This window comes from Amblyomma mixtum, chromosome 1, assembly GCF_055824585.1.
Source record: "Amblyomma mixtum isolate Tamu chromosome 1, ASM5582458v1, whole genome shotgun sequence".
In the NCBI taxonomy this organism is placed as follows: domain Eukaryota; kingdom Metazoa; phylum Arthropoda; class Arachnida; order Ixodida; family Ixodidae; genus Amblyomma; species Amblyomma mixtum.
Window position 1 is genome coordinate 146,400,246 of NC_143012.1, and position 144,179 is coordinate 146,544,424.

Here is a 144,179-nt window from a genome sequence, read left to right on the forward strand (position 1 = left end):
CCATTTCGCCGGTTCTTCCAGATAGTGATTGGCAGTTTGCCAATATCCCTCACGAGAAAAGTATACAACAGCCGTATCTTACCGGTACTAACCTATGAGGCTGAAACGTGGAGGCTAACGAAAAGGGTTCCACTTACGAGAAGACTGAGAGCAACGCAGTGCGCTATGGAACTGAACATGGTAGGTGTAACGTTAAAATACAGGAAGAGGGCAGAGGAGGTCAGAGAACAAATGAGGGTTAATGACATCGTAGTTGAAATCAAGAGGAAGAAATGGGCTTGGACAGGACATGTAATGCGAAGCAAGATAACCGATGGTCCTTAAGGGTAACAGAGTGGATTCCAAGAGAAGGCAAGCGTAGCAGGAGCGGCAGAAAGTTGGTTGGACCGATGAGATAAAGAAGTTTGCAGGGACAGGGTGAGCGCAGCTGGCAGAGGACAAAGTTAATTGGAGAGGTATGGGAGAGGCCTTTGTCCTCCTGTGGACGTGGTCAGGCTGATGATGATGATGATGTACAATTCTGCTTGCTTAACATGAACAGAAGTCCGCACAAGTCTGCTCTCAGCCTTGTACGATGCTGACGCAAACGAGTTAGCGGTAATAGATGTGAAATAGAGGAAATAATACTATTCAGGAACGAAGAGTTCAAGGTCACACGCGTAAAAACCGCCGGTAAATCCAATGCATCACACGCCGAGGACCCGCCGCGGTGGCTCAGTGGTTACGGCGCTCGGCTGCTGACCCGAAAGATGCGGGTCGGATACCGGCCGCGGCGGCCGAATTTCGATGAAGGCGAAATTCTAGAGGCCCGTGTCCTGTGCGATGTCAGTGCACGTTAAAGAACCCCACGTGGTCGAAATTTCCGGAGCCCTTCACTACGGCGTCCCTCATAGCCTGAGTTTGCTTCGGGACGTTAAACCCCAATAAACCAATACGCCGTGGTAGGCGTACCCAGTGCGGCTATGTTGTACCCCGTGCGTACTCATGCAAGTGCATTTCCTCGCCTCCCTCCCTCCATCGGGTCTCGAATCAAGTTTGTTATCTGAGACGACTTTGCCCTGCTTTACCTGACGATTGCTTTTTTTTTCTTTCTGGAAGAGGTAAAAGTCCTCAGAGTGAAAGGAATGCTTCACAACGGGGGCCAAAAATACAGCTTCTCGCCAGGGTCACGCTAGGCACACACTGGGTCGCATCTTGAATGACCGGTTTTCAGTTGATCGCTGGGAAATGTCAAGGACAACGAGCCGAAAAAGCGCCGAACAGTTGGCTACGAATTTACTTAGAAAGTACGCGCTCGCCGCCATCTCGAAAGCAGATGGTACAGCCTGCATGCATCGTAAAAGCACGGCCGATGTAGTTCGGCCAAAGTTATTCGAGCGATCACCCATGCAAAAATGCAGATAAATGGGTGATCCTACGTTTTTGATAAGGCAAGTTGTTGGGCGAGTTGGTAAGAGTATTCCATAAATACTGCGCGCCGAATGGGACATAGAAGAAAGGAACACAGCAGCGCTGTGTTGTGTCCCTGCGTGTTTCTTCTTCAATGCCGCTTTCGTCGCGAAGCATTTATAGAATATCCGAGTTTTCGCACTTGCTAGAGATATCAGCCCCTGACTTATAATACTCCTCTTGCGCTCAGTAAATATTATTTTCTGATGACTTTATTCTTAGGCAGTTGGGTTCATGTTTTATCAATCCACCATCTGCGACACAGTTCCCTTATTTTCAATTTTATTTATTTTGTTTTGAGAGTAACATTTATGTATTGGATTGCACATTACAGTTCTCAGCTTAAGTGTGAAGGCCTCCAGTCATTAGCATTGACGCTGAAGTTCGGCACAAGTATGGAAACGTGCTTGTGAAAATATTGGTAATAAATGAGCAAAAAAAAAGAAAATATACTTGTTCAGGTAAATAGTTACTCGACAGAAACCTACATTTATACATTCTGCATGAAAATAGTAAACAATAAGCGGACAGTTTGCATCTTGCACGAAAACCAGTTAAGCCAGAAAAACCTTAGCTACGGGACAAGTGCAGCTAAAATTTAATATGAATTAATTTACATAAATCTCAGAGTTATATTTCGTGGACTGAAAGAAAGGGTGAAAACTACAGAACAGCTGTTTCCGCAAGCAAATTACGCTACCAAGTGTGCATAAAGTGAGGGACCAATCGCCATTTTATTTAACCCAGGTTTATTAACGTGAAAGGTTTAATAGTGTTGCAAGAGTTAAAAAATTGTAACTTTTAACCAGTTGACAGAAGATATCAAGAAATCACGGAGAGAGTGCTACATACATGAGGAATATTTTTTGCAACTGTCAGTATAAAGGAAACATGGGCCTTACTCAACCAGCTTCTTGGACGTCATCATGAACCATTACCTCCTACCCTTATCATTGATGGTCTCGAATATAAAGGAGCGACCATGCTAACAAGTTCAATGAGTACTTTTTTTTAAGTCCTCCGAAATGCAATAACTTTTGTTTAGATCTCATAGCATTCTGATCTAGGGCTTATTCAAAAGGTTGGTTGGTTGGTTTATTGGGGTTTAACGTCCCAAAGCGACTGAGGCTATGAGAGACGCCGCAGTGAAGGGCTCTTGAAATTTCGACCACCTGGGGTTCTTTAACGTGCACTGACATCGCACAGCACACGGGCCTCTAGAATTTCGCCTTCAAGAAATTCAGCCGCCGCGGCCGGGATCGAACCCACGTCTTTCGGGTCAGCAGCCGAGCGCCGTAACCACTGAGCCACCGCGGCGGGGCTTATTCAAAAGGGATTTTTCTTTGGCCATGTACAGAAAGTGAAGTAATTGACATAATTAGATCATTCTGCATTGAATTATCTCCAGGTATAAATGGCATTGTAGTACCACCTATTAAGTATTTTTTTTATCATTATTTTTAAGCCAGTTTCTCCTAAATGCAACAGCGTACTAAACACAGCACGATTTCCTGATGAAGCGAAAATAGGTCGTGCTAGCGCCATTCATTAAGGACGCGACTTGAAGCGCACCTAAACAATTTGCGCCCCACTTCCGTTGCCACAGTGTTCAAAAATTAGCAGACCGGGTAATTAATACTCGGGTCATTTATTACCTTGAAAAAATTTAAAAATTCTACCAGCCTAATGGCTTTCAAAAAGATTGCACCAACGAATTAGCACTTTATGAGATAGAATAAATTTTTTTAGATAACATAGAGAAAAAGTGGTTAACGGTGCGTGTTTTCTTAGATCTACGCAAAGAATTTGATTCGGTTAGCCATAAAATATTACTAAAAAAGCTCGAGTTCTATGGGGTGTGGGGAATAGCGCCTTGAAAACTGATCGAAAATTATCTACCACATCGACAGCCGTGCACTAGGGTAAATGGCTTTTACTCTGAAATGAAATTTATTACTACAGGTGTTCCGCATGGGTATATTTTAGGCCCAATTATCTCCCTCATGTAAAATAATGACGTAGTGAATATTCCTCGTACACGTAGCGCAGTTATGTACGCAGATGACAGCAATGTGTTTTTTTACGGGAGCGGACCTTCTTTGAGCATGCCGCAAACTTCTGGCTATATCAACTTTGTCGATGGTTGAACTCAAATAAGCTTGTTATAAATGTGAACAAAACTAAAGCATTATATGAAGGGCTCAAAGTGAAAATGCTGGCACAAACTTCTGCCTCATTTTTGAAGATGTGCGTCTTATTCATGGAAGTTCCATGAAATTTCAAAGAATAATTTTCGAGGAACAGCCTCTCTGGAGACAACATAAAGAATATGTTTGCAGGAAGGTTTTCTGTTCAATAGGCGTCGTTAAAGGGAAGGTGAAATTGTTTTTTGTGAATCTCAGGTTCTCCAAGAATTTGAAGGTATGAAGCTTCTAAGTAAAGCATGCCAAGCAGTTTCTCTCAAAACGGCGACGTAATCTCCGATAAAAAGTGAGACGATATTCAGGCTCCCCCTCACTTCGTTAGAGAAGTGCGGAGAAAGTCGTGATGACGTCATTGCTGCCGAAATTTCAGACGTCGGCTGCCTTCGCCCACGATCTCCCGCGCGTCTTCCAATGCCGCCAAACAATGCTTTGTGGGCGTTACCTTCGGCGGTGCCGGTATTCTTCTTTGAAACAACCGTTTCTTCGTTGGAAACCCAGCGCAACCCTGCGTGACGTCATAACTGCGGCCTCCACCAGTCGCTGCGCACTGCAGAGAAGCTTGAACACCGACGCGGCTTTATTCTGAGATTACGTCACCATTTGAAATCCTGGCACAAAAAGACTTGGCATGGTTTACGTGCAAGTTTCACACATACGACACCTTTAAACTCCTCGAATTCTAAAACTTCTTCTGTTGCCCTTTAATAGACTTATAACTGCTCTGCCTAACAGTGGCAGTTAAAAAACAGCTGTACTTATCGCCACTCCACTCACATCTGCATTAATGCCTATTGGCGTGAGGCTCTACCGCAGTTACCAATAATCACTAACTTTACACATTACAGAGAAGTGCAATCAGAGCAGTGAGAAACAGCATTCATTGAGAGCACATGCGCATTCTTGATGAAGTATAATCTATGATGTATTGAACAAGTATGTAGAAAGAAGTCAGCATTGCACACACAGTCTATATTATAGTAATGAACAGGAATTTGAGAATAATTAATTAATAATTAATTATAATCATAATGCGGTTGGCGTAGCTTACAAGCTACGCCACCCGCATTATGAAGTTCACCAACTTCGTGCCAACTACAGTTTTCAGAAAATGGCGCGCCATATACCGCGAACATTAAATAATTATCCTGATATACTTAGAGTAATACAGGCTAGTAAGCAATCGTGAAAAAAAATTACTCTTGGTTTGCTGGCCCGATAGTTCTTACCTACAGTTCTTGCTCAATTATTAGTTATTTATTATTTCTTAGCACTTTTCGTTGAATTGCTTTCTTGTTTATTTTTAACCGCCGTTGTGAGTATTGCCAGCAATGCATGGGCAGTCTCTTTTCAGTTATCGTTCGATTCTTGAGTTGTGTGAGCTGATACGAATATCGTTTTGCATTGAACTTCTCAATTATCTTCTGTGCGACTTTCCTGCATCATTTCTGCGAAAATGTATATACTGGCGTTTTTCTTGTTGTACACATAGCCATGTAATGCGACGGTTGTTTAGTTATTATTGTTTTGGGATGATAGTCCTCTGTCAGGTGTGTATAAAACCCTATCCCTGTCTTACACTGCTTTGTTTACCCAGTTGTAAAGAAACCGGAATAAACTTCATTTCGTTTCAAAGTGTTAACTCACTCACCGTAATTACACATGCAAGGCGGCGGCCATCGTCGCCATGCTTCCGCTAGTGTGACGCAACAGTTGCTTAATGGCGTTTGCTCTATTCCGTAAGCCAGAAGCGAAATGGAAGTAGTTTTAACTTCAGCGGTCGCTGTGCGTCGTTACCAGGCGAAACGCCGTTAGAAAAGCCGCGTCACACCGGTAGGAGTTTAGCGGTGATCGTGAACATATTTGCATGCGATGCACAATTAAGCGGACTGGGGCTGTAAGTTTGGGAGCGTATATCTCGGAACGCGTTTCCAAAGGAAGTAGTCTAAGAATGTGGCCGCCTCTAAGTTTCCAGTGTTAACACTGACTCTAGCCATAGTGGTCAAGACGTTTGTAATTTGATTTCAGTCAAGTTGTTGACAGCGACAATCATCCTCCCACTTTATGCCTGTCTGATCATGGAAAACGGCCTTCATGCACTATACTGATCGTTCGTGTTTTAAAAATACTCGGAAGCGGCACTGAATAGGGAGAGTAGACAGCGGAAAGCAAGACAAGGACCAGAGTCCTTTTCTGCTTACCACATTTCTAGTAAATAACTGCGCCAGGATCATGAATACAACGATGACTGAACAGGATGTAGTGGGTGTATCAGAACGCGTTCCGCCGTATCCTCACACCAAGAATAGCGATTAGAGGAAGGAAACAAAATATCCGGCGGTAATTTTCCATTGGCTCGATGTCCATTCGTAAATCTTCCATAGCAGATGCCCTTGTGGACAAGCGGCAACAAACAAATGCAACGCAGCGAAAAGCGGTGAGCTGCAGGCTGAACGCCTGCTGGCCCTCAACAGCCGAATCGAGGACCCCGATATGGAAGGGGGGAGCACGGAAAATGCAGAATATTCATCGCGGAGCTTTACCCCTGGCTTCAGATTATCCACATGCTTACGATGTATGTGCGAACGAACACACGCACGCACGATTATATGAAAGACGGGCCACGCCAACTCTGGCCGCCGTTGCTGGGAAACGTTTCGCGCATTGATTATACGTGCGCGCAAGTCACAGCCCCTCGCAAGGTCACTCGTGGCCCACCCGCAGGAGTCTAGAGAGCCCTTCGCATCTACCGCGTTCGTGACCCTTACGTAACAGCGGCGAAGACCGAAGCGAAAGCGGTGTCATTTCAGATGTAGAGGGGGAAATATGTGACGTCAATCGTCGGTCTTCTGAGCCGGATCGGTACAAACGAGCAGCGCCGACACCTGAGGGCAACAGCGGCCCGCGCCGGGCATGGCCCAGGGTATAACGACCGGTGCGGCCCGGCCTGTCTGCCCTTGTGGCGTCCTTGCCGCGCTCTCTCCACAGGCATGGGTGCAGCCTTTCATGTGGTCGTCCAGCGGCCGGTTGGCGCTGGGCTGTTGTTTCTGCGATTCTGTGTGCGAGTCGGAAGAGACAGAAATAGAAAACGTTTCCGAACAAGCAACCCTCTCGAATATCCCATTCAGCGTGCAACGCTTGCAGAACTCCGCTTTCTTCCTCCTCTATGGCAGCATGACACTTGTTGACCTTTGCCGATAACGTTTTAGCGTTTTCTCAGAATTTTAGGAATGTCGCTGCACAACCGTACTGCGATGCGGAAGCGCACCATTAAGTCACCGACCGCTGGAGAGGAACGACTTGCCTGAATGGCTGTTGAATATGCTGCACACAGTTCACTTTCGTCTCTCTGCATCTGAAGCTTCCGGGCAACAGATACATCCGTGGGGGAGACGTTTTTGTGAGAACCACATCTCACGTAAATCGAATGTTTTTCGCACATTTTGCTTTTCTTGCGTGTTAATGGAATAATGAACGCTGCACATATTTAATTGATTTATGAAAACTTCAAGTACCAGTAGGGAACAAGCGGTGAAAATTTCGAGAACACATCACGAGCTAGTTGGTTTTCCATCACACGAAAACAGCGCAAACTTCACGAGGACGCAGAAAGGAGAGACGCCTGTGTCTCGCCTCGCCTTTCTGCGTCCTCGTGAAGTTTGCGCTGTTTTCGTGTGGGGGTGAAAATTTCGCCGAAAGGCTGAGTAGAATGGCACGAATAAAGTTCAGGGCAAAGAAAGAGGTGCAATCATTGCATTATACTAGCCACAAAAAAGGACAATAAAATCACCTCAGTAAGTCGGAAAGCCATAAAGGATGAAGGTTAGAGCAACATACGCTGCAACCAGCTGTCAAGAAAGTCTGAGCGACCACACTGGAGGAACTTACGATTACTAGAGAGTAATAGGTTTAATTTAAAAGAAATTAATTAAAAGCTTAATTAATTAATTACATACTTTACCGAGATATATAAACATGAAAATTCAGTCCAATTGCAAATAGACATTTTCCGGATATTGACATGGTGCAGAAACTGAAACATGACCCTGAATCCCTACAAGTCCCTCATAACTTTTGCGAAGAAAAAAATTAACATCTTAAAAATTACACTTTATATAATCATCAAATAGTAGTAGATCAGGATGTGAAATACTTAGGTGTATATTTCTCGTCTAATTTAATCTGGACTAATCATGTTGAATGTGTAGATTTAAAGCTGGCCGAGTCAAACTTCAATAAAAGAAATTTCCCCAGGGTACCCCAAGACGACAAGGAGGTTCTTTATGTCTCATATGTGCGTTCGGTCTTGGAATATGCTTCAGAGATGTGGGATCCAGCAAGAAAAATTCCTCATAAGAAAATTTAATGCATGCGTACGGAATTGTGCAGTACGTTTAGTTTTGAACTGTCATGATCACGGCGTCAGAGTAAGCAGGTTAAAAGGCAGCTTGGCTGGGCCTCCCTACAACTTCGTCGTGCCTTCTCAGGATAACATCTTCAAACGATATTATAAATAAAAAAATTGCCATTGACCTAGACGCTTACCTGAAACCTCCAACATCCATTTCACAAAGTATAGCCGTAAAATGAGAGAAATAGCTTGTCAAACATGTGCGTTCCAGCCATCTTTCTTTTCACGCACAATAAGCGAATCGAACAGCCTTCCGAACGAAATAGTCAATTTAAAGAATGATTTTACATCTTCCCTTAAAGTACATCTACGAACGGTAAGAGACTTTTAGTTAAATAATATGCACCATGTTCTATTTGCCCAATGTTTTTGCATGCATTATTACAAGTAACTCATAAAATGCATGTGTTGAAATCTTTACATGTTTCCATACGTTTCTGCATACATATGAGGTGTTTATTGCCGCAGTGCTTCCTTGCTACATTGCGTGTGTTTGTTTGCTCAGCACTGCTTTCAAATCACACTACGTTTGTTCCTCCGTACACCAATGCTCAGTGGGCGATTTGTACGTGTTGCAATAAATAAATAAATAAATAAATAAATAAGTCACCTCTGACAGTCAATGCAAGCACTTATAAAAAACCGGAACACTTGCATCATCGAACCCACCTTGTTTCTCAAAGATGAAGAAGTTTAGTTCCTTGACAAAACTTGATTTCACTGTGAATTGTTAGTTTGTGTTGTACAATTGTAAACCTTTTTCTTTTTCGCACTTATCTGATTACAGCCGGTCATGCGCACAATAAATGTTTTGGATGGCGATTAAATCAGTTGAGAGTCAGTGCTCGTTGTGTGTTTTTATTTCTTTTCGGCTTTGTGTTTTTGCACTGTTTTGCTGCAGTGAACTTAGGATTCACTTTCGAAGGAAGCCTAAGTTGGAGCGCCAGCATTAAGGACATAGTCGCTAGCGCCACTCAGGCTCTGGACACCGAGGCATAAACTAAAGCACGTTCAAGACAAAACTAATGGCCTGCACTTCCCTCGTGAGTCCTCTACTCGAGTATGCTGATGTCGTTTGGGACCTGGACTTTAGTCATATTGAAGGAGTGCAACGAAAATTTTTCGGGTCCATCTAAAATGCCTACGGAAGACACGTCTCCGTGACCAGTATTATGCGATCGGGCCTTCCCCAGCTTGAGCAGCGTCACAAGACGCAGCGACCTAAATGTTGTTTAATATAATTAATAACAATAACAGGCTGGAATTTAATGACTACATGCAGCTACAACGCAGCATAGACTACAACAACGCAGCACACTTATAATGCGCCAGTGCAGAACAAACGCATATCGATATTCTTTTTTTTACAAGAACCATCTCCGAATGGAACGTGCTGCCTTCATAGGTGGCGAACTGAACATCTGTTGAAGGATGTTCGTCGATTTTACCGCTTTTTAACTGCAGTGTTACGTACGTGGTCTCCCTTTTTGTCATGTGCATCATGAAGGTAATTCCTTATCTTCCTTGCCAAACGAGCAAGTTTTTTACAACTTCGCACTGGCGTTGCTGCTTATGTTATCTGTTGTATCTATTTATTTTTTAACACAGCTGAAGTATACCGAGCATGTGCCTGTTTGATTGCACACTCTGTACCTTGTCCACTCATCCTTTGGTAGCTAAAAGGCTGGTGGCAGTATTGTAAAATAAATAAATATTGTGGACTCGCGCGGGTGTTGCTTCTTGTCAGAGCGCATTGTCTCCGCTCCGGGCAGTGTTTGTCTTATGTGCGCCGAAAAATCCGTCAGCCGAGCTCTGGGAGACGCGTCTGACTAGCGGCAACCTGCAAGGCAAGCTTCTGCTGGTTGAGCGGGTGACGCTTTTTATGCGAAGCATATTACTCGCACAACCGAGCTCTTCCTTGCTGCGCCGCGCACGGCCGCGTAGCTACCACTTGACCTTCATCGGCGCACCACGTGATATGACGTCACAACAGCTGTGAAAATGGGGCATCGTGCGCTCGCTTGCGGACGCGCAGCCTCCGCCGGCGGCCTAACTCCCGCTCCTACCGCTAGGAGATACTGACGTCACGCGAAAGGCGACGCACTCGTTGAATCAGTTGAGCAGCGAGATGTCGGCCAGGGAGAGGGCGGCACGCCAGAGCGCAAAACTATGCTTCGCATCCTAGGCTTAACCATAAGCTAAGCCATGCCATTTTTTCCTCACATGTCGGTTGCCATGTGCTGTCCGGCAACGGGTCTTCGCTGGTCGTGGTTCAAATCGTAAAATGCTTCAGTCTGTCCGCAGCTACCACTCATTCGTAGAAGGCCTGAGATCGTTGGAGCCCGGGAGATTCCTGCACTTAGTGTCTTCAGGTGTGAAGCTTTCCTCCAGTGATATGCGGGCGTCCGTATGTTGGATCACAGTTGCATGGGCCCTCAGGATTCTGCAGCTGGCTTCCTGTTGAGAAACGCAGTGTCGCCCGCTTAATAACCCGGCCCTTTCTGTCGTCATGTGTTGAAGCGTTTCGTCGCAGGAATGCATTTAAGGCTACAACTGCGCGTCTTTGTCCGCTAATACCGTCCGTCGGTTTCAGTTGGTAAAACGGCGCTCTTATTCGCGCTGAAACTTGACGCAGAGATTCCATGGGATAGAACTGCTGTTCTAATACTAGGCTTGGGCGGCGTACTTGCCTCATTCGATCAAAATTAGAAATCCGCGCGGTCTGCAACATCGGCGACCGAAAAGAGCTTTCCAAGCAGCTTTCTCATGTATGATACCGGTGGCGCCATCAAGTGCCTATTCAAAGAACGTTTGTTTCGCCATTCAAGCAGTGATGAGGCGAGGGGGAATGAGCGGCTAAATTGAAGATGCTCTCTCTTCTGCTTCTGCGCAGCAGTCATGTGGACCGACCATTTTGACTCGCATCTGAACATCTCACTCGCTAACTGCGTTGCTATGACCTCACACAGCGGCGTCGACATCGGCGGAACCTACCACAAGTGCCGATTGCCGAGGCCAGGCGCGATCTTTAACCACGACGAGATCTTTTACCACGGATGGTGGCGAAGAGCGAGATTGCCTAAAGTGCCCGGCGAGTTCTTTGACAACAGCAGATCAGCATGAATTATGTGCCATACTTCAGTTATCACATGCCGACACTCGTCGTCCTAGCCGACAACGCAAAACACCAGCATGAATAAAGGTACATTTTTCTCAAAAACCTCTATTTCTTTACGGCAACGAAACACGGGTCAGTACGCACACAATCCTGCATTGGGGTAGTCTAGATGTAGCGCGGAGCACACCGCAACTTCTTTTCTCTGTTTCTGTTAGTTCCGTTGTATTTTCGGTCGCCTGCTCCCATTTCATGCCTAACCGGTACGCAGCTCTAAACGAATGGGCCGCAGAGATCGCGCAGCTCGCCTTTAGGCTATAGTGCTTGTTGAGTTGCTTTCCTTTAGTCGTCATTCCCGCGTCCATGTGTGTCATGAAATGGGCTGCGCGCCGGACCGGAAACTGAAGAAAGTCCTGAAAACCAATTTTAATTTTCCAGGTCAGCCACGAGCTTTGAGACACATCCTCACCCTCAACCCGTGCATCTTTCCCTCCCCCCCCCTCTCCTCACCACCTATGCCGTCCCTCACTTCACCGAATGAAGCCCTGATGAGGTTAGGGTGTGGACACCCTCATGAGGGCCTGCCATCGCGAGGGGCTCGTGTCTGGAGCTGTGCACGTACGTAATTGAAGACGTGTATTCGCTTGCGTAGTGTTGTCAACGGGTCTCACCTGATGCAATGGATCACTTCCGCGTTCGGTAGCTTTACAGTGTGTGCGTTTGTCATGCGCTCTGGCTAGCGCCTGCTGCACTCTGGAAGCATAGAGGAGGCACTTCGGTCTTCAGCCGTCTGTGTCACGTTTCCAAGGGTCGAAATAAGATGGCCTTGACAATTTTATTGCGCGTGACTAGGTGGTAGATGTGCCCACGATGTAGAATTACTTGTGCTGGTCAGACTCGTTGCTGCGGTGGTGGATGCGAAGGCAATGAGCACTTTGCACGACTACGCAGTTGTCTTTGAAGGTAAGCAATCTCTATACCAGTTGTGCATATTCCAAAACGTCTTGCATGGTGACGGTAAGCTATCGTAATGCGACATTCGCCATTAGCGTTCTAAAAAGGGGTGAAGACGCATGTTCTGGGCTTGCCGCCATAATGGCGCCGGTCAGTGGATGGAGTTTTCGATGACTTGTTGCGATGTCTTGGGACAGGACGCTGAGGTTGGGGGAAGTGTACAGGATTCACCGCTGTTCACATTTTGAGGAAAGCAATGCTGCATAATACTCTGCATGTATTGCGCTTTTCGCGAGTTTAGCATTCGCAAGCGCTTCGTAGAGCGTTTTTCTCAAAGTGAAATAGTGAATGTTAAGCGCTGATTTGACTGCTCTAATCAGTCCTGCGCATTTTCCTCTCGTAGCAGTTCCTGTCACAGTGCACGTTTAGTGCATGTGCATTTTTGCTCTGAGTAAAATGTATCGTTCATGTTCTAGATAACGCTTGCATTGTTGTCTGCGGGCATTCAAAGTTTCCCGCATCGCTTGAGGCGCGCGCACTACGGGCTACACGCACTCGGACTGAGCAAACTGATGGGGCTGTTTTATAGTACATCAAAGCACTTTTACGCATGCTATAAAACGGACGCAAACGTCCCATGCACTCTGTTTTAAACCGCCATTCAGTGCTCAATACTTTCGAGTAGTGCTGTCAGCGCAGTTTCGGGAAGTAAACTCTTGCACCCTCCTGTGCATTGCCGATCATATTGAGCGCGAACAGTACTTTTCTGTGTGTTACGTTTCTGAGTTACGGTTGGTTCAAGTGAGCAACTGTGTTTCTTTTTTATCATACCAGTCTTGTGTCTAGCTACCCACTGTGCTGCATTTTGACTATGCTGCTTGAATTTTTGTTTACTGTGCTTTTGAACAGTTCTCGGCAGGATCATTGTTGTCATACTGGGATGATTGTATCACGCACCAAATCGTTTGTTACAGGAACTGATGCGTTTTAAACAACTTTGCAATATTTTTTTCACTTGCTATAAGTACTTTTGGACCACATTTCTCAATTTCTGTGCCGTTGTCTAGTATTGGTTGCGGTAAACGGTTGTCTACAGGTGATACGACTGCCTTCACTTAAAATCCGGGAGCATGGATTTTATCTCCCCTGTATAAAGTCACCAGATGCATTGTAAGCTGCTACTACAGCGCTTGTTGTACTGTTATCGTTAGATGTTAGATTCTATTTTAGGGATCCTTTGTTTCCCCTTTTTCTGAAAACTGCTGTTTTCAGCGCTTCAAATGCCGTCGGTTTTTATATAGCTACCGACTCCTTTTCAGTGTCAGAAAGAACATGTTGTAAGCCACTTTTATTTTTACGTCGAATGTTGCTGTGCCTTGAATCATTACATTTAATGATTGAAGTGCTAGATGTGCATAACATTTTCACAGAAACAAGCCAGCTGTCCCACTCCACGACAGTTGGCGTATGCAGCTCACGCAGAGATATACTTAGCTAGCACCGACGGCAATGAGAGTGATTTCCTAGTAGGCATTCACAATGTTTATAAACCATCAACTCCCGCAGTGCAATGCTGCACCACTCCTGGCGCAGTGGTGCAGCGGTTAAGCGATGCGCTGCTGCCCTGCGATGCCAGATACTGACATTGCCTGGGCTTGTGAGACCTGCAGGTTGCTTTTCCGGAACAACCTCTCGCGACCAATCATTAATTTAACTGCCACCTGCCACGGTGGGCAGTTTGCTCACCATCAGGAGGACAGGTTTTGATGACGCCGCAAGGTCACGTGATGGATGGATGGATAGGAGCGCCCCTTTGAAACGGGGTGGTGGCAATTGCCCCCATGCTCAGCTTTTCTGTCTTTATTTTTATTCATCTGTGTTGTTAATACTCCTTAAGATACGCCATCTTCTATCACTACAGTTTCCTACACTTGTAACCTTATGTCACATCTCTGCTTTTCAGCCACCAATCCTCCAATCGCTTTTTGCTAACTTCCACTGCAGATTTAGTTACATGACCATTGTTATCTTTAAACTCAAGGACCTCAGGAAGAGTGACTGTGCCTGCATCGACATCCGGATGGATACCTTCACATTTGAGTATGAGGTGTTCAATTATTTCCACAGATCTACCACATACTGCAAATGTGTCATCATCTTCGCTGAATTTTTATATTGTAGCTGCGCGTTCTAAGACACCCTGACCTAGCTACAAAGAGTAGGGGACTGCCTCTTGAGTTATCACAGAAAAATTCTTTCCTGAGCGGCCTTTCCCAGTATCGATATAGTTCTACACTACGCTTCTTTTCCAGTGAATTAAACCAAGTTTTAACTTCCGCGTTGTTAACCTGTCGTTTAATGCTCTTTCTTTCTCCGTCCTCATGACCGGCACACTTACTGGTTAGTTTTCTAGTTCTTTCCCGCTACTGTGAGTCAACTTTTTTCTGTGCAAGTATTTAAATACCTTAGCTGCCCACCTGTTATCGTCCAATTTCCTCAGGCGTTCTTTATATGGTATTTTACTCTTAGCTTCCCGTGCTTCGAACGATGCCCAGCCCATATCTCCTTCTACTACCTCGTTTGTGGTTTGACCAATCTTCCAACAGCTCTCTGATTTACGTCAAATCTGGACTGAACTTCGGCCCTTAAGCACAGAACCGCATTCCCGAAAGTAAGCCCCGGCACCATTATTCCTTTCTAAATTTTATTTATTTTATTTTATTTATCAAATACTGCCGGCTGCCCTTCGGCGGCCAAGGTAGGAGGGGGTACAAACAAAAGATAATAAAAAATACTCTTGGCGTTCGCATGAAGTTACAAAATGAACACTTCATAATCAAAAGAACAATATCAAAAGAAGATGAGCAGTACATGGTAGATATGCTGTGGGGAGAGCAGATATGAGCAGCAAGTATTGTGATGACGCACGAAGAAAACACATGCACAAAAAAAGAAAAGGTACAGTAGAGTGCTAGGCATCGCTTTGCCAGCTATCGGAAGGACCACTTTCTGCAATGCTTATGTGCGCGAAAAATGAAGCAATGATATGGCGCGTTATGTGACATGATTTTTTAGAGCAGTTAAAAATGAGTCGATTGATGGCATGTTCACTATTCCAGGTGGCAGTGCATTCCATTCTGCTTTGGTTCGCGGAAAGAAGGAGAAGCGGTGCGCGTTAGTTCTAATTAGTGGCATAACAATTGTTTTCTCATGTTTCCATCTGGTTAATCTGGTTCTGTTAAACTGTATGTAGGTGTTAACATCTATTTTGTTCTATTGTTGATTATGTTATGAAGAATGTGCAGCCAATGAATCCTACGTCTTGTTTCGAGTGTTGGAATGCCGTTTCTGTCCCTAAGATTGATAACAGATATATGCCTGCCATACGTGCGATAGATGAATCTTATCGCTCTTCTCTGGACACTTTCAATGGCATTGATATCTGATTTAGTGTGTGGATCCCAAATAATATCGCCATATTCCAATAAAGGTCTTATTAGTGATGTGTAGGCCACTCACTTGGTTTCAGATGTACAATGTTTCAGGCGACGTTTCAACAGCCAGAGCTTCTTAGTCGCCGCCGAAACAATATGCTTAATGTGGCTACTCCAGTTTAGAGTTGACGTAATATGGATTCCAAGATATTTGAACTCAGTGACGGCTTTAACTGCGACATGCTTTATTTTGTAAGTATAAGCTAGCGGGTTGCTTTTGTGAGTTAAGGTCATTTGAGTGCATTTGGAGATATTGTCGCGAGTGGAAGAAAAAGACGAGGAGTGTTTGCCGCGCGCCGACGACGACGTTGCTGCTGGTGGACCTCCCTGTTTTTCTGTGCTCCCTGTCTTCACCCGTTCTCGCCGCCGGCCTGTACGTCAAGCCGTGACATTTGGTGGAGGTGCTGGGTAACGCATCTCATGCAGCGCACCTCGCCTCGTAGTTCGAGCCCCGTCCTAAGTCCTGGCCGTCGAGTTTTCTTGGAGGAGCCCTCGGCGGAAACTGAGACTCGCGCTAGCCGACGCCAGCAAGGCCAAGCGCCGGAATTCGGACTCTTGCCCGAGGGATCGCGGACATCTAGGACAGCCAACGTCACCATGGCGTCCCAGTCACAACAAACCGACCCCGCGATTGCATCGAGGATCGCCTACGTGCCTCTCACTCCAAGATCTGTCGTGCCGTTCCGTGGCGATGGCCTTGACGGTGTTGAAGACTGGGTCCAAAACTATGAAAGAGTAGCGCGACATAACGGGTGGACTCCAGACCAATGCCTGCAAAACCTGTACTTCTCCCTGGAAGCCACAGCGAAGTATTGGTTTGAGAACCATGAGACTTCGTTGACATCATTGGAGACGTGCAAGAGCGAACTGGTACGCACGTTCACGAACCAGCACCTGCGACAGCAAGCTGAAGATCTGCTCCACGCTCGCATCCAGGGACCTACGGAAAGCGTCAGGAGCTTCGTCGAAGACGTGCTGCGTCTGAGTGCCCGCGCCGACCCGCGGGCTACTGAGGAGAAAAAGGTACGGGCGTTGATGAGAGGTGTCCGGAATGACATCTTTGGAGGCCTCATCCGCAATCCTCCGACCACAGTGGCCGGATTCGTCGCCGAAGCTACCAACATCGAGCAGGCATTGGCGACAAGAACCAGTCACTTTCAGAGACTGAGCGCCCTTCCTGTCGTCTCAAGTCTTGCCTCGTCTGACCTGGGCGGAGTTGGTCTCGCCGATGTTCGAGAAATAATTCGCGACGTCATCCGCGAGGAGCTGAAAAAGCTCTTCCCTACTCCTGAGCAGCCCGCCTCTGTCTCCATCGCGTCGGCCGTTCGCGAAGAACTGCGACACGCGCTGGCGCCAGAAGACGTCCCAATTGTAGCTGCAGCCGACCCACCAGCTCTGAGCTGCTCCGCCGCAGTTCGTCGTCCTCCTCCAGCCCTTCGCCAGGACCAGAGCGCTCCCGATTCCGGCCTTCGACGCCGTGAGTTCCTGCACTCGTCTGATGCACGCCTGGGACTGCCGAGACGCAGGAAGACCGACATCTGGAGGACTGCGGACCGGCGCCCACTGTGTTTTCACTGCGGTGAGCCTGATCACATGTATCGCTCCTGTCCATACCGCGAACTCGGCCTAAGGGGTTTTCACCGGGCCGATCCGTGCCCCCGCTACGGTGAGCAGCCCCGCGACATACAAGACTACCTTCGACGTTCTCCATCACCGGTTACAGCTGCTCCTCGCACCTCTCGGTCGCCGCCACCTCGCCGCCCACCATCCCCTTCTCGCGGGTCTCGCCGTGAGAGCCTTTCGCCACTTCGGGAAAACTGAGTACGGCGACGCCTGGAGGTGGCGTTGCCGGAGCCGCACGAAGCAAAGAACCTCCGTCTACGTTAGTGTGTCCCAGCTCGACCGATGGTATCCTTGGAAACGCAAACCGTTTTGTAACCTCTAGCAATGTGAACATTCTGATCGACGGGCACGACGTAACGGCGCTTGTGGGCACCGGCGCTGATTACTCGGTCTTCAGCGGCAGTTTCTCTCGACGTCTTCGCAAGGTTACCACCCAGTGGGACCGACCGCCCATACGTACCGCGGGCGGCCACATCGTAAACCCTGTTGGTAAGTGCACTGCCCGCGTCGAGATCCACGGTGAGACGTGCCCCGCCACTTTCGTGATATTGGAGAATTGCTCTAAGGATGTTATTCTGGGCATGGACTTTCTCCGTGAATATGGCGCCGTAATCGACATAGGGCAGAACAGGTTGACCCTCCGCGCACGTTCTTCATCGCCAGTACCGCCCCGGGCCACAGGCTTTGCGATGAAAGTTGATGCCGACCATGTCCACTTGCCGCCGTTGTCGACAGTTTTCCTGCCGGTCCGAGCCGATACAACAGCATGTGGAGAAGGCGTTCTGGAAGGCAGTGTCCAGATGTTACTTACGCGAGGCATTGGTGTTGCGCGAGGAGTCGCAAATGTTCAACGAGGGCGAGCCAACATCTTCGTGACCAACTTCAGGAACGAGCCGCAGCACCTGACGAAAGGGTCAGTAATAGCCCAAATGGAAGAGCTTAGCGACGTTCGTGAAGCAGTTGCGCTGCCTAAGGAGGCAGCCCCGCCCGGGTCACGAGACCCTACAACGTTGCCCCTGGATATCGATCCCAAACTTGAGCCATCCCAAACACGCGAACTGCTCTCCCTTTTGCATCGGTACAACGACTGTTTCGTGACGACATCCCGAGTTCGACAGACGCCAGTCGCCAAGCATCGAATTATTGTCGACACCGCAACGCACCCGATTCGCCAACCGCCGTACCGCGTTTCCTTGAAGGAAAGGGAAACCATCCAGGAGCAAGTGAGCGAAATGATACGCGACGACGTCATCCAGCCATTCAACAGTCCGTGGTCCGCACCTGTAGTGCTGGTCAAGAAAAAAGACGGGACCCTTCGATTTTGCGTTGACTACCGGCGACTCAATAAGGTGACCAAGAAGGACGTGTATCCACTCCCACGCATCGACGACACCCTCGACCGTCTTCGTCATGCCCGCTATTTTTCGTCCATCGACTTGAAGAGTGGATACTGGCAAATTGAAGTGGATGAGCGCGACCGCGAGAAGACCGCATTTATAACCCCGGATGGCCTCTACGAGTTTAAGGTGATGCCGTTTGGCCTGTGTACAGCGCCCGCGACATTTCAACGAGTCATGGATACTGTGCTAGCCGGTCTGAAGTGGCAGACATGTCTCGTGTATCTGGATGACGTTGTCATCTTCTCAAGCACTTTCAGAGACCATCTGGTGCGTCTTGAAGCAGTTCTTCAAGCTCTTCTGAACGCCGGACTTACGCTCAAGCCTTCGAAGTGCCGCTTCGCATACAGTGAACTGAAGTTCCTTGGTCATATCGTCAGCCAAGTGGGTGTGAAGCCAGATCCCGAGAAAACGGCTGCCGTTGCATCCTTCCCTCCACCGTCGGACAAGAAGACTGTCAGAAGCTTTCTCGGTCTTTGCGCATACTTCAGGCGTTTCGTTCGAAACTTTGCCCAGATCGCGGCGCCACTTTACCGCCTTACGAAGGATAGCGTTGCCTTTGAGTGGAACGAGGAGCAACAATCAGCATTCCGCCAATTGAAACACGCCCTTGCAACATCCCCCATACTAGGCCATTTTTATCAAGACGCCGACACTGAACTCCACACGGACGCCAGCAACAAAGGACTAGGAGCAGTGCTTGTGCAATTCCAGGATGGCGCTGAGAGGGTTATTGCGTATGCCAGCCGAGCTCTTTCGCAGGCGGTGGGCAATCACCAAATTCCGGCCCTATCTGTACGGTCGCCCTTTTCGTGTCGTCACCGACCACCATTCGCTGTGCTGGCTCGCCAATATTAAGGATCCCGCAGGCCGCCTTGCTCGGTGGAGCCTTCGGCTACAGGAGTACGACGTCACCATCACCTGCAAGTCCGGCTGCAAACATCATGATGCTGACTGCTTGTCTCGAGCCCCTGTGGAGCCGGCACCGGGAGGCGAAAATGACGAAGAGGACGGCTTTCTTGGGGCATTGGACGCGGCAGATATGGCTGCTCGGCAACGCAGTGATCCTCAGATTGGTCAGCTGATGGCGCACTTGGAAGGCCACGAAGCTGCGGTGCCTCGCGTTTTACAGCGCATGCTGCCGACGTTCAAGATAATGCACGGCGTATTGTACAAGCAGAACTTCGACAGCAGCCCGAGGTCGTGGCTCCTTGTTGTGCCGGAGGACCTGCGCTCCGAGGTCACCCAAGCTTGCAACGACGATCCTACAGCTGGTCACCTTGGCTACAGCCGGACGCTTTCACGTATTCGAGAACGGTACTACTGGCCGACACTTCCTAAGTACGTGCGTCACTACGTAAGAACTTGTCGAGAGTGTCAAAGGCGCAAAACACCACCCATACGACCAGCTGGTCTTCTCCAACCACTCGAACCACCGCTTGTTCCGTTCCACACCGTCGGAATGGATTTTCTTGGTCCATTTCCGACGTCGCAGTCGGGCAACAGGTACATTATTATAGCGACGGACTACCTAACGCGATACGCGGAGTCCCGAGCACTTCAGTCTGCGACAGCTGTTGAGGCAGCCAAATTTTTTATTGAGTGCATTGTGCTCCGTCACGGTGCCCCTGCCGTTTTGATCACTGACCGGGGTGCCGCGTTTCTGGCCAAGCTCACACAGGAGATCCTCCGTCTCAGCTGCACCAGCCACCGCCGAACTACTGCGTACCATCCGCAAACGAATGGGCTGACGGAGCGGCTGAACAAGACCATGGCCGACATGATCGCCATGTACGTGGATGTCGCCCATCGCAGTTGGGACTCGGTACTGCCCTACGTTACATTCGCTTATAATACCGCTGTCCAGGAGACGACCGGTATGACCCCTTTCCAGCTGGTCCACCGCAGACAGGTCACCACAATGCTTGACGCTATGCTACCGCACGAGCCGCCTGTCGACGTAGACGATGGTGCCCGAATAGTATGTGAGCGCGCGGAAGAAGCTCGGCAACTCGCTAGACTCCGCATCCAACACCAACAGCATGCCGACGCTCGTCGGTACGATCTCCGTCGACAAGGTCTGGGTGTGGACGCCAGTACGCCGTCGAGGACTCTCCGACGAACTCATAAAGCGGTACTTTGGCCCGTATACATAGGTTGCACGTGTCGTCACTTCCGCCCCCGTCAATCGCTTGCGGCCATGCTGCCGAACCATTCGGCCGTCCCCGCCCGTCCGCCCTGCGATGCCTGGCCACTCCTCGGGCATTTTGGACTATGTTCTAATCTTTCGGGCGCGATGCCTACTCCACAGAGGAATGAACCATTCCGTGCAGGCTACTGGTCTGAATTTATCCGATCGGCGCGCGTACGCTACGCAGACAAACTGAAAATTTGCGACGATACAGATCCGTACACGCTGCGACCGGGAGTCGACGCGACGATGGGCGTTGATGCGTTCCTTGAAGTGGCCCACGGGGGATATCGTGTACTCTTTCCAGCTTTGTGAAGTTGGAAGAAATGAAAGCCTTCGAATCAATGGAGGCACACAATGATTTCTACAGCAGGTGGGTGAGAAGCCTGTCTGCGATGCGCAAGCAACAAGACGAAAAGCTCGGCCTCGGCACGCCGCTCTCTCCCGTCATTGCTCGCTGCGGTCGTGGCGATCCGAGCCGGCTTGCCTAGTGCTGTAGCTAGGATGCAGCGATACGGGACCCAGTATGGGTTTGTGTTGTCAGACAAATTGGATGGCGTCAATCAAGACAGCAACATTCAAGAGTGTAGCCATTGCTTCCCATGTTTTCGTAAACATTTAGTCGACGACACAAGCCTCTTACCTGTCACAAAGTGCACTCCGCACACAAGTAAATTTGGGTTGACGGGTTCCAAATCGTCGCGCTTAATGCGAGCCAGCCACAGCTCGCGCAGATTCGTACTGAGACATGGAGCGCTCGCACTTGCATGCCTCCGATTATCTTACGAATGCAGATGAAGTTCGTGTTAAATGACTTCTTCTTTCACCTGGAGTTGTCGCTACGGTCTTAGTAGCTAAGGGTGGCACACAAAACCATACCGAATCTACGGATGGACGAGAATCGACACATTGCGAGCTAACATAGGCAGCGGAAAGCTAGAGGCGGTCTGGCGGTGGTTCGGCAGCATGGCCGACTCGCAACCAACGGCCACCGGATGTGACGTCGGTGCAAGCTATGTATACAGTTCTTCGCCGCATCGGTGAACTTAACTACGAGGTGCTGCCCGAAGGAACACGACCGTCATCACGTCGTTCACCCCGCCCTGACATTGTGCACGTAGTGCGGCTTAAGCCGTATTACGCGCGATGATCGTCTGCCCCGAACTGATTTTCCCACCTCCTTCTACACTGGCCAGCAGGAGGTTTTGTGCGCGTGTGCGGTTTTCCGAACTGTGCCTTTGTTTTCGTGTTAGCATCGGGACGATGCTTCTTTATAGGGGGAGGTAGTGTCGCGAGTGGAAGAAAAAGACGAGGAGTGTTTGCCGCGCGCCGACGACGACGTTGCTGCTGGTGGACCTCCCTTTTTTTCTGTGCTCCCTGTCTTCACCCGTTCTCGCCGCCGGCCTGTACGTCAAGCCGTGACAATATTTAGTTTCATGTGCTACGTAGCACACCAACTATTAATTACGTCCAAGAAGTCATTCAGGGCGAGTTGGTCAGCTGGAGTCACTAGACAGTAGTCGGCGAAAAATCGACAGCGAACTGATGAATTAAACTGCAGGTCATTAAGGTAGATAAGAAAGAGTAGTGGGCCAAGTACCGAACCTTGAGGAACCCCGGAAATAACTGATGCTAGATGCGAAAGAATATTATTCATCTCAACATACTGGTGGCGTTGTGCGAAATACGCTTGGATCCAGTTCGTGATTTGGTCATTTTTTAGGAGGCTGCGTACCTTCGACAATAAGTTACTATGGAAGACTCGGTCAAAAGCCTTTTAGAAGTCGAGGAAAACCATGTCAATTTGCTCACCTTTATCTAGTAGCTCCATCAGTTCATTTTTCATGTGAATAAGTTGAGTTACCGTCGACAGACCGCGGTGAAACCCGTGCTGAGCGCTAGAAAAGAAGTCATTAGCTTCCATAAACGAAGATATGTGCTTGAAAAGAATATGTTCCATAATTTTGCTACAAGAGCACAATAAGGAGACTGGGCTATAATTCGTTACATTGAGTTTGTCGCCTGATTTATGAATCTGTACTATTTTAGCAGTTTTCCAGTCTGTGGGAATTTATGCTTTCCGCAGACTTTCATTAAATATAACGAAAAGATACTTCGCGCACCACTCTGCGTATCTATAAAGGAACATATTAGGTATGCCATCTGGGCCTGAAGACTTCTTAGTGTTCAGGTTAAGTAGGGCTGAAAATACACATTCCTCAGTGATGATGAGATTCGGTATTTCAAAACCAGTCTGATCAAATACATTGACGGTGTGATTACAAGGAAGATACACGGACGAAAAATAGTCGTTAAACACAGCAGCTATTGAATAGTTGTCAGTTTCTTCAGAGGCGTTAATTGTTAGTTTAGATACACGATCTTTTTTCTGAGTTAAATACCTCCAAAATTTTCTCGGGTCAGCTTTGAGGAAATTGTGCATTCGAATGTTAAAGAAAGAGTGTTTAGATAGTTTAATCTTCGAGCGCAGTTCACTGCGCAGGTGTTGGATGTTATCGCTGCCATTTTTATTGCCCGAACGTGATAGACGTTTTACGCGGCGTTTCAAGTGAAGGATTTCACGCGTAATGCACGGGTTATGCCTTGTATGCTTTGTGTGTTTCATTGGTATATGTCTTTCAAGGCACTCGTGTACGACGCTCTTAAAGAAAAGCCCCAGCTGATTAACATTCGCAGTTCCATCTGCTTGTTTGTGCTCAAAAGTATCGAAATTTCTTTCTAAGAAATCGAGAATGCTTTCATCTTGGGAGTCTTGGAAATTGAAGAATGACTTGGAAGTGTTACGGGTGACAGAATGCGTCATGTGGCTTGTGGAAAGAACAGTTTTATGATCCGATATTCCAGCTATAGTAGCTATCGAGTTGCCTAATCCAGACATTTTGTCGGAAGTCAAAACGAGATCAAGTAGTGAACTGGCGTTGGAAGTCACGCGTGTCGGTGTATCGACGACTTGTGTTAAATTAAGAGAAAATGCAGTCTCTAGCATTTGTTGAGACCTCTCAGTACTTCATATACCACTCAGTTCATATACTTCATATACGTACCTCTCAAATACCTCTCAGTACTTCATATTTGTTGTACCCCCTAATACCCGATGCTCCATTATCCCGGCGTCTCTTCGTCCTTTTGCCCTATGAGCCTGTTCATGCTTTTCCGTGTGTATCTGCCCTTCGTTTAGCCATATCCCGAGGTGTTTGCATTAGGCCACTTTGGGTATTTCGTGGCCTTGTATTGTAAGCGCCTGGTCAGTTGTACCGTTGAAAATCATCACACCTGACTTAGTTGCGCTAAAACTGAAACCTAGAGCGTCTCTTTCGTCTCCGCAACAATTACCATGCGCTGCTTCAATCAAACAATGCATAACCAACTCACCCATCAGCTCGTGCTTTCAAGCTTCATTTCTAGTACAAAGGGCCCTGTTTTTTCGTCATCAGCGCTGTGTTGTTCGTTTCTTTCTTTCTCTGCTCTCTTTGGCTTTCGGCCTTGCGCTGCTTCAATCAAACAATGCATAACCAACTCGCCCATCAGTTCGTGCTTTCAAATTACCCAAGGTTTGTAAATCTTCCTGGCTATCTGCTAACAGTTCAATATTGCCCGCGTACATTAAACCCGGGAGCCGCTGCTCAACTATATTTCCGCCTAATATGTACGAAAGATTATAACTTGATTACTTTCTTGTAGCCTTCTTTCCATATTTATCACATAAAGAATGAACAGCAGCGGTGATAGCGGACAACCTCTCCTTAATCCTGTGTGTACCCCCACAGTTCTGGTACTTTTTATCCCTTCCCATGTAACTTCAACTTTATTATCTCGGTATATTTCCTGTGTCGGTATATACCTACATCTTTTAATATGTTCCACAGTAGTTCCTTGTTCACGTTATCGTATGCACCGCTTATGTCCAGAAAAGCTAACTACAGAGGTCTGTTTTCCTCCATAGTTATTTCTATGCATTGGGAAAGCACGAACAGGCTATCTCTAAGCGCCTACCCCTTCTGAACCAATTCTGAAGTTCTCTGAGTATCCTATTACCTTGTGCCCATGACTGCATTCTCAATTTCACCGCCTGCATTGCCAGCCTGTAGATAACAGATGTTATCGTAATCGGACGGAAGGATTTTATGTTCATCTTATCTTCTTTCCCTTTATAAATCGAATTCATTTTACTCTGTCTCCAGACGTGCGCAATTAGCTTATTTGTTATGACTGTCTCCAATACTTTTATCAGCGTTTACTTGCTTCTTGGGCCAAGTTCATTAATCAGCTTAATTGGAATTTCGTCTATCCTGCGGATGTTGTTCTAGGATTATTTTCTTCCTCATTTTTCCAGTTAAGACTAGTCCGTTCTAAGCTGTTCTCTATTGTGCTGTGTTGTGTTGCTCCCTCAGTTGTTGAGATTACCCTATTGCCTTTGCTAAATGACGTAGCGATAACTGACGTAATGTAGTTCACAGCATCGCCTCCCTCTAAGCATTCTCCCTGAGCATCTTTAACCTGTTCCTGTTTTCTTTGTTTTGTTTTTTTTTTAATCAGCTTATATGGTTCCAGAATTTTCTTGGCCCCCCATTTATTTGCACCGCGAACTTCAGCCAGCCATTGATCTGAGGACTGCTTTTTTTAGCCTGGATGAGGACTTGAACTTGCTGTTTCTTTTTTCGATAAAATTCCCATTTTTTGCCTATTTCCTCTTCAGATAACTGCGCCTTCTTTGCTTCTCTGTGTTCCCTTGAAGCCACCCGTCGTTGTTCGATGGCCTCCTTAATTTCCATATTCCAGCAGCTTCGTGGCTTCCTCTTTCCTCTCCAGCGGTTTACTCCTTTCACTTGTTTCATTTTTGTAGTGATGAGTAGTTCTGATTATAATCCTACTTTTTCATGTGGCGTTTCTCAATTACCTCTTCTATATCGGCTGATATTAGCGTTATTTGTTCGTCGTTTAATTTTGCGTTGACTTTTTGACTTCACAGCATTTCTCTTTTGTGTAGGGCTCCCAGCTGTAGATTAATACGTTTATGTTCACTTCCTAGGCTTTACTTCCCCTCTTCGTCTATTTCCATTATTGCGAGCTTGCTATAGATGACCTGCGACATTAGACTGTAGTCAATGGTTGTCTGCCTGTTACGGAATTCCCACGCGATTTGTCCCTCACACTTACTTTCTCGATTGAAAATAACCAGGTAGTGCCGCTCACAGAAGTCTAGCATTAACTTCCCGTTACAATCTGTGCACCCATCCAGATGCTTGATGTGGCCATTCATGTCTCCAAGCAGAATAATATCGGCACCGTTTCCAAACTGCTTTATATCGTCTTTGAGGCACTTAATCCTTGTTTTCTTTCCTGAATTTGTCCCTGGTCCCTAAATAAAATTCCCCTAGCTATTTCCTTTTACAAGCAATTGTACCTGATACCCGGACATGTTCTTTGCAAGTTGATTTTATTCTTTGCCAATTTGTTCCTTGATGTAGCAGCATACCTACTCCTCCTCCCTTCTTCTCCGTTGTTGTTCTGTTGCACCCTTCCTAGACATATCCACCGATTAAAGGTGGATCTTCTAGATCCTTCAGATGTGTCTCGCATAGAGCGTGCACACCTACTGCTTCGTCCTTTAACTGCTGTTCTATTTCTAGCCATTTCGCTCTCGCCGCCGCGGTGGCTCAGCAGTTATGGTGCTCGGCTGCCGACCCGAAAGACGCGGGTTCGATCCCGGCCGCGGCGGCTAGAATTTCTTTGGAGGAGAAATTCTAGAGGCCCGTGTACTGTGCGATGTCAGTGCACGTTAAAGAACCCCAGGTGGTCGAAATTTCCGGAGCCCTCCACTACGGCGTCTCTCATAGCCTTAGTCGCTTTGGGACGTTAAACCCCATAAACCAACCAACCAACCAACCAACCAACCAACCATTTCGCTCTCTTTCTACCCCCTTGCATGTTTATGTAACTGATCATGGCGTTAAATTTCTTTTTCGTAGTTTTCTTTCTCGGCCTCCTAGTAGCCATTTTATTGGGCTGAGCTGCCATTGTTACATTTACGACTTCGCTTCTACCTACCCCTACGCCCTGAGCCAAAGTGGACCCCCTAAAAAAGCTGCTCCTCGTGCTCCCAGGCGCCAGCCTATCTCTTCTCCTACCCTTCCACTGAAATGAATGCCATCCCGTCTAAAGCCTGCGCCCAAGCCTGCTCTGTGCACTTCCTTGTTTATGTCTACCACCTCGAAGCCTTTCTCGAGGCTTAACATCCTGATCTTTCGATTAAGATTCACAACGTCGTTAGCAACTTCTCCATTCCTTCCTTGTACCCGCGGCAATGTGCACACCACGATCTGCGCTTGCTGTGCTATCGCTCTTATACCGTCAACTCCCTCAGCTAAGCTCTTCACTACTTGTGCGGCGTCACCATTCAGGACATCATTTAGCCCCGCCGCTACCACTACCAAGTTACGCCTTGCAACATTCTCGGAAAGTTCACTTTTTGTCTCTCTCAGTACTTCGTCCATTGTCCTCCCTGGGAATACCCCGACTACTACCCTCCTATCGTACTTTAGACGCTCCAGTGTAGTTATTTTCCAGCGCCTCATGTTTAATTCACCAGTGATAAGCACTAGCGTACTCTCCCCCTCCCTCCTAACTTCCGGATCATGCTGCCTCTTATCAGTGGCTGTGACCCATTCCTTGTGTTGAGTCTGTTCCCCTTCTCTCTATCGCCTCCAGACTTCCTAGCTGCCACCTGTGCGTAGCTGTTCCTGTCTGAACATGACTGACTTACTTGCTTATCGCTGTCCATGCCAGCGCAAGCCCCATCCACGTGGCTGCAGCTGGAATGCGCGCCAATGTGGCTTCCAATGGCGGTGTCAGCAATTTTTCACTCCAACTGACCAAGCTGTTCTGGAAGTTTGCGCTTCTCTGCCCTCTCTCGCCGGTAACTGCTGCGTCCGTGGGAAGTCTAGAGGGGTTAAGAATAATGACAGTGCGTCGCGCGCTTCGTAAGCTGTCCAAGGCTGTGGGAATGTGGAGTGAGACCGCGAACGACCTTGTCAGGGTTTCGAAGGGCCGACGACCTTTTTCCGTTGAGGAGGGATGAACTCTCATTAAATGGGTCATTAGGCTCAGAGACTTCTCAAATCAGCCGACTGTCCGGCTAAGCGGTGGAGTTCCTTTTACTGGCAGCAGGGGCAGTGAATCCGATGCGGCGGCTCCCCGATGGGTTACAGGTGTAGCGAGATCCATATGCGAACCCGCGCGCCCTGCATGTACCAGGAAGCTCGGGGTCCGCTGAGTCGGGCTCTGGCGGGCGCTGGGATCCGCCCACTTGTATATATGGTGCCGTTCACTATTATTGGTCAAAATTGGGCGAGAGAAGATTTACTAAAGCTCCGCCCAATAGACGATATGCGAAATTGCTTGGCGGTCTGGCAACACCGCGCCCACAACTTCCGGTTTCCATCTTGGCTCGGTCGAGCTCGTCGAGCTGGTGCATCGTTTGCTATGCGTACTTTCTTCTTGCGAGTGGAATTTCAACAGGCAAGCTTCAGCTGCTGCGTTGTTTTCACAGCTGATCTTCGACCAAATGTAGGTGCTTTCAATTAGCGCCAGCTTACTCCTACCGCATCCTTAGCTTCGCTTGAAGTCGCGCTGATGATCGCAATAATCCGCACTCGAAAGTGGGTTGGAAAGTCGAACCGTCACCGTGTGCTGTTGTCGTTTCAATGCTCGCATTAACCAGTTCAAGCATCACGCATTATCATGGCTATTTTATTCCCAGGTGGACGCGAATTCATCTGGTAGGGTAGCGAGCGGTTATTTTGCGGTGAGTGCGCACGTGTGTTGACAAACTTCTTTGACAGTGCGAACTTTCGTTCGCGCCGACGCCAGGAGCTTCATGCATTGCAGTATAATCACACAAAACCCTCGACCAGCTGCGTAATTCGATTCCTTTACTGTAATGTGCAATGCGCATCCGCGGTTTTCAACGTCACCGTTTCAGAGCCCGGCGTCGGTTGATTTTCGCCACAATTCGTTGAAACCGCGTCCTGCTTAAGACGCAGTCAGTCGACATTAACAAGAGGAAAGTAGGCATGCACATATAATTCAAAATATTGTAAGCAAAGACGCAGCTTTTTTTTTTCAGATAAGCACTGAGCCACCGCGGCGGCTTGATTAGAGAAAGATGTTACAGCTGTAGGTGCATGCACTGACTCGATACGCTGGTCAAGCTGTGTGTGCAGGGGCGAAATTAGCATGTTCGGTTGCTTCCAAAACTTAATTAGCTTACTCCCAAACTTGGACAAATGGCTTTGTTGCGAAGCAAGCTGTTGGAGCTTGCCACAACGATAATAAAATCTGATGGCCTGAAGCGTTTTCAGAACACTGTTGCACGTACTTTCAAGCTTAGACATGCGTCCCTCCTTCATAATAAAGTAGCTATATTATTCGCTTCTTTTTTTTTAGATTTTCGTCGCCGCAGATATCGAAGGTATAGGAATCCTCAAGAAATAAACCATTCGCACCTCAGTTTTTATACGTAGGGTGTATTGCTTCACAAAGACTCCTTAACGCGCATAACATATGCGTATATGGTCCAGAGTTTGCTCGCCCTTCTAAAACTAATTGAACACGGGAAAAACTTAACTGAACACGTAGCAAACTAAGCAGTAATCGGCATATGGTTCTTCGAGTGAACTTATTTCGCCACGGCACAAGCGATTGGCCCGCTCAAAAAAATTACCTTCTCTATTACGTTGTTCAAGTATGCGTCTATATATATTCACGCCCGACCGGAGAGTTGATAAATGCACGAAATCGGCTTCTAATTTTGATCAGAGACAACAAAGGCTGTGGTCCTTATTTTAATTTAAACGCAAATCACCTCGAGAGATTTGTCAAAAATCAGCGCAGAAAGCGAAAGCTGCGCACTGATCCGCGTGCTGACACATGATACCTCGCATGGCGTTTTGTGTTACTAAAACGTTGGGACGGAGTAAAAAAATAGAAAAGCGAAAAGCTGGAACGCACCTAGTTCTGGCACGCATCGTAGTGTCTTTTCACAGTGGAGAGGGTAGCGCAACACTGCATCGGCATTTTACTTTTCAAACGAAGCGCAGCCGTTTTAACCCAACGCTGGGCAGCGGTTTCGTTTTCTGTACCGTGCCAACATTGAGGACTTAGTTCTCGGAGCGCCGAGAGATGGCGCTGCGCATTTCGCATATCGTCTATTATCGAAGGGTTTAAAACCAGCTGCAAACAAAGAGTAGAGGAAGAGCGCGCCGAGTCTCAATCTTGACCGCTTTTGAATAGCCTTTCTTTTAAAAATCGACTTTTTATTGTAAATAGTATTAGGCTTAGTAACAGTAATAGGCTTAGTATTAGTAGTGTTTCCGGACACAGGAAAGCCGTTGATCTGGCTTAAGTAGTAAGCTGGTTAACTAATTTCTGATTAACTTTTTAACTGTCAAAGCTTGGCAGATTGATTAGTGATTTGTAGCAGGTCGTTAGTAATAGCTATATAAGTTTTTAGTATTTCGAAAACGTGGTTATCCTCGGCGCAGTGACTTGTCAAAATTTCGCTACATCGCGGCAAACTAAATATGCTTTAGAAATTCATGCAGGAAAAGCAACCTTTCCAGTGCACGCATCTAGTCAAAAAAGCCAAAGCGCAAAAGGTAATCGCGTTTTCGAAAATTTACAAAATGACATGGGTATTACTGATAGCCGGTTACAAACTTCTAATTACAACTAGGCACCTAACTCTGCTAGCTCAAAAATTAAGTATTCAAAGTTAGTTAACCAGTTTACAACAAGGACGATTGACCGGTTTTCTGGTGTCCGCCAACACTGGTGATAGTGTGCTTACAAAGCCCTATTTTTACCTAAAAAGAAAACGAATTTTCACAATTCCTTAGTTTTCCCTGAGACACCTGATGTAAGCCGCCCCTGCATACCATGCGTTTCACCAAAGCTGTCCTGGAATTTTAAAAAATATATGCTTTTTCAGTAAGGAGAACGCTTTTTTCGGCACAGAATTGACAACGATGTAGCACATGAGAATACAACTAAGACAAGCTAAATAGTAGGCTGGTTAATTAATAGCGAACAGTGAACTTCTTAACTATCACTTTTATTCTTTTTCTTTATAGAGGTGTGTGGCCCACCGTAAGTAATATTTATTTTTTATTCATCAAATACTGTCAACCCTAGGGCGAGGGATGTTGCAACAACCTCAATACAAGTTTTTAGAGCCTAGACAACGTAGTCGCCCTCGGCTCTGTGGCCCAAAAAATTTTCGCTTCTTGGGCCATGTCGACTGGAGTGGTTTTTTTGCCTGTCATCATCATCATAATCATCCTGACTACGCCCACTGCAGGGCATAAGCTTTTCCCACGTCTCTCCAATTAACCCTGTCTTTTGCCAGCTGTAGCCACCGTAACGCCGCAATCTTCTTAATCTCATACACCCAGCTAACTTTCTGGTGCCTCCTACTACGCTAGCTTTCTCTTGTAATCCACTCCGTTACCCTTAATGTCCAGCGGTTATCTTGCCTTCGCATTACATGCCCTGTCCAAGCCCAATTAGCCCAATTAGCAATATTTTCAATTATATGTTGTACTTTATACAGATAATTGTCCTTGCTTTTTTATATCATTCCTTTGCCTGTGTTTACTCATGCGTTCAATTTTTTTTACTTCTTACATAGTGTGTAACCTTTCGGCGCCACTTACCTGCTGTACATTCTTATTCCTTTTTTACTGTTTTTTTTCTTTCTCGTTAGTGTTGTTGTCCGTTGGTACAAATCTTGAGTTTGCTCCCCCTTTATGTAATGCCCTCGGGCCTTTAAGGGAAAAATAAATGAAATGAAATTCCTTTTGATTTGGTCTAGGATGTCATTAATCCGCCTCCACGTTTCTGCTTCGTAGCTGAGTATCGGTAAGATACAGCGGTTATATAATTTTCTCTTGAGGAATGTTGGTAAACTGCAATTCATGCTCTCATAGATCATGATTTGAGAAAGCCTGCCATATGCGCTCCACTCCACTTTTATTCTTCTAGACATTTCCCTCTCATGATCCGGATCAGTAGCCACTACTTGCCCTAAGTACACGTATTAACTTACAACTTCCAGCAACTCGCTACAAATTGTGAACAACTGTTCCTTTGCGAGACGTTGAACATTACTTTGGTGTTTTGCATGTTAATGAAAGACCTACCGTTCTGCTCTGCCGGTCCTAATCATTGATCATGTTTTGCAGCTCATCTCCTGATTGACTTAGCAAGCCACTGTGTCCGCGAATCCCAAATTACCTAGGTATTCTCTATTAACTCTTATACCCAATTGTTTCCAATCCAGGCTTCGGAACACCTCCTGTAGAACAGGCGGTGAATAGCATTGGCGAGATTGTGTCTCCCTGCCTGACACTCTTCCTCATTGGAATTTTATTGCTGACGTTATAAAGTAATATGGTAGCTGTGCAGTCCTTATTCAAGTATTCAGGTAAGGTATTCATGATTGGAAAATTAGCAGAATGCAGCACTCAGGCTTTCGCCTTTCACCACTTTAGCCGCTAAAGTTCCTCGTAATTTTACTTTGTTCATTCTGATTCCACGTCTTCAGAGAAGCTTTCAACGAGTTGGTTATCATGACCTCTTATTGCGCCTTATTACGATAGCTGCCAACCTCTCCTTAAAGTTATAAAACTCCTCCATGTTGCTAGCTATATTCTAATTGGTAAGGAATCCCACACAAATTCCCCTCTGTCCGCTAATCCACGATAGCACAGTAGGTGCCCGCCCTTTAGTACTCTATACGCCTGATCTGTGCTCCTAACGCCAGAAAGCCCTATGACTAGTTCTTCGAACAGCACTGCTAGGCTAGCCTCACTGTATAAGGTTCTAGCGTCAAACGTTGCCAGGTTCAGTTTCCTATAGGGGCTGTCCGGAGTCGGTGATTCTTAGCACCTTCCGCTGCGTCACAGACCTGACCGCCGCCTTGGAAGGAAGGGAAAACTTTATTTTTACTAATGCTTATTCCTGCGGTTTGGGGGCATCTTCAGAGACGTCTTGGTTCTACCCCCAGGAGCCTTCTCTGTCGAAGTCGTCCGCCTCTATTCAATGGTCGGTTGCCCTCAGTCCAGGGCTCCGCTGGCCACTGCCGCCCGTTGAGCTCGCTGTACCAGACCTTGTTGGTCTTCACAGCGGTCGCTGGACAGCAGAGTCTCCCAGTGCTCCGCACTCGGGTTTTGTATTTTGGGGACCACGTCTATGTTTTTTTGTTTAGTATATGTAGGTTTGGGAAAGAGCCTGTTTGTAATTGTCTCCAAGTGACAGCTTCCTCTCTGCTGAGAGATTTGTGCGGTGGGGGATATCGCATTCTTCTGCCTCTATAGTTTTGTGGTATGGCCGAGTATTCCCTGGGTGCTGGCGCGAGTTCCGCGGTCTCGTCGGATGCTCGGAAAGTAATGTATCCTCGAGCTATCCTGTCGGCCTCTTGGTTCCCTGCCACCCCCGTGTGCCCCGGTACCCGCACAATTTTGTGTGGGATCTTGTCATTTTGTTCTTCCTGGTTTTTAATTCTGTCGCTAGCTGCGAGGAGTATACGGAGCGCGTGACGACCTATCCCGCCATTCATGTAATTTCGGCAGGCTGTTTGAGAGTCCGTGAGTATTGTTAGTGACCGCCCGGTTCTATAGCCCTCCGCCACCGCTAGAGCAACAGCTACTTCCTCGGACTCTGCAGCTGTGCAGCCTCGGTGGGACGCGCTGATAATTTCGCGTAAAGACGAATCGAATGAATGCCTGAATGACCGCCTCCGTGAGCATAATCGTAATGTAAGTAATAAAAATGAAAATGATGGGGAACTTGTGAAACGCTTGCAACGCATGTGTAAAGTGCAAGCCGTTACTAGACAAGTGTTTTTTAGTTGGGAAAAGTAAGGAAAAGCGCACTCGTGAAATTATTGAAGCCAATTATTGAAGGAAGTGCCTGTGTAAGTACTCCTTCCGTCAGACTCTCAAAAAAAAAGAAATTGCTTTCCTACGCTAGCAGTGAATTTGCGCATGCTTTGAGATGACACGGCAAAAATGCATGTAAAAATTCTTGTGCTTTTGTTTCTAATAAAGTTGTTGGAAGTTAGCGCTGTGTGCGTCTACTCGTTCTTGGTCCCTTGTCCTGTTTGCGCTATTGCTCATAAATATGAACCAACAAGCCCGAATTTCAACGTTGTTAAAACATATTTCTAGTTCAACGGGCCCTTTTCAATGTGCTTCCCTGGATCCGTCTATGACAGTCACGCTCACTGCCGTGGCCACATGCTGTGCCAGGACTCTCTCGTTCTGCATTCGGAACCACATCTTGCTGGAAGACGTCAAGAAGCTCTTTGGTGGCTTCCTTCCTTCAGCTGGTCACACAGCAAGAGTGTGCAAGATCATGAAAGCTGAGTTCAACAGAAAAGCCATACTCTACAGACAGCTCTTGGCTGCTCAGCAGTCCGACTTGTTTGCCGCCTCGGAAGCTTCTCGCCAACTCCAGCAATTCCTCCGGATCGCGGCTAGCAGCACCGAGTTCTTCTGGACCACGCAGATGAACCAGCTTCGGAATGGAGTCAAGCTGCAGCAGCAATCAGATTAGGACCAAATGCATGTTCTAGAACCGCTGGACCTTCCTCCCGTTGTCTCTCGTGTCCTCGCCCTAGGGCCCAAGTTCGCAGTTCCGCCTAAGCGTTCGCCCCCGGAACTCCTCTCGTTAGTGCACAGCATATCCCGGCATGCACCCGCCAGTTGGCAAGATCGCTGCATCTTGGAAGGCGTTGACGTTATTTCCCGCTCCAATACAGCCCCATCTAGGCAACCGGTCAAGCAGTTCCGAACCTTCCTCGAGAAGAAGGATCTAACTGTGATTCCCGCCGATAAAGAAGGTGGTTTTGCGATTTTATCCTCGAAACTTGTTAAGTCAAACGCCGATAGCGCTGTGTCTTCTGTGTTTGCTTGCCATGAGGGCATAAAGCTAGCTAAAGTTAAGAGGCAAGCGATACAACTGTGTAACAAGTTCAACCTGTGTAGCCTCTCTAAGAACATTTCAGACGGAAAACAAAACTTTCTTCGTGTATTTTTCAGTGCAAAAACGCATAAGCCGGAGGTGCCTTTTTAGGCCTATCGTGTCTGAACAAGGGACGTGGCAAAGACAGGTGTCTCGTTTCTTGCAATCTAAGCTCAGCCTACTTAAAGCAGAAGACCCGTTTTTAGTAAAAAAAATTCTAACGAAGTTTTTGATTTTATGCAGCCGGGTAAATGTGATAAACTTCGCGTTTTTCAGTAGATATTAAGGACCTGTACTATTCCCTGCCGCATGATATGTTAGTAAAATGTGTTGAAGAGTGTATTGAACAGTTCGGAATCGTTGCTTTGCAAAACTCAGCAGGTATTAACACTAGATGTTTTTTAGAACTTTTATCCTTTTATCTGAGGTCCACATTTATCTTGTGGAATGATAAACCTCGCCTTCAAAAAGAAGGGATTTGTATCGACTAATGTATTTCCCCGATCTTAAGTGACCTCGTTTTAGCAAAACTTGACAAAGCCGTTATGGACAGATTAGACAATATGCAGGTTGCCAAGTTTTTAGATACGTTGACGATTTCCTGATTTTTGTTGAAATTGACCATGATTCCTTTGAATCCAAGGCTTTTAACATACTATGTTCAGACAAAGTTTTAAACCTCTTGTTCTAACTTTCGAACTGACTTCTAATGACGAGCTTAGATTTCTTGACATTAGCATCATCTTTCACCCAGGTCATACCTGCTGGGCTTATGGACACCGCGATAGCAAGCCTCTCCTGCCCTTCAAATCTGCCCACTCTAAACTGGTCAAAAGAGCGATAGCGAATCTGTGCTTTGAAAATGCCCTCCGAAAATCCTGTCCGCAGTTGATGTATGCAAGTTTGCAACAACAGTGCAGTAGGCTATCGCACGCTGGCTATCCTGGTCACCTTCAGATTTCAGTAGCGGAAAGTTTACTCAGGAAGGCAAACACTGAGCTGCATCCTTGTGCGCATGGGCCCTTAGAAAGACAGAAGAAAAAAAATGGCAGTTATCCCATACTTGCATACGATCTCTCAAATTCTTAAGCGCATTGCAAATTGGATAGATGTGTCGGGTGTTTTTTCTGCCCCTTAAAAGTTAAACAGTCTATGCAAGGTAAACAAAGTTGTTCGTCCTTGGGCGAAAGAATGCACAAAGAAACGCCAAATTCCGTTTGCAGAATGCAAGGTAGGCGTGGTGTACCAGATACCACTCTCATGTGAACGACAGTATGTCGGTCAAACTGGTCGCTGCCTGAGTGACCGCCTCCGTGAGCATAATCGCAATGTAAGTAATAAAAACGAAAATGATGGAGAACTTGTGAAACATTGCGACGCATGTAAAAAGTGCAAACCGTTACTAGACAACTGTTTTTTAGTTGGGAAAAGTAAGGACAAGCGCACTGCTGAAATTATTGAAGCAGAAAAGATAGCCAGGTTAGGAAGTGCCTGTGTAAGCACTCCTTGTGTCAGACCCTCAAAAAAAGGAATTGCTTACTTACGCTTGCAGTGAATTCGCGCATGCTTTCGGATGACACGGCAAAAATGCATGTATAAATTCTTGCGCTTTTGTTTCTAATAAAGTTGTTGGAAGTTAGCACTGTGTATGTCTACTCATTCTTGGTCCCTTGTCCTGTTTGCGCTATTGCTCCGAAACATTTAAAAGCATGTATACATTTCAGGTTTCCACCGATCTTGACCGCAGAAATCGTCTTGGTTGATAATCAGTGACCCGCATGCTTTTCCATCGACGAGCCTGGTTTATAAAAAACAAAAAATAAGCCTTGGAGACTCCTTAACCCTATTCCTAAAAAAGAAAATGCGACAGCATTCAGTTTGCCTGCTACTGCTTCTACAATGAAGGTATTGTTCTTGTGATATTCCCGCCAAAACTCTCGTTGGAACCTGTTCTAGTGCCTTTGTATGGCATGCATGAGTCATAACCTTCCTGAAAATTCCATTACATTCCATCAGATTTTCATATTAGATCGTCTAATCCGACCGAACAATTGGCCTTAATACATCCACTAATCCCCTTGGGTGGGCTTAGTTCCAGAATTTTAGGGGTCCTTTGGAGTTCTTACGGGAGGCCCGACTTCAAAATTTTTGGGTTCACAAATTGTAAAATTTTGGCGCTGCTCTATGATTGGTTCTCTGGCAGTCACGCGTTGTTAGTGACGTCATGTCCCTAACGACCAATGAGGGAAAATCGTGAGAGAGAAGCCACAAATTTTTGTGAAATGAGAATTTAAACGTGACTGCATTAAAACCAAGTGGTGTGAAGGCATTGCGGGTTTCTTTGGAATTTGCTCTCGCTTGCATGCCTGCAATAAAAAGTCGTCGAAAGCAAGCAGGAAGTTTTTGCTCACCTGATTATTAACTAAGGGTGTGTTAACTACCATCGAAAGGGAGCGTGGCAGACAAGAGCAAATTGAGAAGCAAAATTGGGTAAATTTGATTGGTACAACTGCATTGCTAGTGGTTACAAAATCGACGAGCTGTTACTCCGATTCAATCTGAAGCAAATATATATTTTCCCTTTGAATTTTGCTGTCCCCAAATGTAATCTTCGTGTTACGTTTCACTCGTTCGTATAAAAACTGGAAGGCGCAGAATATTGATACTCTGTCATCTTTATCTACAAAGAGATGCAAATGTGCAGAACTTGGATGGTAGACTGTTATGCGGCTGTTTTTTTTTTTGCTAGTAGAATGCTATTCTCTACTAGAAGCAACAAAAATCTATCGATTTGGATAACTATAAAACTTTTAGTGTTTGCCACAAAACCATAATCCTAGTTAAAATGAATCAAGGCAGTAGAAGGAGCAAAGTAAAAGAAATACTCAGGTATTACGTTCTGGAGCAGATGAGAAAACCGGTCTATAGTAACCCTGAAAATGCATAGGAAGTACTGGTCCTATCCGGTGCCCTTAAATAAACATGATGTAATCTGCACAGTGTGAATTAACACAAACATTTTGTCCCTGCCACCGACGATGCTTGACTTTATTATTTCCGAGAAGCGTATGAATTTGTTTAAGGAAATGTTTGCGAGAGAATGGGCTGGTATCAGCAGGGCTTCACGTTGTGTATTTGGTTGACTCCTGGAAAAGAGAAAAGAGAGAAAAAACACCACGTCCGTTAAAAAACACCCGTTCAGTCGGGAAACGTTTACGTAGGCCAGACAAGACACTAGCTTCAGCGCTCTTGGCTACAGTGCACTTGCTTCATGAAGAGTCAGAGTTCCTCGATTAGGTTGGAGGTTTTTCCGGTTGCGTTTTTGTACAGTCACGTGAGTTTTGAGCATGCTCGCTGTTGTTGATAGCAAGAAGGCTGTCCCGTACACTTTACTACACTTCGCGTGCTAGCGCGGTTTCATGCTTTTGATTGTATCGTACGGATAGGAGCAGCGTCGGACGTCCCTTGACACTTACTCTTTCATCTGCTTGTGATGCTAACGCAAAATACAATGTGTTAAAGCAGTTCAAAGAACGCAGGTGATTTCTAAAACTGAGTAAGCTGACTCTCGTTCACCCTTTAGAGCTGCGGTATTATTGTGGGTATGCGTTGTTCATTTCTCTTAGGAGAATGATGACAGCAAAAATGAAAGATTACCACCCGATGGAAACCTCTAGCTGGCGGATTGAGCCGTCTGACCTAATCATGTTCGCAGCTCAAATTTTACCTAGCTCTTACTCAACGCCGTTTTATGCAACACTGAACCCGTCAGAAAATTTGCTGTCCCTCTTTACTATCGTGATATGCTTTACAATAGCCTGATCACGCCGTTTATCGCGTCTAAGCTCCTTGCACTACTGCTGGCGGTCAGGAACGGCGATATTTTGTTTTATTCCAGGATTCATGCAGCGCCCAAAGGCATTATTGCAGGTGGACGAAAAACGAAATCAAGCATTACATATGCCATAGTCTGATGATGCGACATTTCGAACAACACATGGAAATGCCATAAACAACAATTTACGCACACACTAGCGCACAGTGAATTAGGCTGCATATTCGCAACGAAGTTATCATTTTCGAAATGTTTTATAACGGCACTGTGAAGAATGTGTTCGAATATTTTGAAGCTTACGCTTGTAAGGGTAATTGGACAGTAATTTAAGACCTTATCATTGCAGCCAATTTTGTGCATTGTGACTATGTTAGCTATTGTACATTGCGCAGGAAGAAAGCCCCAGACTACCAATTTTCTGGCATAACTTGACCAGCGAAAGAACGAGACACGAGGAGAAGAAGAACACAGGACAACGCTGTTCTTCTTCTCCTCGTGTCTCGTTCTTTCGCTGGTCAAGTTATGTCTGATGTACACCAACTAGCCCACATGGGTACCTCGTTACCAATTTTCTATACAGTATAACCAAATAATGAGCTGCCACCTCAGCGCATGCTATCAAAACATAAGACGGGATACAATACGCCTTACCTTGCTGCTTGGCTTTGAATAGTTTACGTTTCTAAGTATTCTCTACTTCACCATAAGAGAAGCGCAAAGTGCAGAGTATAAACAATTTTGCATAAACTATTGTTGGGAAGGCGTCAAAAAAGCCATGAATATGTTGGTTCCCATATGCTTCTTACCCATGCAAACCGATGGCAAATTGCAAAAAAATATCAACCCTTCTCAGCAGGCAGGGCCACTGATAAAGGCTAGATGCATATCTTTATCAGTGATTAGAATCAGTAATTACCAGTATTACCAGGGAAACGAGGTGGTCGGATAGGATATACGAGTAATCTCGGCATGGAACTCGTCGCGGTGGCTCTCTAATTCCATCTGAGATCCATGGGAAGAGATGACAGCAGTTTGGTAGGCCGAGAGTGCGTCGAGAAAAAAATTAGCTAGTGGTTCAGTATTGCTAAGCACGAAATATTGTGCGAAAACGTGGTTTTTTGCTGATGTACACCACTGCCGCGTACCTCAAAGCGCGATTGAGGTGTCCACTGATCCAGGAAACCAGTTATAAGTCTTCCCTCTCCTCAAAATCAACAGAGTTTGCAACGTTGCCAACGTCAATTCTGAAGAAAGGCACATAGCTCGCTCCCCGGGTCAGTGGATGCGTCATTCGCGCTTTGAGGCACCTGGTCGTGGTGATAGAGAAGTTATGCCCTGCATGCGCTGGCGTTGACAACGCTTTGGCAGAAACACAGCACAGGAGCAATAGGCCGCCGTAGAGTCATTAGATAAGCCGTCGGCGTTCATTGGGTTCGTTGGCGTTGACAACATTGTAGACTCCGTTGATTTTGAGAAAAGGAAAGGCGCAAAAATACATGAGTTTGTCGGTGGACGGTGATGGTGGTGGTGGTGGTGAAAAGCATCTATTATATGTACAGAGAGGTCGTGCCATCGCGTACTCACAGCGCGAGGTGCCCACTGACCCGTGAGCCAGTTGCAGTTGCTACTCAGGTGCTTCAGACAGACACATACCGCTGAAACGCGGGCAGTGCGGCTAGAAGTGCTTTCGCACCAAAAACCGTAGGATGAAAGGAATCGACCGAGTGCGCAAGCTCAACGAGCTTCTTAGCATCGGCTATCGGTCTGTCATGTGGACCGATGGCGACAAGCGCTGATGAAAGAGCTCGCGAAGCAAGGCGTAACCGAAAGTGGCAGCTTAGTGTGGAGACTCGGCCCGTTTCGTCTTATTTAAGGTTTGTTTCCTGGCGGTGTCCTTTCTAGTTAACTAACACGAGGATGCGTCGGCGTCGCAGCAACACGAGCGCCACGGACGGCGTAATTCCTGCGTGCGCGCGCGCGGGAAAGCGCTCGCTCTTTGGCTCGGGTACTCAACGCGCGTTGACCTTCCGTCGCGTAGTGGGGACTTTCGCCCTCTAGCTCGCTCCGCCCGCCTCGGAGCTTCTCGCGCGCCCTAGCGTGGGCGGGCATTCGCTCGTAACTGTGCTGGTGAGTCGGACGACCTCGATTCCTTAGCGTATTTTGTTTTTAGCTAGCGTTATTGTTGTTGCAGCAATAAATTCTTTGTTTGTGTCAGCCAATGTGTCGTTCCTTTGCTCCCATTGAAAGCAAAGCCCGCAGTGGCTGGCGTGCGCTCGGTAGTGCTCGTGATCACGTTGTCGGGTCGGCGTTTTTGAACTGTGTCAGCTGCGGTTAAACGGGGCGAACGTATTTATCCCCCTATTACAACCCCACTCTTGTCACCCAGGAGCTGCTGGGTGTGCCGCAGCCATGGCATATGCTTCCGGTCCTCCAATTCTTCGGAGGAAATGAGCTGTTGCATGCGGCGGTATTCAGAGGCCGTGGTTTGCTTAATCAGCTCGGCATCCAACGTGTGAAAAGGCGCCGAGGCAGGCTATGCTAAGATATGGTCCCAGACATCGAGGGACATCTCGGGTGGTAGGGACGCAGCGACATGAAACTTCCGCGTCTGTGGTGATATACAAGCAACAGCAAAATGGGTGTTTACTTGGGCTAGCCACAGTTGAACATCCAGCGCATGGAAATGGGGAAGGGAAATAGAGATCCTAGAGACATCGCGAGTGGAGCCCCCACTTGGGGGTGTGCTGGTGTTCCCGTCGGCGTTGTCCATGCTGCGTGTGGCCGCTCTGGCCGATATCCTAGGTCACCTTTTGTAGCGTCTAAGCAAAAAAAAAACTATATGGGACAGGTTTAGCTGACACACTTTCCGCGTATATGCCACGTTCGCGACGTTTTGCCCTATGACATGGGCGCAAAGCTCAAGCCAATCTCAGCGCTGCCATGCCTGCTTATGTTGCGAGCTTTCGGCAACGGCACCGCTCGCGGGCGCTCCGGGCAACGAGCTCTGCTGCTGCCTGGCTGCCGTGGTCGTCGCTAGGCTTATAGCCTGTTTCGCATCGAAGTCGCAGGGGCCGGCGCTTCGGAAGTCGCCTGAGCTATAATAAAAGGCCTACTCCACACACCGCTCTACTGTCAACAGCATCATCTCACAATAAAGTAATAGTATCGTCAATTTCCGCGACGCCTTCGGCAGCGGAGCGAGCGGGCGCCAGGCGAGCCGGACCCCAACGTCAGGCCAGCGACCGCTGCGAGGCGGTTGTGGCAAGAAGTTTGCTTGTATCACAGTCGTTATCTTTACCAGCAGCTCAGTATTGGTCAGCGATCCTCAAAAATGACATATTTTTCACATTTCTCATCCCAGAGTTTATTATTTAAGTCAAGAACACACTTTAGCTCGTTTTCATGACGCTGGCAGACGGGCTCCAGGCTAGCCGGCCGGCCGGCATGCTTGGCGTACTTCACGTTCGCACAAGAAAATACAAAACAGCCATGTCCCAGAGATTATGCTTCATAGATTTGAGCAACGACAATATACCTGTGCAAAAGAGGATCTTTCGGCAACAACACCGCCTGCGCCAACGCCGGGCGGCGAACTGCGCGCTGGTGCCGGCTGCCCTAGTCGCCGCTAGGCCTAGCTGGTTTCGCGTCGAAGCCGCAGCTGACGGCGCTTCGGAAGTCGCCTGTGCTATAATAAAAAGCCTACTATTCACATCGCTTTACTGCGAACTCGTCCCATAATAAAATATATCTTCGATTTCCACGACGCCTTCAGAAACGGAGCTAGCAGACGGCAGGCGAACGGCACCAAGTAGCAGCAGCACCGAAGCGGCTGTGGGATGAAATTTGCTTGTATCGCCGTCATCACTTTTACGAGCAACTCGGTATTGGCCAACGATCGTCAGAAATGATGCAATTTTGACATGCATCTATCCCTGGGCTTGCTATGAATGTGAACAAACAATACTAGCGTGTTTTTCAGTCGCCGGCGGCCCGCATCAAAGCTTGCAGACCGGTCCGGAGTGGCTCGGCCCCGAGCGCCCTGAGCCTCGTGCTCTACGTCATCATGACGCTGCCGCTCTCCGCGCTCGCATTGTCTCCCGCTTCCCGTCGTTGCGTTTGCCGCGCGCGGCTCGTCGTTGACATCCAGCAGGTTGGACGCATGCAACGAGCTGCGTTCTGTCGTTGCGACGACGATCGCAACGACGCGCCGCGGCGAATTGCACGCACTTTTCGCACATGTGTCCCCGCCTGACGTCTGGTGTGCTTGGCAACCATGAACCACCACCTCTTTGAATATAAACGCTGGCACGTGTGGTGGGATTAAAGTTTTAGCAAAATTTCGATTTGAGCTAGCTGGGACATTGCAAGATAGAGATGAAACCAACACAGCTAAACGAGGACACGTAAAGGCGGTTTCATATGCATGCGATTCTCGCCTGCGACGCTGCGAATTCTGTCGGTCTGCGACTGGGGAGGGCCGTCGGTCTAGCCGCAGACGGCCTGCGACCAAGTTCCGTCCGGTTGGAATTCAGTCGCAGCGTCGGTGCGTTCGCTCTGCGACTGACCAATGGGCAGCGCCGAGACGGCGCGTGACGTGACGTCACGTGGGAACTGTTGCCGCGGCCACGGCTGGTCTCGAGCCTCGAGGCGCGCGAGCGAGAGAGCGCGCGCGTCGTGACCGGCCGCGGCAACAGCTCCCACGTGAGGTCACGTCACGCGCCGTCTCGGCGTGGGGTCACGTGGGAGCAGTTCCCGCGGCGTAAGCAAAACTGTTTATTCTAATCAAAACATACGAAATATTGCCTTGCATCTAAAAACACGCTGGTCACAACATCATCAACACATTCCGTGCAGCGTTTCTGTCGCGTTTAATCTGGGTTGTCTGTGCGAACATCGAGCAACCTGCGTGTCCCTCCGACCGAATTCGCTGGGTACGCGTTGCATGTGAAAGCACTGTGCGAAAATGGCACTGCGGCGTCACCGACTAGGCCGGCTATTTTCGTTGTAGTCGCAGCATGTGAAACGGCCCTAAGGCATGAGCAAGACAGGACAGCGCCTGTCCTGTCTTGCGTGTGCCTTTCACATCTTAGTTTAGCGTCGCTTATTTTATGCGTCGCTCATTTTATGCGTACTTTGACAGACCTGAAAGTTCTGCTCCACTGATGTGTTCGAGGCTTCCATACTTTCGCATTTTGCGTGCTAATATCTTCTGTAGCTACCTACCCCATACTTCTACTACGAACTTTCGAACATGTTAGTAGCGTTATGGTCATCCCTTGCAGACTTCTAACGACGCGATCTGAAAATTTTGCTGTATTTAATTTATTTGCTATTCATTTCTTCAATGCCTGCACCACCATTAAAGTATCACAAGAGGGCAATTTCACTCAAAAACAAAGAAAATTATATAAGGTTTTCGTGCCCTCCATGCGCGGTAAAAAGCATCAGCATATTAACTGAAATTTATTACTAACTTTCTAGCTACGGCAGCTAAAGAACATATTTGTACCGAAAACTTGGAGACGGTCTCTGGCACGCGCGTGTTTCGTGCTATACCTTGTAAACTACAGTCCGCTGCTCATCCGTCTTCGACCGCATGATCACTTTTTTCTTTGCAATTTTTATGGTCCCCTCGATAGATTAGAAAAACATAAATCAATAAAGAGAGGGAGCCCGGGCCAACAGAGCCAGCCATGGTTACTCTCAGGTGCATGCACCGCCCACGACGAGGCACAGATGCGAGCGCCACCACGACAGAGCCCAACCTCTGCGACTATCGCTAGGTGAGCAAAACGTAGGTTCTCAGCCCTAACTTTCGCCACCTCCAGTAGTTACAAACTACCCTGCTAGAATGCAACGCCGCCTGCAAACCCACAGCTCGTCAGGACAACAAGCTGTGGTTTCTGAAAGAAGAGGTCGCCCGAGGTGCTCGAGGCTGTCGCGAACACGTGGCGCTAGTTGGCTGAATGGGATTTCCTAGTCCTCACGGCTCTCAACGTCTGGTTTTTAGTAACACAGAGAAATCTCCTAGTCCACGCCCATGCCGTCACGAAATCGACTGTGCTCTGCCTTTTAGAGCTGTGGATGGACCGCGCTTATCTCCTAGAAAGTAAACAAGCGCCGCTTCGTTGCCGGGGCAAAAACGCCCGGTCAGCCGCGCCGCTGGTGCTGCCTCCCACTCCCGCATGTGGCATCGCGGCCACCAAAATGAGAACGACATCGTCCTCGCTGCTCTATACGTGCCTCTCAAGGCTTAGCTCAAAAGCAACTTGAAATTCATCAGTTTTTTTTTTCTGGCACATTCTACTGAACTTCGCCAACCTAGGTTGTCGGCAACTTCGACCTTACGGTGATGTGGCATATGCAGTTCACCACGAAAATCGCATGCGAAGGCTTCGTCCTAAAAACAAATCCTCTTCAACGAACAGTCTCTCAGAACTCGTGTATAAAACTGGTGCATACCCGCCACTGCTGTGCAAGGACTGTCAATAATATTGGCGCCGATTGGATCACCATAACATTCATCATGCATCATCACCAGCGTCATCTCACTCGCATGCAGTAAACGCGTCGTCACGTTAAGCATAATGACTGCAGTGACATCACTAGCGCTGGCCTTTACCGTATCAGTTAGCAAACGTGGGTCACTTATTTCCGCTTTTATTTTTCCGAGCCATTTCTGAGAGTTCTGGAAAGGCCAAGCTGCGCATGCGCGAGGAGCGAGTGACGTCAAACGGCGCGCGGCTGGCGCGCGGGGGCCGCCGCCGGAACCGCCGCCGCCGCGCGCTCTCCACCGCCTCGCCGACAGTCTCCCTCTCTGCCTGATGCGTAGTAGTGATTGCGCATCGCCATCTGCGTGGTTTGTGGCGTATATAAAATTGGCAGTGGCTTAGCTCCTTTGTGTTGTGTTCATTGGCGTTGGCTTTGTCAACGTTTTACACTCCGATCGTTTTAAGGAAAGGAAGGCGAGCGCGCGCTAGGCTAGGCACGCCAGCTGTGCGTAGTGACGTCACTTGCTCCTCGCGCAGTATGGTCTTGCAAGAGCACGCGAAACTGTGATACTGTGGGCAATGTATCTCACGCAACAATATATGGCTACGCGCAGATGTTGCTTTCGCAATCCTCTAGGTTTAACCAGAGCTAAACCATAGCCAACTTTTTTTGCTTTGTGATCAGTTTCTTTTTGTCGAACCACTATGTCGATCCGCTTTCTTGGCATTAGGTATGTCAAGCATTATTGCTGGACTGATCAACATGCCAGAGTTCTGAACAAATTACAGCAAGTGATAGGATTCTAGGCATCGAAAACTACAGCATGGACTGAACACACGAGCGCTCACTATGAAAGTTCTGCGCTACGTACCGTTGAAACAGTAGTACTTACAAAGAAGTTCCAAAATTAGGGTCATACACTTTTCTCGCTCGCACTGAAATTTGCATTTAGAAAAAAAAAATAGGCGCACAGCATATGCGAATAAACCACCTCCCCTGATAGTGACACTAACGTGAAGTAAGGCACATTGAAAAGCTAATATATAACACCAGCATAGATCGTTCAGGCGTACTTACAATTAGAACATGTCTAACGTTGAAATTTGATTCGAAGCGTGGTATGTAGTTGTAGCCGTTCTGGACAAGGTCCTTGAAAACTGCTACCACCGGCGTGGACTCGTAATCTGTTGTAAATACAAAACTTTCTAATGTAACTCGGATGCCAATCCTCACGATTATGCCCGTCTGCGATGGATTCTTCAGGTCGGGCACAGCACCACGTGGTCTGTATAATCTAATCCTAAATTAGAAAATGAGAAAGAAAGGAAACGCATGCGTTATCACGTTGTTTTATTTCAACGTGCAAAAAAACATTTTGATGCAACACCATACAATCTATGTTCACTTTTTCTTATTTTCATTTCTGTCATGACATCACCGTCATTTTGTGCAGTACGAGCTGACAAAACTACTACCTTAACTACTACCGTTTGCCTTCTCAGTGTGTTAACAGTCTGCAATGGACATGTGCTCTCAGCATTTGCGCTTTCTGTGGTGTCAGTATTTCGGATATGGTCGCTCTGCAGCTAAAGGTGCAAGGAACCCTGTGGCTCCAATGTTCTGCTATGATTTCCGTAAATGCATTTACAGCTGGAGAGTAGCAGAGAGTTCTTTTTTTAATACCCGCTGAGTTCTCTTAGTGGAAATGACACTGAAGTCCTGTGCTCAAAGACGCGGGACCGAATCCCGTTTGCGGTGGCTGCATTTTGATGGAGGTGAAATGCAAAATCAACTGTGGGTTGTGCGATCTGAGGGACGTTAAAGAACCCCAGGTGTTCTAAGTTACACCTTGTTATAAAAATCCTTGATAATCCGAGATAAAATTCAATTCAATTCTATAGACTTCGTATCGAATATGTTGTCTTCCTGTAGATATTTCGCTTTGTCTATTCATAGTCTACACACTGTCAGAGACAAAAAATCTCCTAAATGTCATCATCAGCCTGACTATGTCCACTGCAGGGCAAAGGCCTCTCCCATGTCTCTCCAATTAACCCTGTCCTTTGACAGCTGCGGCCACTGTATCCCCGCAAACTTCTTAATCTCATCCGCCCACCTAACTTTCTGCCGCCCCCTGCTACGCTTGCCTTCTCTTGGAATCCACCTCGTTACCCTCAAGGACGAGCGGTTATCTTGCTTTCGCACTACATGCCCAGTCAAGCCCATTTCTTCTTCTTGTTTTCGACTAGGAAATTATCAACCCGCTTTTGCCTCCTCACCTACCCTGCCCGCTTCTTGTCCCTTAACGTTACACCTGTCACTTTTCTTTCCATAGCTCGCTGCGTTGTCCTTAACTAAGCTGATCCCTCTTTGTTAGCCTCCACGTTTCTGCCCCATGCATAGGAGAGTACCGGTAGGATACAGCTGTTGTATACTTTTCTCTTTAGGGTTATTGGCAAACTGCCATTCATGATCTGAGAGAATCTGCCATGTGCGTTCCACAGCATTCTTATTCTTCTAGTTATTTCCCCCTCATGATCGGGATCAGCGGCCATTACGACGCTCATTCAGCGGATCAGCGGCCATTAGACGTACTCCCTTACCCCTTCCAGAACCTCGCTACCAATTCTCAACTGCTGTTCCTTTGCTAGAGTGTTGAACATTACTTTGGTTTTCTGCATGCTAATTTTTAGACCCACCTTTCTGCTCTTCCTGCCTAACTCATTGATCATGCTTTAGTGTTCATTTCCTGAGTGACTTAGCTGCGGTTCACTTGAGAGAAAATCTATGGATTGTCTAAAGGGTGTCAATAGGTTCTGTAGACTCAATATAGTTGTCTAGAGGATTTGGGCATAAGTACACTTGATTGACAAGAGTCTATGGACAGTGCACACACCGTGTAATGAAATTGTGCAAGGCTTATGCCCTGTGCTGCTGCATCTCTCGTAGTCAGTGTGGAGATTAGGGACGTTTAAACAAGTGTGACGAAGGGGACCTCTTTCATTTGTGAAAGAGTGTTCTCTGCGGCAGCGTACTTTCCTGACGGCGTACTTAAAATGTGGACAGAAGTCAGGTTTCGAGCTTCATAGTCCAAATTTCATTCCCAGGCTTATCCAAAACGCTGGCGGTGATATATTGCCGCCGCACTGTTAAGATTTTTTTTCTCAAATATCAGCCAACAAACCATAGATAAAATGCCTTGGCAAAAACTAATTCACTGTTTTGCAAGTGCAGCACGTGCAGCTGCTGGTTACACGTGCAGCTGCTGCTGGTTACACGCGCACTTCACCAAGCCTGAGTTGAAGTGAACGGGTGCAAGAAAACAAGGAAGAACATAAGAGACAGAAGAGCACTAGCTGCCAATTGAGTTAATTTACCTTGAAATCCGCTTATAACCTTGGTTATATAGGGTGTTTCACGTAAGTCTTTGCACTTTTTTAAAAAAAAATTGGCTTTTTTTAATTACAAGAGCGCTTTTTCCGGCATAGCTTTGTCACTGGTGTAGTTCATCAGAATGCAGCTAAGACGTGCTAACAGCAGGGTGGTTAAGTAATAATGAATAGTTAACATTCTTACTAACATTGTTAGGCTCCTTAATTACTGAGAGGCGCGTAGCCCACGGTAATCTCGATATCAGTTTTTAGAATTTCGAAAATGTGGTTACCCTTGGCGCCGTGGCACAAGATATTTTGGCTACTTCGACGAGTTACGTGCACTGCAGAGGGCAGTCTCGAGAGCGTTTAGTTCAGTCCGTGTGAAGGAAACGTAGGGTGCAAAGTACAAGACCTTGCTGAGGGCCAGCGAGTGGGCAACTCAGCACGCAAGAGCCTCGTGGAGACCTGAGCGCCGAGTGACCAGGGGCCGCAAGAGGTGAGTTACCGAGTGGCAGGGGGTGACAGCGTGGTGGAGGGCTTGCACGTTCTTGGCCGCATGCAAAGGAAAGCCAAATAACTTTGCACAGGGATACGACAGAAATGGGAGAGCCAGAAAGGTGGAGAGAGACGAACTGGTTGTGCGAGTGCTGGTATGAGGAGTGGTTGAGAAAGAGAAGCTCGGATTTCTCAGGAGCAGGAGAGGCCAGCGGTGGTGAGAAAGTAGTCAGTGAGATCTAGGCCACGTACGTGACTGGGAGAGCCAGACGAACACCAGAGAGTGATGTTATCGGCGTAAAAATACGGTGGAGGTCGGGAATTTCAGCTAGCTGGGAGGAGAGAGGAGCCATAGAAAGATTGCAAAGGGTAGGAGAGAGAACAGCAGCTTGAGGAGAGCCACGGGTGAGGTGGTGGGGGTCGGACAGATGGGTGTCTACTCGAAAGCGAGCCACTCACTTAGGAATGAGCGGATATCAGAGTACATGCAGGAGCCACAGTCCAGGGAGGCGTTTTGAGAAAGGATGTGGTCATGGCAAACACCGTTGAAGGCCTTGCGAGCATGGAAGGTCACATGTGCGTGAAGTTGGGTGGAGGTAGGTGAGAGAAAGGTGTGCTGGAGAATCAGCAACATGTCTTGTGCGCAGACGCGGCGTCGGAAGACGATGAGAGAAGGGGGGAAGAACTCCCTCGCCTCAAGAAAATTAGAGAGCCGGGTCAGGGCCATTCGCGCAAGGATCTTACCAACGCACTGCGTCAGAGAGATTGGGCGGAGGTTAGAGGGAGAGGGAAGTTTTCCCGGCTTTAGAATCATAGAAATGAGGGAGTAGGTCCAGGAGCTCGGTAGGCAGCCGCTGTCTCAGGCTCCATTGCAGGTCTGAACGACGAATTCTTTGGCGCAGTCAGGAAGGTTACGAAGTGTGGTGCATATAATGGTATCCCTCACCGGGAGCCGAGCGTGTAGCGTTCGCAGCCATAGCCGCTTCGAGCTGCCGGAGAGTAAAATTGTGGTCCAGATCGGGGTTAGGTCCACCCGAGTACACCGGGTAGGAAGGTGTCAGAGGGGGCGGGAGATACAGAGAGGCAAGCTGGTCGAAAACATCGGAGAGAGTCCCCTGAGTGAGGGCTTAAGCTAGAGTGGGAGCAAGGACAGGTTTAGTGCCAAGGAGAGAGAGAGAGAAAAAAATTTTAATGAGGGAAAGGTGGAGAGGTCGCCCGGTGGCAACATGGCGCTGGCCTGCTACTCCACACAGGGGAAAGGGAAGAGGAGGAAAAGGAAAGTGCGAATGAAGGCTGATGATGGCATAATACAATGAGTTTCACGGGTGATGTCTATACACACACACACACACACACACACGCACACGCACACGCACACACACACACAACACACACACACACACCACACTGGCTGGCACTCGCATCGCGGTTAGTAGACGCACATAAAACTCGTAAAACTGGTGTCTGCAACACAAACACCGACACATGTCATTAACCATGTAGGTTGTGCACAGGCAGTCACAGACGAGTATCCAGGCCTGTTTCACACAAAAAGTTGAGCAGGGCCTTTATCACACGCCACCAATCAGAACGTCTCGTCCTGGCGCCCAGAAGAGTCTCCTCAGAGAGAGGGCGAGAGTCGAGTTGTTTCACGGTCGCCTCCAATGTTCTTCTTGCAGCAGTACAGTTCGGGCACTCGCAAAGAAGGTGTCCAATAGTCTCTGGAGTGTGGCACTGTGCGCAATTTGGGTTACTTTCGATGCCAATCTTGTCAAGATAGTGTTTGGTGTAGGCAACGTACGCCAAGCCGTAGCCGGTGGAGTAAAGTCCCATGACGTCGCACCACCATAGATGGCAAATGTAATCGTGAGCCAGCGTCAAGCTTACAGACGCGGTCCTGTTGATGACTCGAATCATGCCAGTGCGACTGAATTGCCGCTTGCATTAAATGCGCCAACAAGGCTCCAATGTCTGATCTGGAAAAGGCTATCTCAATGAAAGCACCATCACTATGTGCCATCCGAGCCTCGGCGTCAGCACGCTCGTTTCCCGCTATGCCGCAATGGCTCGGTATCCATTGAAACTTTGTGATATGCCCGCGGTGGAAAGCTTCGGCTAACAAAAGCACAATCTGTTGAACTAGCTGCTCGCATGCCCTTGGTTTTAGATAAGTTTGTACGACCTGCAATGCCGATCTCGAGTCGCAGAATATAGTCCATTGCTGCGCTGGCTGGTGACCAATATAAAGTACGGCTTCTCGTATGGCTGCCAATTCGGTTGCCGTAGAGGACGTTTTGTGCATGAGCCTGAAAGGGTGACATGAGGCATTTCCTGGCACTATCATCGCTGCAGCTGAAGAAGTGGTCGTCACAGATCCGTCCACGAAAACATGCTGGGTGTTAGTATACATAGATGTAATGTATGACAGCGCCAGCTGTTTCAGTCTGACTGTTGGAATGTGCGTCTTCTTTGTTATACCTGGAATTGTTGTCCGTATAGATGGTTTTGGTACTGCCCAAAGTGGCACCTCCGCAATCTGGTGTGGCGCGTAGTTCGAAGGCGCTGCATTGCGCTGCATCCAAAGGGCTCTGGAAAAGGTTGCATCTGGACGCACCGCACTAATGTTGGTCAGGGGGTGATGACGATGCCTGGTCAGATGCCGCAAATGCACACGAAGTGGCTCCTGTTGAAAATAAATTCGTGCTGGGCAAGAGCGGGCCTCATAAAATGTGCCCCATGTAGAAGTTTTACATGGCAAACCCAAGCATACTCTTAAAGCACGAGCCTGCGCGCTTTCAAGCGCACGCAGGCCTGATAGTCTGACCCCCAAGAGAACGGGTGCACTGTATCTGAGAAGACCGACTACCAGCGCCTGGTACACGTGTAGTAAAGATCGCTCAGAGGGACCCCAACATTTTCCTGCCATACACCGCACAATGCTTGCAAAGCTGTCGAGCTTTTTCTTGAGCACAGAAATGTGCTTCGTCCAGGACAGGTCACGGTCTATCGTAACACCTAAGAATTTGTGATGTGTTACGTATGGAACAATTTGCCCGTCGATTGTGACCGGATACCACGCCATTAACTTGCGTGGGAAAGCCAATGTTACGCTTTTAGTTGGCGAAAGTTCAAGCCCCTGACGGCGCAAGTACGCAGACGTAATGGAAACCGAACGCTGCAATCTTGCTTGCACTTGGGGACGCGTGACACTTGATGTCCATATGCAAATATCGTCTGCGTAGGCGGATATCGAAACAGTCTTCGGTAGTTGTTTGAAAAGGCCAATGAGCACGAGATTGAACAACGTTGGACTGAGCACTCCTCCCTGAGGAACCCCACAAGCAACATGGTGATCTGCTGTGTCTCCTTCAAGAGTCTCCATGTAGACTGTCCGGTTTGTCAAATAGCTTGCAATCCAATTGTGTAGACGTCCGCCTATACCACATTCATCGAGTGCATTTAGTACTGCATTAAAGAGAGACCATGCGGATCGCGAATGCAATTCAGAGTCAAGGCCATCACAAAGAGCACTCCAACGAGAGTGCTCGAGGGAGGCGCAGTGGGCGACGATCTCGGCGCGCAGAGCAGTGATCCGGGAGGAAAGTTGGGCACTGTGGGGCTGGGAGCGAAAGGAGCGTTGAAGACGTTTACGGCGACGGCATAAGCGGAGAAGTTGAGGGTCTGGGTCTGGGATTGGTGACGAGAGCGAAAGCGACGGCTACTGGACATCAGCGCTGCGGAGATGCGCGACGTCCAGTCGTCGTAGAATTGAAAGGAGTCGGAGGTTAGATAAGTGCAAAAGGCCTGCCATTCAGTGTGAATGACGGGATGACATCGAGGGATGTGGGAAAGAGATGTTCTAATATGGATGAGAAAGCGGTCGCTTGGAAGAGTTTCGGCTGTGGCCTGCGAATGAAAGGAAAGTGAACCCCGAGAAAAGGGGAGGTCGGGTGTCATGGGGCGCTGTGAGACAGTGCCTGCTCGAGTAGGCGAGCAAGGAGTATTAAGAAGGGTGAGGTGGCGTTCCTGGGCTACTTTTCAATCGCTGTGTTAGATTCCCTGCTATGCCCTCCTGCACAATCGAAAATGAGATTGGAAGGATGTATGAATAAATAAACGTTGCATTGGCAACGTTTCTTTCGTTACCTTAATAGGTTTATTGTGAGTACTGGCATGCATATTGTGAGTACTGGCATTTATTGTGAGTATATACTGTAGTCTAGCTAATGAATAGAAAATAGCGAAAGTTATTCCTATACACAAAACAGGACGCAAACATGACGTTTCAAATTACAGACCGATATCACTAACGTGCACGGTAGGAAAATTATTGGAACACATTATACTAAAGCGTATCACCAGTTATGTTGAGCAAGAGAACATTTTATCGCCTGTTCAACATGGATTTCGGAGGGGACTTTCAACTATCACCCAATTACTCGAACTAACACATGATTTATTTCAGAGCATTGATAACCAAAAGCGAATTGACTTGACTGCACTAGATTTTTCTAAGGCGTTTGACAGAGTAAGCCATAAAAAACTAATAAGCAAACTTAGATCAACTTTAGGTAGCGGCCCTATTATCAACTGGATCGAGGATTACTTAACTCACCCCAAGGGTGCGTCATTGCTCCACTTTTATTTCTTATCTTCATTAATGATCTGCCTTCTAACATACAAGTTAAAATTAAATTTTTTGCCGATGATTTCATCCTTTACAACGAAATTAACTCTATAAATGACCACGATGATTTAAACAGCGCCCTTCATGAAGTAGTAATTTGGTGTCACAATTGGCAAATGGAACTGAACATTAACAAAACAGCCTTCTTATCTGTAACCCATAAAAAACAAAGGTTTGGTAGTGGTTTATTAGGGTTTAACTTCCCGAAGCAACTTATGAGGGACGCCGTAGTGAAGGTCTCCGGAAATTTCGACCACCGCTCACCCCAGCTCACGAACACAAATACCTTGGATTAATCATTTCGCATGATCTAAGATGGGAATCACATATGAACAGTATAGTATCATCTGCTCTAAAACGATTGTTCTTCCTTAGAAGACGGCTTCGAGAAACGCTACCGGAGACCAAACTTTTAGCATATAACACATTTATACGATCAGTTCTCGAATATGGAAACACGATTTGGTTTCCCTACACACAACTGCTCATTAATAAACTAGAAGGAGTGCAGAGAAAGGCAATTATATTTATCTTTAACAAATGCAGGACAAGTGATTCACTATCCCAACTACTAAATCAAGCATGTATCCTTACTTTACAGAAACGCGCCAGACTGGCACGACTTAAATTATTGTTGCAATTAGTACATAACACGTTAGACATAGATACTTCGTTATATATATCTGTAGATGAATCCAGACCATCCCGGCATAAGCACCCATTAACTCTTAAAGAGTACGCATTCCGAACCGACTGTTTCAGATATTCATTTTTCCAGCTTGCCATAAAAGAATGGAGTAGTTTGAACCCCTCTATCACTACTAATACATCTTTGCAGAATTTTGTAACTCTGGTAGAAGAACAGTTGCGCGATAACTAAATCATAATTATACAAGTACAACAGACCACTCGTATCACTGCATGTAACAGCATCTGTATGAACACATTACTTATAATGCATAAAATTGCACCCTCTTCTGGGAAAAACGCTCTTTCGTTATGCATTTTATTTTCTGTTATCTGTGGCTTTTTACCTATAATCATGTAATTACTTGCAAATAACAGTGTTTTTAATGTATGCCATTCCATTTGTATTCGATTTGTTCCTTACTATGTGCCCATCCTGCAAAAATCCCAATGGGATTGACAGTATCTGAAATAAATAAATGCTACGCTTCTACTGGGTTCCCGGTGATTTTGCATGAATAAGGTAGATTTTGTACCATGCTTTCACTAAAATCGGACTGCTGCTAAGTAGTGACCCTGAACAAATAACTTGCATGGGCTGTACCGACACTGTGCACACGTGTGGAAATTGTTTTTTTTTTTGTTACTATGAAGACCGTAGGTAAAGGAAGGAATTAAGAGGTTAGTGTTTTGCGCACTTACGGGCCGCTTCCTTGGTAGATACCCGTGTATAGAAGGTAGGTTCCCAAGTCCAACCTCACAAACGATGGCAGATTGTGGTGCTGCAGATATAAAGGAAAAAAGTTGTCTTGAGGACATTCAGTAATAAAGCGGTACCAAAGGGTGTGACTCGGCTACAATATAAAATTGCTGCAAATCGCCTGCAAAACCTGTAGACCCGAACTAACTGCTTCAAAACCCGTAGACCCGGTATAACTTGCTTGGAGCGTTTGCTGCTGCAGCGAAGTTACCCTGCGTACTGAGCGGAGGCGGCGTCGAGTCCAGTCCACGCTCACTTCGTGTTCATATGCCCCGTCTTGCGCCCCGCGCTATCTGCGTCGTCTTCCGATAGGGCACGGAGTCGAAAAAGACAAAGCCAAATGCCTCTAAATGTCTAAGAGAGAGAAAATGATTAATTACAGGACTCCGCTGGCCGCAGCTGACTTGCGGGCTAGCTGGATGATCCAGGCTGGCTGGTCCGGGTTGTCCCTAGTCAGGGCCTCCTACCACTGCTCGTGTGTCGGATATGGCATTATTATGGCATTAACGTTTTGTCCGGTTTGTCCTGGCATTCCCAAGATGTAAGGTAGAGCGTGGGCCTTCCTCCACCCCAAGGACAGTAACTTGAGTATTGTGTGGGTCTGATCTGGTGTAAAATGTGAAGCACTGGATATGTGTTTCTTTTTCTTCCCCTCCAGTCAATGGCATCCGAGAAGGACAGCTGTTTGTGTAGCGGTAAGAATTGTCTTCTTTCTGGCCTAAGGTGTTCTAAATGTTTGTTTTTATTCTCCTCTATTCAAGGTCATTCGAGGAGTAAAGCTGTTCGTGTGGCAGTGAGAATCGTCTTCTTTCTTGCCTAAGGTGTCCTAACCTGTCACCATACGGTCCTAGGAGGATGTGGGGTAGGATGTTCGCTTCCCGTTTTTAAGATCTCGCTGAGCATCCTCGATGATAAAATATGAGAATATACTTAAAGCTATACAATAATGTATTGGTCATGTAAGTCCGTAGAAACCGCACCTTCAAGGAGAGTAGACACTGAATTTTCGGTGCCGTGATCTCTCATTCGCAGTTATGCGTAGGACGTTACTATACATAGGTCACCACCAGTTGTTCCCCTGCGACTCTAAATAATGCGCAATTGCAGCTCTTCTCACAGCTGTTCCAGCTTCAACTGCTGGCCGAGTCATTTCAGTCGTGTCAAAGGTCAGTATACGTCGCGTGACGGAAGAAAAAAACTGCGATAAATACGCTGCTTGGTCAGGGGTAGCAACCTCCCATAAATACCACTGTCCCGGAAATTCAGACCCCACCGTCGATTCCGCCCGTAGCAGTCGGAGTGAAGCCAACCGGAGCGTCGTATCGTTGTCATGAAACCGGCCTCTAAGTGAAAAAAAGTTTGTTCTTAAGCAGGATTCCAACCGCCGCCAGAAATAATTAAGCAGCTTCGTTTCCCACTGCACCAGACTATTCGGCCACCTCCGCAGCCGGTTAATTTTTTCATTATTTTTTTTTCAAACATAAAGTCTCCTTCGACCACTAATTGTGCTGGAATAGCTGAAAGCCGAAACTAACCGGAGCTTCCTACCCCACGCTTGGTCGTTTCAACTCTCTGCAATGCTAAAGCGAGTCTGCCTGAAGTTTCGGAATCGAAACGAGTGAAGAAGTGGTTATATCGCAATTCTTTCATGCCTCACGAGAACTTTAGTGACCTTTGACGTCTAGTCATCACTCAGCTGTTGAAACCCAAGCTGACACAGTGCACGCGAAAATTTCAGTTATACATTATTTAGTGGTCGTAGGCGAACACCACGTGGTGATTGATGTAGAGTAATGGCTTACCGATCATTTCAAAGCAAAAAACATTGAACCAAAATCTGGTGTGTATACTCCTTCAAGGACTGCCAATAAAGGGGTATTCGGAAAGCAAAAAAAAAGATCAGGAATTGTGTTCTCCTCGCGTAAAGAGTAAAGCTTGACAGATTAATTTGATTTATTTACAAACGCCTTACGATACCGATTTGGTCAAATTAACAGTCTGCTTTGTGACCACTGCGGCTAAATCGAAACTGTGGAAGATATCGAGCTTGTGTGCCTGCGTATGCTGACGAGCGTGCTTGCTACGAATATTTCATCTAGAAGCTCTCTCCAGTGCCTCTAGCAATGTGTTAGGTCCCTTAGCCTGCCTTTGGAAACAGAGACATGCAATGAACTTTTTGGTCGCACATTTAATTTGGTTTATTGGGGTTTAACGTCCCGAGGCAACTCAGGCTATGAGGGACGCCGTAGTGAAGGGCTCCGGAAATTTCGACCACCTGGGGTTCTTTAACGTGCACCGAAATCGCACAGCACACGGGCCTCTGGAATTTCCCCTCCATCGAAATTCGGCCGCCGCGGCCGGGATCGAACCCGCGTCTTTCGGGCCAGCAGCCGAGCGCCGTAACCACTGATCCACCGCGGCGGGTTGCACATTTAAATGACATTGCAGATCTTCACAAGCTCTAATTCCACCTTGCATGTTACCCTCATGCAATTTTCACGCAGTTAACGTTGTTACCCTATTTGTCGGATCATGCACAACAGAATTTCATGTGTTACATCATTAATCGCCGATGCACCTTGGTGCGCATTCAATTTCCGCATTTTATCTTCTCCCCCTTTTGTTTCTTTTATTTTACCCTTTCCATACCACTCTCCTTCCGCCTTTATCTTCCCCACACCGAGTAGCATACCAGTGATTTTTAAACGCCGGCTAATTCTCTGTTTTTTCATTAAATTGTTTCTCTCTCTGTCTTTATTTCATTCATGCTCATAAGCCACGGAGCTCAAAGCAGATATTAAGGCCGTGTCTCGTGTGCAGCCATTAGCGTGCTGGGTTTCCTGAAACTTGAGGAACACGAACATTTATGCTTTTATATCCGAGATAAAATCAAGGCCCATTCATTCACTTAGATAAAACAACCTTTCTACAAACGCTTTGTGCGGTAAATGCCTTAATAGAACTCCGAACCGCATTTTAAAAGCAATCAGAGGTTCGCTTTTTGCACCTTCCACGATTGCCGCATATAATTCTGGCCAATTTGCCAATTCACGTTAATAATCGTTGGACCCAGATCTAAAGCTGACGTGAAGAAACTTTACTGTGTCGCCTGCGGTTTGGTGTAGCTTTCACCAACCATTGCTTTTTATTGATCGGTATGGCTGATAGCCCTGCATGAGCCATTTGCGGTTATGACGAGACAATATACCACATTCTTTGTGACTGCCCTGCCTACAGCGCCGAAAGGCAGTCTCTCAGGCGTGCGCTGGAGCGTCTGGATCTACGCCCACTGACGGAAATAAAGATTCTCGGCCACTGGCCGCGGCGATCGTCGGTGGCGAAGGCCTCCAAGGAACTGCTCCGCTTCTTGCGAACTTCTGGCCTGCATGATAGGCTGTGGCTTTAACGAACGCTGACTTTCCATGTGTCTTCAATTTTCTGTTACTGTCCTTTCTCTTTAACTTTTTATCCCCTCACCGCTTTCCCTTCGTGTAGGGTAGAAAACCGATTAATCTTCGGTTAACCTCCCTGCCTTTCCTTTTATTCCTCCTCCTCCTCCTAAGCGGGGTGGTGTCTACCACTTCACCAAAGATCATTTGCATTTCGTGCGCAACCACTGAGCTGTCATGTTTGGTGTCTTCATACTACGAGCAGGTGATGCAGTTGTATCATTATGCAACCTGGTAGTGCCTACCAAAGCGTCTGCATTTTACTGGGCAAGAGCTGGTATATTACAAATTATATGGCAGCGAAAGAACATCTAACTACAGCAATAAAGGAACTTCCACAGCACGCAGTCCACAGAGTGACTAGCTGCAAGCTTGCCGCGGTTGACCACTTACCAGCCCATCGTTCACTGGGAATTCCGCGTTGGCGTCATTATCACAAAAGTGGGTAGACAGGTTTACACAGTATCCGTCTCGATTAAAATTGGTGATATAGGCTCCTGCGAAAAAAAAAACAACCTCATTACGAAGACGGCCTTTATTCATGTGCGCGCTCAATTATCAGCATGACGTGAAGTCCAAGGGCGCACACTTATTTGTATAGGTGATTAATAGACATTAAATCATGCCTCCTCTCGGGCACTGTGCAGAAAACGTAATGCACCTACCATGCAGCAAAGATTCAATAATTAGGCAGCCTGCACAACAGCAGACGACAGCCAGTCACACTACTGGGTATTTCTAGCGAGAGGCGAGTGAAAGCACCAATAGGCGAAACTCGGATCTCAAATACAAAAAAATAAAACAGAGAATCGAAAAGTAATTCCCATCAATTGTAGGGCAGTTGAAGAGGGGGCTGACAGCGATAATTCGCTCCTGTGACTTCACGGAGGAGAGCGCCGATGACGCATTTTTTGAGCTGGCCGTATTCTTATATGAACTCCGCCGGCAAAGCGTCTGCCTGTCTATGCGGAACATATGGTAAGGCCTATCGGGATGGCAATGCCATCGTCAAAACACCCCCTCCGAAGATACCTCCAATTACTCTGGCTGCACTGCCACTGATAAAAACTACGATGATCTGCTCTACGATGCGCTATAAGCTTATGATGCACATGCTACCAAAGGTTTAGGTGGCAACCAGTGCATCAACATTGCCACTGACTATCTTGACTAACTCCCTCTTCCTCCATATGCGGAACCTAAAGCCTCAACTCATGGGGCAGCGTCCGAGGCTGCAGATTTCTTCATGAATCAGATCGTACTTCGACACGGCGGCTGCCCGAACTACGTCATTGCCAAAAAAAAATTAGGGTGGGCGAGTAAAAAGGAATGAAAAATTATAGCGCCCGGCCCGCACCGCTTAGAGCACAACGGGCTTCGTCATTGCCAACAGAGGGGCGGCCTTACGTCGCAGATGATGGCCGAAATTTTTGAACTCAGTGATACGACTCATCGAAAAACTACTGCTTACCAACCGCAGGCAAGCGCTCTGACAGGGCGGCTTAATTATACCAAGCGGACCAGCTGGAGAAGTACGTCAATGCCCAGCGCAAGGCTTGGGGCCCGATCCTGCCGTACGTGACACTCGCCTATAATACGGCATTCCAAGAGACGACACGTTTCAAACCGTTTCGCCTACTCTGCGGCAGGGAGATTCCGACGGTGCTCGATGCAATGCTCCCTTGCGCAACCGATGACCACCTTTACGCCGACGCTGAGCAGTTTGCTCAAGACGCCGTGCAGGCTGGTCAACTAGCACGCCTCTACGCTGCACAACAAGATAAAGAGTCGGACCGGTACAACCATCGGTACAGGCAAGTCTTCTAAAATCCCCGCGACCAAGTTTGGGTGTGCCGCAAAAATAGCACGTCTACGGCGACGAGGTTCTTACGGGCTGTCATTTCAATGATCACGAGAGCCTCGAGCGGCAAAGATATGCCTTGCCGGTTCATATCGCTGTAATGTCGGTGGGTAGCGCACACAAAATTATGATTCTGGCTGAAATGCAGCTTTCAGTCCGTACGCGCTTAGGGATGGTGCGGCTCTTTGTAGGCTCCTCTTGGCTTTCCATCCGAGTACAGTCTCAAATCTACCGTCACATCTGTCGTTAGTGAAGTACAGTCCAGTGTCATTTGGGTTAGGGCGTCTCGGAAGCCTCTTCTACTTACTCTAGGAGCACGCCTCAGATGCTTGGGCTAGTCGAGAACGCTCGCTGTAAGGCTTTCCATCATTAGCCCCCTCAGTACACTGAAAATTACGACGAATTGATGTCTGGCGAGAGATCAGCCAAAAGCACCATAATAGTTGTTTTGTGGCGCTTCGTTATTTACTGGGGTGGAGCGCATATGGCAGGTTCTCTCAGATCATGAATGGTAGCTTACCAATATCCCTGAAGAGAAAGGTATACAACAGTTGTATCCTACCGGTACTCACCTATGGGGCAGAAACGTGGAGGCTAACAAAGAGGGTTCAGCTTAAGTTAAGAACAACGCAGTGAGCTATGGAAAGGAAAATGATAGGTGTAACGTTCAGAGATCAGAAGAGGGCGGAGTGGGTGAGGGAATAAACGCGGGTTGATGACATCTTAGTTGAAATCAAGAGGAAGAAATGGGCTTGGGCAGGGCATGTAATGCGAAGGCAAGATAACCGCTGGTCCTTAAGGGTAACGGAGTGGATTCCAAGAGAAAGCAAACGTAGCAGGGGACGGCAGAAAGTTAGGTGGGCGGATGAGATTAAGAAGTTTGCGGGGATACAGTGGCGGAAACTGACAAAGGACAGGGTTAATTGGAGAGAGATGGGAGAGGCCTTTGCCCTGCAGTGGGTGTAGTCAGGCTGATGATGATGATGTTATTTACTACTTGAATTAGCGAGAGGATCCGCCTAGAGCGCTGGTTCAAGCAGAGCCGCATTCACACTTTGTCTCAATGGGCTCGCAAACAAGTGAAACAGGATGATTATGGAGTTCCTGTCGTATTCAGGCCTACGAAAGAAGGAGGAGACATGGAAAACCAATCCCCAACGTCGTGGCAACAGCGGTTGTGATGTCGGCCCAAGAAAAGGCGCTTCATCGTCGTCTCAACAAGGATGGAAGCTTGATAGTTTCGGTATCGACGCTGCCCGCCGCGAACCATCTGCTTGCAGTGACAGAACTTGCTGGAATGGCTGTAGAGGCCCGCGTTCCATACCCGTACACAGTAAGCTGTGGGAAAATTGAAGACGTACCTCCCAATTACCCCAACGAAAACTTGCATGAGTACTTCTGTGAGCAAGGCGTTGTCCCCGCAAGGAGGCGCACCGCTTACATTCATGAAGACGGGGGAAACATCAGAGAGATACGTAGCCACACCATAATATTGGGATTAACCAAACATTCCCCGCTACCTAAACGAGTTAAACTAGGCTTTTCCTGTTACCCCGTAACTGAATACTCTGGACCAGCAGCGCAATGTTTCAAATGCCAGAGACATAGACACATCTCAAGACATAACACCGGCCCCCTTTGCTGCAAAGTACGCGCTGGCACTCACTCACACCAGCAATGTACGTCGAGAGCGCAACCAAAATGAGCAAACTGCGATGGCCCACACCCCGCATCATACGGAGGATGTTCCTAAAAGAAAGCTGTTACGCTTGCGCGCACAGTGGAACAATAAGCACAAGGAAAACCACCCAAACATGATGAGCTGCCACCTAATCATGAATTTCTTTTGCATCTATACAAGACCAAGATAAAGAAACTCAAGAAGACAAGACAGCTGGAAACTTCTACGCATCTGCTGTTAAAAAAGCGTGGCAAGCCTTCGATCTCTTCGCCTATTGGGAAGTTAACCCTATATTCCACACAAGGCACGACAAATGCCAACTCTCGCCCTCGACCTGAGACACCGTGACAGGATGACTTACCAAAAGCAGCAAATTGGCACAGAACAAGATATTTCGAATCACTGATACCTATACTATTTGCAGCCTTCAAGGCTCTTGACCGCGCCTTGTCCGTGCCTTCTTGTCTTGTCGTCAAGAAGTTTCCCTGAGGTAGAAGCTGTTCTGGCATGGAGCCGTTGGTGTCAGCATCTTAGGGCCCACAGGGCCGCATCTGAACACTGCAATATATATGGCTTCTGCAATAGCCCCACCACATCTAACCATTCACATCTTCCGCGCATGTGTGCCATATTTCAATGGAGCGCACGTGGTCTCCAGTAGAAGCAGACTTTCGACAGCTGGTTCGAGCGCATCACTTTCCTTGCGCTGTTATATCATAATCGGGTGTTGGAGACCAGTTCCGATTGAACGGTTACCACCTCCTTCACTCGCAGCGACCAGATGACGACAGGAGTTTGCTGATAGGCTTCCGCAAGGATATTCCGGCTTCCTTGGTTGAAGTCCTGCCTCACAGCGACAGACAGTACGTGTGTGCCCTGACAGTAATTTGCACTCAAGTCTACACTCTCGCAGGTACATATTTAGAGTCAGGCAAGCAATTAGACCTATCGAGGCTTGAACATTTAATATTGATAACTCCTTCGCCACATATTATTTGTGAAGACTTTAACGCTCACATTGAAAACTGGGGCAGCTCCCACTAATGTGCACGAGGTGCGAAACATGCCGACCTTTTTGCAAAGTATTCAACTTAGCCCCTAAACGACGGCAGCACAACCTACCTCCGAGGTTTGACGACCGCCAGCTGCATTGATGTGACTTTCGTCACAAATGCAGCGGCTCAAAGCTTCTCTTGGCGCTGAGTTAGAAACACGTGGTAGTGATTATTACCCAATTGTCATATGTGATGGTAATGCGCAGGCGTCATCAAGGAGGAAACTTAAAGTCTACAAATTGGGATACCTAAAAGGACGCAGTGAGCAGGGGAATTACAGCTGCAACCCAGAAGGTGGAATTAGCCTCCACATTAGCTCACTGTCTGGAATCAAGCACACAACTCACAGCCGAAAGTGGCACAATACCGTTAAATGATGAGGAATACGAAACGCTGTATGCGATGGGCGAGTGCGCCGAAAGGACATCTTTGAGCACGAAAATCCTTGAGGATCTTTGGGCGTGCCGACGGGCACACTCTTTAGGCGCTACCTAGACAAACTTAGCCGACAAAGCTGGTGGGACTTCTGTTCAACATTGGATGTACGAAAACTGGCTGCCAGAATTTTGAGGACTGTTCGGAATACGCGCAAGCCTCCTCACCAGATTCACCCCTTCGCGCTGCTATCTCTGCAAGAACGCAAAGCTCTAAAAGAAACTTCGGAAGAAGGCTTCTACAAGCGGGTTCACAGCCTTCGACACCAAAGATAATTTAAATTGCCAAGCGTACGTCCCACAGGTGGCCGTACTTGCGATGGGACAACCGTTCACAATAATAGAACTAAACACGGCCATCGCTGAGTCAAACAAGAGGACGCCTCCGGGCAACGATAAGGTGAGCTATGAAGCTCTTGCAAAGCTACCTCAAAACTGCCGGCTTCGCTTGCTAGATTATTACAGCTCTTCCCGCCTTACTGGTGAGGTACCTGCGGAGTGGAAACTGGCTAAAAGTGGAAGCAGCCAGCCAAATGCTCATCTTTCCTGCCCATTGCCCTACTGAGCTACTTATAGAGCGTATGATCCACAAGCCCATAACAAGGTTTCTGGAAAGTCATATTGGGTACCCCCATGAAGTGAACGGGTTTCATCAGCAGAAATCTGCAGTTGACAATGTCATTGCCTTCGTCAGGTCACCTGAAGAAAACCTACACTCTAGGCGCATCCCGATCGCTGTTCTTCTCGACATCAAGGCTGCTATTGATTCTGTTTTCCACCATGCCATTTGTCACGCCGCAACTAGCGTGCGTCGTGGTAAAGAGTGGAAGGAGTGCTGCTGAAGAGGAGCAGGGGCATGCGCCGACAAAAGGGGAAATACTTAAAACGCCGCCGCGTGCGAGTGTCGTGCTTCTATGTTTGTGGTCTTTTGCGATATAGTTTACCGATTTTGCAGAAAATGCCTCCAACCAATTAGAGGACGCTGGAGGCAGCGCGGTATACCTGCCTACGGATATGTCCCGGCCTCCCGAACAGCTCCTCCACCTAGGGAACAGTTGTGGAAGCAGGATGTCTATCGCTCGAAATCATAACCGCACAGGTAACGATTCTAATCAATCTACGTCGTTTTCTTCACGGGAGTAAACGCTTCCTGTAACGAGTCCATATAACCCACAAAAAATCCGCTTTTGGTCAAGCTGTGCAGCTGGCTATTGAAACTTTCTGCCATCAGTCAGCCACATAAACCACTGGCTCTAACTTTTCCTCTTTGGACACTGTCACCTTTTGAAATCAAGCAGTTCATACTAAGTGTCAACGCAAGAGCAGCATGCAGCAAGCCGCAGGCTAGGCTGCTACAAGCTCCTCTGAACTGCATTGAGCAATATTCGCAGGACACGCACGCACATGTTCACTGATGGCTCTACTTCTCACGACTCCTCATCATGCGGCCTTTACGTGCCCTCATTTGGCCAAATGCTTTCATGGCGCCTACAGGGTAGGACTTCCTTCACCACAGCAGAGATACACGGAATAAAAGAAGGTGTCTCCTATATCTTGCGCCATAATCCAGGATGCTGGGTAATCTTCACGGACTCGCAAGAAGCGCAACAAAAGTTATCCAATCTACTGAAAAGAACAAATCGCCATCCAATTTCACATGACCTTGGATACCTGCTCCAATTGGCTGTTGCTGAAGGCCACTGGGTAATTTTTTAATGGATTGCAGCTCACTGCGGCATCCTGGGCAACGAGAGAGCAGATGAATAGGTCTCCAAGGGTCTACCACGTCGTAACTATAAGCGCATCTTCTTCACAAAATCACTTGCGTCCCAACTCGTCAAAAAATATACCCAGGATGAAAAGAACTGCCTCTGCAACTTGCCAAGTCGTCATTACCCCTTCCTCCATTCCACCGGCTCACAGCTGAAATCAAGACTACCAATCGGGCTTCCACGTCATCTAGAAGCAATTTATCATCGTCTTCGTCTTAATGTTGCTTTTGCGAACAGCCTACGATACCGTTTCAAGCAAGCAGACAGTCCATATTGTGAGAACTGCGGCTCAATAGAACTGTACTTCATATTCTCTTCGAATGTTCAGCGTACGCCAACGAACGTGCTCATGCAGTCCATCATCCGAGTGCCACTCACAGTGACTCTCTATTAGGTCCTTTAAGCTCCTACAGACATCAGCGACGTGCATTGGTGTTCTTATTTCCCTGTTTTATTGGTGCTTAAGACAAATTCTAATTGCCCGAACACTTCTTCACCCCACAGTGCATGCACAGAACTTGACTTCGGCCTCATCCAAAGACGCCACCAAGCAGTGAACTTTTACGTTGCAACTCTCTTCACTGATCACATTCTTTTCTAGCACCCTTCTTCCGTCTTTACTCCCCTATTCACTCCTGTACGCAGAGTAGCATATCAGCGGATATTCACGCCGGTTAAAATCTCTTCTCTATTAAAGAGATCTTTCTCTCTTGTCTCAGTGTATGGACACTTGTCGAAGCCGACTAACAGAACGGTGCTAACAGAGGATATTTTGACCGCCGAGCCGAATGTCTGAGATATAAGCAAGCATCAAACAGACTGCCTTTAAATCTTTAGTACAGCATGGTGCTAACAGAGTATCGCGACGAAATGAGCTGGTGGCAACTGCATCGTCCAGTACGCTTTCAAACAAAGCATTACTGCAACGCCCAAAACGAAATATTTGAAAATGGGTGTTCTCTCGCTATGTTTTAACGAAAAGAAAATTTCTCGAAGTCTGGTATTTATTAACCTTCAAATTTCGCCAACGAAATTACTAGTCCGAAGAGAAGCCTATTTGGTTTGAATACAAACAAGAAATGACTCACTACACAGTAAAAAAAAATTGCATTCTTAAATGTGTAGCGCTCGTGGCTGCACCTTTTCCACACCCTTATTTTTTTCTTATTTCTTTGGAAAATGGTGCGCTGAGCACGTTAGCACTTTTAATGCACCCATGGACCCTTCAAAGGTGCACGGGCGCAAGGGTGTTGTAGCTCCTTCGGGTGCAAGGGTGCGTGAGGGTGTACGAATGTTCTTTGACTTGTTGAACAAAATTGCAGTAGTTCAATCAAGCGTGCTTTTAAAATTATGTGAGCTATTCGAGCTTTCCATTAAAAGACATCTGCAACCTTGATGCGAGCAGCTATTACAGCAATCTGCGTCCCCATAATGGGATAACTGAATCATTTTAGCTGAAGTGCTAAGCGTAACTGACTCTAAATAGGGGCTCGCTGAAATGGCATATATAAAGTTAGAGAAAGTATGCTTGTTATCGCAAGTAAATAATGCGCGCAGCAGTGGTGTTGTACTCTGCCCCCTCAGTAGCTTTGTATGACTCATTCCAGTAAAGCTCATCCGTGTATGTTCCTTTGGCAAAAATATGTGGCACATTTTAGCATCGTATTACAGTGCGAGCGGGTTTCTGAGGGTTGACCTCCTTTAGCAAGCCCTTTTGCTCTCTCTCTTTCTTTAATATATGTAGCAAAATAACAACGTGAACATCATGCAGACATCACAAATGTGACCCCCCAGCAAGGAGGTTCAGAATCTTCGCGAAAGACATATCTGCGTATTGTATATATAGTTGGAGATGCCGTAACGTTAGTGCAAAGTTAGACATCTCGTCGGCAGCTTTTCGTTGGAAATGTTTGGCTTCCATTCAAGAGTGCACCCCCAAAAAGAAATTGATCAGCGCCTTTTAAAGTAATCAGAACCAATGAAACTGCAAAGCTGTCGGAAAAAGGTTGCGATAAACATACTTTGCACCTTTTTTGGCCAGTGAAAAAATAAGGGTGCAAATGTAACAATCCCACCCTTGCTATGGATGCGACGAGCATACTTCGCACCCTATGGGGAGGGTGCAAGGGTGTGAGTGATAGACACGAAAATGTATCCTTAAGGGTGCAAATATTTTTACAGTGCACCTGACTCTTCTCGCAGACTACCGTCTGCGCTCGCGTACAACATTGTTTGCTTTGCTATTTATGCGTCCCTAGTCTACGCAAAACCATGTGTCGGCGATTATGTCCTTCTTGTTTTGTCTTTCTCTTTTTGAGTATGAGTTATTTTTCATTTCTTGTGTTTATTTTTCATAGGTCGTTTACTCTGATTATGACTGCTCATCGCTTATTGTTTTTTTTAAATGAGCATTCAATTTCTACCGTGTGCAGTCTTCTTTATGTTAAGTGTCGAGCCCAGTAACTGTGTTTTATTGCGCATTATGGCGCCAGTTATAGTGTGATCTCTCCCGTGTACGATCAGCAGTAGCCGGCTGTTGCTCATGCGTGTACGTGGGCGTCCGGAAGGGGGGGCAAGGGGGGCGGTTGCCCCCCCTTGGAATTGCGGATATTATTTATGCCCTAGTAGAAAACAACTACAGACCTATCGCCTCCCCCATCCCCAGACATCGGGTGCACCCCCCTGGAAAAAGTTCTGCGGACGCCCTTGTGCGTGTAATTAATTAAAGACGTGGAAGTCTGGAAGCGTATGCGAATTAGATCATCCGATCCGGTTTCGTTGTGATCTTTTCATTTAAGCGCTGGACCGCGGCCAAATGTTCAAACGGTGCCTAGCTCTGGGAGCTTAGTCAGGAATTTAATATCAAAATTTAAACTTACACCATTGCTGTAGACCGAATTCGCGAAGGCAAGACGGTAAGACCGAATTTTGAAAGCAGACATTGTCACCTCTGTTCCAGACAGTAAACAAGCGTTAAATATACTCACCGCTCCATGGAAAAGCGACGGCATTTAAAGATTGGTCCATGAATATACACTGCAACAAAGTAAGGTCAACATATGTAGAGAAGTTGATGACGCTTGGTCGGAAAGATTTTGTTTTGTAGGATAAGCAATCAATATAATCTGTATTGCTGAGGTGTCCCTTTGAGTTCCTGAGACCAGCAATCATAGGGGCTGATGGGGGCACGTGCGTTAACAAAGCTGAGTTTATTTTTTAGGTCCTTATCTGGTGTAAGTGCAAGACCGGTGTTGCCAGCTTCCATGCGCTCTCGATTGCTTGGATTTTCCAGAAATCATGTGAAGCAAGGTTTATGCTTAGTCGAGGTACCAGAGATACTTTCTCTGTCTTCGGATCAGTTCCTGTGGTTACGGATGCTACACTACAATTTCTTAATAAAGCACGCTAATGTTTTGCATGCACTGCGCTCGCTATTTCGTCGGGTCCGAATAAAATAATAGTCAAAAATCGCTAAAATTATCGTGTTCATTTCAACCACAACAGGCGCACGGAGCTGGAAGCCTCTCCAAGCGGCCACACGATTCTTTATCAATGGCAATGTTATAAGGTGTTTCGCATGCAAAAGGTGCGCATGGGCTACCAGAATAGAGAGCTCCGGATTAATTTCCACCACATGGGTTTTTGTAACATTTAATGAAGCCGCACAGGACAATTGCGTTATTGCGTTTCCCCTGCATCGAAATGCAGCAGTCATGGCCGGAGTTCTATTCCGCAACTTTGGGATCAGCAGCCCATCAGCCACCACCGGGAGTACATAACTAAGAGTATTCCGTGCCAATGGAATTTTGCAGGGAGACACGTGCTCCGGTTTCAACACTTAAAGCGCTGCCGCACTTTCGAAGTTTGAGGTTCACTCGGCCAAGCAAATACATTTGTAGGTTTTCCGCATGCGCACGCACACAGATCGAGCGCTCTCGGCCGCTGAGTTGTCGCACGCGCAACCAGCGACAACGCGCTGTAGTTAGTGCGCTTTCCCTCACTAACTACAGCGCTCGGTGCACACGAGCACTGTAATCATGCAGAAAGTTAGGTGCGCTTCACCTCAGAGCAAGCACTGTGCCCTCCCGCGCTGTAGCAGACGACACGAAGCACCGCCTCCAGGCCCGTGTGCGCCTGCGCCGCAGAGCTTCGATGCGCGATCGCGCCGGATGCGCTCGCGCCCCGCGGAGCGCGGCCACGCTGCGGCGTGTTCGTACTTGGAGTGGACGACCCTGTACACTTGGATACCGTCGGCACTTCGCGTCACTCAGATTTGTACTTGTGATCTGTATTTTTCCTGTGAGCTGACATGCCGTTTTATTTCCATATGCATGTATCTCAGTGATACTGTTATGAATGTATGCCACATGCTGCATAACGCTCCGGTGCTGCCGTCAAGTCACTGTAGGGTCCGTCGACCTCTCTCAAGCTTTTATGCGAAGAATACTAGCCGCACAACCGAGCTCTTCCTTGCTGCACCGCGCGCGGCCGCGTAGCTACCACTTGACCTCCATCGGCGCACCACGTGATATGACGTCACAACAGCTGTGAAAGCTGGGGCTCAACTCGTGCGCTCGCTTGCGGACGCGCAGCCTCCACCGGCGGCCTAACTCCCGCTCCTTCCGCTAGGGGCGCTGACGTCACAACAGCTGTGAAAGCTGGGGCTCAACTCGTGCGCTCGCTTGCGGACGCGCAGCCTCCGCCGGCGATATGCTTCGCATCCTAGGCTTAACCATAAGCTAAGCCAGGCCATTTTTTCTATGGCTTTTGTCAGCGCACGCAACTTCCTCAAGATGTTGAATAAAACTGAACTGAATTGAATTGAATCTTTATGGAAATCAGGAGGAAGAAATGGGCTTGGGCACGGCATGTGAAGCGAAGGCAAGATAACCGCTGGTCCTTAAGGGTAACGGAGCGGATTCCAAGTTTGAAACAGAAAGGCGCACAAGGGACAAGAAGGAACGTGAAGCAACAGGACAGGCTCCAAGCGTAGATGGCAAACGTAGCAGGGGGCGACAGAAAGTTAGGTGCGTGGATGAGTTAAGAAGTTTGCGGGGATTCCGTGGCCGCAGCTGGCAAAGGACAGGGTTAATTGGAGAGACATGGGAGATTGCCTTGTCTAGGAGGGAGCGTGGCAAAGGTGATGATGATGTTTGAGTTAACTTTTCTTACCATAGGAAAAAAAAGGTAATTTGAGGGTCGTGTGCATTACTTTTTTTCAACCATTATTTAATAAATTTTCTCTACGGCAGCACATAACAGTGTATTTAACAGCATTCTCTTTTCAATGATACAGAAAAACACTATTATTTGCGTACGAAACAAAGCATTTTTGGTTGAGAAAACTTGAGATATAACTAAGAAGTAATTGTAGCTGGGCTTGTTGGTGCGTATTTAGGATGGATTTAGGAGCGCGAAAGTACGAACACGGACGCAGTGACGGAACGGTACGAGCGCTGTATTATCAGAAAGCTTTATTGGATGAAAAGCATTTACATTCCAGCTCATTTACCCTTGTACAAAGGCATGGTCCGCAAACATTGATATCTGTATAGATGCCCGTCAAGAAAAAACGGCGATTAACCACTGATTTATAATTAACACAATCGCCTCCTTGTTTAAAGATATAAAAGGCTTCTACAAATTCACGCTCTGTTTTGTCAAAACTTTTCACCAACACTTTACAATACGATAGATGTGGCTCGCAGGCGACCCGATTCTTCACCAAGAAGGCTTCGCAGTGACCTGGAATATGGGGGACTTTTTTTCCAATAAACGCTCGTGCTCACACAAACGCAAAAAAAGAAAAAAAAGGCTCCCATATTGCCGATTACTGCCAAGCCTGCTCGGTGAAGAATCGTGTCTCCTGTGATCCTCGCCTATCGGTTTGTGAAGTGTCATTGAAAAGTCGCAACAAACCGGAAGGTTAACTTGTAAAACCCTTTTATATCAAGAAACGAGGAAATAACTGCATTATTGGTACATCAGTGGTTCTTCGCCAAAGTCAAATGGTTTTTCTTGATACGCATCTCGAACACGTGATTGTTTGCAGTTCGTGCTTTTGCGCACGGCTAAAGGAGCTTTTATACAGTACGACGCCCTTCGTCCAGTAAAGCGCCTTACTGCGTCCCTGACTACGTCCATGTTCGTATTTTTGCGCTCCTACATGTTTGGTAAACTTGAGATCCCCGCAAAAAATGTCACAAACGTATTTATTTATTTACCCTAAGAGCCGAAGCATTACAGAGAGGTAAGTGGGTGGAACAAGCATTTGTGGCCAATTAAAAATATCAACCAAAGCATGGTAAGGCATGGTAACTCCAAACCGTGCAATGTTAGCTAAAGCACATTTGACATTTGAATCGGGTGTTTTCAGAAATGAAAACAATGTCGGAAGGAAGGTGATTCCAGTTTTGTGTGGTAAAAAGAGTAAAGAAAGGCTTGGCTCGATACCAACTTTCAAGCGATGGTCAACTCAGTAAGATATATAATGCGGCTGAAGAATGAATTGATCACGGACTACGCAGATGTTTCTACAGTGGCACATAGGCACATTGCCTCCCTTTTTGCATGCTACTCACAATGCTTTATTTTTCATGACTGTTTTCTCAGTGTTGTGTTCATGTATTGCAGTGTAACCTTCATTGCTTTCCATGTCTTGGTAAGCGAAAAAAAAAACTTGTTCGACATCATTTCAATTCTGCTGATGTAAAGAAGGCTGGAGAGCTGTCAAGCTGCGTAAAAAGCAGTTTTTCTTCAGCTACCTCTTTCTGCTTTTTGTACTAATTGGTGAAAATAAACATGATTTTATTATTAAGCCTGCCTGCCCCGTGGCCATATCCTGCTCGAACGCTGCTGTTGCAGTGCAAAACCGTAATGGCATGACTGTACTCAAATGACCCGTCTGGCGTGATGAAGGCTGCCTTCTTTAAGTCTTCCTTCACGACTTCAATGTGCCAGTACCCGCTCTTGAGGTCCATCGACGAGAAGTACTTGGTATGGATATTCGGTCGCGGGTACCTCCGATCCTTAGAAATGGCTAGACGACCTTCTTCGTTATGCTGTTAAACTGCGGTAATGGACGCAGAAGCGAAGACTTGCGTCTTTCTTTTTGAGGAGAACAACCTGCGATGCGCAAGGACTCTTTGAAGGCTGAATCACGTCGTCGCGAAGAATTTCGTTCACTTGGTCGCAGATGATTTGGTGTTCTCGCGGTGATGCACGGTAGGGATTGTGGCGGGGAGGTCGGGGATTTTAGTCGGTTATGATGCAATGCACGGCAATCGGCATTTGGCCGGCCGTTGCCAAGGATGAAAAACGGTCCCTATAACTTGACGCAAACCGCGTATCGGGTCTTGTCTGTGCCCGGGCAGCGCTAGGTGGATGTCCAAGGCTTATGCATGGTCTTGGAAGAGCGGGCGTTTTCCGAATATGTCTCAGAGGGCGAAGGCGTTGCCTACGTCAGTGACTTCCTCCAAAAACGCAATATTCGTGTATCTATTGAGATGTCGGTCGTATTTGCTAAAAATTGTTACCACCAGCACAGCATGCTCGCTCCGAAAACTTGCGATTCCCCGGTAGAAAAGCCACTCTGTGCTTCCCCCGCTGATGCTTTGGACGCTTCGGATCCCTGGCAGCTACCGCGATTTAGAAGCTTTAATGGGTAGGAACGTTTACATGTTCACCCAAGACACTCAGGGCAGTGTGATGCTTCAGGGCTGTCATCGAAGGGATGGCTTCGTCGCCGAGAGCGCGATGAGCTTGGATAGAAATCAATGGCCGCTTAAGGAAAGCCATACTAAATATCACCTTGCAGCAACGTTGCTTTGTCACTACAAAGGTCTAAGCATAGGTACGTCCGTTTGCAGCCACTGTCGATGTGCATAGTTCAGGTTGTGGAATGACAAGGGCCCCTGCGGTGCGGGTTTGTGGACGTCCAGAACGGTTGTGGCTATCTTCAGCTACGTGGCGAAGTGTTCATTCATCACTGAATACCCTGCTCCCGTGTCAACCGAAGTAGTAACTTGGCTGCCGTCAGCTGTTACTTCAAGGTCAGAGGTTCTTGTTTTCGAGTTGTATGTTGGTCTAGGATTGCTATCAAGGCTTCATCATGTCTTGATACTGCGGCTGAGGGCTTGTCGTCGTCTCTCTGCGTGGCATCGCTATAATCTCGAAGTTGCATCACGTCACTGTCGGGTTATACTTTGTTTGCGGCGCCGGTGTCGTAGCGGATGCGGTGTGGCGTTGCATCGTCCGCAGTGAGGATATTCGACATGTCGTCGGCAAGCAACCTCACCTCGAAAGGTTGCTTCCTTCAGATTAGCTTCTGGGCGCGGGGGATCTCCTCTAACAGCTAGTGCGTAGCTGAGGCCCGGCGACGCAGAGAGTTCTGTGGACGGCAACGGTGAACGGGACAGACGTCTCGATGACACGCACTTCTCACGGCGCAGGTACTCGTCTATCTCCCCTTGACATTCACCGGGGCGTGGTCGTGGGGCGTCAGTGGAGACGATACGAAAGCCTTTTCTTCTGCAGAGGCCGTTCCGAAGAATTAAACCATGTTCGTTGCAATGAAAGAACAGTGGGCATCGCTGATCAAGGGTCCTCCCGTCATCTGCTGTAATGGCGCAGGTCGCTGCACCATTCTTGGACGACCGGCTTGTTGCGATCCGTGTGTTGGTACATATGGCTTCTGGAGCGAGCTGGGGGAAGCCTTTGGCGGCGGGAAGCTGCGGCGTAAGTGATGGCGGCTGGTTGCGATTTGGCCGTCGCCGTTTTCAGGGCGCCTAGAACTTGCTGTCCACCTCGCAAACGGCATCCGCAAACACCGAGGCGTCAAGCTGTGCTGGCGATGGGCGAGTTCAGCGCAGCTTTTCACGAGCGGTTTCACGGATAACCTCCCGCTAGCTGTCGTTGTTTGTCATCGTAGCGTCTGGGTGGCGCATTGAAAAGACATCCTGCTGCTGGCCGTACTGGCAAACTTGGGTGTCCAGGGTACTCTCGATGGTGGATGTCTCAATGGTGAACTTTGCTACAGTTTTCAGAGGATTAATTGTGTGGGAAGCCGGTGAAAAGCTGCCCTTTGGCGCCTAAGACCAAAAGCTTCACCTTTTTTTTTTCGGAAACCTGGAGGTCAGCTCGATGGAAGAAGGGCTCCATTTCTTTCATTTTAGCAGTAACCGTCTGTCGCGAATCGCTGACGCGTCCCCGACTGCCGAAGGGGAAAGCTATCGCGTGCAGGTTTGAGCAAGAAAACAAACAGATCAAACAAAACGAAGCAGTATTTATAATTTAAAGGGAAGGAGCCGATCAAAAACAAAAACACCAATAAAAACACACACTCAACACGCGTACAACTCAAGCGACTAAGGGAAAAAGTTCACCAGATATGGAGCGTCCCAGGTGAAGCGGGGATGCCTTGCTGGCAGCAAGGACGCGGATTGACGATCTGCGATGCGTTGCTGGAAGGCAGCGGTGGTAGAGAGCCAGGTGGTAAGGAGGGGAGATGAGCACAGAAAGCCGCTGCTGGACTCCAGTCAGCCGCCCCAAAAACTTGGCAGTAGCAGCAGGAAAAGCGTAGCCAAGACCCGTCGACGGCGTCCCGAAACGCCGTAGGCTTATGCAAGCTATCCAAGGAAGCCTCTCGGTAGCACGGACCCTCAATGCAGTGGCTGCCACCTACAAGCTTGAAAGGGACGCTGTAGGCTTGCGTCGGAGATCCAAAAGAGGTCCCCCGCAGCACGGACCCAACGTCCGACGGCTGCCACCTCCACGCTTGAATGACCCGACCTCCGCTGCTCTGTCTTCCCTTACACCTCGGTTTTCTGACACGTCAGCTCCCCGCTCTCCTCGTGCCCGTCGCGTTCTTCAATGACGTCGCATCGGACACACCATTCGCACGTGCGCACCCGCAATGCTGGGCTGGCACGCACGGCGCTCCGCTGTGCGACGCACCAATGTCGACGCACCGCGTTCAAAAATCCCCCGACCATTTCGTGTGGACATCACACCATCCGATTCGGATGCTTTATGCGCGATTGTAGTAAAACCTCGGCCCATTCTTTGTTGACGACGCTTGTAAACGTATTCAAAAGTGCGTTCCACGTCACCAAAGAAGTTTGGTTTGGTTTAGTTTATGGGGTTTAACGTCCCAAAGCGACTAAGGCTATGATAGACGCCGTAGTGGAGGGCTCCGGAAATTTCGACCACCTGGGGTTCGTTAACGTGCACTGACATCGTACAGTGCACGGGCCTCTAGAATTTCTCCTCCAAAGAAATTCAACCGCCGCGGCCGGGATCGAATCCGCGTCCTTCGGGTCAGCAGCCGAGCACCATAACCACTGAGCCACCGCGGCGGCCAAAGAAGTTTCATAGTTTTTTTTACTCGGTCCGATCGGTCATTGTGGCACGAACAAACTTGCCCTAATTTTCCCAGGTCATCCCATCTGCTGAAAGCGGCTAATCAGTCATACTGGTTAATCCAATCTGCAGGATCTTCACTGGGAATCCCGCTGAAAGTTGCGGGCTTGCGCGGCGTTTGAAAAATGTCCGAGTACGATATAATAGTTGTAATTGATGCTGTAGTTGAAGCATCCTTCTACAGCCGGGTACGGTTCGAGAGTGGTCCGTGTTCAGGTGGCAGACCTTGAAGTCGGCGGCTCGCTCGGTGCACTGGCGACAGGTCCTCCTGATCGAAACGAAGAGGGCCGGTCCCATGGCTTGAAAGGGGTGTCCGGGGGATGACCCACGGCCCAGCATTTCCGCCAGGTGTCATGTACTGTCCCGACGATGCGAAGTCAGGAATGCATAGAAAGGCTTCCAAAAGAAAGATCCTTTATTGGCCTGACTAGCACACACAGCGAACTGAGCAACTTGGGAACGGCAATAAGCGTGCATGGCAGTCGTCGAACACAACCACCGCTGCTCTCGGCCATGCTCAGTTTAAATTTCAGAACCTTCGAGATAAGGCGCCATACAACAATCTTGAACAACGTAAAAGCTGTTGGTTATGACTGCGGTCATTGGAGGTAAACCAGGTCGCATCTCTTGCAACGAAATGAATAAGCTGCGTATCTGCGGCGTTCGACATGAACAACAGTCAAGGCTTCTTGGCAATATTTACATACTAAAAAAAAGTACCAGCACGCTTTCAACTCATTTAAGTACACTGTGAACAAAGTTTGCGAGGAGACACACTTGAAGTTTGGGCTTTTGAATTTCATCGGGATTTTGTGGATGAGTTACGTGAACAGTCACTTGTGAGCATCAACGTGCGAATGTTGTATCTCCATGCTTGAAATATCGCGAGATTACTCTTTCCGTTACACAATGAAGCTAAACAAACTACGTACTGCGAAACGTGGGACACACTGCAACAGCCGCCTACGGGGCCGTCCTGGCCGGTATTCTCACGACAGAGATATGATAGCATACACATTGAGCAACATTTTTATTCACAGGTTTAAAACTTCAAACTTCGAGCAAGTAGCGTGCCGCAAAGCAATTTGCACTCTATCAACTCTATTCAACGCACCAATTTCTTCCGTTTTGAGGAAGCACACCACGGCAGTGTTCAGACGTAATGCCATTCGAAGGACATTTAACATCGGGACAAAAGCCATTACGTATTGGTTACTCTCGACAGACAAACTGGCTGTATATAATCAAAATAGTTCGAATCTTGTCTGATGCCGACATTTCGAGACGTTAGCAATTCCTTCATAATCATGTCATACGCGGGGGTTCCACGAGTGTAGTGTGAAAGCGTGGACGGCCATAAAAAAACTAAAAACCACCGCTGTGCGAAACCAGTCACTTTGCGGGCGCATCCTGTCAATCCCTTTCTTTGTGGTTCAGTTTCCCCAATGCTGTAGCGTTTGCCGCATCGTCGCCGCGACCGTATTGTTTAGTCTTTGGGAGCGCGAGTTCTCTCAATAACGTTTTGCATTCTTTGTTCTCCGATCAGCTGTATACTCCCAGTGACAATGTCGCGAATGTTTGGCAGCCCTGCACTAACGAGATCTTGCATATAATTATAACTGCCAAAAAAGAAAAAAATCAATAAATTGCAGAAACTGCTCTTCAGCTTTGAAGTCAGTTGCACTGCTGACACAGTGACATTGTCACTCCCCGCGATGCCGCCGGTAGAAGAAGCGTCGCCTGTCTTCCGCCGGTGCAGTCAGGTCACGCGGCATTCTCGAGCCACCGTCAGGTGGGACGCGATAAGCGCAGCGCAGTTCCTCTTCTGCTGCAGGATTGTGCGGGTGATATTTGGATGGCGCGGGATCCCTTTTCGTACGTGTTCAGTGAATTGTCCGCTTTTGTTTTATTTTATTGCGAAAGCAATACTGTTCTAGGTTTTGAGCCTTCAGCGTCGTCCCGGCGGATCCACGTTTGACCTTTGTTGTGACGTCACGCCAGACGGAGAGAAAACTGGGGCCCAACTCAGCTCGTCGCTGCTGTCCCAGCGGATCCACGCCGCGCCCCGCAGCAGCTGCGCGCCGCTGCCGCGAATAAAAAAAAAGAAATTAAAAAATAACAAAAAGGGAAACAAAAATAAAAAAATTAAAAAAATTAAGAAAAAAAAATAAAAATAAAGAAAGAAAAGCTGAGCATGGTGCCAGTTTCCACCACCCCGTTTCAAAAGGGGCGCTCCTATCCATCCATCCATCCAGCGGTTATGCGCAACCTGGGCCGCCGGCTTTGGCGGTGTAGCTCGGAGCTTCTAGACAATCATCCGTTAGCGTCAGCCGCTCGTTTTGGCGACCGAAGCGCACATAAATCTCCCAGCACGTGGGCGCCCTCGTGTGGTGAGTATAATGCCATGTAAAACAAATGGGCAAAACTTTGATAAACATAAGCTTTACTAAGAGCACTACCAAGACACACCACCAGCCAAACCAGTGTTGACGCTGCCACCAGTTGTTGGCGAAGATGGGTCGGTTCGGAGTCGTTGCCAGCTCGCTGCTGCTGCTGCTCGCTTGACGGAACCGCGGTCAAGCTTCGAACCCGTTCCCACCACCACCAGGACAGGAGTGCCGCCAAGTCGAAGAGTTAAGTGATGGGAGGAAGATTACAAGAGGGTTTATTTACATCTTTTTACAACATGGTTAGAGACTGAAGTGAGACTCCAAAAGAGGCCCTAAGAGAGGCTATGGGAGGCTCAAGAGAGGCTTGAAGTGAGCTGCTCTGCCGCATTCGTTCTCGACATTTATACTGTTCGCCTTCCCTAAATTCCCTAGGTTGAGGACGCCCACGCCGGGGTGGGAGGGGCCCAGATCACAAACAACACAAACTTGTGCGCACAAACACACCACTGCACTTAGGGCCACGCCCACGTCACATGTTGAGTCTGAGGGAAAGAAGGTCGTCGTCGAGGTAGCGTCGACTGTGGTAGGTGATGGCCCCCGGCCAGCCGAAGGTTTCTGCGGGTCACCGACATCTGTTGATCATCAAATGTCACCCGCCGCTCGAGGCCGAACGCAAGGTCACGAAAAGGCAGAAAGTGGTTCCTCGTGCTCGGGTCGGAGATGATGCCCGCCAGCTTGTCGCGGTGCTTGGCACGACAAAGAGCAACAGGAGACGAGGCCCTTTGTTCCCTGGCACGGTCACGGCAAATGGGGAAGATAACGTTCGTCTCCCCGAGGCGACGGCGGCGGCGGCGGCGGCGTTCTACACGTGCAGACCTTTCGGAAAGGGGGTCTGGTTTTGGTCCTGTACTCCAACCGGGCAAACTCCGTAATTGAAGTCAGCTGGCACCTGGGTCCTCTCCGTGCGTGCTGTCTATGGCGGCAGGCCCGAAAGTAATCACGCTGAAGTTGCTCGCAGCTATGCACAGTAGAAACAGGTGTGCTGGCTGGCTCCAAACGAGACCCGCTGACGTCGATCTTAATACCAGGCACAGCCAGGGCTATTGCTTTCGCAACTTACCGGGCTTATCCAAGCTAAGCCTTTGCCAATTTTTTTCCGCACTGAATCTAATGCGCGGGCCAGCACCGTTCGTTGTTGTTGTTAGTGGCTATTTATTATTAAAAAGATAAAAATAGAAGGAAAAGATGTTGCTAGCCACGGCGTCTGCCATCTAAACCTGAAGCACCTGAGCTGCGGCTAGCGGGAATAAAAGAACAGGGAGAGGGAAAGAAAGGGGGGAGCGATAGAAGAAAAGATAGGGGTAGGGTGGCAATATACGCTATGTATTAATACAGAATATTGAAATAACCACCGTTCGAGCTGTTATACGTTCCCGGAAAGGTAATAAGTTCCCTGTAAACATGCAAAGCGCGACGTTGGGTGCCATAATTGCATATTTCACAGCACTCACCGCGTGGGATTGACCGTATTTGCTGTCGGTTGACGTTCGGACTGCAAAAGAGAAAAACTCTCCAGGGTTAAGCGTCGCACTGGCAAACGCATCATAGCTCCTGCCTGAGGCCGGGCCAAGGAGTGCGTAGGGTTTCTGGCGGTTAAATTTCATGAGGGCGTAGGCACCACTGGCACTGGTGTACGTTGACCACTCGTAACTGAAAAGAAAAAAAAAACAAGCGGTATATTTATCAAGAGCACTTGACCTGTTTAGAACGGAGTACGGTGTGCATACCCTGCGGTGATCTCACAGCAATCTTCAAAATAGCAAGAGGTCACTCCGCCGCTCAACGAGAATACTGAGAATTCCCAAAACTTCCCCAATTTTTTTTTTCATACCCCTGCGTTCTTCTCGGCAGCAACCTTGAATTTTGCACAATCTTGAATTTTTCACAACCAAGTGGCTTTCTTCCTTGTGCTTAGAGGTTACGAAATATGTTACCTGACAGCGTATACAGCTCGTTCGATCGAAAAGCCGTCGGCGTCGTAGTTGTAGTTGTCGACATCGCGCGTCGGAAAAAATCGTGTCGTGCTGACCGTTTGCCGCAGAATTCAACGTTTCGCACACCACAATACGATTCAGCGTTCCGCACAGCATAAACTTACTAGCTAAGTTAGAGCCTAGCTAGCGGCAGGGATTTGAACCGGTGACCTATAATCGGGGGCTGCGCATCATGTGCGCAGCCCCCGATTATAGGTCACCGATTATAGGTCATGTAGCTTTTGTGGCCATCCAGTGGATGCGACAAATATCCAACTGCGAGGTCTAGTGCACATCCATTACTAGGGGTAAAGAAGCACTTTTGGTGATCTATAGAATATCTTCCGTGTGTTCCATGGACAAATTAGGATATCCATTAGAAGAACATTATATGATCATGGATATCCCCTGGATGCGACAAATATCCAACCATTTGATCTAATGCACATCCTATGTATGCTAGAGGTACCGATGCATTTCTGATGATCTATGGAACATCTCCGGTACATTCCGTGCACTAATTGGGATGTCTATGAGAAGTACACAATATCCAGCACTAGGCATTCTTAGGATGTTCAAAAAACATAAGTGGTTATCTGGGTGATTATGCATCACTCCTCGCCATTCGGTCTCTTGAATGCGAGCTTTGTGTGCTGCGACTGCAAAGCTCGTATCAGTGTTATTGGAAGCAGCTCTTGCTCGAAGAAATTCGCCGCAACAAGGGTGAGGTTGGATGATGGAACGATGTTCTTGTTGTGGAGGAAGAGCGAGTTTGGCGAGTTGATACCGGTTCATTATGAAACAACAGCGCGAAGAAGGCAGGGACAAAAGTGAAGATAACAAAATGAACGCTGACTTTCAAGTAACTTTATTTGAATTGAAATGCATACGCGTGAGCGTCTGGAAAAGTTGCGTGTAAGGAAAAGGAAAAGAGAGTGTAGTCACAGATAACAAGCAAAATACAATCCACTGAGCCCTCAGTTTGTGTCCAGGAATGCGAGCTCTTTATCTGTAAGAGCTACTGTGGCCTTGTTGATGCACTTACCCCGGGTTTTCTTGCGATATGGTATGATTTCATAACTTCCCGCGTGGTCTTATCCCTGTGTTTATACAATATTATTGCTGTATTGAAAACTGGCGAGCACCCGCTACATGCGAGACACTGCTTGACAATTTGGGAATCTGGGTCGTTGTCTTCGACATTTTTGTTGTGTTCCCGAAGGCGCGTGTTCAGACATCGTCCAGTCTGCCCTACGTAAATGGCTCCGCACGATAAACTGATCTCATACGCTACGTCTTCATTACACGCAACGAACTGCTTCTCATGCGTGCACCTCGGCACTATAACACAAGGTCAATTGAACCGATCCTCAGTTTCAACTTAGGGCACGCCAAGAGAGTTAGAAATTGCATAGCCAAGTCGTGCCTACAGAATGCCGTGAATAAATCGTGTTTCCATCTCATGAACGTTAGTTTCGAAGCCCAGGTGACCAGATTAGGAAGCAGGCTATCCGCAAGAACTATTGGCGCGCATCTCGGGTGAGCTAGCTAAAGGAGTAAGTAGTAGGTTTTGCCACATCAGCAAACAACGCAACAGGGATAAAAGTAATAAATCCGTTGTCTTGCCCTATGTACACCACCTCTCTCATGGGTTGAAGAACGTGGCGAAGCGGTATCAAGCTCATGTATTTTTGTCCGCTCCCTTGAAACTGGCCCGCATATGTCCAAAGGTGCATCACAAGCTGGAAGCACGGAACCGAGGTGCACGCTAGGGTTGTACTATACGAAATGAGAAGCAGTTCGTTGCGTGCAATGAAGGCGTAGTGTATCAGATCAGTTTATCATCCCCAGCTATTTACGTAGGGCAGGCTGTACGATGTCTGAACACGTGCCTTCGGGAACACAACAACAATGTCGAAAACAACGACCCAGATTCCTACATTTCCAAGCACTGTCTCACGCGCAGCGGGTGTTCGCCCATTTTCAATACAGCAATAGTATTGTATAAAAACAGGGATAAGACCACGCGTGAAGTTATGGAATCATAACACCTCGCAAAAAAAAACGAGGCAAGTGCATCAGCAAGGCCACAATAGTTTTTACAGATAAAGAGATCGCAATCCTGGACACAAGCTGAGGGCTCAGTGGATTGTATGTTGTTTGTTATCTGTGATTATACTCTTTCTTCCTTTTCCTTACACGCAATATTCCAGACGCTCATGCGTATGAGTTCATTTCAAGTCAAATAAAGTTAGTTGAGAGTCAGCGCTCCTTCTGTCGTCTTCACTGTTGCCCCCGTCGTCTTCACGCTGTTGTTTCATAATGACGTTCTTGTTCCTCATTAATGATGTTCCCGCTTGTTTGCTGACCCAGCGACACGTTGAGCTGAGAGGACAACTTCAACTGTACCTGTTTATTTACAGTTATGTTACAAAGTGGTTAGTAGGTACTCCCAGTAAAATCTACAAACTCGAATTCTCAACCAGGCAAGAGTCCGCACCAAACGGCATCCCCGTCAGCGTCCAATGGTTCAAGAGTCTAACACACAAACTACAAGTTGAACATTGCAGAATCAAGCGAGAACCCGCCACCGAAAGAGATATCTGTTTCCCGCTCTCAAAGAGGCCGGAGTCAGCACTAAGCCGGATTTGCGTCAGCCTCCGAGTCACGGCCAGATCGGACGTTCCGTTCGCTTTAAAGTAAGTCGGTTCATATACTAACCTCAGATGAAGAATCACTTGGCATTGATTGTAAAACATTTTATTCGCCGGAAAGAGCTTGGTAAGAGGTCGCGTTAAGTGGTCGAGAGTACATTATTTGGCAGGAATCCTAGCATCCTGCCTGTTCGAACTGCCAGGCTTGCGAGCTGTGCTTTCAATGCCGTCGTCTTCGCCATCTACCCGCGTTGATTGATTGATTGAAAACTTTATTTAAACAATGGCAATTACTGGAGCCTTGGGTGATCCGCCTATTCTGGCAGCCCACTGGCCAGCGCCGCAGCGTGGGCCCTGAGAAACCAGTCCTCGTTGCTTGTCGGGGTCCTCGCTGTTCGCATGGCCTCCGACTGCTTCATATCGGGATTCGGAAGTCTGTCGACGGCAGGATTGAAATGGCACGCCCACACCATGTGAAAAGCTGTCGCTATTTCTCCACAGTGTGGGCACTCTGGTTTGTAGAGTGAGGGGTACCCTTGGTGAAGTATAAATGGAGTTACGAGAGTGTGTTTGTAGTCGGCGAAGGGTGTGTTCTTCTGCCTTGCCTAGAGTTTTGTGAGGTGGGGGTATGTCGGTCTGGCCTGTCTGCAAGCCTGTAGGTGTTCGGCGAAGCTGATTATGGGCTGTGTAAGGCCTGATTCTCACAGCCGGTCTCCTCTCCGGCGCGGCGGCGACGGAGCCGGGAACCGCGGCCGCAACGGAACGGATTTGTGTTCTAATCGAAAGAGGCGCCGGACACCGGCAAACCAGTTTGGGCGGAAGCTCGCTGCTCCCACGTGACTCTACGTCAATTCCTTTTTTTTTCTTCCGCGCGAAAAAAAAAACGCTGCTCGGCGGTGTCCGAGAAACATTCCCGAAGTAGCGATGAAAGTCGTCTGCCGTCTGCCGTCTGCTTGCGCTTTGGTTCGCTTGGCTCTTATCGCAGAAAAAAATCGATGTGATCTCGCAAGCGGTGGACAAAGTTTGAAGTTAGCTTATTAACTCTACGCAACTCCCCTATTTTTGCAACGAAACACCACGTGTACAGCACCAAAACAAATATATATGAGTATAGCAACTACTTTTAAAGCCGCTGCAGAAATGAGTGCTGCAGTCACAGTATTCAGGCCGATATGCACGAAATTGAACATATGTAGGGTGGTAATGAACTCTGTTATCAATAGCTTGGGAGATTGGTCTTTATACAACCATTCAAGAATTGAGCTAGCAAAAAAATTTAAACGGCTAATAAAAACAATAAGGCCTCAACAGCTAGCAACGGGCGAACAGAATTTAGTTTTTTCCGCTCTTTTCGTTATCTCCGCAGTTACCCCTCTCGCCCCTTTCTCCTTTCTTCACCTGGATGGTTCCCCTTTGCATCAGCCATCCCCTTCACTTCGCTTTAAACCTGGCAACAGTCTTTTCGTCCCCCACTTCGTTACCCTCCCGAACTCCCTCTGTTCGCCATGGCCCACGGGCCGCGTTTTTTTTTTTAAGGTTTTTTCTACCTTATGGCTCGCCTCTGAACTGTGGAGCCACATGTTGAGCCACCGTTTCAACCTCCCAGGCTTTTCCTGATTTGGGGTGTCTTGGGTTGGCGATCTTCTTGTAGCATGCAAGCGGAGTGCTGCAGTCGGCGCTGTTTGTGAACAGGCTTTTCCTTCGGGGCTAAATGTGAACGAGTGTGTTGACCCGGCGTGCCGTTTTCTGTATTTCTCTGTGCGTGGAGTGAACCTCAGTTGTTAGCCACCTCCCGTGTTGTGTCATTCACTCTACGTTTTCCGTGCCGTTTTCCCAAAGTAATATCGCACCAGATATTCCAGCTTCAAAGTATCGCGCGGTGAGTCGTTCCCGCTAGCGGTATTCAGGCAACAAACACGTCAAGGCTATATCGCGTCAAAAAAAAAAAAAAAGATTGCTTCCCCCCCCCCCCCCCAAAAAAAAAAAAAAACATGGACGTCAGGAAGTCCTCTTGGAAAAGGTTTTGGTGCTGTATTTTCATTCTTTTGACTGATTTCTTGAAAAAAGTGTCAATTTAAAAGTTGTAGATCACTTTGACAAACGGCCGGCTAGAGTGTTCGCAACAAGGTATCGTCCGAGTAGTTTTTTCTTAAAGCTCTAAAAGATAGCGCATGAAATTCAAATACATAACAGTGGTGCTACTTGAGCGTCCCCCCCCCCCCCCCCCCCACACCCAAAAAACAATCATTTATCGTATATCCCACGCCTAGTGCAACCACAATGCTCATTCGGAGACCCGTTTTGGCTCGAACACCTCGCATATTGCCATATGACATAAAACTGTCATCCGCTCTCTGCTCCTCGACAGCGGGCGCTTTTCGGGGAGCAAGGCGCGTGCATCTCCCTACGGAGAGTAAAAAAAGTACCGACGATTACGTTACTTCCTAATGCGAAATTTGAGCGCAGCAAATAAACTGTTTCACCTTTTCGATAGATTGAGGCAAAGAAATCGAGCAACACATGTATGCGCTATCACATAATTTTTTTTATTTTTCACACGTATTCCTTTAACAAAGACTCCACTAACAGTTCTTGACAGTCATGAAGGAAGCTTTGTGGTCGGAGAAATAGACTGATATATGTTCGACTTGGTACACCAATGCTTGATTCTCAAAGACGAGATCTATACAAGTGCCTCGCGAGGTTGTCACAGCCGTGGGACGCGTTACGAGCGAGAGGAACGGGATGTTCTCCCGCATAAGTGTTAGGAAATTGCTGTTTGTCTTTATGTCACCATTAAAGTCCCCCACTACTAACATCGGTGTGGATCGATGGACGGTTAATGCGAGTTGCAGGAAGTGCACGACGTCTTTCGTGAGTGCGGTAGGGGCGAAGTAGGCAGCTACTACCAGCAAGCCGTTGGGCAACTTTGCGGCGCACAGTTCGCCAACTTCATGTGACGTGCCAAACATTTCGACTGGTATTGCAGAGAGACCTGTGCGCAAGTAGATAGCGACTCCCGCCGCTCTGTTGTGGTCTCTGCGAGCGCCACAGCAGTATAGGAAATCTATGATTTCGAGAGGCTCTTCGGGATCCATCCAGGATTCAGCAAAGCAAAGTACAGAGGAATGGCGCAGAATGTGATCGTGGTGTACGTCCTTGGCATGTGCGGCAAGGGAGCGTACGTTAAGAATGTGGTTGTGAATGATGAATCAAGTGCTGCCAGCGAATGACGCGTCCATTGGCTGTCTGCGTGTGTTACTGATGTGTGGTTAACATGTTAAGCTTCGCCTGTAAGAGTGGAACGCGACAGCGTCTTGCAACGCTGCCAGGGAGTCCACAGAACGCCATCGCCAATTCGGCTGTACGCCTTGCTGGACGGTAAATTTATTTTTTGAGGAAAGGAAATGTATCTCTCTCGCATATCTGGGTGGACACCTGCACCTCGCCGTAAGGGAAAGGGGGAAGATGGGAGTGAACGAAGACGCCGTATTAGCTAGACGCGCCTTTGTTCATTCCAAACCATTCAGCTGGCATTACGGAGTGGCTAGCGTGCTCGTATCGCACTCCGGAGACCCTGGTTCGATTCCCCAACTCGGCCAATTTCGTTCTCGGTTTTATTGATTTATGCGGTCTAACTATAAAGGTTAATTAGGCTATTTCATATTTATATTCTTGTATTTCTATCCATCGTGTTCTGTCATTAACCTGTCAATTGTTGGAACTGTCTAGGATGTTCGACACAACGTATATGAAACGAGCAACGTCTTACTGAGTGGGGAAGTGCGTGGTGGTGGAGGGAACGCGGCTTCGTACTTATCTGTTTTTTTCAGCAGCGTCTCCTTCCGCGGACTCTGTTGTCGCTGCGGCGCGCGTCTTTCTTTTTTGTTCTGACCTCTTCATTCTCCTCTATATTAATTAGGCTAATTGATTAACTAAGCAATTAACTAAACTCAGTCCAACTTAGTTGCAGCATCACTATACGATCCCTTTGATTGGTTGCATGGTTACTAGCCAAAGTACAATTGGCCCCATTTGAAATTCGCGCACTGTGACGTCACGAGCATTTCGACCAATTGAAAAGCGTGACATTGGGGGCGGAGCTGGTTACGAGGCCGACGACGACGCGAAACCCAGGAACGGACGCCAAAGAGCTGCGCTCTAAAAAATGAGCAGGCTTTTTGTATTTTCTCCCTGCCCGCGCACCCGCGCATAATGACAAGGTCGTCCTTGCCTTAGACTTGAAAGGAGCCTTCGACAATATCAAACACAGCGTCATACTGACACACCTCAGTGAGACCCACTGTGGCCGCAACACTTTCAACTATATCAAAGACTTTCTCACCCATCGAACAGCATTAATCAAAATCCAAGAGGCAGAATACGGTCCTTATCAAATGGGTACGCGGGGGACACTACAAGGCGCGGTGCTATCCCCCCTACTCTTTAATTTGGCGATGCTCCATCTCCCGGACCAGTTGCAGGGTATTGACGGCATACGGCATGCGCTGTATGCCGATGATATCACGATCTGGGCCACAGAGGGAAACTTAGGGCGCATGGAGGAATGCCTGCAAACAGCCGCTCACGTAGTGGATCGCTACGCAGGGCACTGTGGTCTCCAATGCGCACCCAGCAAATCTGAATTTGTACACCTTAGGGCATCACCTAAGGACAATACCAAAATACATCTCTCCTTAACAAGTGGCCCCATACATGAGGCCAAAGAAATTCGAATACTCGGACTCTTCATCAATAGCCAAAGAAGAGTAGACACAACATTGCACAAGGTCCGCAAAATTGGAGACCAGGTGGGCCGTATGGTCCGTCGCGTCTCCAATAAGAGAGGGGGTTTGCGAAGCAAGGATGCAGTTCGGCTGGCCCATGCTTTCGTAATCAGCCGAATTCTCTATTCGGTCCCTTATCTACACTTGCGGAAGCACGACGAAGACAAAGTTGAGGTAATACTCCGTAAAATGATGAAGAGGGCACTTGACCTTCCTGTCTCCACCTCCAATGCGAGACTTCTTGCATTGGGAGTGGTGAACACCTTTCAGGAGCTCAAGGAAGCCCATCTCACAAATCAATACACGAGGCTAGCCCAAACGAAGTCGGGCCGGGACTTGCTAGCCCGGCTTCACATCCAACACGATTTCCACATTCAGGAGCGGGTCCGAGTGCCCGAACTCTGGAGACGCGCCGTCAGAGTTCGACCCCTCCCCACTAAGATGGATAAGGAAGACCATAGTGGTCGTCGCCAGGCTAGGGCGGAAGCCTTAGCGCGCCACTATGGCAACAAGCAAGGTGTCTACTACGTAGATGTAGCCGGGCCGACCCACGGGGGGTGGTACACTGCCGCGGTCATACATCAAGAAATACAGGTGGATGGTCTGTCCTTTCAAGCCCCAGGCACAACACAAGCTGAAGAGGTTGCTATCGCCCTAGCTGCTTCTGATACCAAATCAAAACACATCATAACTGATTCGCGTTCGGCGTGTAAAAATTATGAGACTGGCTGGATAACTCCACTAGCTGAACGAATACTAAGGAACTGCAGCCGAGACACCGATCCTACTCCCCGCTGCATAGTTTGGACTCCGGGCCATCAGGGCCTAGCAGGAAACGAAGCTGCAGACGCGGCGGCCCGAGCACTCATTCACCGGGCGTTCCCATTGGCTCCTGAGCACCTGAAACCTGAAGGTGGCTCTTTACTCTCGTTCAAAGACATAACATCTTATTATAAGGATAGGCACCGCGTGTACCCAGCCCCTGCAAAGGGACTGGGGAAAGCAAACGAACGCGTTCTACTTAGACTATTCACTAATACAATGCTGTGCCCGGCAGTATTAAAACATTTCGATCCCGCGTTCACTGGCAGGTGCAAACACTGTGGCGAAGTGGCTGACACCTACCACATGGTTTGGGCTTGCCAGCGCAACTCAGCTCTCTCCCCCCACCCCAACCCTACCAGAGAGGAATGGGAGGCGGCCCTGCTTGGCTGCTCGGACCTTCAGGCCCAAAAGGCTTTGGTCAAGAGGGCTAAGCTGGCGGCTTCGGCCAATGGGGTCCCGGAATAGGGACTCCACCCATTGCGGGGCTCTTTAAGAAAGCCTCACCTCTTTATTAAATAAAGGCTTTTCATCATCATCACCCGCGCATCGCCGCCGCCGACGCTCACCAGCGCCATCTCTTGGTCGCAGCAAGCAAGCCGCGGGTGACGTGAGCGAGCTCGCGCTGTGACTGGTGCGTTCTCCGTGGGGCGGGGCTCCGTCGCCGCCGCTCGACGGAAACGTAGAGCAGGACCCGGCGGCACCGGCCACCCGATTTTGGGGGGAAAACGGTCCAAATGCAGCCCCCTCCGTCGGCCACCGCCAGAGAGCTGGGGCTGGCCGGCGGGCGTATCATTCCCTCCTGCGTGTTCCGTGTGGCCTGGTAACCATATGATTGATCCATAACATAAGAGTGACGAAGGCCAAAAGGGGAGAGAACACGCACCCCCTTCTCTCCCCTTTTGTCCGTCGTCCTGGTACTGCGCTACTGTTATGTTATGGATCGATACCGACTTGCCCAAATTTGCCCAGCGGCGTAGCCCAGACGTGCGCTTCCAGATCACTTTCACACACACACTTCCTCCTCTTCTTGAAAGGCGCTTCCGTCTGCCCGAGCACCGGCGTCAATATAAGCATCTAGCCTCTCGTCCAATATTGCCCTGACGGCTTGTCTTGCGTTTATTACTCAGTAATGTCGCCAGAAGTTGCCGACTAGCAAAAATAACTCAAGTTCTGAAGCAACTATTAGTGAGCATGAGGGATGGTCGAGAATGTGAGGATGAGAGCGAGGTGAAGGTGAGGGAAGCCCGGATAATTTTTCAAAATCACGGCGAGGGTCAGGGAGGGGAATGGATTTAATGTTAGGTGAGGGAGGAAAGGTGAAAATGAGGGCAGGTGGGCACCTCTGGTACTGCACAGTGGCACGCAGTTGGGGCAGAAAGACGCCACTAACCCGTTTCGGTACCTTGCCCAAGGCATCTGTCAAGCACTTTGATATAAGGAAGGGGATAGAATCCCTCTTTACTTTCCTTGTACTTCGCTACGGATGACGTCGTATTCGGGAAATCTTACCTTTCTTTTGTAAAAGAAGTGTGCGGCTTCGTTCGGCCCTCTTTTGAGTCAGCGATCATTTTTGGAAAGGGAGAGCCAGAAAAAATTCACGGTACCAGCCACTCACCACGAAGTCAACTAGGGGACGGGACAGGAACCTGCAAGCAAGTGCTGCCCACACCAGCAGGACACCTAACCATAAACAAATAGAAGCAACTGATGGTAGTTACTCCAGACCAGGTCAACCCTGGCCGCCAGGAAAAAGGAAAAACCAAGAAGGTGGCAGGAGACAGGAAATTAACTGTAGAAGAACTGCAGATTGGGCTAGTTGGTGTAGACTCATAATGGTGGTTCAACAGCGCAAACACACGCAGACCAAGAAAGAGACAAGACACACACACACCAGCGCTGGTGTGTGTGTCTGTCTCTTTCTTGGTCTGTGTATGTTTGCGCTGTTGAACCACCATTATGACAGGAAATTGTTGAGATAAAAGACTGGAAAGTGAAAGGTGGAGAGGAGGTCATGAAAAGGAGACTGCCGATTTCCCCCTATTCGGTCCGGCCAGAGGTGGCGTCTACAGGCAGCTGTGGCCATAGTGGCGCGTTGCCCCGAGCGAGAGGTCTTAAAGGGACAGTGAGGAGAGCTCTATTAACATTTTTTTTAAGCAAAATTCGATATTTCGGCATTTCATGGCTTTGTTGCCACTTGGCCGGCAGCGAAAGATGCATTTATTCCAAACAAATTTGGATTCGAAGTTGAAAAAGTTTTTCTCGCCGCTCTGATTCAAACTTGGGATTCTCTTATGACGACACAGGACTAAGTGACGTGAAACATGACGTTAACATGACGTAACGCAGACTCCGTGATTTCTGACGGCCAGCAGTGCGGCCTGGCAACAGCCGAAAAAGAAAGCTACCGCCGGCTGCACGTTGAAGGCATCTATCGGCTATTGCGGCCGTCGCAACCGTCGCTTCGTTTACGTTTGCACCGGCGTTTTGCCAGCGTTACGATGCACCCGTTCTCGAAGTCATCAACGAAGTTCTAGCAAATAGACACCTTTAGCATACCATGTACCTTGTTACCGTTAGCGGAATACCGGGAGCCCGCCTACCGCCGGTGAGCAGGCGCTGACTAGTCCCGGTGCTGCAGGCGCGCGCGTAGCTGCCGGGTGCGTGGCGCCATCTGAGACGTCAAGGAGATTTGCGCAAGCATTGGCTGCGCCTCAGTGATTCATGGCCTCCCGTGTTTTAGTGTTGCTAGAACCATTGGTTCTAGCAACACTGTTTTGTCCTATGACGTCACCACGCTTGTACTTGCGAGTTTGGCCTGTGGCGGCGATACCTGTATTTTGGTTCTCGCTCTTTTCTACGTTACAAGAGATTTGTTGTCAGTATGAGTGGCGTTTTTGTAATCAGGAGCTGGTATTCTGTCGATACAAGCCAACTTCAATTTCTCCTCAGTGTCCCTTTAAAGGTACGAACACTCGGCGTTGGCTCAACCAGCAGGATCTCCTTTGCCCCGGACTCGACTAAGCCACGCACGGCTAAGCGCAGGTGCTCGGGCCCGTGGTGTGGGCACGAACATGAAGACACAAACATGTGCTTCAACAGATGCCCCCTGCGGGCCTGCATTTCCGTTTGCTCCGCGCCCGGCTGTGTGTGACTCAGTTGGACTTCTTACAGTGCTCGCATGCTCCGCTTACACATGTCCGAGTTATTACGAGCCTTGTGTCATGTTCATATTGCGGCTCACGCCTTTTTCAGGCGTTAGGTGCCTTTTCCATTCTCTCTTTTCCAGTAACAGGGCTTCCGAAACGCGAGCGATACAAACGAAAACTTTCTACAACGGGCAGCCAAATGAGCGCATTCGGCTTACTCTAGCGTTAGCCACATACGCCACTGAAGCGCCCAGAATCTCCTAAAATACCGGCGTCCAGTACGCAGCTCTGAAGTAAGGCGTGCATTTGGGCTAGTTGGTTGTTGAGTTCAGTCATTTTAAAACTGCGAAAAGAAAACGGGACGACAAGAGGAGATGTGGTGTGTTTGTGCCTCGTCTTGTCGCCTCGCCTTTTTCGCGCAGTTTTTAAAATGGCTGAGGGCAGCTCTCGCCACGCGGTAAACAAGGTGGCACGTGGCGTCCCTATTACTCCGCTTACTCTTCAGGCGACTCATTAAATCCCTCTACTGCGAAGAGAGCAAACCAAGCGCGGCGCGTTTGTACGCTCCTCTGGCTTCCGCTTTCAACAGCCATGAACACTCGAGCACATATATGTCTGGAGCTCACGAACGGCGCACCAGAAAGTACACTGGTGTCACTCACAAGTGACTGGCGGTTCGAAACAAGACTTCATCAAGTATGCCAATTCGGATGGATCGTATTTAAAAGCTATACCCGGCCTGCCAGGGAGCACCTACTGTCATATATGCGAGAGCTCCACCCGAGCGCTCTGGACAGGAGTGTGGGCGAGAGTACGAGAAGGCAGAATACGGTTCAAAACCAGAAACAGCATCGCTGCTCATTCTGCGCTCTTAGAAGCAGCGCACTACTTTGCAAGCTGCAACACAGGGAGAGAATAAAAACCGAGCAAAAATCACAGCACTCACTTTCCGTTAAAATTCCGGACGTAACCGAAAACACGAGCGATGAAGCCTTCGTATGCGGTGAAGGGGGCGTAATGAGCATTGCGGTCTTGTCCAAGCTAGAAAGAAACAATGAATTTAGTCATTGAGCGCTAGCAACATCATGTAATTTCTTAAAAACTATATCACTTCGTATGTGCTTTGGGGCCCACGGCGCCCCACTGCTAAGCGCAACAAGCAAAGCCCGCCGAGTGCACGTCATCTGCCGTCTTTCGGGTACAAACGAGTGCATCCGAGTGCAATACCACCGCGCATGTCTGGCAAGTGCTTCGCCGGAAGCGCAGTGAGCGTGCACCTGGAGAGCGGCTAGATAAAAGCAGCGCACAGGGAGATCAGCCCGCGCACTTCGTGGTTCGGGCACCCTCCCTTCCCGGCCATTTCGGGCTGTCGGCAGTGTTGCAGCACTACCTGTCGTGAGTGGCCTTGCGAGTTGTGTAGTGCCGAGGCGGGATTGTCGTCACGTAGTTTTTTGGAGCGTCTTGTTTAATCCGAGTGTAGCTTTTAGGGCCGTCCCTCCGTTGCGGAGCTCGGACGCTACCGAGTTGTTCAGCTTGTGTCAGCGCTGCCCCTCTACTTGGAAATCGGTGCGACTGCATTTTTATGCGAAGCATATTACTAGAGCTACACTACAGCTCGTCGAGCGCGGCGGTGGAGCTACCATTGACCTTTAGCGTGACCACGTGACTCCACGTGACAACATGACGTCACAGCAGAGGAGAGATGGGCTGCCGGCTCGCGCGGTCGGCCGCGGCGGTGGAGGCTCCACATCAGAGGCGCGGCGGCTGACCACGTGACAACATGACGTCACAGCAGAGGAGAGATGGGCTGCCGGCTCGCGCGGTCGGCCGCGGCGGTGGAGGCTCCACATCAGAGGCGCTGCAGCTGACCACGTGACGCTACAGCGGCGGTATAAAGCTGAGCTTGCCTCGCTCTCCGGGCGTTCTCGCTTCGGCGAGCGCGGCTTCGGCCGCTTCTTTTTGAGCAGCGTCCGCTCCGGCGGACGCAGTTGTTGCTGCGACGCGCGTCTTTCCTTTCCTTTTTCTCTTTCCTTTGATCTTTTAACTCTCCTCTATCTGCACGTGGCAGCGGTGGTGGCTTGGCTCGAGCCAGTAGCAGGCCCGTGCAATTTCCTCTTCATCCTTCTCTCAGTCACAACAACACAACAACAACTCTCCGGGCACTTACGAGGCGGCCAGGTGTTGGGATGCCGCCTAGAAGCAGGGCTGATTTGAACGAGAAGCGAAAGCTGTTGTAGCCGGTGCTGGGGCAGCGGTTGTACACTCTGCATTGAATTCACCGATGATCCCGTATATAGCTGTCACGGCAATCCTTGCTACACTTCTAGTGGCTGTATTAAAATGACCAAGTATTCAACCAAGGAAAGCCATGTATTACCAAGCCTAGCCATCAATATGCTTCGCATCTGACTAGGCTTAACCTTAGCTAAGCCTCAGCCAATTTTTTTGTTTATTAACGCGAAAGAATTATATGCCTCATGCGAAGGATAATCCGTCACTGGAAGTTGTCCGAAGAATATGTCCATAGGAAGTTCATGGTACCTCTCACGTGACCTCATTCAAAGAAATAAGTTTGCCGGCACTGGGGTTCGAAACCACGCACTCTGCGTGCCAGGGGGGCACGCAACGCATATGCCACGAGGTATCTTTATGCGACATGGTATTTTGTATACGAGGTTATGTTATGTATGTACAGGAAGGGCCCATATACAGATTATTTACAGACACCTCAGCAAGTGGCTGCACTTTACCAGGTTGATAGAAGACAACACAACTAAAGGGGCAGCAACGATAGACACCGTATCAACAGCGGAAACCAGCCCGGTAGAAAATCTCTTTTATCATAAACGTTCCTGAACTGCAGCTTTGTCCCACACGGCTTTTCCATTTTTGGTCCTGCCAAATCCCGCAGCACCTTTCTGGCACCAAAAATGTATTATGTACTTCATGTCTTGCACTGCGCTAGAAATTATATACAGCGTTTTCATCGAATTTTTGCGGCTTTGAACATTCAGTTTGGAGCCGATGCGAGGTGATAATCTTTTCAGGCCAGTTGGCGCAGGTGGATTGGGCTTGGTTAGACAGTTAGTGGTCTGTTTCTTCTTTTTTTCGCGATTTTTCCCATGCTATCATTAGAATATTCTTGCACTTTAAATTCATGACCCTCTTTCCAAAATTAGTGGTTTCTTCAAATTTTACTGAGCGCCCCTCTTTACAATAGCTTTGTGCAGGAAGTTCGTGCATCTGTGAAGTTTTTGACAGTTCGATATTCTAACGAGTACTTATATTCTGTTTCGCGTAATAGACTGTGAAGATATATTTCGGTGTGCTCTTTCCGCCGCCATTGTATCGATCCTGTACTTTGGCTTCATGGCTAATGATGCGGTAAAGTGCGTGTACAAGACGCCGCTTCCACTTTTCACCAAAAAAAAGTTTTTTATAGATTACACACTGAAGCTCTCCCTGTTCAAACGTGACACCACCAGAAGAACATTTTGTATCTTTTGTTAACTATCGCCTGTGCAATGAACCTGAAACCATTGAGCACTGTTTTCTCAGCTGCGAGGATGTGATTTTACTCTGGGATGTGCTGCAAAGGACGCTAACGAAGGGTTTTGTTTTAAATTCCAACAGTGTACGTTGCCTTGCGGCCACTCAACCTGACTGCGAACCCTATGACGTGATTTTTTTAATTGGACTTCATAGGCTGCGAAAAACGCCCATGTTAGACCGCAACGCTGAACCTCTTGTTTCACCCAGAAACGAAGGGTCGTAGGTGCAGTCGTGTTAGATGGACACGAAGGTAACGCTATGTGGTATGTACGACGGTAAAGTGTGTTGGGGATGTGTACTGATGTCAGGCAACGATGAGTTGCGAAAGAAAGTTGCTAACGTTCAAACGCAAACGCTCTCGCATTTCTCCAGTGCAGTAGACTGCAGTTCTTTCCAAGTTTTTTTCTGCCGTTCAGCAAGACCACAATAAACGGTGTTACCTGTTCTTGTGGTGTTACTCCTTGAGAAATACCTGGGCTCGCGAATCCTCTGGAAGGAAAAGTTTCCCTCACTGGCGCCCAATGTGATTTTTACGAGCCTTAGTTGGCTCCGCGAGTTCTGCTACTTGCACGACACCTTGAAAGCACCCCGTCTCGCCGTATGTGCTAGAGCCACGTCGTAACGTACAACTTACTCGCGTCGCCATTTGTACGACCTCCTGCGAGCGATACTTCGGGCGATAGAAAGCCAGCAGGCCAAATAGGAGCATCTCGCGCCGAAGCCTACACAAAGAGCCCTGAAATTATATCTGCCGGTGCCAGTATATGAAGGACACATCTATAGCAAGGCCGTGGCGGGCTTTTTGCAGCAACTGTCGCATTATACTAGCGCTGAAAACATCTCCGACGACGTCCTTCTGAATAGGATTCTGCCTGTCGCTCTGAAAGGGTCCTCACCGCGATGGCGGCGAGGTCAGTCTTTTACCGACCAAACAGATTTCGAACAACGCCTGCGAGCGAAGTTCCTGCGGCCTGATTCCCCAGTCCGATCAAAGGAAGAGCTGGGGACAAGCACTCGGGCGCATTAGTTTGCTTCCGTGCATTTCATCATTCAAAAACTACATGAGCGTGCAGACCGACTGCATATTATGCTGAAGAGGTGACGCGAGCTGTGCACCAGTGCCATCCCCGTCGCTAGGCCTACCTTCGCGGCCGCACCTTCAGCTCTTTGGATGACCTCGCCGGACAAGCAGCTGCCATCCAGGCGGTCATCACAGCGGATCTGAGCTAACAGCAACTGCCTGCGGCCTAGACATGCCAGGAAACTTCTTGCGCCTGGTCAATCGGGAAGTCCTTGACCCCCTCGAATGCCCCCATAATGACCGGGTAGTACTCGCCTTGGATCTTAAAGGGGCATTTGACAATGTAACACATGAGATCATACTCACTAACCTAAGTCACACCGACTGTGGCCTCAACACATTCCAATACATAAGCCAATTTTTAATGGATCGTCAATCCTACATTCGAATTCAAGATAGAGACCATGGTCCTTACCTACTCGGCACGCGGGGAACCCCTCAAGGCGCGGTACTTTCCCCGCTGCTCTTCAATCTGGCCATGATGCACCTGCCGGCCCAGCTGAGTGGTGTCGCCGGCGTGCAGCACGCCCTGTACGCTGATGACATCACTCTGTGGGCCACGCAGGGCAGCACAGGAGACATTGAAACCAGCCTGCAAACAGCGGCGACGATAGTAGACCGCTACGCCCGCCGCTGCGGTCTTCAATGTTCCCCTCAAAAATCGGAATTTGTGCACCTCCGCCCCTCACAGAAGTGCACAACTAAAATATCTCTCTCTCTTGAGAGTGGTCCCATACGCGAAAGTGATGAGATACGGGTACTCGGACTCTACATCCACAAACACAGGCGGTCAGACACTACATTGGCCAAACTCCGTAAGGTGGGGGACCAGGTGGGCCGCATGGTCCGCCGGGTTTCCAACAAACGCGGTGGGTTACGAAGTAAGGATGCCTTGCGGCTGGCAAACGCCTTCGTAACTAGTCGAATTCTCTATTCGACTCCTTATCTCCACCTACGGAAACAAGAGGAGGACGCCCTTGAGGTCATCCTTCGCAAAATTGTTAAACGTGCCCTTGACCTCCCTATCACTACTTCAAACAGCCGGCTTATGGCTCTTGGGGTGGTGAATACTTTCCGGGAGCTCCGGGAGGCGCACCTTACAAACCAGTACACGCGCTTGTCGCTAACGGAGTCGGGTCGCCGCCTTCTTGCTCGACTCCATATCCAACACACCCCTCCAATGGAAGACAGGTTTCGCATCCCGGAACTGTGGAGACGTGCCCTCCACGTGCGGCCTCTTCCAGCAAACATGTCACATGAAGACCATAATGGTCGGCGCCTGGCACGAGCGGAAGCGCTAGCCCGATATTATGGCAACAAAACAGGGGTATACTACGTGGACGCCTCCGGCCCTCACCATGGGGGATGGTACACGGCCGCGGTAGTTCACAACAGCAACACAGTTAACGGCCTAACTTTTAGAGCTCGCAGTGCAACACAAGCAGAAGAGGTCGCGATTGCTCTCGCGGCCTCACATTCCAATTCAAAATACATAATCACCGACTCGCGAGGGGCCTGTCGGAACGTCGAACAAGGCTGCACTCCCTTCCTAGCCTATCGAATATATCAAAATTGCATACGGGATACGGACCCCGCACACCGTTACCTCATATGGGCCCCTGCTCATCAGGGGTTGGTAGGAAACGAGGCAGCAGACGCAGCCGCCCGCGCGCTCTCTCACCGGGCTGTTTTCTCCTCCCCATCCGATCAGGAACCCGATTTTAATCCGGTCTATACATTCAAAGATATTACAACATATTATCAAAATTGTCATCGCCTTTACCCTAGCCCATGTAAAGGCCTGAAGAAGGCGGATGAGCGGCTCCTTCTCCGCCTTCTCACCAATACTTTGCTGTGCCCGGCAGCGCTAAAACATTTTGACCCCTCCTTTAGCGGCAGCTGCCCACACTGTAGTGCAGTGTCTTCTGACACCTATCACATGGTGTGGGCCTGCCCCTCCAACCCCGCTATTCCCCCCATCCCCAACCCAACCCGGGAGGACTGGGAGGCGACCCTGCTCGGCTGCCACGACTTACAGGCCCAACAAGCCTTAGTCGGGCGCGCCCGGGCGGCGGCAACCGCCACTGGGGTCCCATACTAGGGACCTCCACCTAGTGTTTGTAAGGATCGGTCCCTTACGGGCTGATCCAAACATACCTCCAGTTCATTCGAAATAAATGTTTTCACCACCACCACCACCACCACCACCAGGCGGTCCTGCGCTGGCCCGAGCAACTCTTTTTCCGATACCTCTGGCAATTGACCCAAAAGGCGTATGGGCGTCGGACCGGCCAAGCAAACGTATGCGCCCTACTAGCCGACATGAACGCACCAGGGAACCAGTCCAGGCCCGATCGACCTGCGCCATGGTGCACCAAAGCTCTGCGCACACCAGCTCAACATCCACGCTCCTGTCCAAGCCGGGCAGAGCCGGTGCGCGGCCCTCACCACGAAGCATTCGAAGAGGAGACACGGCCCCTCTGCTTCAACTGTGGATCCAGAGGTCGCTACAAGAGCCGTTGCCCAAGTCCTCCACCTCAGCGATTCCTCCAGGGAAGTTCTTCGGGCCCTGCACGGGACGAGAGGGCCTATGAAAGCACCTGGGTGCTTCCTCTCCGAGGTGCAACGCGCTGGCTCCCTCCCGCTGAAGGAGTCGTGGGAGCAAAGCACCGGCCCACACAGAGGTATTCAGCGGCCTGCAGAAACGCCCTAAAACGCGACGACGGCACAGAAGACTCCCGTCGGAGAGACCAGCGTTGCAGCATCTGGAAAGTAGTCCAGAAGAGGGCAAATACGGGCTGGTTGGTACATGTTTTACGAATTGGAAAAACAGCGCAATCAAAGACGAGACACAAGAGAAGGACAGCGCTGGTGATTTGTCCTTCTCTTGTGTCTCGTCTTTGATTGCGCTGTTTTTCCAATTTGGAAAGTAGTGTTTGCGTTCCGTCTCGGCGAGTAGGATTTTCTAATACCCATGCAGGACGCCACCGGTAAAGGTGGAAGTGTTCCGGCGGTCATCAGACCAACCCCGAGGCATCGGATTGTGACCTCGTCTTTCCGGCTGAATGAGCAACAAAGAGAGGCTGACAGGTGACGTGTTGCGGGTGGCAAAGTGGAGAGAGGAAATGTACTTTTCGTACGCTAGCACTAGCTGGGGCACTAAGGAAAAGGCATCATGGGCTGTGGTGAATCCTCCCCCTGCCACGGTTGGAAGGTGGCAAAGTGGAGAGAGGGAATCTCTACTTTTCTAGCGGTAGCAGTAAGTGGGTCACTAGCAAAAAGGCATCATGGGCTGCGGTAAAGCCTCCACCTGCCACGGTTGGAAGGTGGTAAAATACAGAACAGTTCCCCCTAAAACTTTCAGAGAGAGAAAGAGAAATGGACGGGAAGGCAGGGAGGTTAACCAGGCGATGCCCAGTAGGCTACCCTACGCTTGGGGAGGGGAAAAAGGAAAAAGAGCGGAGATGAAATGAGTTTTTCAAGTGTCCATCGACCACTATGTCATGGGGACACAAACGCGCACTAAAACAAAGTTTATAGACAGAAACACAGCCCCAAATGCAAATGGGAGGCGGATGATGAAGACAGGGTGACAGGCGACGTGTTGCGGGTGGCAAAGTGGAGAGAGGTAATCTGTCTTTCGTTTTCGTGCGCTAGCACTAGGTGGGCTACTGGCGAAAAAGCTGTTAGGTGGCCTGGAGAAGCTCGGGGGTGTCCTGGTGAAGGTGAAAACAGTTTTCGCGGTGGTGGTGGTGAAAAACATTTGCTGTCTACTAAATTTTTACAGAGAGGTGATTGGTGTACGGTCCCATTCGCCCTTTCCCCTCACAATACTAGCTGGAGTCCCTATTCAGGGGCCCCATTTGCAAGCAACGACGCCCGCGTCCTTTGAACCAAGGCCTTTTGGGTCTCTATGTTTTGACAGCTGAGCAGGGCCGCCTCCCAGTCCTCTCTGCTGGGGTTGGAGTTGGGGGGGGGGGGGGGGGGGATAGATGGATTTGATTGACATGCCCAAACCATGTGGAAGATGTAAGCCACCTCCACACAGAACTGGCACGCGCCATCAAATGATGTGTTTAAATGTTTAAGCATCGCCGGGCACAGTACAATGTTAGTGAGAATTTTGTTGAGGAGGCGCTCGTCAGCGCGATCCAGTCCCTTACAAGGGGCCGGGTAGCGCCGGTGCTCCTCCTTGTAGTAATCGATGATTTGTTTGAATGTAAGGGCCAGATTGTCTGATTAGGAGTAGGCTTCCAAGGGCAGGGAGATAGCCCGGGGAGAGAGTGCGCCGGCCGCCTAATCGGCCTGTTCGTTTCCCCGTGGTCCCTGGTGGCCGGGGGCCCAAATCAGGTTACGTATAGTTGGATCTTCGCATCGGCAGCTATATTGCAGTATGCGCCAGGCAAGGGGGGGAGCTCGTTCCAGCTCATAGTTCCGACAGGCCCCTCGCGAGCCGGTGATGATGTGTTTCGCGGCAGCTACAGCAAAGTGAGGGGCGCTGCGAGCGCGTGGTGTGACCAGAGGTGCGGTGTATCGGCTCCTGTTATTTTCCCCAGGAACCGTGGAACTTTTCGTGTGACCCCACCGAAATCGCTACTATCACCTTCCCAACATCGAGAGGAACCTGCCAGTACTGGTCCTGAGCAGGTAGGCCCAAAATTGGCTGTTTTATGGCAATTTTTCATCATCGCCACGCCGCGGAACGCTAAACCTGCCGAAGGTTAGCCTCGATTCCGTAGGCGCGGGAACTTCCCCGAAGCCACCGCATTATGGCGACCACTACCCAACGCGGCTATGATCCAACTGCAATGGCTTGGACTGAAATCGACATCCAACAGCCTGAAGACAACTCTCCGCCCATCGAAGATGAAGGCCTTTTTACGCTGATTTCAATGCGCAAGCGGGCCCAGCGTCCCAAGACATCCAAGGGCGGCGCATCGATAGCGTCGCTCAAATCAACACAGGCACCCGGCAGCGATCGCGCTTCGCTGCCGCTGTATAACAAGACTGCTCTTTGGCGTCCGCAAGAGACGCCGAAAATGAACTCCGAAGACATCATTGTAGTTCTCAAGCCAAGAAAAACCATGGACCTTAAGGCGATTTTCCGGCACGGCGAGTTGGGAGCGGCTATTGCCCAGTATGTGGGAGGAGACGCTGGCGCCGCGCTCAGCATATGGCCAGTCTGGACCCAGAACCTCGTGGTTTGTGGAACTCAAAACATCGACGCAGCAAATAAGTTGACTAAAGACTTTGACCTCAAGACCGGAGCGGACTCCCATCCATTTCGGGGTCACGTGAAGCTTAATGGTGAGGTGTGCCGGGGTGTGATCAGTGTGCGGGCTGATGAGACGACGGCTACCCTCAAGAATAAGGTGCAGTGGCGCGGAGGTGAGATAGCCTTTGTGCGCAAACTGGGAAACACAAATGTGGCGGTGCTCACCTTTGTGGGCCGCAAGGTGCCCCGCTACGTGCATTACAGTTGTGAGTGCACACTTGTGCGAGAATATAAACGGACGATCCCTGCATGCTACCGCTGCGGGACCATCGGCCACCGGGTCGACAACTGCCCACACCCGGACATCGGAAGATGTGGATTTTGCGGGAATAACGTAGGAGCCTCCGAGCAGGGTTTAAAAGAACATGACTGCACCCCATGCTGCATGGTCTGCGGGCAGGCCCATTTGACTGGCTCCGCGGATTGCAAGATCAAGTTTCGGCGTCTCCAACGATCGAGACCGCTAGCCCAGCAGCAACAAGCGGGTCAACCAAGCAAGCCGGGCAAGTCGCCTATGAACAAGACGGGAAAGTCCGACAAAACTGCCGGGCAACAAGGAAGCGGAAACCAACCACCTCCAGCTTCTAAAAAGGCAAAATCCGGGACCGGGGCCAAGCCGCCAGCTTTCCAAGCCGGGGATTTCCCCCCCCCCTTGGCAACAACCCACCCTCAACATCAAAGGTAAGCAACTGGGCGGGTGTCGCCTGTATTTCCTCTCCCTCCCCTTCCCCTCTCGAACTTGAGCTGAGAAAAGAGCTAGCGTTTCTCAAAAAACAGAACGCGCAGCTACAATCCCAAGTCAACGCATTACAAAACGCTAGGGCAGAGCCACCTGTCTCTGAAACAATGGAGGACGCTGGTGAACCGGCGTCTGCGTGCTCGAGCGTCGCTCCGTCAAGTGCTCCGCTCACTGAAAATATGGAAAGCCGCATGACGGATATTGAGAAAAATGTGGCCGATCACATGGCCCAACTACCAGCGATTATTACACAAATTATCCAAACACAAATGCAGCAGCTGGTAACAACCATAACTCAGCAACTAACTGTGTCCATTACTCAGCAAGTCACCCAAAACATTAAAGCCTGGATACAGACTAGCCCAAAATTATTTAGGCGCGCAGGACCCGTAAAGGAAGTAGGCCGCCCATCCAAAATTTGCCGCGACGCTATTGAGGAAGAGAATGAGGATAACCTCCTCGCTACGGTGCAGAACACCAATGCAGTGAGTGGGGTGAGCCAGTCAGCCTCCAGCCTTCATCATGGCTCAGGGCAGTAAACGGACACCTCATAAAACAAAACAGGAACCTTTGGGCGTAATACAATGGAATTGTAGAGGTTTTCGCGACCACGCGAAACGAGCACACCTACGCCTTTACCTAGACACATTAGAATTTCTTGCCGCCATCGTCGCGCTTCAAGAACCTGGGGCTTCAGCAAAAATTTCTGGATATAACACATTTCAGCGGGACCCATCCACCTGTATCCTTGTACATACGTCATACACAGCACAGGAGGTAGACCTCGACATAGATATAACATACTCGTACACTATGGTCACCGTGTTACCCCTGCGACGCTCTGACCTCCCTGTACACATACTGAATATATACTGTCCGCCAAAGCTAAAACATATTACTTTTTCAGATATCTTCAGCCGGGCACTGAAGATAGCGGGTCGGGACCCATTATTGATTGTGGGCGATTTCAATGCCCCCAACCAATTATGGGGCTACAAAAAGGGGGAGGCTCGAGGTAGAAAGCTAGCGGAGCTTATCTCTACGCTAGGCATCACCCTCCAGACCGACCCAGCACATCCCACACGAATGGGAAACTCTGTGACTCGGGACACGTGTCCTGATCTCACACTTTTCAAACACATCCAACACGTGGAATGGAACAATACATAAGACACGCTAGGCAGTGACCACTGCATCATTAACACACTAATTCACACGCGGCCTCTCAAAAGGCCACTCACACAGGCTCGACTCCCAGACTGGCAGGCTTTCAGAAAGTCCCTGCCCACAACCAGCCTGGTTAAAGATGGATACGAGCAGTGGGCCCAAACACTTATGACAACACTCAAGAAACACGAAACACAGATACAAACCACGGAGGACTGCCCAGCGGTGGACAACCATCTACTCCACATCTGGGAAGCCCGCCGCAGTCTCACGAAACGTTGGAAAAGACAGAAACATAACAGAGCACTCAAGAAGCGCATCCTAGATCTCACTCACAAAGCAGCTCAGTATGCCTCAAAACTTGCTGACGCCAACTGGATAGATCGCTGTAACACGGCTGCTAGGCAGATGTCCGGGAAGAACACTTGGAGGCTTTTCCGCAGCCTTATAGACCCCGCGCAGACCCGGGGCGAAACACATCGCCACTTACAACGAGCACTTCATAATTTCAAGGGCAGCACAACACAACTCGCAGACACACTCAGGGACAAGTATCTCTGCTGCAAACAGGACCCTTGTGGTCAGGAGTATCTTTACGCAGGCAGATAATCCTGAGTTAGACGAACCGTTCCAACTCTTTCACCTCAAGGCAGCCCTGGCTAAAATGAGAAGGGGCACTGCGCCTGGACGGGACAAGGTCACAGTCAAGCTTCTGGCCAATCTCCCTGACCAGGCGTATGAGGCCCTTCTGGAATACATCAACACTATATGGAAGGGCGAAACCCCGCTCCCTCTAGACTGGAAAACATCTCTAGTAACCTTCATCCCCAAGGCGGGAAAGGAAATCAACACAGACAACTTGAGGCCTATCTCGCTCACCTCGTGTGTGGGCAAGCTAATGGAGACAATGGTGCGGGATAGGCTCTCCGAATACTTGGAACAACGGAATACGTTTCCAGACACTATGTTCGGCTTTCGCCCACATAAGTCGGCACAGGACATACTCCTCCAACTCAACAGAGACATAATACAACCAGTTGAACATCCACATAATGACAAGGTCGTCCTTGCCTTAGACTTGAAAGGAGCCTTCGACAATATCAAACACAGCGTCATACTGACACACCTCAGTGAGACCCACTGTGGCCGCAACACTTTCAACTATATCAAAGACTTTCTCACCCATCGAACAGCATTAATCAAAATCCAAGAGGCAGAATACGGTCCGTATCAAATGGGTACGCGGGGGACACCACAAAGCGCGGCGCTGTCCCCCCTACTCTTTAATTTGGCGATGCTCCATCTCCCGGACCAGTTGCAGGGTATTGACGGCATACGGCATGCGCTGTATGCCGATGATATCACGATCTGGGCCACAGAGGGAAACTTAGGGCGCATGGAGGAATGCCTGCAAACAGCCGCTCACGTAGTGGATCGCTACGCAGGGCACTGTGGTCTCCAATGCGCACCCAGCAAATCTGAATTTGTACACCTTAGGGCATCACCTAAGGACAATACCAAAATACATCTCTCCTTAACAAGTGGCCCCATTCATGAGGCCAAAGAAATTCGAATACTCGGACTCTTCATCAATAGCCAAAGAAGAGTAGACACAACATTGCACAAGGTCCGCAAAATTGGAGACCAGGTGGGCCGTATGGTCCGTCGCGTCTCCAATAAGAGAGGGGGTTTGCGAAGCAAGGATGCAGTTCGGCTGGCCCATGCTTTCGTAATCAGCCGAATTCTCTATTCGGTCCCTTATCTACACTTGCGGAAGCACGACGAAGACAAAGTTGAGGTAATACTCCGTAAAATGATGAAGAGGGCACTTGACCTTCCTGTCTCCACCTCCAATGCGAGACTTCTTGCATTGGGAGTGGTACGTGAACACCTTTCAGGAGTTCAAGGAAGTCCATCTCACAAATCAATACACGAGGCTAGCCCAAACGAAGTCGGGCCGGGACTTGCTAGCCCGGCTTCACATCCAACACGATTTCCACATTCAGGAGCGGGTCCGAGTGCCCGAACTCTGGAGACGCGCCGTCAGAGTTCGACCCCTCCCCACTAAGATGGATAAGGAAGACCATAGTGGTCGTCGCCAGGCTAGGGCGGAAGCCTTAGCGCGCCACTATGGCAACAAGCAAGGTGTCTACTACGTAGATGTAGCCGGGCCGACCCACGGGGGGTGGTACACTGCCGCGGTCATACATCAAGAATTACAGGTGGATGGTCTGTCCTTTCAAGCCCCAGGCACAACACAAGCTGAAGAGGTTGCTATCGCCCTAGCTGCTTCTGATACCAAATCAAAACACATCATAACAGATTCGCGTTCGGCGTGTAAAAATTATGAGACTGGCTGGATAACTCCACTAGCTGAACGAATACTAAGGAACTGCAGCCGAGACACCGATCCTACTCCCCGCTGCATAGTTTGGACTCCGGGCCATCAGGGCCTAGCAGGAAACGAAGCTGCAGACGCGGCGGCCCGAGCACTCATTCACCGGGCGTTCCCATTGGCTCCTGAGCACCTGAAACCTGAAGGTGGCTCTTTACTCTCGTTCAAAGACATAACATCTTATTATAAGGATAGGCACAGCGTGTACCCAGCCCCTGCAAAGGGACTGGGGAAAGCAAACGAACGCGTTCTACTTAGACTATTCACTAATACAATGCTGTGCCCGGCAGTATTAAAACATTTCGATCCCGCGTTCACTGGCAGGTGCAAACACTGTGGCGAGGTGGCTGACACCTACCACATGGTTTGGGCTTGCCAGCGCAACTCAGCTCTCTCCCCCCACCCCAACCCTACCAGAGAGGAATGGGAGGCGGCCCTGCTTGGCTGCTCGGACCTTCAGGCCCTAAAGGCTTTGGTCAAGAGGGCTAAGCTGGCGGCTTCGACCAATGGGGTCCCGGAATAGGGACTCCACCCATTGCGGGGCTCTTTAAGAAAGCCTCACCTCTTTTATTAAATAAAGGCTTTTCATCATCATCATACAGCAAAGTGAAAAAACAGAAACCGCGTCGTGTCAGCTTCGACTTACACTCTGTGCAAAATCTTCAAAAGTAACCTACCCGAGGGGTACATATATATTGTGGAAGGGCACCTTGTTTACCCAAGTAAATTGGCCGTTTATTTGTCACTTTGCAACTGACGACATCGTAGTTCGACAAAGTGACCTGACGAGCAGCGTTTGGCCCCAGGAGCATGCGAGAGTGAACATTTTACACTATCCTTTCCCTGCTGCCGTACGTATCGCGCTGAGCTCTTTCAGTTCTTGCTCAGAGGCTGGAGAGAAACCGGTATCGAAGCGCTTGGAGCTAAACTAAACAGCTCGTTGTGTGGCCAAGGTCGAAAACTTCTGCGTAGTCAAGTTGCAATTTATGTGCCGCCGACATCGAAACGAATCATATGGACTTGAGGAGCTAGCAATGCATGCAGCCCAAGGAGGGGCAAAGCACGACTCTACATTTTGTGCCCCACCAACAGAGATGCACCGACGCAGGCGCGAAAATTCATTTGCTCGTGCAACCAAGGTGGAGGCGGAAAAGGCAAGTAAAAGATGAAGGGGGCACTAAAGCACTGACTGGCAATTCCGGGTTAGCCGATTTTGATAGGGTGGGTCCCTCTGCTGCCAATGAAGTTGGCCATGCCAGTGCCCACCCTCTTCTTAGAACGCAGTTCGGCATTTTGCTTCAGCGCCGGGCCTGAGGCACCAGGGACAGCATGATTCCAAGTTCTCAACGCATGATTAACGCGGAAAAAATACACGCGGGCACAAATCAGTAACGGGAACGATGTGCCGTCTTTAGCACGCATTCCTGAAGTTTAAACTGGTGGTGTTCACATCGCCTTCCAAAATCAGGCTGCATCATCTCTGGTTTGCATATCCTAGTAGTGAGATCGTTCTCAAATTTCATTGCGATTAGGTCATCTCCGTCAGACCGCTCATTCTTTTCTTACCAATTTTAGTCCATTCGGTCCAGACCGCGATGTGCGTGTGCAAATTTATTTACTTATTTATTCAAGTTACCCCTAAAGGCCCTTCAGAAGAGGGCATTACATAGGGAGGGGGGGGGGGATACAATCATATAAGTAATCGCGATACATTGTAACAAATGAGTGTAGCAAAAAACGTTAATTAAAACATAAGGCATTACACAAAGTAAAAATGAACACTAACAAAAACGGTAAACATTTACACATTTCCGTCACAGCGAAAAAGCTCTCGGAATTTTTTATTGTCAGTTTCTGTGGCGATGACTGATGGCAAACTATTCCGTTCAGTGATAGTACGGGGAATGAATGAATTGGCATAAGACGATGAATGACAGTTTACGCGTTTAACTTTGAAATGATGATCACGGCGTGGAAAGATGGCACCAGGTGACTGAAACAGATCACTGCGAAGGTCATATGCTGGTCACATCTGCATAACGAGCTTTCGCACTGAATCATGCTTCTAATTTTCGATCTCAAACTGCGAACCGAAGATATTTCTCAACTCTTGTGAAACAGGACAAAGCTGCCTTCAGTGACGTTTTTTTCATCTCCCGTGGGATACCGGACAAACGCGCCCTGCATTGTTCTCGTGAAATAAGCGCGCCTATTACGTCGTGCAAAAATTAAAAGCCACGAAGACGGTTTTGACGCTGCACTCACCGGGTATAAGGTGTGTATGCCGTTGTTTACGATAGTTTTTTGGCGTAGCGACAGAACTTCGGGTGGAAAACGTGTGTGCACTGTCGTTTCGGCCATGGCTTCTCGGGTGGCTTTCCTCTGGCGCTGATTCCGATCCGCCAACAATTGCAGGCCTGTCCTCCGGGCCCTACGAGAAAACACTGACGCTCGCAGGTAGGGGAAGCTACGCAGCTGAAGGGGATCCTTCTAGAAGCTTCCATTCGTTGTCTCGCCCCTCACAAGTGCAATAAAGTGATGGCACAGACAAAGGCTGCGGTATACGCGTAGCAACTAGGGAGCACCAGGTGGTTGACCGAGCAGTCTGCATTTCTCATTCATTGGAAGAATACTGCCTTCGTTAGATGAAGCCTGCCGTATTTTTATCGAATACTCATGGCAACGCGCGAAAAGCTTTCCTGGTTATAATCCGTATCGATGTAATAATATATTTTAAGTGCTTAACAACGTCGTCGAGGCATTAGGGATCGAAAAATACGTAATTCAAACAGCTTTTCGCAGGTCTTCCAGAGGTTACATACATTCGCCAATAAATATCAATACAATATTTTTCTTTCATATTTCGTAAGCTCTCCGCCTGATCTAATGGAATGCTTGGTTGCAGATTAATTTTTAACGGGGCACCGATATTTTATGGTATAGCCGTGTTTTTGCGATTATTTGGCTGTTGCAGCGAGTGTGCACCCTCAAATTTTTTGAGCAGCACAGTTCCGATACCAGCGGTGACAGACATGTGTCCGTAACCTGATCTCCCCACGGCAAAGTACCAGTAGTGTCCACAGGTGCGACGGCACAACGGGAGCGACTGTTAGTTCAGTTGCGATAGAAAGAGTCGCTGGATCGGCTTTCAAACAAGCCGCATTACCACCGGTATACCTTCCACGCTGCAGCCTCCTGCAGTCTCAGAATGCCTCCGCCGTTAGACGTACCCTTCACCTCAATTACCCGCAGAGTAGTAAAACTAACGCTGTGTCCTCCCAGCCACCTCACAAATCAGGAGCAGAGGTGCGAAAGCAGTGCTTCACTAGCAATCCTGCAAAGCCCATGGGTCTCTGAATCCTCTACCTCTGATCCTTGATACCTCTAAGATACCGGCAGAAATAAAAGAAATATTACCGCAGCTAGGTTTCCAAACCGCGGCGGCCTGAAAAGGCCAGCTTCGCTGGCCACTGCATGAGAGCACTATGCTATTGCCGCAACCGAACACCTAGTGTTTAGCTGCCACATGTACAAACGTCTTGCGATACCATTTTGGACAAATGAACAGTCCGCATTGTGACAAATGTGCCTCGATAGAAACTGTGGAACATATCCTGCTTGAGTGCCTTGCGCATGCTAACGAGCGTGCGTACTATGAACATTGCATTCAGAAGCTCTGCCCAGTGCCCTTAACAATGGTCAAAGTTTTAGGTCCCTTAGCCTGCCTTAGGCAACAGAGACTTGCAATGAACTTTCTATTTACATATTTAAAAAACATTGGACATCTCGATAAGCTTTAAATTCACTTGCACGTTACTTTCACGCATTCTTCATGCAGTGAACTTCGTCAGCCCATTTGTCAGACTATGCACTCCATCATTCCATAGGTTACATCAATACTCGCCGTTGCATCCTTAGCACTCATTTCATAGCCGCATTTTATCTTCGTTTTTTTTACCTTTTCCACACTGCTCTCCTTCTGTCTATATCTCCCAAATTCCCCTCCCTACGCAGAGTAGCATGCCAGCGATTTTTAAATACCGGCTTAATTCTCTGTATTTCATTAACGAGTTTCTCTCTCTCCACATTCTCGCGCTGTGCATTGCACGTCGTCGTCCTCTGTAACCTCCGTCTTTGCGCAAAGAGCACTATTAGCCCTCTACCTCGCAATATTTTCAGGTGTATGTGAAGGCTCCTAAAGAGACATGAAAGGAAAGGAGACGGGCATAAGTTGCTACCTGGTTCTGTAAACACCTCAAGCGTTTTGAACTACGCACTACCGCCGCTGGTGGCTCAGTGGTTAGCGCGCTCTGCTACTGAACCGGAGTTCCCGGGTGCGGAGGACGCGTTTCGATGGAGGCCTGAGCCCTCCACTACGGCACCTCTTTCTTCCTTTCTTTTTTCTTTCCTTCCCTCCTTTATACATTCCCTTACGGCGCGGTTCGGGTGTCCACCGAGATATTTGAGACAGTTACTGCGCGATTTCCTTTCCTCAAAAACAAATTTTCAATTTTTTCAATAGGCCGCCGGCGTTCATTGGGTAAACTGAGGTTGGTGTTGACAACGTTATACACTGCGTTGATTAGAAGGTAAGGAAAGGCGCATAACTGGCTTTGTGGGTCAGTGGACACCTCAATCGCGCTTTCAGGTAGGTGGCGGTGGTGCCCACCTGCAAAAAACTGCGCTTTAGCGCAATATTTCATGCTTAGCAAGGATAAACCGCCAGAAAATTTTTATTTGGCTTGATGGCGGTGGTGGAGAAAAGCATTTGTTGTATTATACACAGATAGGTGGTCGGGGGCTTCTCCTAGTGGTTGTGGTTTCGAAAACATTTATTAGGACGGGACAGGAGGTGTGCTTGGATCACCCTGTAAGGGACCGATCCCTACAAGCACTACGTGGAGGTCCCCAGTTTCGGACCGTAGTGGGAAGCCTCTTTACATAGGTGGAGTCCCTAGTCCGAGACCTCACTGGTAGCAGCCGCCGTCCGGGACCTCTGGACCAAGGCCCGCAGGGTCTGGACGTCCGAGCAGGGCCGCCTCCCAGTCCTTTCGGGCCGGACGGGGGGGGGGGGGAGGCTGTGTTCTGCTGGCAGGCCCACAGCATGTGATAGGTGTCAGCCACCTCTCCACAGTGCGAGAAGTCGCCACTGACCATAGGGTTGAAATGTTTCAGTACAGCCGGGCATACAAGAGTATTCGTAAGAAGTTGCTGTTGCCTCTGAAGCAATGGCACATACCAAATGTGAGGGATTCAGAGGAGACGCATTCTTCTGCTTTCCCAAGCCCTTTCGCCGGGGATGAGTAACGTCGATGTTCATGCTGATGTACTTCAGAATTTCACAAAAGCGGATTAAGGGTTGCGCCGCTTCCGAGGACGGTCTCGTAGACGACAGGCTGAGTCTGACCACCCGGCTGACGTTGCCAATCATGCTAAGTATTCCGCTAGAGGCAGGGAAGTTAAACAAACGTGCTAAGCTAGCGGCAGAGACCGACGAAGAACGGGAGCGTCGACTGGCTCAACAGCGGTTGAAGGATGCCGAAAGGCGGCAGCAAAGAGCCTTGGAGGCAGCCGCTGCTGCTTCTGCCTCCGCCAAGACTTCGGCGACGGTCGAAGAGGTTGAGTCTAACCTGGCTTAGCAGCACAGCATAACTACACATAACAAAACTTTCGCTTGCATAACCGGGCATAGCCGAGCTAAGAAGCAGCCATTTTTGTTGGAGGTGGCCCGGAACATATTTTTGGAAGTGATCCGGGTGTAATTTGGTGGTCGCCATCGTGTCAGGCACAGTCAATCACGGTTGGGCATCGATTTTGGTCGAAACCGTTCAATGTCAAATTTGGGGGTTCGCTCGAGCCGAATTTTTGGAAATTACCAGGACCAGATTTGGAGGCTGCCATTGAGTCAGGCACGCTCAGTTATGACTGGACATTGATTTTCGTCCATTTCAGTGAATGTAAAATTTCAGGGCTGACCCAGAACAAATTCTTGCTGCTTGACGTCACAGTTTCTATCGCAACGAGCGATGCACGCAAGATTTTTGCTCTGCTCTGACAACGGTGTGAGTGCTTTCTCACTAAAAACCGTGATACGTGTGCTTAACGGTCACCGTCGGCTGGCGGTAGCGGGTGGGAGGGCGGCCCGTAGGAACGCATATCAACGAAACTGTTCCAAGATTCCTTTCTTTTCAAGCTGTACTCATTGAACTAGCCGCAGCTGATGTATAAATGGGCAGCTGGAATAAAAAAAAAAACTCCACAGATATGCAAAAACTGGTTTATTGGGGGTTTAACGTCCCAAAGCGGCTAAGGCTGGGTAGGCCGCCGTGTGAAGGGCTCCGAAAATTTCGACCTCCTGGGGTTCTTTAACGTGCACTGACAACGCACAGTAGAAGGGCCTCTGGAAATTCGCCTCCATAGAAATTGGACTTCCGCGGCCGGAATCGAACCCGCGTCTTTCGGGTCAGCAGCCGAGGGCCATAACCACCACTCTCGAGCAACACACTCTCGGGCAACACAGATAGGCACTGCAACCACAAAGGGAAACAACATGAAAACGTTCTCCCTTTGACGGTGTGCTATGGTCTTTGCAGCGATGTCTTCTAGGCTAACAAGACATATAAAAGCACACAGCAGTCTCAATAGGATCAGTGTTGCTGACAGGAAATCCTGATTGCAGACTTTGGTTTCCAGTAATCAAGGTACCGGTGGCTACAAACATGCTCTTATTATGTGTCAAAAGAATGCAAGTTAGGGGCTTCCATTATGCTTGCTCTGGCGTCAAATTATCAAATCAATTTTATTCACATGACTAGTAAAAAAAGGCCTGGCTTAGCTTATGGTTAAGCCTAGGATGCGAAGCATAATCGGCATCGGTGAGACATTCTTGAGTCTGCAGTAAAACCATTTCTTCTGCGCGCTGCTCCTTTCGTTTCTCACGTTGCTTCTTCCGGTAAGCACGCTCCTTTACAAGGCGCTGTTCCCGCTGTTCAGGTGTTTCTTCAGCACGCATTTTCCTTTTGGTAGCATTTCGCCGCTCGAACCGAGCAGAAGTACTCGAAGCTTCATCCTTCACCTTGGCATCGGTTGTCGAACGCTGCCGTCTAGCTGCATACTGTGCACGTCGCTTTGCAAGCCGTACTTCTCGTTCTTCTCCCTTTCCCGTGGCTCTTTGTAACTTGCGCTTTGCGGTCTGGCGAGCCGTCCTCTCCCTGGCCGACATCTCACTGCTCAAGTGACTCAACGAGTGCGTCGCCTTTTGCGTGACGTCGGTATCTCCTAGCGGTAGGAGCGGGAGTTAGGCCGCCGGCAGAGGCTGCGCGTCCGCAAGCGAGCGCACGAGGCCCCAGCTTTCACAGCTCTTGTGACGTCATATCACGTGGTGCGCCGATGAAGGTCAAGTGGCAGCTACGCGGCCGTGCGCGGCGCAGCAAGGAAGAGCTCGGTTGTGCGAGTAATATGCTTCGCATAAAAAGATACATGCAAATTTACACACCACACATTGGATCACAGTCGTGTCCCATTAATATAACCCCTGTTAATATGCACGACTCGAATTATGGACAGTTTTCCTTTCAGGCCAAACTTTTTTAATGTACTATGCTTCGTGAGTATGCAAACTCACTGTTCGGACAATGGAGAGGGTGAAAATGCAGAGTGTCCATTAGGACCCCCGTATTTCAGTGCGTTAATATGGATAGTCTCGAGTGCCCCAACCAAGCATTTTCTCTCCGATATATTGAAATCAGGAGTGATGCCTGACTGATGGCCTCTTTTGTGCTTTCATGTTTACAGGGTGTTCAGTGGGAGTGCCTTACTGTTTCCTTCAGTGCAGAAATTGATGTAAAGAAAACTTTCTCTGCAGCGTGTGCTACGTTGGTAGCGTATCAGCGGTTTATGGAATGGGAAAAGTAATAGCCATGGTAATAGCAGAACATACGTCATCGCACCATGAGACGCCATCATGCTTCTGATGCACCACTAGATGCTTCATTATTTAAAGATAATGGCAAGCAGAATAATGCGCATTTTGGAATTGAGCATTACTTTAGTTCAGTAATTTAATTTTTGCTTTGAAGAGTGTCGTGCTTAGAAAACACTCCTGTGGTACGCCATTCCCTTGGGTGGAACTTATGAAAAGTTGCTGCTAGGTGGACACAGAATGTGATGATGATGATGCTAGGTATTTTTGGCGCATGGGAATCTAGGGACAAACAGCTACAGACACAAAGTTTAGTGGTCGGCACAGGCTAAAATATGGCACATTTTAAAAAACAACACCGGGTGTAGAGGGCCTAATATTACAGAGTATAATCATGATTATAGACCTTATGCAGAAGTGCTGCCATCTAGTGGGCGCCGCGCGCTTTTCCGCAATGTTTAATAGCGTCCTCGATCACCTCGCACCAGGTGCGCCCCGAAACCAGCGCGGTTCCCTGCGCACCACGGCGGTGGCGCACCGGCGAGGGTCAACATCGAGGACAAGCTGCACCCCGCAGTGGCTCGTGCATGCAGCGCCGCCTTTTGGGTGCCTTTCTTTTGGCGCGTGCATTTCATTGTAAACCACAACACCGCGGTCACACGCTCCTGCTCGCCCGAAAATGCTTTCAGAACTGCAAATAAATCACACATTTCACATGTCAAAGGCCATGCACACTGCAGCTATATATGCCAAGCACTGCAATGTAAACAGACGCTCGCTCCGGTGTCGGCGAGGCGCCTGACGAACCGATAAACGAATTTTCGGTCCTTCATCGCCGTTTTTAGGCTATCAAGTCGATTATCTGTCATCTTCGCTATCAGACGAACTTGACAGCAGTTCATCAATAGCGGCAACCATCTGTATTCTCTGCTCTATCGCGTGAGTCTGTGCGCAGACACGAGCAGGATAGTATGGGCCACCGTGTACGGTGTTAAGAGTGGACAACGTGGTCCTGGGAGCCGGGTGTGACTCATCGCAAAGCAAGGGATATGACGAGGCCTGGCGCCGGCGGCAGAAGCATAGACGACGACGGACGGGGTTGTTGCTCTCAAAATCACCGAACCTCCGAACCGATCGAAGGACGCTGTCTCCCACGGGCCTGGGAGAAATTACTGTCAGACGAGTGTCGTCGTTAGGCAAAGATGCGGCGAGAACTTGCGACAGCAGCAGCAACGCTGGAAGCAGAGATGCACATGAAGCACGGCGGAAGCAGCGGTATACGTTGGCCGAGTCGGCCTTCGGGTCACCGAACGGGATGATGCTACGCAGGGTCACGCTGAGCGAGGCTGCTAATTGAAAGACGCTGTGTCGAATGGGTCTCGTGCTTCGGCCATCCGGCGGGGGAGTTCGAGGAGGTTCAACCACGTGCGAGAGGACTGCGGGATTCTGCTTTCCCACGGAGGCAACGCACAGAAAACTTGCGGCAGTGGTCAAGGTGACGCATCTGTGTTTGATGACTGTCTTCCCCTTCTCATACCCCGAGCTGTGAGAGAGCGAGAGAGCTTCAGCACCGCCCCGTGCCGTGGGTGGTACCGCCAGCGTCATCAATGGCCCATCCAATTGGACAACGTTATTCGAACTAAGTTCCCCAGTCAGGGATCTGGGGAACGCGAACCGTATTTAACGGGATGTTGTTGTGTGATCGGAGCTTTGCATTGCATTCGATTCAATTCTCATCTGTAAATATGTAGAATAAACCCTTCTGTACAGTTTCCTCGATAGCGCAGTCCGTCAACGTCATTCGGAGCCGGTACCTGTGGGGCTAAACGAGTTAGTCATCTCCAGGACCCCTCCGTCTTCAACACTGGTTGGCAGCAGCTGGGATGGACCGTGCGACATCGTACTTTCTCCACGGGTGAGCGTTTTGGCTTTTGCTATGGGATTCGCCAGGCTGTAAGATTCAGAAAATAATCTTGACTGGGAATCAGGGCTTTGTCGTTTGAGAGGGGTTATTCTCAAGGCATTGTTGTGTTAGCAGAGCCAAAGCGGAGAAAGCGTTGTCATGGACCTAATGAGGTTGTACAAGTCAGACTTGCTGTTGATATGCGAGGAACTGTCGGTTGAAGTGCCTAGCAAACTAACCAAAATTGAATTGGGCGAATTCATTCTTAAACAAGTCAAGCATAACGATCAGTTGCTGGTAGATACGTGGAATTTGGTACAAGGGGAAAAAGCCCGCAAAGTAAAACCCGACCAGGAGGCTAAAGAGAAAGCCGACCAGGAGGCTAAAGAGAAAGCCGACCAGGAGGCTAAAGAGAAAGCCGATCGGGAGAAAAAAAAAAGCACGTAAGGAGGAAGCTGATCGGGAGTGGGAAAAAGAGAAATAAAGAAAAAAATGGGAAGCTGAAAAGGACGAAAGGGATCTAAAGCGTATACAGCTTGAAAACGAACTGCGAAGAAAAGGCGGTATTGTGAGAGCCGGAACTCCTGAAAGAGCAAGCGATGCTTATGAAATAGGTCCGCAGGCAAGACCCGCAAAGTCTGTGACCGTAGCCGAGTTGATAAATCGCGACACCACGAGGGAAGTGGCAGGGAACGTGTGCAACCGGTACGGTGGTCCAAGGAAAGCCGCAGAATCCGAGACCGTGTCCGGAGAAGTTGGACGTAATGCTAAGAGAGAGCATTCCGAGATAGCGTCTAAACTACACGAGTGCGAGGATTCTCCTCCAAGTGAGGTAGGAGTGGCAACGGACAACTTTGTCGGGACAGTTGCGAGCGCGACACTTTCAGTAGAGTCGTTACAGGCGTCAAACCGGCAGAACCGCGAAAAGGAAGATTTTCCTAGCGAGAAAGGTTTCGAAGTTGAAACAGCGGAAACCCCTTTTGAGAGTAACAACCGCGGTAAGAGCGAATTGGAATGTCACAGTGGCTTCAATGGCAAAGGCTCCGGAGAGGCTACCTTGGTAATACTGGCACAAGAAGAGTGCGAGGCTGCCGAGGAAAAGGATAGCCGTAAGAGCCAGGCTTCCAGGGAAGACAACTCAGTTGTAGCTGAGCAGGGCGACAGCCAGCCTTCCAGAGAAGACAACTCAGTTGTAGCTGAGCAGGGCAACAGCCGGACTTCCAGGGAAGACAACTCAGTTGTAGCTGAGCAGGGCAACAGCCAGACTTCCCGGGAGGACAACTCAGTTGTAGCTGAGCAGGGCGACAGCCAGGCGGGCTCAGTTGTAGCTGAGCACTGCAGTAGAGAGAATGGCGCGCAGAGCGACAGCCAGGCTGGCTCAGTTGTAGCTGAGCACTGTAATGCAGAGAAAGACGCGCAGAGCGACGGGCAAGCGGTAGAGGACAACTCCCGAAGGCATGCGCCGGGGAACTCGGGAGCAGTTTCAAGTCCCGCCGTCAGCTGGGAGGCGCTGACACTCTGCTGCAAAGCCGGAGAGGCCAGCTTTGAACTTGAGGAAAGTTTCCGAGGTGCGACTGAAACACCAGAGTCAGCTAGTTATGATCAAGAGACGCACGCGGAACAGTCCAGGCAGAGAAAAAGGAAAAGGGCAAGAACCAAAAGAAAACGGTTCAAATGTAAGGACATACATTCCTTAGCGTGGACGACTGCCAGAGTTAACAAAGAAAGGAAAGCGAAACCTTCCCGAGCTGCTCCTTCCCGCGTTGCACCTCGCAGACTTGCAACTGCAGTTAACGATCTGGCGACACGAGCATCTCGTTCGAAGGCTGACTGCAGTAACGAAAAGGGGAGAGCGCGTCTTCCAAGCAAAACTGGCGCGAAGTGCATAAAGGGGCATCGACCTGTAAGAAAGACTAGACCGCGCCGTCCGGACAAAAAGCCAGTTAGGAAAAAGGCGAAGCGGCCCAAGAGATCAGAAGGCGCAAGGTTGCGCGGTACTCAGCGCATGCGAACGCAGGAGTCGAACAACCGAGACGACACATGCAGGCGTGTTCGGCGGGCGCACTTGAAGAGGAATCGTCCTTCACATTTGGCACCGCATTCTAGGAAGCGTGCATGGCGAATGGGTAGCCGAGCTTCCTGCTTGGGGCGAGAGAAAGAGGCACCTTCTCGCGCTGGTCACTGCTCGTTGTCCAGAGCCAGAGTCGGTTATCGACATTGTAGGAGCGACCAAGGTTTTCGGAGAGCCTCGAGGGGGCGCGGAAACGACAGTGAGAGTCGGGGATCGTTTTTTTCTGCAGCCTTTTGTCACGAGTTGACCGCAGTACAATCAGTCAAAGCGCGACCCCGGCGGGCGCGTCTGAAAAACTAATCCTTTCAACTCGGCGGCGGGGAGTCAGCTTTCCCCCCCGCGTGGCGACTCGAAGTAGCTGTTTCGTTTTTTTTTATTCCTCTTTTTTTTGTGTGTGTTTATGAAATCAGGCAGGGAAAGGCTACTTTTGAGTTAAAACGAGTTGATCGGAGGTTACTGTTTTTTTTTCCCCTTACCTAGACAAGGGCTATGGAGTTACTGAGTTAGAAAGGCTATGGTGTCACTGAGTTAGAAATCACAGGTGTCGATTTCCCATGCTACCAAGAGATAAGGGCACTCACAGGAGTGCAGCTCGAGTAGAACTACGCTTAACGTCGCGTAGACGGAGCGTAGATCCCTTGATTGACTGACACCTTACGAAAGGGAGCCTCACTGACATACACTGAAATGACCGAAGAGAAAACTCGTCTGAAGGAAGCGCTCGTGTCCCAACCTTTGCTTCAGGCCACTTATTTCAGTAAAGAAGTTCAGTGTGACGCCAGTGATAGAGGACTGGGTGCTATTTTAAGTCAAGTTGGCGACGGCCACGAAGAGCACCATGTTCAGTACATCAGCCGCAGGCTGACATGTAGAGAAGCGTTAAGCGCTTTAGACAAAGAGCGCGCGTTTGGTTTAGGCGGCACAGATGTTGTCGGGTTACCAGAGTTACTTGAACGGCGCAAAGTTCATATTTGAGACTGACCATCGTCTCAAACGTGCTTATGACAGTTTTGTCCCCCAAAAATGGTCGCTTGCTTAGACGGAGTCCGGGTCTCCAAAAACAATTTCTCGATGCGTTTCAGGAACCGAAAACCGCACGGACATGCTGATGGATTCAGCCGATTGTTGTAGACAGGAGTACTTGGTAGGACCACCTACTGTGTGTGGGTTTTTGATTTTAACCTTGGTCCAAGCAGTCCGTCTTTGGCGATTTCAAAGGGGATATTTTGCGCTTTCTCGGCACCAAAATTACGCCAAAATTCAGTCATGTTTTAGTAAACATTTGTTGTCATTGTGGGAAGCCTGGTGGGTCTTTGGCAAATTCCGAGCGCTTGCTTGTGGGTCAGTGCCCTGTCTCGTGGAACAGTCCACTGATGCCATTCTTTGTTGAATGTTCGAGCTTGGATGCCATTTCTGGAAACCAGCCCTTCCACCCGACTCCGGCCTCATCTCTTCCTGCCCAGCGGTCGTGAACGCTGGCCATTCGAGATTTTTCGGGCCGCGGACGAGCTGTTAAGAGTGGACAACGTGGTCCTGGGAGCCGGGTGTGACTCATCGCAAAGCAAGGGATATGACGAGGCCTGGCGCCGGCGGCAGAAGCATAGACGACGACGGACGGGTTTGTTGCTCTCCAAATCACCGAACCTCCGAACCGATCGAAGGACGCTGTCTCCCACGGGCCTGGGAGAAATTACTGTCAGACGAGTGTCGTCGTTAGGCAAAGATGCGGCGAGAACTTGCGACAGCAGCAGCAACGCTGGAAGCAGAGATGCACATGAAGCACGGCGGAAGCAGCGGTATACGTTGGCCGAGTCGGCCTTCGGGTCACCGAACGGGATGATGCTACGCAGGGTCACGCTGAGCGAGGCTGCTAATTGAAAGACGCTGTGTCGAATGGGTCTCGTGCTTCGGCCATCCGGCGGGGGAGTTCGAGGAGGTTCAACCAGGTGCGAGAGGACTGCGGGATTCTGCTTTCCCACGGAGGCAACGCACAGAAAACTTGCGGCAGTGGTCAAGGTGACGCATCTGTGTTTGATGACTGTCTTCCCCTTCTCATACCCCGAGCTGTGAGAGAGCGAGAGAGCTTCAGCACCGCCCCGTGCCGTGGGTGGTACCGCCAGCGTCATCAATGGCCCATCCGATTGGACAACGTTATTCGAACTAAGTTCCCCAGTCAGGGATCTGGGGAACGCGAACCGTATTTAACGGGATGTTGTTGTGTGATCGGAGCTTTGCATTGCATTCGATTCAATTCTCATCTGTAAATATGTAGAATAAACCCTTCTGTACAGTTTCCTCGATAACGCAGTCCGACATCGTCATTCGGAGCCGGTACCTGCGGGGCTAAACGAGTTAGTCATCTCCAGGACCCCTCCGTCTTCAACTATGGTTCCAGCGGTGGGATAGAAGCCCCATCTTTAACACTGGTTCCAGCGGTGGGATTGTGGGCCCGTTCTCAACAACGGCTAAAGGCGGCTTGTCCGCAGCACACGTCCCGCAATGCTTGCCGGGATTGCACCCTTGCGAACCGCCGATTTACCGGGTGCGAGTTGGGGCAACGAAAAAGTGACCCGGCAGGGTGCGCTTCCGGTGATCGAGGACCGCGGGTGCGCACCGGTGCAGTTGATCGAGGATGGAAGGTGCGCACCAAGGCGCCCCGGTGCGCACCGGTGCGGGCGATCGAGGATGCTATAAGGGTAGCTGAACAGAGCACAAGCGATTGCGGGTAGGTAGGCTGGAAACGCTGATTGGGCAAAAAAATGTGACGTCATACGCGTGACGTCGTAGGTCACGTGATATTTAGTGACTTCGTGTTTTGTTGGGGACAGGCATGTTTTCCCGAGATTTTTCCCCGCCACCGCTCGTCAGCGGACGGGGCAGCTCGCGAGGAGCCGAGAGGCGAGGAGGCAGCGTGCACTGCAGCGTTGCCTCCTCGGCGTGTCCCCGTCATATCTTTCGACCCGCCGCGGTGGCTCAGTGGCTATGGCGCTCAGCCGCTGATCCGAAAGACGCGGGTTCGATCCCGGTCGGGGTGGTCGAATTTCGATGGAGGCTAAATTCTAGAGGCCCGCGTACTGTGCGATGTCAGTGCACGTTAAAGAACCCCAGGTGGTCGAAATTTCCGGACCCCCTTCACTACGGCGTTCCTCCTAGCCTGAGTCGTTTTGCGACGTTACAACCTGTCGTGTCCGGTCGCTGTGTTGAATGCAGCGAAAGACGCACACGGTACTTTAAGACTTCGTTTATTTAAAGCCGATGAGAGTGCGACCAGCGTCGACCGAGGCAGGAGCCGAACTGGCCGCCCGAAGAAAGGAGGGAGTGGAGAAGCGTCCACGGCAGGGAGTGGCTTCCCAGAACAGGAGGAGGGTGCGGGGGCGCACCGTGGGGGGGCATCCGGCGACAGCGTGCGACGAGGGGCAAGCGGTCGTTAGGAGGAGGATTGAGTGGTCGTTAGGAGGAGGATGCGAACTGTCGTTAGGAGGAGGACGCGGGGGCGCACACACACAAAAGCAATAAGGGGACACAACACTTCCTTCCCCCTTAGAAAGTTGCCTGGTATCGTGCAGGGGGTCGGCGCTCACGCGTGGAGGCGCGCTGGCTTTGTGCGCTCGGGGGAGAAACACTTGTAGGCTGGCTGTTGTTCGCTGTGTCTCCTAGGTCTGTCCTGGGCGAAGTCTCTTCTTCCGGGAAGAGGTGCCAGGCTATGTGGGAAAATGGTGCACGTGTTCTCTCCGCTGGCGGACAGCTCTCAGACGGCGTCGTAAATCTACGCAGCTGGTTGAGATGTCGGCGTGCTACTGTGCCATGTATGTTGACGAGCCAAGAGCGCAGGCCTATGCGTCTGACAATTGTAGCTTCCTCCCAGCGTGGCTTTTTCAGAAACTGTCGGGCGAGGACGCGCTGCCCCTCATTAAGCGTGCCGCAGCGCGGAATTGCTTTTTCTTCCCGGAACGTCTCTGCCTTTGGCTCGGGGAGGATGGCTGTGAGCTGGGTTCGCATTTCACGCTCGAACATCATTTTCGAGGGGGTCTCGCCTGTTGTGCTCTGAACCGTCGTGTGCTGCTTGAAGAGAAAGCGCGCAAGGCGGCGCTGCAGCGAGCCTGTCTGATCTCTTTCAAGGGCGCGTTTTAGCTCGGCTACGTAGCGCTCGGCTTGTCCGTTTGTCGCTGGGTGGTAGGGGGCCGATGTAACTGATGAGATCCCGTTGTCGCGATAAAACTTGAGGATCTCCGCAGACACAAACGGTGTTCCGTTGTCCGACACTACCTTGCGCGGCAGGCCGAACGTTGCAAATAGTGATCGGAGGTTGTCAATGACTGCTGCCGAAGTCGTCTGTCCCATTTGCCTTATCTCAAGCCACTTTGTGTAGGCATCTACGACCACAAGGAAAGTGCAGCCCTCAATTGGTCCTGCAAAATCAATGTGCAGTGTGTGCCATGGTGTGTCTGGCTTTTCCCATTCTGGGACAGGAGCTTTCGGCGGGGCGCTCCGGCTGCTCTGGCAAGGCTTGCATTCTCGCACCACTGTTTCGATGTCGTTGTCAATGCCAGGCCACCACATGTAGCTTCTGGCACACTTTTTCATTGCAACGATGCCCCGATGTCCGGCGTGGATGAGAGACATAGCTTGTGCGCGTAGTTCTCTCGGCATCACAACTCGGGACCCAAATATGATGCAGCCGCGATGGGTGCTCAACTCTGTAGCTCGCCTGCGGTAAGCGTCGAAGTTGTCCCCTTTGAGTTTATGCACGTTGCCTTGTTGAACAGCTGTGTAAACTAGCCGGAGAGCTGCGCACTTCTGCGTAGATGCTGCAACTGTGCCTGCTGTAAGCGGAGGTTCTGGCAGTGCTTCGAACATCAGAACGTCTCCTGGTGGAAATGGTTCGTCAACAGTTGCGTCTAGTGGCAGACGGCTTAGCGCATCGGCGTTTTGATGTTTACCGCATATCATCACGCCTAGTGGAGAAAACCAGTTTCTCCCTAGAAGGCTTGATCCTGTGCCCTTCACAACAAGCAGAGGTAGCGTATGGGTCTGGCCGTTGTAGTTAACCTGCACGTTGGCAGAGCCCAATAGTGGCAGATTCTGTCCTGACCACGTTCGCAGGTGCGTGTCGTCTTGTTGCAGGGCGGGTGCGTCAGATGGCCATGAAGTTCGGAACGTGTCCTCACTGATCAGAGTACAGGCTGCGCCGGAGTCCACCTCGAACTTAATCAGCTGGTGATGTACGCTTACTTCTGTAAAAATCTTCGGTCGCGTGCCGAGATTCATGGTGTTCAGGTCGTACAACACAGATGGTGTTGCTGATGTTGTTCCATGGAGATCAGATAGCGGCGTATTCTCTGAGGCGTTGACGCTGTGATTAGGCTGGGAAGGTGACTTTATCTTGGCAAGTCTCCGTTTCGTAATGCATGCTCTTTCGATATGCCCTCGCTTGTGGCAAAAATTACACGTGGCTGACTGGAATCGACATCCCTGGGGGTTGTGTTGGTCGTCACACCGCCAGCAGCGTTGTGCCTTTTTGACCGATTTTACAACAACAGAAGGCTTGCGCACCTGGTTGCTTGTCTGGTGTACCGGCTCGGTGTTCCGGCGAATCCCTCTCTGCTGGTGACCGGCGCTCTCCGCTCGAACGGCGATGTCGTAAGCTTTGCTGAATGTGAGGTCCTTCTCAGCGAACAGGCGCTGCTGCAGTGACTCGTCACTCAGTCCGCACACAAATCTGTCGCGTAACATCACGTCCAAGGGAAGCATGGTGGTGTTAGCAGAAGAAGCTGCGTCCATTTCCTGCCCGGTAGCTGTTGTCGACAGCGTTCCAAAATTGCAGTCGGCAGCGAGCTTCTTGAGCGCTGCTACGTAGGCGCTCACTGTTTCTCCTTCCAGTTGATCTCGTCGTTGGAAGCGAGCCCGGCTGTAGACCTCGGATGGCCTTGGGTCGTAGTGCTTTTGCAGCGCTTTTACGATGTCGTCGTAAGACACTGCCGCTGGTGTGCTTGGCTGAATAAGGGCGCAGACAGTATCGTAGGTCTGCTCCCCGCACAGCGTCAGCAGGTTGGCCCTCTTCAAGGCTGGGTCTGTGATGTTGTTAGCTTCAAAGTAGAACTGAAGGCGTCCAACCCACGATGACCACGATGAGCCGTTGAACTCTGGTATCTGATTGGGAAACCCTCGCGTAGCCATGGCTTGTCAATAGCGTTGCGTAGCGCGGGTCGAATCCACTTTCTCGTCGCCACTGTCGTGTCCGGTCGCTGTGTTGAATGCAGCGAAAGACGCACACGGTACTTTAAGACTTCGTTTATTTAAGCCGATGAGGGTGCGACCAGCGTCGACCGAGGCAGGAGCCGAACTGGCCGCCCGAAGAAAGGAGGGAGTGGAGAAGCGTCCACGGCAGGGAGTGGCTTCCCAGAACAGGAGGAGGGTGCGGGGGCGCACCGTGGGGGGGCATCCTAGAGTCACTGGAAAAAATTTCAGAGTACCGCAAAGGTCGGAATTTGACTGGCAACACTGAGCGGCCGCTGCCATATCTCCACTGCGGCGCAGTGGAGATATTGGAGCACATGCTCCTTCGCTGTACCGCTTCTGCAGTGCCGCGTCGCGAGATGCTCGCGGCCTACAGGGCGCTGGGAATCATCCCGGACAGTCTCCAAGCGCTCCTGTGGCCGCGCGGCAGTGCGCGCACCCGTGACAGAACAATGGTGAGCCTCTGTGCGTTCATCGAGCAGGCGGATTTGACTTCCCGCTTGCTCTACGCCAGGTAGTGCACGCGTGACCCGAACGCTCCGTGGGTGCTACCTCGGACGGTATACGCGGCCGGGCGCCCCACCCCGGCCGCTAGTGCAGTGTGCCGCGCGCGCGATCAGTCCGAGACAGGACGCTACGTGCGCGCGGCTATGTACATACAGTTTACTTCTTGTGAAAGTGATTGTGCGCAGTGGCCGCTCGCGCGCACTTATTTTCGGACAATGCTTGGACATTAGCGCGCGAGCGGCGCGAACTCGATTACTTTTGTATTTTGTAAATAGTGTACAAAGCTCTCCCCTGTCCTTTCTTGCTGTCGCTCCCCTCTATACTTCTCCTCACTATCCTCTCCCTTTCCCTTTCATTTCCGCCGGCTGCAGCTCGGGTGCTTAAGATATTAGATAGCAATTGCCGCGGCCGGCAACACTCTTTTGCTTCACTTTTTTTATTTACTTTTTTTTTTAAATAAACCACTACCACCACCACCACGTTTCCGAGGCAGCGATTAATACTTTCTGGCATCTGCTGAACGCGCCATGAGTGAAGCAGCAGCTTTGTGCGCGTATTTGGCTCGGTTTCCAGCGCACTATCTTGTGGTCACATGCCTCGCAGTGCTTGGCCACTGCGCTTCGCTAATTTTGACACCAATTTTGAGCTCCTTCATCGTTTCCTTGAAATACTTTCTTGCCCCAACCTACAACGCCGGGTACTGAGAACAGGATTTTTTGTACACAGTGCTTTGGGCCTTTTCTTTAGGATGACACTCTTCCGGGCGAGCCAGGAGGCGTCCGGTGGTGGTAATTGACTTGAGTATTGTTCGCACCCCTTCCTTTCCGAGAATACGAGCCGAGGTTGTGCTGGCACCTTTTACGCATGATCTGCATCGCGTCTTTGACACTGGCGTATGCTTGTGCTAGGCGTAGAATTTTTTGCTTGTGCCTTTTTTGGTTTCAGGCGATACGTGGGATGAGCAAACTGTAGTATCCTTTTCTTCGGAGGTCAGTAAAAAAAAATAGTCGCCATATTCGCTTTTACAACGACACGGAAAGCTGCGATCTGCACTCAACGCAGCGCCGGATCCGCATCGGCAGCTTCTCCAGTCCTCAAAGTGACGTCACGACCTCTCTTGACCAATCACGGGCGGCGGCGCGCCTGCGGCGTGCCCCGCGGCACAGGCCGCATATTTCGGCTAAAAAAGGCAATTCGCGCTTGTTTTTGCCTTATTTGGATGCGATATTCCAGTATACAGCATGAAAAACTATAGGATGCCGCTGCCAGCCCGATTTTCAAAAAAAGTGCTTCAGTCTCCCTTTAATGCGCGATTGTAATGTGTATCTCTTATATTGTTTGGCGTACTTTCCATGTTCTTTTAAAGTAGCAACTTGTTTTTCTTACGTTCAAAACTCATCTAATGGTCCCCTGGGCCTTGTCAAGCTGTGTGCACAGCTTTTCGCCCAGGGTGACCAGCCAGATTTTCCTGGTAAATGAAGTGCATTGACTGATTTATTAATTCATTGATATGCAACTTACAAATTATTGGAAATGAGGGGAACATGTGCACGGGGCGGAGAGCGCGTGGTCTGCCAGGAAACACTGAGGTGGCCCCGAGAAGGGCTTTTAGTAAGGACGACATCCGTTTTGTGCCTCTTCACTAAGCAGCGACGACACGGCGTGCGCAGTCCTCGTTGTTTTGCCCGAGCTGTCGAAGCAATCCTTGGTAAAAAAAAAACACGAAGGAACAAAGTCGTGCTGTATGAAGATGCGATCGCTTCGTGGTTCCATTCACGGCGAACAATCATCCGGCATTCCCGGCTCTTTGGACGGATACAGGAAACGACTGAAAAGAACAAAAGTAAGGAGCGAACAAAGGTGCACGGTTTACAGGTTAGAACACAAAAAAAAACAAAGCTAGGCGCTGCACTCGGTTAACCCATTCAACGAGGCATAGCGTGAGCTTTAAAGCCGATTTCGACAAAGCGCGAGAAGCCGCTAAAGAAACAAAGGTACACTTCACTGGGTGAATGCTGTAGCTAGGCCGAGCGTAAGTCATAACTTCTCTAAAGCCACACTGCACTCGTTTAGCCCTGCAACGAGGCCTAGCGCGGGTTCTGATGTCTGGCGCCGATTTCGACAAAGAGAGGGAACACGGCCGCGAGATTGGATGCCCGCAATCTTCCAGGAAGGAATGAAGTGGCCCTGAAAAGGGCCGTTTGCAGGAGCTCTTCAACAACCTACAGCGGCGTGGCGGCGCGGTGAGCAGTAGGCCCAGCGTCCGCGGCGAACAATGACTTCGGCCTCCGAGAAGCATATCCAGGGAACGATGCTGCAAAAAAATTTGGCCGAGGCTTAACTTGGTTAACCCTGGTCAGATGCGAAGCATATTGATGGCTAGGCTTGGTAATACATGGCTTTCCTTGGTTGAATACTTGGTCATTTTAATACAACCACTAGAAGCCTTCGTCGTGGGGGAAGACAACGGCATGGCTACAGCGAAACGCCGACTAACCCCGAGACGCGCGTTGGGTGGGCGCCTGGATTGCCACGGAAGCCGCGCGAGGTGGACCCTCATCTTCCTCTGTCGTGACGTCATGTGTCACGTGGTATGTCACGTAGTGTGTCGTCACTGTACCACGTGGTCTGCACGGCGTGCAACCACAGCGACGGCGCGAGGTGGACCCTCATCTTCCTCTGTCGTGACGTCATGTGCCACGTGGTATGTCACGTGGTGTGACGTCACTGTACCATGTGGTGTGCACGGCTCATAACCACGGCGAAGGGCTGTAGTGTACCTCCGTCTTCCTCTGTCGTGACGTCATATGTCACGTGTATGTCACGTGGTGTGACATCACTGTACCACGTGGTGTGCACGGCGCATAACCACGGCGAAGGGCTCTAGTGTAACTCCGTCTTCCTCTGTCGTGACGTCATGTGTCACGTGGTATGTCACGTGGTGTGACGTCACTGTACCACGTGGTGTGCACGGCGCGTAACCACGGCGAAGGGCTGTAGTGTACCTCTAGTAATATGCTTCGCATAAAAAAAAGTTTCGTTACAAGCGCCTCAACTTGGTGAGTCCTCAGTGCACGAGAAAACTTGCGACGATGTAGTTCAGCCCTTACCACAGGGTTGAGAATGCGCACGCCTACCAGCGCGTCTGCGTGACTGTCAAACGGTGGTCCTCAAAGCGCGTCTGATGCGGATCCTTGTAGTGCCGCGGCAAAAACTATAAATACGAGCGCGACACTAGCCACGTGCTCCTGGCGAAACGGCGAAAGCCGCAAGCAAACACTGCACAGAAATTTCAGCTGGCTGTCGCCGACGAGCGCATCACGCACGAACGCCACAGCTGCACAGGCCTCGAAACGGGCGCGCCGAGGATCACGAAAGAAATGATTGATTGATTGATTGATTGATTGATTGATTGATTGATTGATTGATTGATTGATTGATTGATTGATTGATTGATTGATTACTTTGGGTTATTCTTGGGAGGGGATACTGGTCCCGACGTATGTTGGCCAGTTGGTGGCATCACTCTTGGGGACCAGGGGAAGGGGTAGGGGGATGTAGGGAGGGGAGGAAGGAGGGGGGATGGTCGTCGCCGCGACAGGAGCGGTCCGTGTCCGTGCTGGGGGAGGGATCTTGGAGTAGCGCCGCCGCCGCAACAACAGCTCGCGGGGGGGAAGCCTCGGTTAAAGTGAGCTTTACCTCGGTGCACTGGGATAGTGTGCAAGAACCGGGCTGGGGGGGGGGGGGGGGGGGGGGCACGATGCACTGGGACGGTGTGCAAGCATCGGGCAGGGGAAGGCAGACTCCTAGACTTTCATGTGGCTGGGAGGAGCCGAAGGTCTAGAAGCGTCCAGGTCCGAGGCTGCAGGTCCAGGAGGCCGCAGGCCTTGGGCTGCAGGTCCAGGCTCCTCGGGCTAGAGAAGGATGTCCAGGCCGGTCTCCTTGAAGTAGGCAAGCAGGAGCCGGCAGGCGGACAGGAGGTTCCGGGCCGGGAACAGCAGCTGGTCCTCCGTGTCTGCTGGCAGGCCGAGGGCACGGTAGCCTGCAAAGAGACGGCTACGAGGCAGAGCAAAAGTAGGACATGCACCCAACAGGTGACCCAAGGTGCCTGTATCCTCGCACGATGGACAGGCAGGGGAGGAGGCCATTCCAACTACGAACTTGCTTGTCGGCGTCCATGAGCATCCGATCCGAAGTCGGAGCAGGAGGGCACGGTCTCTGCGGGGGATCTTGTCTGGGAGCCGGTGGAAGGGCCTGCACGCAGAGATACGCCTATCAGGGTGTTTTGTCCTTACCGCCCGCCTTAGTAGCTGCCGGGCAAAGTCATGCGGGGCCACTTTGGTGATCACGGGCGACCCATCGTTGTGGGCAGCCTTGGCGAGGGAGTCGGCGACCTCGTTGCCCTGGACGCCGGTGTGGCCAGGGACCCAGTGAAGGGACACCTAGTAGCCTGCATCCTCAAGTGCGTGCAGGTGGGCACGCAGGACACTCGCCGATGTCTGCGAGATGTGGGGCCTGCTCAGGAGCTGGAGGGCAGGCCGGGAGTCACACAGGACAGCGACAGGGCCAGGTGGTGTGGTGGACCCGATGAATTGTGCTGCCAGGTGGAGACCTGGCAGCTCAGCTGCCGTGGAGCTGCCCGGGAAGGAAAGTCTGCAGGACCGGGTCTGCTGCAGTTGGGGCATTGCCAGAGCCGCCGCTGCTTGCCCTGTGGCTGGCAAGACCGAGCCACCGCGATGAAGAGGAGGGTGGTCCCTTTGCACTCCTCCAGGAAGGCAGCAGTGGTCTGGCGGAGTGCTGCAGCAGGGGAGTGGCGCTTGGTCACGCCGTCAAGGTCCAGGGTGACCTGCAGAGGGGGTCGGGGTGGGAGAGGGGGGAGGACTGGGAGGCCCTGGGGAGGGCCAAGTATCTCCACGTAGAGGGCGTGGAGCTTCCCTATCCTAGAGTTGGCGTTGGCCTGCAGGCGAGCACGGAGGGCACCGCCATCACGGACGTGGGCGAGCCGGTCCGTGTGGGTCAGGCCCATCTGCAGGAGCAAGAGGTCCAACGGGAAGATGCCCGCCTCTGCCAGCGTGGCCGGGACCTGCGATCGCGGTGGAACCCCCAGGAAGCGGCGGATCCATTTCCTGCGAGAAAGTTCTATGCGATTAAGGCGGGTGCTCCGGAGCGTGACTAGGGGGAGGGCGTAGAGGATGGCTGATGTCGACGCTGCCTCGAAGAGTCGGATGGCCCAGGCGGGGGTGCAGCCGTTGCCTCGGGCGAGGATGGAAAGGACTGCTCGGCCGACTCGGTCCATGTGGGACAGGAGGGCCTTGTCAGCAGGAATCCAGGAGAGCCGGTGGTCGATGGTGAGACGAAGGTACTTCACGTGCGATTTCCAAGGGAGGTTAGTGCCGTCAATCTTGAGGGTAGGAATACGAGCCGTCGCTCGTGCTCCGCTCGGATGGAAAAACAAAGCCTCCGATTTCGTGGCTGAGAGAGACAGCCCTTTGGTCGCCAGGAACTGCTGCACCCCGTTGAGGGCACGCTGGAGGGCCTGTCTGGCAGAGGTGATCTGCCTCCTCGGAGCTCGGACCCAGAGGACGGCATCGTCCGCGTATACAGAGCAGAGAACAGCCCGCTCACTACGCACGCGCGGCGCGGCGGGTGCACCTAGCGATTCCCCAGGCGCTCTAGGGAGAGGTCGAGAAAGGCGCGCTGACGCCACGTCCGGTTGAGAACGAGGGCGAAGTCAAAAAACGTCACGGAGAAGCGCATCCATTCGACCAATCAGTGTTTGCAGCCTACCTACCCGCAAACGCTTCTCTGGTCAGCCCGACATCTGGCGCACCCCGACCCGACCCGCAACGTCGGGCTCCATGTATACGAGGCTACAGGGAGCGTCGGGCTGCGGATGCTCGCGGGGCTGATGGGGTGTTGCGGATACGGGCGAGCTTGGGCCACGGGTCTTCGAAGCCGCTGTCGCCGCGCTCTACGCATCAGATATCCGCCTAGGCTCACTTGCCTACCCACTTCCCCGGCTGACCTCACACACGTCCGCACGCACCGAAATCTGCAAGCCAACTGCCCGGCTCGTAGTTTTCCCGCCACCGCGTTCTCGTAGCAAACAAAAAAAACGAATACAGAAGGCCCAGTGCGCCAACGATTTGCAGATGTTAAAGAGGTGGGGGGGGGGGGGGGGGACACGAAGAAAATGAGAAGGAACGCGAGAGAAAGCCATGGTCGCTGCTAACTAGGGAAGGTCGGCTATAGGGTGCCGGGGACATTTCAACCGACTGGCTCCCGCCCCCACAACCTGCAAGTGCTCGCTACCCGACGATAATACTAGGAGCGGCGGAGTAGCCTTGACCCTTCAGCGTTGCGAGTGGTCAACCGTCCTCTTTGGGGGGGGGGGGGGGGGGGGGGCAAATCATCGCCGCCGCGCCGCGACATGCCTGCGAACAACCGGCGCCGTGGCCACCTAGGCCGCAAAAGTAAAAGAAAGCAAGGCAGGCCCGACTTGTGAACGTACAAAGTAGGGTACTGCTTAACGCATCACAGACGAAAAAGCTTTCCATTTCTACGTCAAAAATCAGGTCTTGCCCTATCACAGCCCGAAAACGGACGTTCGGGAAAATGTTCAAAGGCTTCTGGGGGGGGGGGGGGGGACCCCCCCCCCCCCCCCCCCGCTTAGGACCGCCACTGGGGTAGGTAGGCTTAAAACGGTGATTGGTCAATGGGATGCGCTTCTCCGTGACGTTTTTTGGCTTCGCCCTCGTTCTCAGCCGGACGTGGCGTCACCGCGCCTAAAGGCAGGCAGCTATGGGAGGACGCGCATGAGATGGGACTCGCCCTACGCACGGACCCTAGTAGTTCATCCAGGGTGGGTAACAGCGTGTGCGCAGACACCTTCCCTGACCTGACCTTCTCTAAAAATATGAGATCTAAAATAGCGCAATTCAGAGAAAAATTTCGGCAGCGATTATTTCATTCTGGCCTCCATCCTTAAAAAAGGAGTTAAAGGGGCCCAGAAACACAATCTTAGTTAACTGTTTTGCCTGTTGATTGCATACAGTGAGTTATAATGGTGCTATTAGCGTCGGTAATACCGCGTATATTCCGTTTTTTAATATTTTAATGTCCTCCCAAAAACAACTTCATGGCTCCGATGGTGTCGCCACACAGTGGCGGGTTTTTAGCAGCGGATATGACATCACCTGGCGCGAGCTTGATGACCGGACAAACAGTAAATATACTGCAAATTGTGTCAATAAATAGAGACACATTTTGTCACCTGTCTGCGTTTTATATTAGATCAACAAAAAGAATTTGTTTGTCTTAGATAATAGCCCTGCAAAGCAAGTGAAATAAAAATACACCACCAGGGGCGCTCTGGCAGGGAAACAACGCTGCCAGTCTCACAGAGAGCAGGCAACCATGGAGTACAAACTTCCGCGACGTGCTCTGGCTGGCTGTTTTGATTATTTGCGCCAGGTGCGGTCATTGGGAGAGCGAAATAGGAGTGGGAAGCCCCGCCAAAATTGAGTTGAGGGCAGCGTTTTGTTTGCTTGTATTTTGAAATTTCTTCACTGAATAACTCCCGTTCCTGTGCATCGATTCCTGTAATTCTTTTTAAGTCAGCATCTGTGTGACATAAAGAACCCACCTGAAGTATAGCCGGTATTCCCCCAGGCAGTGTTTCGCAGCCCCTTTAAGACGCTTCGTGAGCGTCAACCGAGAGTAACGGAATGGTAAATATTTAGGAAAAAGCGAGAGAGCTGCCACTGGGAAGATCACTAACATAGAGGAGTGGACTGAGACCCTCATGCGTCACGTTGGAGAGGCAACAAAGACGCTTGAAGGAGACGATGCCCCAGAGATAGTTGATAGCAAACTGCTTCACATGTGGGAGGCAAAACATGGCATGGAGCGCAGACTAAAGAAGCAAAAATGGAACCGTAATCATAGAAGGAGGATCGCTAGGACAGAACAAGGAAATTTAAAATTATGCGAACAAAACTGGTGTAGCCGATGTGACGAGATGGAAGGGGGCATGAGCCTTTCCAGAACGTGGGGTCTGCTGAGACACCTTTTAGATCCGACCAATTCAAAAACCCAATCGGGAATTACATTATCAAAAGCCAGGCACGCAATTGAGGGAACAGATGCGGAATTTATGCAAAAACTAATCAACATGTACATTGGCGATACCCATAGTATCACCCTCCCAGAATACGACGGCGCTCCCAACGAGGAGCTCGACGCACCCATCACGGAGGCGGAGGTCAGGGCAGACATATTGGGACTAAAAACGAAATCGGCCCCGGGCCCTGAGGGCATATATAACTAACAAAATTTTAAGAAACCTAGACGACGGCTCCTTCAGCTCTCTGACGGAGTACATGCAAGAAATTTGGACTTAAGGCCGCCTGCCCCGACATTGGAAGTAGGCAAATGAAATTCTAATCCCAAAGCCGGGTAAACCCCCGAAACTGGAAAATTTAGTACCTATTTCCCTAACCTCATGCATGAGCAAATTGATGGAGCGCGTAGTCCAGACCAGACTGACGCGCTTTATGGAGCAAAACGATCTGTGGCCGCACGAGATGGTCGGCTTCCGACCGGGCTTGTGCACGCAGAACGTTATGCTCCGACATAATCGATTCTCGGCCTAGACTTGACAAAGGCTTTTTTTGATAGTGTCAAACACGAAGCAACCCTCCGAGGTCTCCATGAAATTGGGGTAGGCGCGCGAACATGCGATTACATCAAGGACTTTCTCTCAAGCAGGACTGCCTGCATGAAGTTCCAAGACATCGAGTCTCGCACACTGCAGTTAGGGAGCAGGGGCACGCCACAGGGCTCGGTTCTCTCCCCGTTCCTCTTCAACGTGGCAATGAGGGCCCTCCCCGAAGCTCTGCGGAGCATAGAGGGGCTTAATTTCAGTATGCATGCGGATGACATCAACCTCTGGATTAACCAGGGGAGCGATGCGAATATCGAGGAGCGCCTACAGGCTGCGGCGGATACTGTCGTCGACTCATCTGCCAGTAGGGGTCTCCATGCTCTCCGCAAAAATCAAAATTATTCGTCTATAACCCGAGGTCCCTCCGATGCAAGCAAAACTGGAAATTTGACATTAAAGTAGAGGGCAAACAGTTCCAAAGGTAGATGAAATCAGAATCTTAGGGCTACTTATCCAGGATAATAGATGATAAATGATGGGGCAATGAAAAGGCTCGAGGGATTTGCCACGCAAACCCTTGGCATATTTAGAACGGTCGCGCTGAAAGGACGAGGCCTGAAGGAAAGAAGCTTGCTTAAACTAACTCAAGCATACGTAATAAGCCGCGTGAGTTATGCCACACCTTTCTTAAACATTAGGGCTGAAGAGAAGAAGAAACTAGACTCGCTCATTCGACGGTGCATAAAGAGGGCCCTGGGCTTACCTATTAGCACCTCCACAGAGAAGCTGCTCTCTATGGGAGTGCACAATACCTGGGACGAAATAGCGGAGGCTGTCAGAATTTCACAGCTCGAAAGATTAAGCCGAACAACCACAGGCAGAGCTATCCTTGAAATGGTAGGCCTGCAAACAGATAGGGGACTACGAGCCAGATCTAGCAATCCGCAGGGCTGTCGAGAAAATCTAGTCATTCCCCCAGTCCGTCGTAACATGCATCCCATATTCAACACTGAAAGTAGGGAAAAGAGAGCAGAAGCACTAATCAGACGCTTCGATCCGATGGACAGCAAGTCCGTTGCGTACGTGGACGCAGCAAGTGGCATGTCGGGTGCGGCGGTCGATCGCCAGCGTGTTCGGCTGCTTCCGGCGCGGTCTGACGGCGCCCGGCGCGGAATGCAGCCGGCTGCATTTCGCGCGGGCCGCGCCGAGAGCGCGCCGAAGCCGCCCACCCAGAATGCACCGCGCGCGCCTCCCACGCCACTCCTCCCTTCTACCCCGTTCGCCACTCGCCTCCTCTCCCAGCCGGTTTTCGAACGAAGAACGTTGTGCGCATGCGCTGCCTCGCGTCGGAGCGGCTGGACTGTAGAGCTCCCGAACTGCGCCTAGCGGAGCGTCGCCGACCTGAGGTGTCCGGCTTCAATCCTCCTTGGCTTCAACCGGCGCTGGCCCGCGCGCCGAGAACGTCGGAGTATAACCGCGCCTAAGCCGCAACGCGGAAACAGCTGAAGAAGTTGCGATAGCGCTCGCTTGCGTTTGAACGGAAGCCAATTTTATAATTAGCGATAACAAAACGGCCATCTATAATTTTGGAAAGGGTAGGACCTCGCCGGAAGCGGCAAGGATTCTGGCCAGTAGACAGCTAAACAGAAAAGTTAGCCTAATTTGTACTCCCGCACACGCGTCCATTCCTGGCAACGACGCGGCCCACGAGTTAGCCCGAGCTCTCGACTTCCGGGTAGCTGTAGAGCCGCCCGACTGCCGGAACATGGACGAGCGTCTGCAAAATTGTACGGAAATTGTTGAAAATTATAGGTTACAGAGGAGACTGGTGCCACCACCGGATAAAAGTCTAAACAATAAGGAAGCAATCGCATGGCGACGCCTCCGAGCTGGTAACTTCATAAACCGAGTCTGGGCATATCATGTTCATAGAGATAAAGAAAACGATAAGTGCAAGCACTGTGTGGCGAGAGGGACCCTTGACCACATAATCTGGGAATGCTCTAGCTCCCCAGGGGCTAACGAAAACATAAATTGTAGAGCAACCTGGGAAGCCCTGCTGCGGAGCGAGGCCCCTGCTTCACAGCAACAAGCCATCCGCCTGGCGGAAGAAGCCGCGAGGAATCAAGACCTCTTCGCCTGCTTCTAATCGCGGAGATCTCGGCCCCCGTCACCAAGGCCTGCGTGCCGGGGACGGGGAGTAGGGGGCTTCCTTATCTTGCGGAAAATAAAGTTGATATCATCATCATCGGTCGGTCCCTAGAGCACCTGGGGAATCGCTAGGTGCGCCAGCCGCGTCCCTCGTGACATCTGCGCGCCCGTTTCGAGACGTGTTCAGCTATGGTGTTCGTCCGTGATGGGCTCGTCGTCGTCAGCCAGCTGAAATTTCTGTGCAGTTTTCGCTTGCGGCTTTACAGGACATCGTTCTGCTGCTGCAGGAGCACGTGAATAGTGTCGTGCTTCTATTTAAAAATTTGCCGCGGCACTACAAGGATCCGCATCAGGCGCGCTTTGAGGACCGCCATCTGACAGCCACGCTGACGCGCTTGTCGGACGTGCGCATTCTCAACCCCGAGGTAAAGGCTGAACTACATTGTCGCAAGTATTCTCGTGCATTGAAGGCTCACCAAATTGCGGGTAACGCAACTTTTTTTTTTTTTTTGCAGCATCGTTTCCTGGCAAAAGGGCAAAAAACGGACCACTGCTGGGCCTACTGCTTACCGCGCTGCCACGCCGCTGTAGGTTGACGTTGAACTGCTCCTGCAAACGCCCTTTTCAGTGCCACCTCATTGCTTCCTGGCTGATTGCCGGGAGCCTTTCTTGCGGCCGTGTTCCCTGTCGAAATCGGCGCCAGACATCAGAACCCGCGCTAGGCCTCGTTGCAGGGTTAAACGAGTGCAGTGTGGCTTTAGAGAAGTTATGACTTGCGCTCGGCCTAGCTACTGCATTCACCCAGTGCTGTGTACCTTTGTTTCTTTAGCTGCTTCTCGCGCTTTGTCGAAATCGGCTTTAAAGCTCACGCTATGCCTCGTTGAATGGGTTAACCGAGTGCAGCGCCTAGCTTTGTTTTTTTTTTGTGTTCTAACCTGTAAACCGTGCACCTTTGTTCGCTCCTTACTTTTGTTCTTTTCAGTCGTTTCCTGTATCCGTCCAAAGAGCCGGGAATGCCGGATGATTGTTCGCCGTGAATGGAACCACGAGGCGATCGCACTGCTTACAGCACGACTTTGTTCCCTTGTGTTTTTTAAATAAAAACATCAGATGTCGAAGGTCATGGTCGCGTCCAAGGACTGCTTCGACAGCTCGGGCAAAACCACGAGGACTGCACACGCCGTGTCGTCGCTGCTAAGTGAAGAGGCACAAAACGGATGTCGTCCTTACTAAAAGCCCTTCTCGGGTGTACTTTATTTATCAGAAAAATCTGGCTGGTCACCCTGGGCTAAAAGCTGCGCACACAGCTTAGCAAGGCCCATGGGACCATTACATGACAGTAGTGAACGTAAGAAAAACAAGTTGCTTCTTTAAAAGAACATATGGAAAGTACACCAAACAACGTAAGAGATACACATTAATGTAAAGAAAAAGAAAACACTTTGACAGCAGATGTAGAGTATCAATTTACGCTATAATACATGCAATAATTAAGTCATTCAGTACTATGGCACGAAATATCAGAGCACATAAAGTAAAATAAAGAATGCAAGTTACAATAGTACAGATAGAGTAGCTGTTTACATTTACATATGCATAAAATGAGTCCTCAGCTCCTTGGGACTAAAATCGGCTGTGTGATTATATTAGCATAGGTTCTTCAAATCCTGCAAAGGGCTTGAATTTGGAATTGCTAATATCAATGAAGATTTAGAAGAACTTCAGTTTGGGCTAGATGGTGCATAGTACTCAAGAAAACAAACAATAGCGCCTACAATGACAAACACAGCGGAAGAACGACGCAGGACGATAGCTATCCTGCGCTCTACGGTATGGAACTTTGTGGCTGTCAAAAATTAACCTTCACGTCAGTGCCATACGAGCTTTTAGGCTGCCTACAAAGCGTTATTCACAGAAAGAAAAAAATAGTGAGTTTTTGTGGGCGAAGCTTGAATATTATTCTGTATTTGTTTATTTATTTACGTTACCCCTCAGGGCCAGTGGCATTACAGAGGGGGAATGGTAGAGATACAAGAACTGAGAGAAAGATACAGATGATTAAATGAGTGTTAAACAGCGCCTGAATATACAACGTCAGCTAATGCTACGCGGAACTGCTCATAATTTTCAATGCCACAGCAACTTCTGCGGGAAGGTGGTTCCGGTCACATGTGGTTCGCGGCAGGAATGACTGCGAGAAGCGTTTCGTGTTGGATGACAAAAATTCCGACTTTATGATCATGATCAATGCGGCAGGATACAGAAATTGGCTGGGGGATGTGATCACGAAGAGCGGGATGATGGTACAACTTGTGGAACAGGGTGATACGAAACATTTCTCTACGCGATGTCAGCGATGGGAGGCAGATATTAGACGTCATAGTAGTTATACTCGCTGTGCTGTTGTAGTTAACAAGGATTAAACGCACAGGGTTATTTTGAGCCACTTGAAGACCATTAATTAAGTTGTCATGAGCAGGGTGTCATACAAGTGTTGCATACTCGAGTTTGGATCGTATTAGTGTTTGATAAAGCAATAGTCTGAAATTAGAAGGAACGTTAAAAAAGTTGCGAGGTAAGTAGCCAAACATGCGATTAGCATTTTCAGTGGTGTTCTCGGTATGAAGAGGCCAGTTGAGATAAGAAGTAATGTGGACGCCGAGGCATTTATACGACGAGACTGATTCCAACGAAATTTTATCGATGTAGTAGTGAGGTCGGACGGAACTTTTTCTAGATACACGCATGACTCTGCATTTGTTATTATTTAGCTGCATTAACCATTCTTTGCACCAGTTTCCATATTGTGTTGAGGTCTGACTGAAGTAATGTAATGCTGTTAGCGTTGGCTATTTTTCTGAAAATGACGCAAACATCAGCGGATAGGTGGTTATAAGAATCCACAAGAAAGAGGGGAATCATTAATGTTAATTAGAAACAGTAGGGGTCCATGAACTGAGCCTTGTGGAACTCCGGAAGACACCTGTGTAAAACTGGTGTTACAACCGTTAGCAAAAACAAATTGTAAGCCAATAAGTAGACATTCAATCCATTTCAATAAGTTACAGCCAATATTCAGTTCTTTCAGTTTGTAAGGGAAAAGTTTGGCATACACTGTCGAAAGCCCTTGAAAAATCTCGAAATATACAGTCAGCTAGAGATGATAGGTCTAGAATACAATGTAATGCATGTGTAAACGATATTTACTGTGTTTCGCTTCGCAAGAGTAAGGTTTTCGAAAACCATGTTGCGCTGACGTAAAAAAAGGAGTTCAATTAAAGGAAGTATAACAAGCTTAGTTGGTGAATATATTTTGGGGCAAGTACTGGTAAGGGATAAGGGACGAAAATTACTAGGGGATGCTTTGCTGTCGGATTTTTAGACTGTAACCACTTTTCCGATCTTCCACTCAGTAAGCAGCGTTGACTGGTCAAGTGATTGCTGAAGTTTGGTGAATATAATGTGCGAATAAGCTGCAGTGCTTTTTCAGAACTTTGGGTTAACGCAGTCATAACCCGGAGCGGTACGAACACTGAGTCCATCAATAAGCTTATTGACACCAGCAGTAGCAACAGTTATGTGGCATGAAAACATAGTTGAAGTGGTGAGTTGGCATATGTAAAGCTGTCAGTGAATGCGCCGTTAAGGATCATGGCGCAAATGTCCGAAGGAATGGGGTCGCCTAATGGGTCAAATAAGGCAAAGCTATCGTCGGTGGGAGGATTAATGACACGCCAGAATTTTTCACATCGGTGGTTACATGTGAGTGGAAGTGCTTTTAGCGCTTTTGAGCGCCTGAACATACATGTAGGAAGCCGCTGAATACGAAGTCCATCGCTCACTAGTTGGCGAGAACATTGCGATGCGGTAGAGGCTTTCTTTAAACGTTTAATGTGATTCTAGAAGTGTGTGATGAGAGGCTAGTTGGTAAGACATACTGAAGACACAAAACTACGCAGGAGACAGGACACAGAAAAGAAGCAGACAGGACGAGCGTGATTATTATAAACGTTTAATGTGATTATTATACCAGGGAGCTATTGCGTGGGTGGTAACAGTGCGTTCAGGAGTGTATTGTTCTGTGAGTTGGGTGACTATAGCTGTGAACATGCTCCAGTTGGTTTCAACGCTGCGGACATCAAAGCTATGGGAAAGCATCGATAAAAGAAAATAGTTCATTATTTATCGACTGAAAATTTGCTCTGTTGTAGTCTCATATTATTGTTTTTCTTTTTGTTAGTGTTCAGAGTGGCTAGATTAATGTCGAAGTGCATTAGCCAGTGGTCGCTGATGCCTGGCAGGCATGTAATAGGTGAGACTATGCCAGATCGATTTGTCAGGATTAAATCTAGCGTATTCGCCGCGTTGGCTCTTATAGTCGCTTATTGTGTCTAAAAATTCGCGACTTTGAGACGAGAACGGGGACAATAAAGGGGAGTTGGTATTCCATGTTATGTCCGAAAAATTTAAATCGGCAAATAAAACAATACTTAAATATGTCATGGTGCTTTGTTTTTAAGTGTTTCCATAAAAAAGTATGGAAACAGCGAGGGCAAGGCTTAGGTGACCGGGATCGAGCAGGTTAGACTGAAATATAGTACAACAGCTTGAAACAGGTCTCCACATCATTCGTATATGCTAGGACATTGCAGGAGCGCGGACAAAGCAAAATGTCAAAACACTAATTACGTTTGAATTGAGATCATGGCAGGAAAGTGGATGATATGTAGCTGAAAGAAGAATTGTGAACCGAAGCGAAGAATGTAATGAGCCAGAAATATGGCTATCAAAGAAGACACTGCACTGAGAAAATGGACAGCATGAAATAAATGAGCAGCACAAGTGCAGCGTACAGGCCTTTATCAAAGAATTTACTTTTTTGTTTATTTACCACGTCCTGGTGGTGTTAGCTCCATAAAGCATTATCAAAATTATCACAATTTTCAGTTTTATTTGCTTAGGAAAACGTTAGAGCAATAAGAACTTGGTTCATAAATGCACTTCAAATATTGCCATAAATCATCATACTCTTCTTCCTGGGCCACAAGAGCTGGGGCTTCATGAGATAATTATTACGGTGTGTTAACAAAAATTTTAACATGCCGTCAGCATGTAAGGATTTTATACTGGCGCTGAAAAAACTGCATTTTTTAACATTCTCACTGGCAGGAGGGAGTAACTTTCTTGACTGCGCTGCTTTCTTCCTAAGCAAATGAAAGACGTGTATGCGACCTCTTACACCTGTTTTGCAGCAAAAACAATTCGAAAATATGTAGCGTAAGATATAACACCAATGCACTGTGAAGCTTGATGCCTTATTGTTCCAGTAGAGTGGAGAGCTGGGCGAGTTAATTGGTGCACGATTGCAGAAAGAAAACCAGCGCAGAAGACGGGGACACAGAACGCAGGAACACAGAACACAGCGTCGTCCTGTGTTCCTGTTGTGCGTCTCCGTCCTTTGCCCTTGTTTTTTTTTTTTCCTTAATTGGCCATGCACTTGTGGCAATTTAAGTGCACTTCCTGTGGATTTTGCACAAAAGTAGTGTATTTTTGCATTCATCATTTTTACAGACTGAGTTGTTTATCTTTTGGTCACTTCAGAAGAGAGGAGTTAGTATAGAAGTAAAATACTAGGAGAATACAAGGAAATAACTTGCGATGAATTTTCTCATATTTTAATTCTGCCTGATGGGAATGCATTACCCGCCATACGGTGTTACTCAGAACCAAACACCCCGGCCTCTACGCTGGGCCAAGCATGTATCATATGTGGAAGTGTGAATATGATCATGGTGCGCTGGACGTCTTGCATGCACAGCAGGAAGTGCTTTGTGTCTAGACCATCCAGGAGGGAATGCACAAGGACGGGAGGATAGTACAAACGGTAAAAAAAAAAAATCTAGTTGGGGCTCGAAAACGCATTTTTGGTTCTAGCAAGTACTGTTGTGTTTGGGATGCCCCCCTCCTGCCTGGTGGATTAAGGCAGCGAACTCTGACCGGCGAAGGCCGAAGATGCGGCGGGGGCTGGCAAAGACGGCAGCAGCGGCAGAAACCGCCGCGACGTGGTGGCGACGTGGCGGCGTCGGGTGGCCGAGTCGACCCTCGAGTCGATGGACGGAGTGGTGATGTGCTAATTGAAAGACGGCTGTGTCCTCGACGTCTCGTGTTTTGGACATCCGGCAGGGAAGCGTCAAACATGTGCACGAGGAAGGTCGTTCACCAGCTGGTAGACTGCTCTACCCTTTCCCATCGACCAAGCTGCGAGAGAGCGGGACAGCCAGCACCGCCCCTGACGTGGGTGGTATAAGAGCGTACGTTGTTGGGCTAGTCGGTCAATCATGGTGAATACAAGGGGGGGTACTGCGCACAAAAAGACAAGGACAAGAAGATAACACAACAAGCGCAGACTCGCGACTAACTTTATTTGAAAACACGATACTCCTTTTATAGTTTCAAACTGTCACATCACACACATGTGGAAACCAAAAACCTTTCTTCATTCTGATACAGTTTGATAGACGGGTCACTTACGCAATCTTTATCCTTCTGTTTGATACAGAACGCCTCCGCCAACTCACGCGCCACCTGGTCACGGCTCCTCCTCAAAACTTTTGTATCTGTCAGCAAAGGCAGGCAAGGGTTATTGCGCGTAGCATCCGGGCATGCGCCACAATGCAGGGGTAAATTCGACCCTGTCCCTGATTTCATGGAAAGCTGGTGCTCTCTTAAGCGCTCATTCAGACATCGGCCTGTCTGGCCGATGTATACCCTGCCACAGGTGAGGGGAATCTGGTATACGACACCCGTCTGGCACCTGACAAATCGAGTGGCATGACGCTTCTCGCAGTCCGCTTTCCTCTTCCCTCCGGACATGACCTGAGGGCACAATGAGGCCAACTTGCATGGGGCGGTAAAAACTACCGGCACGCCGTAGCTTTTCGCCACGTTCTTCAAGTTGTGGGAAATTCTGTGAATATACGGTAGAACCGCTGGCCTCATTTCCTTAGAACGGCCACTATCCCGGCACGTCCTATCTTTCAGTTTGCGCAGAAGCTTCTCTGCCACTGCAACAATGATTGAAGCAGGAAAACCAGCCTTCGTCATCCTAATTACCTGATTATTGAGGCTCTCGTGCACCAGGTGAGCGCAAGACTTAGACAAGGCGCCCTGCAGGCAATACGTTCCGATAGCCCGTTTGACTGTCTTGGAATGTGCTGACCTGAACGGCAGCAGGTCTTTCCGTGCACGTGGTAAGTACATCCAGCAAACGTGATCTGGTGTTAAAGTCAGGTTAATATCTAAAAACTGTAGCTTGTCATGTTCCGGTAACTCGTGAGTAAAGGTTAGACCCTTCCCATGTCGTCTAAAAATCGATAAAAATTCTTCCACAATCACAGTGTGCGTCGCGCCAGGTCGATCTTTAAGAAACACTAAATAGTCATCAACGTACCTAAATATTTTCAGAGTTGTCTCATCGTCAAAATAGCGCACCAGATCACAGTCAATGCTGGACAAGAAGATGTCAGCCAGTACAGGTGCCACACAGGAACCAATGCAAATTCCTTTGCGCTGAACAAGGACCTGATCGTTAAAAGATACAAAGGTAGAACCAAGATAAAACTCAAGTAAAGACATAAAATTGTTTAGCGTTATACCGCAGGCATTCTGAAACGCTATTACACCCCTATTTTCAATACAAGACCTGACGGCGCAAAACAGAATCAAACAAATCAATACCCCACGATGCCCTGTTTTGCGCCGTCAGGTCTTGTATTGAAAATAGGGGTGTAATAGCGTTTCAGAATGCCTGCGGTATAACGCTAAACAATTTTATGTCTTTACTTGAGTTTTATCTTGGTTCTACCTTTGTATCTTTTAACGATCAGGTCCTTGTTCAGCGCAAAAGAATTTGCATTGGTTCCTGTGTGGCACCTGTACTGGCTGACATCTTCTTGTCCAGCATTGACTGTGATCTGGTGCGCTATTTTGACGATGAGACAACTCTGAAAATATTTAGGTACGTTGATGACTATTTAGTGTTTCTTAAAGATCGACCTGGCGCGACGCACACTGTGATTGTGGAAGAATTTTTATCGATTTTTAGACGACATGGGAAGGGTCTAACCTTTACTCACGAGTTACCGGAACATGACAAGCTACAGTTTTTAGATATTAACCTGACTTTAACACCAGATCACGTTTGCTGGATGTACTTACCACGTGCACGGAAAGACCTGCTGCCGTTCAGGTCAGCACATTCCAAGACAGTCAAACGGGCTATCGGAACGTATTGCCTGCAGGGCGCCTTGTCTAAGTCTTGCGCTCACCTGGTGCACGAGAGCCTCAATAATCAGGTAATTAGGATGACGAAGGCTGGTTTTCCTGCTTCAATCATTGTTGCAGTGGCAGAGAAGCTTCTGCGCAAACTGAAAGATAGGACGTGCCGGGATAGTGGCCGTTCTAAGGAAATGAGGCCAGCGGTTCTACCGTATATTCACAGAATTTCCCACAACTTGAAGAACGTGGCGAAAAGCTACGGCGTGCCGGTAGTTTTTACCGCCCCATGCAAGTTGGCCTCATTGTGCCCTCAGGTCATGTCCGGAGGGAAGAGGAAAGCGGACTGCGAGAAGCGTCATGCCACTCGATTTGTCAGGTGCCAGACGGGTGTCGTATACCAGATTCCCCTCACCTGTGGCAGGGTATACATCGGCCAGACAGGCCGATGTCTGAATGAGCGCTTAAGAGAGCACCAGCTTTCCATGAAATCAGGGACAGGGTCGAATTTACCCCTGCATTGTGGC

At 49.3% G+C, this 144,179-nt stretch overlaps 2 protein-coding genes and 1 pseudogene across 2 annotated transcripts; 2 read left to right on the plus strand and 1 right to left on the minus strand.

The window, feature by feature from the left end:
• Positions 1-37,929: 37,929 nt before the first annotated feature.
• LOC149367864 (uncharacterized) lies at positions 37,930-108,287 on the minus strand. The gene is made up of 8 exons (XM_089567428.1): positions 108,189-108,287; positions 92,661-92,755; positions 79,781-79,979; positions 68,448-68,496; positions 59,051-59,154; positions 55,151-55,230; positions 46,283-46,505; positions 37,930-38,024 (listed from the first exon to the last, which is right to left on the minus strand). Exons 1-8 carry the CDS (start codon positions 108,282-108,284, stop codon positions 38,001-38,003), a joined length of 870 nt encoding a protein of 289 aa, XP_089423554.1. The 5' UTR covers positions 108,285-108,287; the 3' UTR covers positions 37,930-38,000.
• Positions 95,436-100,926, plus strand: LOC149367865 (uncharacterized; annotated as a pseudogene).
• On the plus strand, positions 100,851-102,322 carry LOC149367866 (uncharacterized). Its single transcript, XM_089567427.1, has one exon. It carries the CDS (start codon positions 101,117-101,119, stop codon positions 102,305-102,307), a length of 1,191 nt encoding a protein of 396 aa, XP_089423553.1. The 5' UTR covers positions 100,851-101,116; the 3' UTR covers positions 102,308-102,322.
• Positions 108,288-144,179: the final 35,892 nt, after the last annotated feature.

What these genes read in the sequence shown, in the direction of transcription:
- LOC149367866 (XM_089567427.1), top strand. Translation starts at nt 101,117, where the DNA reads ATGGCGACCACTACCCAACGCGGCTATGATCCAACTGCAATGGCTTGG.
- LOC149367864 (XM_089567428.1), bottom strand. Translation starts at nt 108,284, where the DNA reads ATGGCCGAAACGACAGTGCACACACGTTTTCCACCCGAAGTTCTGTCG. An exon ending in GCATACACACCTTATACCCG is followed by an intron (nt 92,756 to 108,188) that starts GTGAGTGCAGCG and finishes GTTTCTTTCTAG; the next exon opens with CTTGGACAAGACCGCAATGC. An exon ending in ACGTTAGACATGTTCTAATT is followed by an intron (nt 38,025 to 46,282) that starts GTAAGTACGCCT and finishes TCTCTTTTCCAG; the next exon opens with GAGTCAACCAAATACACAAC.